The sequence below is a fragment of the Staurois parvus genome, unplaced genomic scaffold (genome assembly GCF_062004578.1).
Source record: "Staurois parvus isolate SC_StPar_1 unplaced genomic scaffold, SC_StPar_1.0 ptg000420l, whole genome shotgun sequence".
NCBI lineage: Eukaryota > Metazoa > Chordata > Amphibia > Anura > Ranidae > Staurois > Staurois parvus.
The window spans coordinates 1,716,423-1,825,094 of NW_028318216.1; the positions used below are offsets into that span (position 1 = coordinate 1,716,423).

At 41.5% G+C, this 108,672-nt stretch overlaps 1 protein-coding gene across 3 annotated transcripts; it reads right to left on the reverse strand.

Annotated features, from left to right (window-relative positions):
* Window positions 1-25,715: 25,715 nt before the first annotated feature.
* On the reverse strand, window positions 25,716-75,478 carry CUNH2orf42 (chromosome unknown C2orf42 homolog). 3 transcript variants are annotated; one of them, XM_089687180.1, is made up of 9 exons: window positions 75,327-75,478; window positions 61,361-62,184; window positions 53,374-53,499; window positions 51,783-51,875; window positions 46,183-46,287; window positions 39,490-39,597; window positions 37,543-37,643; window positions 29,600-29,759; window positions 25,716-26,827 (listed from the first exon to the last, which is right to left on the reverse strand). In XM_089687180.1, the coding sequence occupies exons 2-9, from the start codon at window positions 62,169-62,171 to the stop codon at window positions 26,616-26,618; spliced, it is 1,716 nt and encodes a 571-aa protein (XP_089543306.1). In that variant the 5' UTR covers window positions 62,172-62,184; window positions 75,327-75,478; the 3' UTR covers window positions 25,716-26,615. The 3 variants fall into 3 exon arrangements, with proteins under 3 accessions (XP_089543306.1, XP_089543307.1, XP_089543308.1); XM_089687181.1 differs by lacking the exon at window positions 75,327-75,478 and adding an exon at window positions 75,224-75,321; XM_089687182.1 differs by lacking the exon at window positions 75,327-75,478 and adding an exon at window positions 75,097-75,120.
* Window positions 75,479-108,672: the final 33,194 nt, after the last annotated feature.

Below are 108,672 nucleotides of genomic sequence, written 5' to 3' on the forward strand. Positions count from 1 at the left end.
TTCACTGGAACTAATGGGCCAAGCCCAAGCCTTGAAAAACAACCCCACACAATCCCCCCTCCACCAAACTTTACACTTGGCACAAGACAGAGAAGTGTCATTCATCACTCCAGAGAACACATCTCCACTGCTCTAGAGTCCAGTGGTGGCGTGTTTTACACCACTGCATCCAACACTTTGCATTGCACTTAGTGATGTAAGGCTTGGATGCAGCTTCTCCGCCATGGAAATCCATTCCATGAAGCTCTCAATGCACTCTTGTTGTGCTAATCTGAAGGCCACACAAAGTTTGGAGGTCTTCAGCTATTGACTCTGCAGACAGTTGCCGACTTCTGTGCACTTCAGCATGCACTAACCCTGCTCTGTCATTTTATGTGGCCTACCACTTTGTGGCTGAGTTGCTGTTGTTCCCAGTTGCTTCTAATTTATTATAACACCACTAACAGTAGACCGAAACTTCACGGATGGACTTATTGCACAGGTGGCAACCTATCACGGTACCACGCTTAAATTCACTGAGCTTCAGAGAGCAACCCATTCATTTGCAAATGTTTGTGAAAGCAGTCTGCATGCCTAGGTACTTGATTTTATACACCTGCAGCCATGGAGGTGATTGGAACACCCAAATCCATTGATTTGGAGGGGCATCCCAATACTTTTGGCAACATAATGTACATTCTTCTCTGATAGACATAATACTTTGGCTAAAAAAAAAAACAACAATTAGATATAGCTAAGCAGTTTTATTAACCTGTTCATGGTTGTCAGCTCTTAAAGAAACAAGCAAGATATTTAGTCCAAGAAAGGCATCCATTTTTCCTCAGAAAGGGGCTGCTTATCGTACATTGACTTGAACAACAGATACTGGAACCAAAACAATTTAGTTATCAAAATACTGCAATAGCAAAAAACAGAAAGCATCTTCAATGCAGCTGTTGTTTTTACAGTCACAACAAGCTCCCAACGATCATATGTCCACAGTATAGTTCTGTATAAAATTTCTTGTCTTTTCATTAAACAATATCTACAAATTGTTAAGCTTTATTTCTCTCTCTTTTGGAAATATAATGTGTGTATATATATATATATATATATATATATACACACACACACACACACACACACACATATATATATATACACACACACACAGCATCTCACAGAAGTGAGTACACCTCTCACATTTTTGTAAATATTTTATTATATCTTTCCATGTGACAACACTGAAGAAATGTCACTTTGCTACAATGAAAAGTAGTGAGTGTACAGCTTGTATAACAGTGTACATTTGCTGTCCCCTCAAAATAACTCAACACACAGCCATGAATGTCTAAACCACTGGCAACAAAAGTGAGTACACCCCTAAGTGACAATGTCCAAATTGGGTCCAAAGTGTCAATATTTTGTGTGGCCACCATTATTTTCCAGCACTGCCTTAACCCTCTTGGGCATGCAGTTCACCAGAGCTTCACAGGTTGCCACTGGAGTCCTCTTCCACTCCTCCATGATGACATCACGGAACTGGTGGATGTTAGAGACCTTGCGCTCCTCCACCTTCCGTTTGAGGATGCCTCACAGATGCTCAATAGGGTTTAGGTCTGGAGACATGCTTGGCCAGTCCATCACCTTTACCCTCAGCTTCTTTAGCAAGGCAGTGGTCATCTTGGATGTGTGTTTGGGGTCCTTATGTTGTAATACTGTCCTGCGTCCCAGTCTCCGAAGGGAGGGGATCATGCTCTGCTTCTATATGTCACAGTACATGCTGGCATTCATGGTTCCCTCAATGAACTGTAGTTCCCCAGTGCCGGCAGCACTCATGCAGCCCCAGACCATGACACTCCCACCACCATGCTTGACTGTAGGCAAGACACACTTGTCTTTGTACTCCTCACCTGGTTGCTGCCACACATGCTGAACACCATCTTAACCAAATAAGTTTATCTTGGTCTCATCAGACCACAGGACATGATTCCAGTAATCCATGTCCTTAGTCTGCTTGTCTTCAGCAAACTGTTTGAACTTTCAGTGATCAGTGGGAGAGTGAGAGCGATAACACAAAATTTAGCACACCTGCTCCCCATTCATACCCGAGACCTTGTAACACTAACGAGTCACATGACACCAGGGAAGGAAAGTGGCTAATTGTGCCCAATTTGGACAATTTTTCACTTAGGGGTGTACTCACTTTTGTTGCCAGCGGTTTAGACATTAATGGCTGTGTGTTGAGTTATTTTGAGGGGACAGCAAATTTACACTGTTATACAAGCTGAACACTCACTACTTTACATTGTAGCAAAGTGTCATTTCTTCAGTGTTGTCACATGAAAGGATAGAATAAGATATTTACAAAAATGTGAGGGGTGTACTCACTTCTGTAAGATACGGTATACACACACACACATATACGCATCCACATACAATTCAGATTTTTGTTCTGTATCCTGTATAAAAAATTTTTGTGAATGTATGTGTGCCTTTTTGGGAGGAGAGTCTGCACACCACCCCTATATTTGGATAATTATTATTATACAGGATTTATATAGCGCCAACAATTTGCGCAGCACTTTACAAAATCCCTATACATTGCAAATCTTTAAATACAGAAATAAAAACTACCCCTAGAACTAAGGTCAATCAACAAAACAAGTCTGCATTGACCATCGCTATGAAAGTTTTGTTAAGAAAGCCCCTATACAAGATTTTAGCTAAATTTACTGCAGATTCCTAGTCTATTTAGGATTGTGCACACTACACGACCCTTGGCAGGTGCATCACATGAAATGTTTCATAATCAATGACAAGCTGGAGATTTTGCATGAATACACAATGGGGTTTATTTACTAAAGCTGCAGAGTGCAAAACTAGGTGCACATCTGCATAGAAACCAATCAGCTTCCAGGTTTTATTGCCAAAGCTTAATTGAACAAGCTGTGGGAAGAAGCTAATTTGTTTCTATGCAGAAATGGGCCCGATTCTGCACCATCTCTCCATCTTTAGTAAATAAACCCCAATGAGGCCCAGTGCTATGCACAAATATTCAGGACTGGCATTCATATCAGAGTACTCATCATTTACAGCAACCATTTCTAATCACCCCAGCCATTTACAGCTGGCATACCGTAATAAAAAGAAATGTGAAGTATGGAGGCTACTATGCTCATGGAAATGGGAAATTGTATTGAATACTTACCATTATATACCGCATACAAATTATGGTAAGTATTTGATACAATTTTCCATTTTCCTGACACCAACATGGCAGCATACATATGATAAATACACGAGCTAAACAGGGAGGGCTAAACTGTACATTCAAACTTTATTACAATTAACATGGAAGTCTAGACCACCATTCTGTTGTAGCCCATTGACATACATGGCCCTGGAACTCTCCTGTAGCACCTGAGGCAGATGCACTGCGACAATCACTTTGCATGCACTGCCCTGAATGTAGAGATGGACCTGACTGAAAGAGCCTCAACCACTTCTGGAGGCTCTTGCCTTGCCGCACTGTATGTTTTCAGGATGACCTTCACGCTTCAACATGACAAGGTTTGCTGTAGCTTCCTACTCTGAATTTGCCTGATGGAAACACGAACAGCCTCCCTGGGGATTTAAACTAGGAAGCAGCTTGAAGGTAGGCATCTTAGACACCTAGTACATCCAGTTTGTGTAGGTTAGGTACTGTCTGTGCCAGAAAGGATGGAATCACCACTTTGTAAGATGAAAACAGGAGCCACCTGGGAACAAAAGTGCTTAAAGGGCACAGGCCCCAACTTGTCCAGAAGAAAAAAGATGTAGGACTCTGTAGCCTTAAGTGCTTGCATATCCAAAACTCTGCCCCCTGAAGCTATCGCCTGAAGTTATTGAGGGACACTGCTTCGCAAGTGACGTCCTACTGAGGACTGCTTTCTGTTGGTGCAAAGTCCTGGCAAGGAAATCCAGCACCAGAAAAAAATCCCACTGGGTAATGTTATGCCTCCTCAGGGCAAAGTCTCAAGACCAACCTTCTGAAACCCTCCCCTGGCAGCTCACACACCCATATTCCCTGTTAAAGGCTGAAATTTGAGCCCTTACAGAACTAGGCTGAGCTCCAATCCAGATCCTGTGTGGAAATTATAGCAACTAGGCGAACGTTAGGTTGAGTGTGATGATCGCGGCGTCAGACCCCCAGCCCTTCTCACCAACTTGTGTCCGAAGGACTTGCTAATCTAACACCACGCAGCAGCACTTCTCCTCTGGACCCCCTGGGACCAGTGATCTGCAGATGCCTGGCACCCCTCTCCTTCCCAGGCAAAAGCCAGGCTGGGAGTACTGGAGGTAAGGACCCCCCCCAAATGACTGAGCCGGGCTCCCTCCTCCCCCAGCTTGAGAGGAAAAACCGCATCCCTGTCCTCCCCATCTCCCAGTTACAGTGCAGTCTCCTAGCTACCCTGGAAGGGTTTCCAACTTGTTTCTCACCAACAGAGGAAACACCATTACTGAGATCCTAGTGGGGGGCCGCATTTTAATCTGGGTGGAGGTGGTTCCTCAAGTTCAAATCCTATACCCACGGTTGATCCAGAGGAAGATAAAAAAACACAGCAAAGCATGACCCAATTTGCACCTGCAGGGGAAAAAAATCCTTCCCGATTCCCCGAAAGGCAATCAGATATTCCCTGGATCCCTGTAAATCTCTATGAGGGAGGACTTAGAATCAATGCCCTTTGCGATCGTATAATAGTGATGTACTGAAAGAGGACAACCACCTTGTGTGGAAAACGTTACTCTGGTCCAGATGAAGGAAAATTCTAGAGGGCGATGTTTAAACCACCAAAAGCAACCAAGTTTTACCACAGATCCCAAAAATGGGCTTTACCATCTGTGCACCCAATTAGCCACCCTGGCCCCCACCACACTAGCTTTTGGGGAGGGGGTCCTCTGTCAACAAGAATCCTGTAGGGGATGAAAGGAATGAAAAGGACTATGGCTGTGCTTTCTTCAGAAAGGTGCCTTTACATACTCTTCCATCCACTCTTGAAGTTTCCCATTCTGGCAAAAGGGTCTTGAGTCCTGCAATGCAAAGTGGGCCAAATTAACTGGGAGAAATCACCTGAGCCGCAACCTCCTATGAGGAGAAAGGCCAGACTAACCATGGACAGCTCTTGGAATAGTGCTTAACATAGAGATATACATGTAACTCTTAGTCAAATAAAAAAATGAAAAGTATACGACATTCCAAGGATGTGTGCCATCCTATGAGACTTAAGCACTGTTATATGGCAACCAGGAGCTGACTGTGAGCACCATCCATCTGCATAGCAACTGAGGACATCCAGGATTGAGCAGAGATGAATCTCTTGAAAGAGTCCCATCCAATTTCTGTGTCAGGGCTCCCAGGTGTGACCAGAGGTGTGTGGCTGACGCAGGGAAACGCAGACCTCAGATATGTTATAAACAATATAATTTATTAACACTAACAATACAAACATAAACGCAGTGCAATACTAAAACATAATACAGTGCAACCAAATCAAACCAAACCAACCACCCACAGATAACAGTACATACAAGCAAGCGTCGTCAGGCAGGCCGGGTCAATATCAATAGGGCAGGTAGGTACAGGGGGAGCAAGCGGAGATTGGTCGGGGTCACAGGCCAGGTTCAGCAGGTAGCAAGCAGCGTAGTACAGAGGGTCAGGCAGAGGGATGGTCAGGGTCACAAGCCAGGGATCAGAACAGGTAGCAAGCAGCGTGGTACAGAGGGTCAGGCAGAGGGATGGTCAGGGTCACAAGCCAGGGATCAGAACAGGTAGCAAGCAGCGTGGTACAGAAACAGGATACAGGGCCCAGGACAAACACAACACCAAGGCAGAGTCTGTGGGTCTGGCCATCCCTTAAATACCCCAGCATAATCAGTTCCAGGTGTTAGCTGGCTGCAAAGTTGAGTCTCCGATTGCTGGGAGCATCCGCTGGCCAGCCCTGGTACTGCAGATCAAAAGGCAGGTGAGTCCCACCATTGCTGGCCAGTCCATTCCTGACATTCTGGTCAGAGGAAAAAACTTGTCATCATATTAGGCACTTACAACCACCCTGCCTGCGGACAGAAATGTTGACCAAGGACAGGGCCTTATAGCCCTCCTTGCTGTCACTGAATGCAATGCCATGGCTGTTGTGCCGCTTCCTCAGCAGGCAGTGGTTGCACAGGTAGCTTCCCATGAATGACTGGGAGGGAGAATATCAGAATGAGTGCTTGTGCTGAGAAAGCCAGAGAGAGGCATGAATCCTGGGGATACAGGGATATGCAGAGCAGGCCTGACCCACCATTATAGTTTTAGGCCTGTGTCAGGCTAGTGTTTTGTATCAGTGATTATTGCCAGCCATTACCAGTATTTTGAAGCTGCCAGTGTACAGTCAGGTCCATAAATATTGGGACATGGACACAATTCTAACATTTCTGGCTCTATACACCACCACAATGGATTTGAAATGAAACAAACAAGATGTGCTTTAACTGCAAACTGTCGGCTTTAATTTGAGGGTATTTACATCCAGATCAGGCGAACGGTGTAGGAATTACAACAGTTTGCATATGTGCCTCCCACTTGTTAAGGGACCAAAAGTAATGGGACAGAATAAGAATCATAAATCAAACTTTCACTTTTTAATACTTGATTGCAAATCCTTTGCAGTCAATTACAGCCTGAAGTCTGGAACGCATAGACATCACCAGACGCTGGGTTTCATCCCTGGTGATGCTCTGCCAGGCCTCTACTGTAACTGTCTTCAGTTCCTGCTTGTTCTTGGGGCATTTTCCCTTCAGTTTTGTCTTCAGCAAGTGAAATGCATGCTCAATCAATCAGATTCAGGTCAGGTGACTGACTTGGCCATTGCATAACATTCCACTTCTGTCCCTAAAAAAACCCTTTGGTTGCTTTTGCAGTATGCTTTGGGTCATTGTCCATCTGCACTGTGAAGCGGCGTCCAATGAGTTCTGAAGCATTTGGCTGAATATGAGCAGATAATATTGCCCGAAACACTTCAGAATTCATCCCGCTGCTTTTGTCAGCAGTCACATCATCAATAAATACAAGAGAACCAGTTCCATTGGCAGCCATACATGCCCACGCCATGACACTACCACCAGCATGCTTCACTGATGAGGTGGTATGCTTAGGATCATGAGCAGTTCCTTTCCTTCTCCATACTCTTCTCTTCCCATCACTCTGGTACACGTTGATCTTGGTCTCATCTTTCCATAGGATGTTTTTTTGTTTTTTTTTTTTTATAATTTAAATATTTATTTGTTTTCAAATATAGCAATATAAATATCTCCACCACAAGAAGTAATAAAATACTACATAACAAATTTCTTCTAAAAACACTTATTGCATATCATTTTCTCCCCTTAACCCCCTTCCCCTCAACCCCCCACCCTCCCACCCCTCTTCAGTAAACCCCTGACATCTGTCCGATTCCCATCTTTATTCTTATTCACGGAGTAGCTTCTTTCTTCTTTGCTCTAAATTCCTCCCATTTCTTCCATTTTGTATAATAAACCTCCATCTTATCTTCCTGTATATAGTATAGTTTCTCCATTCTAACAATCTGGTCCACTCTGGCTATCCAGTCATCTACCTTCGGTGCCTCCACTTTACGCCAAAACCTAGGTATCAATCCTTTGGCTGCATTTAAGTAGCACTCTATACCCATATTTTTAAATGTATTCATTGATAATTCTGTAATATGAAAAAGGCATATCTCAGGGTCCAGACCAATCTCAATTTCAGTGATATTCCTAATTTGATTTATAACCTTTCTCCAGTAAACTTGTATTTTTGGGCATCCCCACCACACGTGATATGTTGTGCCCCCCTCACCACATTCTCGCCAACACCCAGGTTGTTTCTCACCACTCATTTTGTGCTCTACCATCGGAGTGATATACCACCTACTTAAGCATTTATAGTTTAACTCCACCTCCCGCATGCTAACATTTCCATGTACCATTCTATATATTTTTCTTTGTGTATGTTCCTCCCACTCCACCCCCAAATCCCTTTCCCATTTTTCTATATATCTTAATTTTACCTTACTATCTAAATCAGTGAGAATTTTGTATGTTTTAGCAGTGCTGTGTTTCCCATCACCTCGAACTTCAAAAAATTTCTCAAATAAATTCCAATCTCTTCTAATTCTAAGGGGCTTCGTCAATTTCCCCACAAATTGTTTTAATTGATTATACCTCCATACATCTATTTTAGTGAAAATCCCTCCCTCTTCTCTTTTCAAATCCTCTAGTGTTCTTAAGTTTACCCCCTCCATTACGTCTCTCAACTGAGCATCCTCTTTCTTAATCCATTTACCCGTAATTTCCTCTTTACCTGGGGGGAAAAACTCTGAATTTCTCAATGGCATTAACAGCGAGTTAAAATCCCAATTCCTCTGTTTGTGCAATCTATCCCATTCTTTCAAAACGATCCTGGTGTATGAACTTGTGCTCTCAGCTAATTCTCTAAACTGTGTTGACACCCAAACAATCCCACTCAAATCTTTCCCACTAAGTGTATTTTCTATTGTAACCCAATTTTTACTCTTTGTATTATGTTTCCAGTCAAAAATTCTTGATAGGATCACTGCTCTATAATATCTTTTGAGATCCGGCATTCCCACTCCACCCTTTTCTTTATTTCTACTTAGCACTTCATATGATACTCTAGGTTTTTTATTTTTCCATATATATCTTGTTACCATTTGCTTAATTGCTCTAAAGTATGTCCCTGGGAGTTTAATGGGAATCATTTGGAGTTTATACAAAACCTTAGGGAGAATTACCATTTTTATTAAGTTAATACGACCTAACCACGAAGGATTTCCTCCTCCGATTCTCTTCAATTCCTCCCTAATCTCATTTAACAATGGTATATAATTTGCTTTATAAAGATTTTTCTGTGAAGAAGTAAGTTTCACTCCCAAATATTTTATTTCTCTATCTTTCCATATAAAGGGGAACTCTCTCTGTATCATTTCTTTTTCGCTCTTTGGAAGGTTTATATTTAATATCTCTGTTTTACTCGGATTAATTTTTAGGTTTGCCAATTCCCCATATTCCTTCAATGTTTTCATTAGGTTAGGAAGCGTTATCCTGGGGTTACTAATATAGAACAGTAGGTCATCCGCAAATGCGGCAACCTTGTGCTCTATTTTTCCTACGTTAATTCCCTTTATATCTATATTTTTCCTGATTGTTAATAGCAAGGGTTCCAATGACAAAACAAACAACAATGGGGATAATGGGCAACCCTGTCTAGTTCCGTTTGTCATTAAAAAAGACTCTGATCTCTCTCCATTTACCATTATCATCGCGGACGGTCCTTCATACAGTCTTCCAATCCATCTCCTCATCCTGTTACCCAGTCCCAAAGCCTCTAGCGTATCCATCATGAAGCTCCAATTAACCCTGTCAAACGCCTTCTCCGCGTCTATCGAGAGCAACAGTACTGGATTTTTTCCCGTTCGACTTTTCTGTATAAGCATAAGGGATCTCAACCCATTATCTCGACCCTCCCTTCCTCTGACAAAGCCCACCTGATCCCCATGTATCCAATCTGGCATCAGATCCCTCAACCTATTCGCTAAAACCTTTGCATACAACTTCGTATCTGTGTTCAGCAATGATATCGGTCTATAACTTGAGCACTGGGAAATATCTTTACCTTCCTTATGTATCAAAACCACCTGGGCCTGTAGGGATTCCTGTCTCATCTCCATCTCTCCTCCCAATGCATCCATATATCTCTTTAATTTAGGTAGTAGTAAGTCACTATATTTTTTATAATACCTCACGGTATACCCATCTGGGCCCGGACTTTTCCCCGACTTAAAGCTTTTTAATGCTGTTTTTAGTTCTTCCTGTGAGATTTCAGATTCTAGGGAGTTTAATAATTCTTCGCTTACTTTTGGTAATCCTGCTTTTCTTAGATATTCTCTTCTTTTCTCCTCATTTACCTTTTTGATCTTATTTGTAGGGTCATTGGGGGCAATATTATATAGTTTACTATAGTAATCTTTAAAAACTTTTGCAATTTCTTTAGTTGAGTGGACTAATTCTCCCTTGAGATTTTTTATTTTATCTATATAATTTCTATTTTTTTTCTTCCTCAAAGTTCTCATCAAATATTTTCCCGGTCTATCTCCCCATCTATATCTTTCTCTCGTGATTTTATGAAAAATTCTCGTTTTTTCTTCCTCCAATACTTTCTCTAATTCTTCCCTCTTTTTTTTCATTTTTTCTTCTATCTCTTTCATTATATTACTTTTATGTAGGAGTTCCAACTCAGCTATTTCTTTTAAAAGCTCACTAATCCTTTCTCTCCTTTCCCTTTTTTTCTTTGCCCCAATCGCAATTAGGATTCCTCTGATGTATACTTTGTGCGCCTCCCACACTGTAGCCCTTGACACATCTCCAGTTTCATTTTCCTCAAAAAAATCTCCCTATCTCTTCCCTAATATTTCATTCAGTATCTTGATCCATAAGAAGTGCCTCGTTCAGCCTCCATGTCAGTCCTCCCGACGACCTCCCTCCCCATCTTAATCTTAATGCAACGGGGGCATGATCCGAGAGGGTCATTACTTCTATCTTAACACTAGACAAATCTTCGATGAGACGATGATCTATCAATATATAATCTAATCTGGAGTATGTTTTATGAGTGTTAGAATAAAAGGTATAGTCTCTGTTTCTGTTATTTACTATTCTCCAGCTATCCACCAATTGACTCTCTCTCATCACCTTCTTCAATATTCTCATCGACTTGTTTCCCTCTCTCGGCACTGTAGAAGTTGTGTCTATTTGCGGGTCTATACATAGGTTGAAGTCTCCGGCCACTATTAAATATCCCTTAGAGAAATCCATCAATTTCTTCAGAACCCCTTTCAAAAACATCTCTGGTTTCCTATTAGGGCAGTATATATTTGCTAGCGTACTCTCGATATCTTGCAGTTTGCCTTTCAAAAACAGAAACCTCCCATCCGGATCGGTATTCCTATCCTCTAAGTCAAACCTAACATTTTTTGCAAATCCTATAGCCACCCCCTTCGCTCTCTTAATTGGGGAATCCGCATAATACCAAACCGGATGGTATCTAGATTTCAACTTAAGATTTTTTTTTAACTCGAGGTGTGTTTCTTGAAAGAATACCACTGAGGCCGCTCTATGCTGTAATTCTCTAAATAACCTAAATCTTTTACTTGGACAGTTCAACCCATTTACATTATGAGTTATGAACTGTATTTCCTCCATATTTTGTTTATTTGTCATCTTTCTATTTTACCATCTCTTTTCTTCTTCCATTTCCCTCTATCTCTCCTTTTACACCAGATGTCAGTTTTAAAAAACCCCTCTCCCCCCTCCCCTTCCAATTCCCTCCCTCCCTTCCGTTTTAGGCCTATGGCTTGCCTTCCCCCCTCCTCCTCCCTCCCTCCCACCCATTTTAGGCTTGTAGTTTGCCTATAAATCTGTTGAGGATCTAAACCCTTCATAGATTTTGTACCTTGGGGTTGAGCTCCTCCCATGAACGGCCTCTCCCACCTCCCACTCCCTCAGATGCACCTTGTCTAATTCAAAAACTCAAGATGATTCCACTATGATGTACTTCATTTGAGCGAACAGGAAGTAGGAAGAGAGAGAGAGAAAGAAAAAGGAGAGAAAAAAAAAAAAAATTCCTCCTCTATCTTCTTCTCCCAATTAACTGCCAGTCTTCCTTTACTCTGGCCCCACTATCTCCTACGTCCTCCTCCCAACCAGAAATTTCTATAATTTGCAAATCAAGTCTATCACAAAAGTCTCTTAAATCCTCAGGAAATCTCAAGTAGGCTGTAACTCCATTTTTCCATCCGATTAGACACTCAGGAATACCCCATCTATAGTGCACATTTTGTTTTTTCATTTGCTCTAACAGGGGTTTTAAAGATCTTCTTCTCCTAAGTGTCTCTGTTGTCAAATCTGCAAATATCTGTATATTTATTGCTCCATATTTAATAATTGATCTTCCCTTAATCTTTCTCCATATCTCTTCTTTATCACACATCTTTTGGAATTGGACAATTATGTCTCTGGATTTGTTTTCTCCATTTCCATGTTGAATATTTCCAATTCTAAAAACCTCTTCCAGATTCACCTGTTCCATTTCTGGTCTATCTCTTATGGAGTTTAGGATTTTACAGATAAAGTCTCTCACTTCCTCTCCCTTCACGGACTCCGGGATACCTTTTACCCTAAAGTTCTTCCTTCTCTCCCTGTTTTCCTGTACTTCCATCCTATACAAAAGTCTTTTTTGCTCTTTCTTAATATCTTTTGTCCTTTTTTCTAAACCAGAGATAGATTGGGCATGATTTTTAATTCTTTCCTCTGTCTCCTCCATCCGCAATAGCAGCTGCCCTAAATCACTCTGTATGATTGTTAGTTCTTGTTTTATTGTTTTTTCTAGACTTTTGAACATATCTGCCATCTCTTTCTTATTTGGTACTTGTAGTTCACTTTCCAGATTTTTCCTCTCCACATTCTCTAAATATTTGACTATTATGCTTTATTCCCAGGGAGAGTCTCGGGCTAGCTTCCAAGCTTGTTTCCAGCTCACTTTTATCACCGATATCTTGAGATCTTTCTGGGGTCACATTACCTTGAGACGTATATTTTTTTATCGTGCCCACTTGGGACCCCTTTAGCCCACTACTTTTAGCGTTTTTATTCTTCATCTCATCTTTGGGTTTTTATTCAGTTAAATACAGGAACCACCTTGATTTAACAGCTTCAGACCAGGTATCTAGATTTCAACACGTGCTTAATTTTCCATTTTCCCACTATGCTCTCCTTTTTCTTCCAGGGCTGCTAGTTCCTCTTATACTCAATCTTCCCCAGGGAGTCTACCCCTCTTTAAACATACAGTCACCATATAATCACAATTTGCTAGGTCATGCTGCTCACACTCACCCTCTGGTTGTTTTTCTTCTGGTGAGGCAGCCCCGATCCAGCAGCTGCTGACTTCAGGTTCCCACTGCTCTCTTCAGGGGGACTCCTCTGGGTCTTCTTCCTCAGACCCTACTCCCCTGTGTATAAGCTTAACATACACGGGGAGCAGGTCATCCATCACACAAATGTCCTCTCCTGTATGTTGCAAGGGGGGAGCAGGGGGGGAGAGCGAGCCGGCGTCCTCACACTCACTTCAGATGCCGGCCGGTTTTCTCCCCTTCCCAGCAGTGCTCTGCGGTTTCCCACGTGTCTGCTCCGTGACTCCCCGCTCTCCCAGCAAGCCCCGCCGCCCAGCACTCCTTCCTCTCTCCACTCCCAGGCCGCCGGACCCGCTCTAGAGCCGTCGCTCGTGGGTAAGTCCCCGGGTCAATCCTATACCGGCATCTGGGATGGTGTAGGCGATTCGGAGAGCACCCGCTCCGTGCTCTCCTACGCCGCCATGACAAGGCTCCTCCCCTTCCCTTTCTCATAAGATCTTTCCATAGGATGTTGTTCCAGAACTGTGAAGGCTTTTTTAGATGTCGTTTGGCGAACTCTAATCTGGCCTTCCTGTTTTTGAGGCTCACCAATGGTTTACATCTTGTGGTGAACCCTCTGTATTCACTCTGGTGAAGTCTTCTCTTGATTGTTGACTTTGACACACATACACCTACCTCCTGGAGAGTGTTCTTGATCTGGCCAACTGTTGTGAAGGGTGTTTTCTTCACCAGGGAAAGAATTCTTCGGTCATCTACCACATATGTTTTCAGTAGTGTTCCGGGTCTTTTGGTGTTGCTGAGCTCACCGATGCGTTCCTTCTTTTTAAGAATGTTCCAAACAGTTGTTTTGGCCACGCCTAATGTTTTTGCTATCTCTCTGATGGGTTTGTTTTGTTTTTTCAGCCTAATGATGGCTTGCTTCACAGATAGTGACAGCTCTTTGGATCTCATCTTGAGAGTTGACAGCAACAGATTCCAAATGCAAATAGCACACTTGAAATAAACTCTGGACCTTTTATCTGCTCATTGTAATTGGGATAATGAGGGAATAACACACACCTGGCCATGGAACAGCTGAGAAGCCAATTGTCCCATTACTTTTGGTCCCTTAACAAGTGGAAGGCACATATGCAAACTGTTGTAATTCCTACACCGTTCACCTGATTTGGATGTAAATACCCTCAAATTAAAGCTGACAGTCTGCAGTTAAAGCACATCTTGTTTGTTTCATTTCAAATCCATTGTAGTGGTGTATAGAGCCAGACATGTTAGAATTGTGTTGATGTCCCAATATTTATGGACCTGACTGTACATGCACTAGTTGCTGGTGACTAATTGATAAGGCCTCATCCACATGGGGATTGTTAAAAACAGGCAGATGAAGATAGCATTGCTGTACATATGGCTGCAATGCTCTGTGGTGTTGCAAAACTTTTATACAGCATGTAGCGATTGGTATACAGAACTGCATTTCAAACTTCAGCATTGGGACTTATTTATATGTGCAGCTAAAATAGCTTCTTCTCTGAAAACTGATTCCAAGTAGTCACTTTTCAGAAGGCATTTAACAGTTGAGTATCGTCCATACCTTTGCTGTGGAGTGCAGTGTTGTAATGTGCGTGTTACTGCAATGCATGTTAAGTGCATTAGCATGTGGCAATGCCATTATTTTCAACAGAGAAGTGTTTTCCTCCTGGGTAGGGTATAATTTTATTGTTGCTTACTAATGAAAAACTTCATACCACTACTGCCACTCCTCTTAAAAACAACCTCTTCACCCTTCCATTCATCAGGGTGAATAAAAGGCAATGTCTTGAAAACATGAAGTATGTTCTGACTTGTGAAGGCAGTCATCTACGTCATCCCATTCCGGCCCACTGTTTAACCAGTGAACAAAGGGGAGAGAACAATGTTCTTGGACAACTTGCCAGCCAGCTTGCTAACAACTGAATTACCCTGTCTAACAGTATGTGTTTATAACAGGGGCTTAGTTAGCACACATTTGCAAATACATACATAGGCCACAGGGCCACGTCACGGCACCCTGATAATCTGTGGCCCTAACTCTGCAATTTGAGAGTCCCCATAGTAGAGGCACATACATTTAATGGATAGATCAAGGGCAGGTGGACCTGAGGGAGCCCACCCGTCTTAAAGGCAAAGGAGTGCACAGGACCCCAGCATGTAGCACAATGGCAGCCAGGGTCCTAGTGCACCCACGTACCAAAACTCCAACATGCAAATAAAAATGGCCACTTGCCCCAGTCTATAACTGGCTTATGAAGCAAGGACACAAACAGGCATCACATAGTGAATAAAGGGGAGAGAACAATGTTCTTGGACAACTTGCCAGCCAGCTTGCTAACAACCGAATTAACCTGTCTAACAGTATGCGTTTATAACAGGGGTTTAGTTAGCACACATTTGCAAATACATACGTAAGCCACGTCTGTTTATGTGTCCTTGCTTCATAAGCCAGTTATAGACTTGGGCAGGTTGCCATTTTTATTTGCATGTTGGAGTTTTGGTACGTGGGTGCACTAGGACCCTGGCTGCCATTGTGCTACATGCTGGGGTCCTGTACACTCCTTTGCCTTTAAGAGGGGTGGGCTCCCTCAGGTCCACCTGCCCTTGATCTATCCATTAAATGGCCAATCAGTGATCACATGCAAAGTAGTAAGCAAGATGTCACTTGTGACATCATTGCTTACTACGTGTGAAATCTGTGAATGATCACAGAGGTCACATGGTACAAGGCTATTCACAACAGCCTTGTACCATGAGATAAGCTCTGACCAATCACAGCTCACACAGTATTTCTCAATGGCTGCAAGAATGCAGAGAGAAAGAGAAATGATTGTTTTTACATCCTATATCGGTGTAAAAGCAATCACTGTAGAAAAAAAAAAAATATATATCTTAGTCACCCCCCACAAGTAGTATAGTGTCACCATGGTGACACTGTACTGCTAGGGTGATATGTAAAAAAAAAAAAACATAATATAAAAAAATAAAATAAAAATGTAAAAAAAATGTTTAAAAAATATAATTTTTGGTAATAACTAATTTGGCGTATTTTTTTTTTTTACTAAAAAGATAACGGAATAAATTTTGGCCAAGATTTATGATGAAATATTATTTATTTACAAAATTTTATAAGAAAAACATTTTTTTCCAAATTTTTGGACTTTTTCATTTATATAGCAAAAAAAAAATTAAAAGCCCAGCGGTGAATAACCACCACCAAAATAAAGCTTTATCTGTCTCAAAAAAATGGTAAAAAATTCATATGGGTACAATGTTGCATGACCGCGCAATTGTCATTCAAAGTGTGATAGTGCTGAAAGCTGAAAATTGCCCTGGACAGGAAGGGGGTAAAAGTGTCCGGACAGGAAGTGGTTAACCACCCTAATGAATGACTAGACCCGAGAGACACTGTTTTTCATCTTCTTACTTACCACACTGATGGTCCCTACCTGACCACATGGAGGTCTTGGCTATGGGGCAGAAGGCTCATATTGGAGCAAGAGTGTCAGCACTGCGTAGAAATTAAAATGAAAGAGACTCAGAGAAAGAAAGACAGATCATAGACATGTGTCTGAATCACCTCTCACCCCCATTCACCTGCATGAGTTAGTGAAAACAGAACATGTTCCCAGTGCAAACCCACCTCGTGCACACGTGGGCCTGGACACGCCATAACAAAAATGAACACAATAGGCCCTCTGCACCATGTATACGGACACGCCAGACAATGGCCATGAGACTGGAAACAGCCACAAAAACAGGGCCCGAATCGTGCACGCACGCCGGTCACATGAAGTGCCACAGGTCAAGAAAAAAAACTGCAGACAAAAGAAAAACTTCAAAATCACTCTCACAAAGGAAAAATGATGAAGTCTAATGAAGGTAGAAGCAAGGGAGGAAAAAAAAAAAAAAAAGGCTAGCACAAACCTGTGGGAGAAAAGAAGGCCGCATTAAAGCCGGCCATACAGTTGTGTTCAAAATATTAGCAGTGTGTTGAAAAAAGTGAATAAAGCTCAAAATCCTTCTAATAGCTTTTATTTCCATACACACACAAATGCATTGGGAACACTACACATTCTATTCCAAATCAAAACATGAAGAAAAATATATCAAATTTGTGTTGTTCCTCTAAAAAAATTGAAGAAAAGTGAATATTAGACTGTTCAAAAAAATAGCAGTGTTTGTATTCTTCTTTAAAAACTCAAACATTCACGATATAAACTGAGAAATGTTTGAAGATTTTGCTTTCCTTTGAACCAATTAATATTTAGTTGTATACTTCTGGCACCTGTGAACAGGTATTCCAGCCCAGGATGATTGGACTACATTCCACAGTTCTTCTCCATTTCTTGGTTTTGCCTCAGAAACTGCATTTTTGATGTCACCCCACAAGTTTTCTATTGGATTAAGATCCGGGGATTGGGCTAGCCACTCTATAATGTCAATCTTGTTGGTGTGGAACCAAGATGTTGCACGTTTACTGGTGTGTTTGGGGTCGTTGTATTGTTGGAACACCCATTTTAAGGGCATTTCCTCCTCAGCATAAGGCAGCATGACCTCTTCAAGTATTCTGATGTATTCAAACTGATCCATGGTCCCTGGTATGCGATAAATAGGCCCAACACCGAAGTATGAGAAACATCCCCATATCATGATTTTCCGTTGATCTTTGTTTTCCTCCGCTATCCTTGACTATGAAGGTGCTTCTGAAAATTTGGATAGAACAAGCTCATGCCATACAGGTGCTTTCCACCTTCCGAGGAGGACTTGGTTTTCATTGCTCCTCCAAAAGTTATCTGCACCACCAATCCAGTTTCCAGTCAGAAGAGAACATTTTTGCCAATGTCAATGGAAGCACCCCAATCCAGTAAGACGTAATAGCCCAGCTATTGAAATGGCCAGACTAGAGTTGCAGGGATTCCCATCCAAGGTGGTTAAGACCTTGGTGAAGGCCAAAAGATCATCCATGAATGCTACATAGAGAGGAATGAAGAAAGTTTGTTTTGTTTGCTCAGCAAAATATTTCTCTTCTGTGTCCCAAGCTTTAGGTCTTGGACATTTTTAGAAGTTTGGTCTGGCATAGAACTCCATTAAAGTACAGATCTATACCTTGTCCTCTTTCTCAGGCTGCAAATGGGTAGAACTCATGGCCAGATGCTTCATGCAGGTGGTAATCCATATATGATCCCCAAGGTAATTCTTCCTCCCTTCACGGGACTTGGGATTGGCTCTGAAAGCACTGGTACAGGTACCCTTTGCTTCAACAGCTTAATTTCCATTGATGTTCCTCATGGTAAAACTAGTTCTGACAGCAATTGCTTCACACAGAAGGATGTTGGAGATTGCAGCACTTTCCTGCCAAAATCCGTTTTTCTGTCTTTTTACCAGATATAAGGACACGAAGTCCAAATACAAAGCTCAATTCTAAAGTGGTATCCAGTTTCCAGGAAAGCTGGGGGCCAGTCCCTTGGAGAATTCACGAGAGTCAGACAGCCGAAAGACTTCAGTTCCTTACTACATGGTAAAGTTCCTAAACGTGTACTTGCAAAGGTCAAAAGATGTGAGGACAGAGGACAATCTTTTCATTTTGCCATCAGGTCCTCAGGAGTCATCCTCTGTTGGATTACCAGGGTGATTAGACTGGCATGCAGGAAGTAGGCCTTTCTGCTCTGGTAGAGGTGTAAACTCATTCGACCAGAGGGGTGGCAGCCTTTGGGGCAGTTATGCCAGGATATCCTCACCTAACAGCCGCTGCCCTTCCCTCCTCCTACCACTCCATCCCCCACAGCCGTTTCCTCCTGTGCCTCTACCCCCTCCCTCCTAGATTGTACGCTCGAAAGAGTAGGGCCCTCTAACCCCTCGTGTGCTGTTTGATGTTACTGTTCTGTTTCATGTATTGTCCCCCCTCTATTGTACAGCGCTGAGCAAACCCTTTGGCGCTATATAAACTCGATAAATAAATAAATATCAGTGGAAGATATGTGCGAGAAGGCTAGTTAAAGTATCTAAGTTGCAGCCTTCATTCAACTTTACAAGCTACACAGGTGGTCAGCAAGTACTGCAAAGTTTGGGACAAGAGACAAATACTTTTTGTCTTTAGCAGCTTTTCTTTGTCAGTTTTTCTTTTTCATGTGTTCTCTCCAGACCATTTATTCTGCTAGTTATATCCCATTGTGTGCTGACATGAAGTAGGGGCAGGAAAATTGGTATCAGATACTTAACGTAATATTACTTTCCTGGCCTATCCTCACGGCAGCACAGGACTCCCTCCCTAGTGGCCTCTCACAGGCTAGGTTTTCAAACACTTCAGCTGGGGGGGGGCTGCCTTTAATTTAGCTAGGAAAAAGGTGGTCCTATGGGTTCCAACGGAGGAGTTAGTCGGTTGTGTGCTGACAGGAGCATAAGCCAGGAAAGGAAAATTACAGTAAGCATCTGATAACAATTTTCCGTTATATTGCCAAAGTATCTTAAAATGAGTGTGAATGACACCTGGAGCTTTTACTTACAAGTTGGACACATAACAGGCAAACATTTTCGCTATGTTTAAACTAAAAGTCTACCTGTACTTTTGAGACCTGTTATGTGCAGCAATAGAATTTCTACATTATCAGCAGTGAAGTGACTGTGTGATTGCAAGAAGTAGAGTTACTCCTGAATCAGGCAGCTTGGTAACGAAGTGGTTAGCACTTCTGCTTGGAAGCTCTAGGGTCGCTGGTTCAAGTCCCAGCCACGACACGGACATTTGCATGTTCTCCCTGTGAATGGGGTTCCTCCCACCCTCAACAGACATGCTGGTAGGTTGATTGGCTCCTGTCTAACAATGGTGGGGATGCAACAGCATGTACTATATACAGTATTGTGTGTTAATATCACTTGACCAATATATGGCACTGTACACTAAGTTTACCAGTTGTGCATATCTGTAAAACTTGTTGGTTCTTTTTCTCTTCTCTCTCTTTATAACCAAGATGTCTGCTGTTACAGTTTGCTGAAATGTTTTGTATGTTTGCAACTTAAGCCACAAAAGTAAACCAAGTTCTGCCTCATCACAAGCTACTAGTGTCTTCTCTAACACATAACCAACAGGTTATGGGCCCAGCTCGACACTGGAAAAAGGAAAACTACAAGCAAGTAAGTGCTGCATTTACAATCCTACCAAATCCTGTGTGAGGAAACAAGAGCTGTATCCAATTCACTGAAAGATGGCAAGTGCTTCAGATATGAAGTTTACAATAGCAAAGCTCAACAATACCAACTACCAGCTATGGAAGTTTAGGCTTGAAATGCGGTTATCCAAAGATGACTTGTGGCAGGTACTAGATACACACAGACCCAATGACAACCCGGAAGAATGGGACAGAAAAAACAGGCAAGCAAAAGCAGTCATAAGCCTGTTAGTGGAGGACGATCAACTCATTCATATAAGGAAAGAAAACACAGCTAAATGTATGTGGACTGCATTACAAAAACTGCATGAACGTGCAAACCTAAACAGTAAACTATATCTGCTGCGCAAACTGTATAAGATGAGGCTGGAAAAAGGGCAGGAAATGGGTGAACATGTAAATACTATGCTAGAAATTGTGGACCAGCTAGGTGCAATAGGTGAAGAAATGAAAGACGATCACGTAGTAGCACTACTGCTATGCAGCCTTCCAGAATCATACAGTGCCCTTATAAATGCTCTAGAAACTAGACCGGAAACTGAACTGACGCTAGAATATGTTAAGGGAAAATTAATTGATGAATACAGCAGAAGAAAGGAAAATTTGCATAGTGAAGAGAACAAGAGACCAGAGGCAGCTCTGAAGGTGCATGAAGGCATAAGACAAAGCAAAGAAACCAGGGTATGTTTTCGCTGCAAAAAGGCCGGTCACCTGAAAAAGAACTGTTCAATCTGGAAAGCTGAGCAGCGAAAGCGGGAGCTACCCACAAGAGAAAGAGCTAATGCGGTCATGAAAGAAAATGAAAGTGCATCATGCAGTGGTACTTTTTTTTTTTTTTTTTAAAGTGACTCAGAACAGTACATTGATTCAGGGGCAACAAGTCACATGACAAGCGACGAGACATTCTTCACAGAAATTGATTTTAGTGCAAAAGATAAAGTCTTCCTAGCAAATGGGAAAAGTATTACAGCGGAAGGTAAAGGTCAGGGATTTCTGAACTGCAAAACGCCATCAGGGGGCAAGCAGAGCATCCTTGTAAAGAATGTTCTATATGTTCCAAGCCTAGAAGAAAGCCTCCTATCAGTTAAAACCCTTGCAAGCAATGGACTCACTGTCCAGTTCAGAGGTAATGAATGCACAATTCAAAATGGAAAGCAAAATTCTAGCAAGAGGAAGGTTAAATGAACATCTGTACAAAATAGTCACTGAAAGTGAGAAGGCTAATGCGGCAACTCATAACCCACATGACAAGTGCATCCACCTGTGGCATAGAAGATTGGGGCATCAAAACCCAGAAGCTATAAAAGCACTTTGGAAAGAGAGGTCTATCAGAAGACATGAAAATATTGCCTTGCCACACTCTCAGCAAGTGCACGTGTTGCATCAAAGCAAAGGCTACCCGAACCTCTCTTCCACAGACCAGTCAGAGTAAAACCATTTAACCCATGGAACTGATACACAGTGATGTGTGCGGACCAATGAAAACCATCACACCTGGCGGGAACAGATATTTATTGACTTTCATCGACGATTATTCCAGGTACACAATAACGTATCTAATGAAGCACAAAAGTGAGACATTAGAAAAACTTCAAGAGTTTGTAGCTATGACAAGCAACAAGTTTTAAAGGAAACCTGGAATAATACACACTGACAATGGAGGGGAATATATGAATAAAGAGATGGAATCATACCTAAAGAAACAAGGTATTATGCACCAAACAAATGTACCATACACTCCTGAGCAAAACGGCGTATCGGGAAGAAAAAAAAAAAAAAAAAAAAAAAAAAAAAAAAAAAAAAATCGCACTCTTGTAGAAATGACAAGATGTGTGATGTCGGACGCTGCCTTACCTAACAAATACTGGGGAGAAGCAATAATGACTGCAACATACCTACAAAACAGGCTCCCAACAAAAGCTATTGAGAGTACACCATATGAAATGTGTGTGGACAAAGGATATAGAATCCTTTGTCCACACACCAACAAGGTCACAGTAAGCCGCAGTGTTTATTTTGATGAAAGTGAAGCACCAGATAATACAATTCTTGAAAAATGTGGAGAGGATTTACGCGCTGAATTGGCAAGAGACACTGACCCATGCGAAGCAGGACAAGAGCCAGAACAAGAAGTGGAACTTACAATCAATGAGCCAATAGAACCCACTGAACAACAAGAAATCAGAAGATCCTCTTGAATGACAAAAGGGATACCACCCCGCAGATTATCATACGCTGCTAAAACACATCAAACACAGGAGCCAACATCCTGGGAAGACATAGAAACTTTGCCGAGAAGGGAAGCCGATCAGTGGAGAAAAGCAGCTGAAGAAGAAATAAAATCACTTCAAGAAAATAAAACTTGGTCACTAACAGAACTCCCTCCTGGTCGCAAAACCATCGGAAGCAAATGGACTTTTAAAGTGAAATATGATGCAGAAGGAAACATCTATAGATACAAAGCAAGATTAGTTGCCAAGGGATACTCCCAGAAATTTGGAGAAGATTACGATGAGACATTTGCTCCAGTTGTGAAACATTCCACCATAAGAACACTCCTTAGTATTGCTGCTGGAAAGGGAATGCAAGTAAAGCACCTAGACGTCAAAACTGCCTTTTTGTATGGAGACATCAAGGAGGATCTGTACATGGAACAGCCACCAGGATTTGAGAAAGAAAAGAACCTTGTATGCAAACTGCAAAAGAGCATCTATGGGCTCAAGCAAGCGGCGAGAGCATGGAATGAAAAAGTGAACAAAATACTAAGAAAGGAAGGGTTCTTAAAAAGTAAAAGCAGATCCATGTCTGTATTCAAAGAATCAAGAGAACAAATGGACATACATCCTAATACACGTCGATGACATCTTGACGTGTTTTGAACAAGAAGGGGACAATGACCAAATAGTTCACAAACTGAAACAAAATTTTGAAATTAAAGAGTTGGGGAACATTACTCCCTACCTAGGAGTTCAAATAGAGCGGGAAGAGGATGGAAGCTATCTTCTTAACCAAAGTCAGAAAATTACAGAAATGTTAGAACAGTTTCATATGCAAGATGCAAAGGAAGCGAAAAACACCAATGGAACCAGATTATCCAAAAATCAATGGAACAGAAAACCTGTTACCCAACAATGATTATTACCGCAAGGCAATCGGAAAATTGCTATACATTGCCACCGTGACAAGACCAGACATCGCCGTAGCAGTGGGAATACTTTGCAGGAAAGTCGCAACGCCGTGTCAACGCGACTGGAATCCAGTAAAGAGGGTAATGCAGTACCTAAAGGGAACAAAATCAGATGAAGCTGCGACTTCCAGCATCGTCAAACCCAAAACTGATTAGATATGTGGACGCCCATTGGGCTGGAGACATAACCAACAAAAAATTGGCCCCAGTATGTGCATGTATAAATATGAGTTAGGGATCTTAGATTGTAAGCTCTTGAGGGCAGGGATTGATGGGAATGTGCAATATATATGCAAATTGATAGTGCTACCTGTAATAAATGCTTGTAGGATGAGGTTCAAGCAGTGACCCCTTCAGAGGGGTTCAAAAGGGCTGATGCAATGCAGGAACCTCTTTCTATAAGCAGAGGTCATCACAAGAATATTTAGTTCTCATTTATCAAACTGTCAAAAGGGCAGAACTGTTCTTTTTCCAAGTATCAGCCACCCTCCTTTCTGCCCTCTAAAACTAGATTAGGATTACATAGGGAGGAAGCTCATTCAGAACTTGAGCAATAATATGACCAGAAACAATATGGGTGATGGGAGTCGAACATAAACATGGTCAAAATATATAGCAATGGGGAAAAATATTATAAGAGATATCATGTGTAATAAATATACTAGAAGATACTGTGAAAACTATGAGGAAATACATTATATATTCAAACAATAGTGCAGCGCTCCGTTGCTGAATAATTAGTGTACTAAAAATGATATATAATAAAATTAAAAACCTTTATTTATATAGCCAGTAATCCCACTCACATATCTGACAAATAAAATGCGCCTTATCAAACTTTGTGTGTGAATCAATTCCCCCTGATGAAGCCACGTGACCGGTGGCGTAACGCGTAGGGGAGGGGCTCTGACGTCATCACGCTAAGTCAGCTTGTCACGGCGAGTACGAGATTTGTGCTGAGCACACACAAAGTTTGATCAGGCGCATTTTATTTGTCAAATATGTGAGTGGGATTACTGGCTATATAAATAAAGGTTTTTAAAGGATAAGGCACTATCTTTTGCTTTTCTTTTGGTATCATGTATGTGGAGACCTGGAGGGGATACAAGGAGGAATAGACCCCTGGAGGCGAGAAGGGGAAATCCATCCATCCATCCTTATACCACCATAAGAAACTACACACTGGAGAGGCATCAGGTGGATAATTAGTAAATTGCAGTGTGGAACCATCTGGGAAGGAGTTCAGGAGCAGCAGTATTTGCATCTGTCCCTATAGGACAAACAGCTATTTCAGCCTATAATAAGTAGGCAAATAAGGAGGTAAGCGCATAATAGAGGAACAATTATCCTGAAGCTGTCCTATGGGTTGGAACAAATCCATATATTATTATTGGAGAACTATTCATTTAAATATCATTTTGGACACCTGTTGATGGGATATATTGTTTTTGTTTTATAGGATTGGATAATTATATTGTTTTGGTCATTTATAGACTTGCATATATTTAGGTTAATTATATAGAGTATTTTTGGATTCATAATCACAAGTTTAGGATTTATTAATTTAAAAATATTTTTTTGGTACACCAATTTATTTATATATAATGTTTAGTACACTAATTATTCAGCAAGGGAGCGCTGCACTATTGTTTGAATATATAGAGTTATTAACACTATTTATGAGTTGGTGTAGGGTGCTAGAGAACCTATTTGTAGATAACACTTTTTGAATTTCACCATATTAGCTCACAAGTAATTTTGGCACTGATATGAGGAAATACATGTCTCTCAAAGACAAAATGTAAATAACCTTGTCATTCAACAAATATACACATAGCAACATTGTGATTGGGAAATCTTGTACTTTGTTGAAGGATTTGTATAGGGCTGACCTAAGTTCACCTTTAATCCTTACTTAACCCCAGGATTTTGTTTTCTTTTTTCCTTGTTCCAGTTGCTTATATTACCCTCTGTGACATCACCATGCAGAGTTGTAAATATTTTGCAGGGGCAGCTCCTACTGATGTAGATTCACCCCCAGAACTACATCTCCCAAGATCCCCTTCCCTACAAACCGCTTATAAGCAGGCTCTTGGAAGTCAAGGCAGCAGCAAAGTATTTATGGCAAAGAAATTAAAGCACATGTGGAAAGGGACAAAAGGGTAGGGGACTATGCAGAGTTCTGTAGTCCAGCAAGCAGGGCTAACAACGCTGCTCGTTATTTCAGAGTAGAAAAGGCACTGTGTTCTGTATTCATACAAGAAGGTAGGAGCACACTGAAATTCTGGCAGATGCACTTGAAGCATTTTTGAGGATAAAACATAAGGAAACATGCATGCATGGCAGAGATATACAGAACATTTTTTTTTATTTTTTTATTTTGCCCTGACATACATTTTAAATGGTACCTACATGATGCAGAGCATTGATCATGGTTCTCTTGACACATTTATTTGATTAAAAATGTTCAGAATCTTCATGGGGCTATATTAATTTTTATCCAATTAAGCTAATGGTTATAGCCACTCTATCAACATAATATACTACAGTTACTTACAAGATATGATAAAAGCATATATTTTTTTTTTTTTTAAAAGGATGGTGGGTGGCAGGCTAGAGAGACTAAGAGTATAATTAAGAATTATATACAAAAAAGGATCACACTGTGTAAAGCAACCATTAAGGTCATCTCTTGTAATAAAAGGATATTGACCGATCATCCTCAGTCTCAATGACGTGGTCCCAATCTAATTACTTAATACAGTCCAGTAAGAGTCGCCCACTACTGTCAATGTAGACGTACTAGCGGAGAAATGGAAGGTCAGCCACGTAAAATGAAGAAAAACATTGTTAAATGTAGAGAAACGCGCTCTCATCCAGATCTTTCAAATGTTTTACAACATATGATGAAAGCCACTGTTCAAAGCATCCAAATTGACCACTTTAACATCCATTGCTGTCTTTTTTTTTTTTTTTTTTTTTTTAAATGCGATGCAGGCTGTCTAGGTAGGACAGAGACTTCTTTTACATAGATCGACACAAACAAAATACTGTATAACATAGCAGCAAAAAAAAAAAAAAAAAAAGGTTTTGGGAATTACTTCACAAGAGACATTGCAATCCAAAAGTTTCTCTCCAATATAATATAGCCATCCTCTAGCAGTTAAGTGATTGGATTAGCATGATGGTGTCTGTCTGGGTCCTTTGAATTTAGTCCACTGCTGACTTTGTCAGACATGACATTAAGAATCAATCAAAGGTGATAGTGGTGAGTGGTGTGATCTCTAGTGTGTGTTCCAAAGTGTGGGACTGGGGTGCATGGATATCTGGCAAGGGTCCATTTCGATGGTGGCCATATTCAAATTTGATGCGAAGCTCGCCAATTTTGGAGAGAGGCAGGATATCTGGGATCCACTCAATGGTGAATGGAGTTGGCTCCTTCTGGTCTGGGGAAGTGTTACCTGAAATAAAAAAAGCATTAAAAAGGTGACTTTGGCGAGGTACATTTTTACAGATGCATGCATGTTATGCAACGGCATTTTATATCGGAGTCCAACAGTGAAAATGGTTAATGACAGGACAATAAGAGTACGCCCGGTTATTACTTCCAAATATAGAAACATCTTCAACTTATGATTCTATATAACACTTAACCCTATAATATCCCAGAAAAGTGATCTACCTTCACCCTTGAAGGCCAGCTAGACAATATATATGTGACTTTTCTATGAACAAATAAAATAAATAAAATAAAACACCAGCACAAAACATCAAACCAAAAAAATCAAAATAAAAAATATGTCCAAAATCCCACCGTGTCCAAAAACAATTCAAAATATAAAATCAAAAAATCCAAATTTAACCAAAATTAAAAGCTTAAACTTTTTCTTCTTCTTTCATCACCAAAACCTTCTTAATACCCGCAAATCCTGATGTTCATACACCTCAAAAAAAGGAAAAAAAAAAACTCGACAGTGTCATACCTTAAATGATATAAAACACACGTGCCACTCACTGTGCAGCATGCAAAATATTAAATAAATGTGTATACTCTAAAACGAGTGTCTAAACACATACAAATAAGTGAATGTCAATAAGAGTGAAATGTCAATAAGAGTGAAAACACATTCACATAGAATATGAAATGCAATGTGTGAAAACCACTCCACAAATAACACTGCCAGTGTATAACACCACACATATATACATACATATATATATATATATATATATATATATATATATATATATATATATATATATATATATATATATATATATATATATATAAATAAAACAGTGATAGCCAAAAACCCAGACCACCACTCTCCAACTCTTATATGGATGGGTAATTACCCTATAGCAGAAACAGCAGGGCAATATACCACTCTGGGTTACTTTCTCCTCACATCGATTTTCTCCAAAGACTAGGGCCACTTCCTCCACTTTCCTCCAGAAAACCAGTCACAGTATAAAAGATATTCTTCTTTATTGGTAACTCACATAAAAAAATTCCAGTGGTAACAGCTCCTCCTCACAAGAAGTACACACATGGACAGGTTCAGGGAAACATTAACCGCATGTTCCCACTTCCAAGATGGCCGCGATCGCACTTCCGGTCAACGTCGATGCGTCTGACGTCACGTGTTTTTATGTGAGTTACCAATAAAGAAGAATATCTTTTATACTGTGACTGGTTTTCTGGAGGAAAGTGGAGGAAGTGGCCCTAGTCTTTGGAGAAAATCGATGTGAGGAGAAAGTAACCCAGAGTGGTATATTGCCCTGCTGTTTCTGCTATAGGGTAATTACCCATCCATATAAGAGTTGGAGAGCGGTGGTCTGGGTTTTTGGCCATCACTGTTTATATATATATATATATATATAGTGTGGTGTTATACACTGGCAGTGTTATTTGTGGAGTGGTTTTCACACATTGCATTTCATATTCTATGTGAATGTGTTTTCACTCTTATTGACATTCACTTATTTGTATGTGTTTAGACACTCGTTTAGAGTATACACATTTATTTAATATTTTGCATGCTGCACAGTGAGTGGCACGTGTGTTTTAGATCATTTAAGGTATGACACTATGTCGAGTTTTTTTTTTCCTTTTTTTGAGGTGTATGAACATCAGGATTTGCATGTATTAAGAAGGTTTTGGTGATGAAAGAAGAAGAAAAAGCTTAAGCTTTTAATTTTGGTTAAATTTGGATTTTTTGATTTTATATTTTGAATTGTTTTTGGACACGGTGGGATTTTGGACATATTTTTTATTTTGATTTTTTTGGTTTGATGTTTTGTGCTGGTGTTATTTTATTTTATTTGTTCATAGAAAAGTCACATATATATTATCTTCAACTTATGCCTTGGCCTGGCTCCTCAATCTCTCCACCCCTCAAACACACAGGACATCCTACAGCCATAGAAGAAAAAAAAAAAAGTGCAACTAAGTATACAGCAGGGCTAAGAATCAACACTTACAGGAGGCAGAGCTTGGAAAAAATGTCAGCCTAGGATACAACACAGCTTCACAGGGATGTACACGATGACTGGCACTAGAAGACACCACAATATGCCTGGTCCTCAGCACTACTATTATCTTTGGCCACATCAGGTGCATTTTAACATGCCCGGATCAGCAATAATCCTAAACAAAAATTATTCTTAAAGCAGTATTAAACCCAAAAGAAAACAGCAGCTTATCAATTCTTAAATGTGATGGCTCTATTAGTTTCCTTTGTTAAGCTTGCTTTCTTCTATTTTCATGTGGTGGTCCAGCTAGAAGTCTGTAGCTTTTTTTTTCCAACAGAAAAGCTCTCTTGCAGTTAGAGATGAGAAACCATTTAACACTGGCGGGAGTGCTTAAAATGATCAGCTTTTCTGTAAAAACTTTATCCCAAATGGAAAAAAAAACTGTTTGCTGTAGCTACCTATAAAGTATTGGCTGCCGTTCAGCTTCAATTAGTGTATTTAAATTTACTAGTACTTCTAACACTCCCATCCCCCCACACTGACAATGCTGCTGTCCAAATCTGTGGTCACTCATCCAGAGTGGTTTTTGTATAATACAGGTGTGTTACTGGCCAGAGCACCAGGGGAAAGCAGAGAGAGAAAAAAAAAAAAAATAAAACACACAATAACTGACACATCTAATAAGTAAGCTACAATATATTACTTTTTTGGTTTTAATTCCACTTTAAAATGTGTCAGTTTAATGATAACATACTGACCGACTTTCAGGAAGGTTTTCAGTTCCAGTGGTCGGATGGGCTGCTTCTCTAATCGCCCATAGGTTTCCGCAATATTTTCCACTTCGACTTTAGGGCATTTAAACAGATCGTATGTTCCATCTCTGTTCTGGACAAAACTTCTGGTGATTTCCAGTGGCATCTGTAGAGAATAGAAATCGCAAACATAGGGAAAGATTTCCCAGGTTATGTCATGTTTCTCCTGGATTTCTCACTGGGTTTAGAACAGTACATAGTGACAGGTAGAAAGTAATGAATCCTCCTGGTTTCGTTTTATATATTTTAGATCTACCTCACGTGATAAAAAAAAAAAAAAAAAAAAAAAGAGCAGAAATTGCTTCCTTTATTAGAAATATGTCTCACCATGTTCAGAATCTGAAGCACTGCTGTCTACCATATTAGCGTATAATGATCAGAATTAGATTTAACATTTTTTCACTATTATTATACAGTATTTATATAGCGCCAAAGGGTTTGCTCAACGCTGTACAATAGCAAGGGGGACAGAACATGAGACAAAACAGTAACAATACAATACACGAGGAGTTCAAGGGCCCTGCTCTTTCGAGCTTACAATCTAGGAGGGAGGGGAAGTGGTACAGGAGGAAGTGGCTGTGGGGGATGGAGTGGTAGGAGGAGTGGAGGAGATCGGTTGTTAGGTGAGAGTGGGGTAGGCTTCCCTGAAGAGATGGGTTTTCAGGGTGCGCCTGAAGGTGAAGAGGGTAGGTGACAGTCTGATGGATTGGGGTAGGGAGTTCCAGAGGATAGGGGAAGTCCTGGAGAAGTCCTACAGTCGGGCGTGGGAGGAGGAGGAGACCAGGGAGCTAGAGAGTAGGAGGTCCTGTGAGGAGTGAAGGGCATGGGTAGGGTGGTATTTGGGTATCAGGTCAGTTAGGTAGTTTGGGGCAGCATTGTGAATGGCTTTGTAGGTCAGAGTTAGTAATTTGAAGCGCTGGGCAATAGGGAGCCAGTGAAGGGATTGGCAGATTATTAATCTAGCACTACTGGATTAATCTGAATTTAAAAAAAAATATTGAGTATTTAAATCGAGTAAACTATGCTTTTTAATAAGTATATTAAATATATCAAACTAGTATATTGTCTAGAACTTTGTAGAAATACTTTAAATTACCAAAGGCACATGGATACACAATTAGAGCTGAACTCCAAACAAATAAAAAGACGTTAATGCAGCTCTGTATTATTAACACGTCATTAAAAATGTTGTACTCATCATAAAATCCTCTTATTTGAGTCCATTCAAAGACACAGTATGTCTTTTATCGCCAAGTTATATAGACATGAACAGGACATGAACAGGAAGACTGGACATTGATAAAAATAAATAAAAAACACCACCACCACAACTAACCTGGGGTCTACCTGCTGCCCAAACTGCTGGGATCTTGTAATGCATGATTAAGAAAATGGGATGTCTGACTTACTGTAAAATCTTTACCTTAGACTACATTACAGGACACAGGGGAAGTATTTAGGTACATATAATTATGCTCCCTTATGGACACTGGCAAACGAGAGGTTATAAGGACAGCCCAGTATAACCCCTCCCTCTGCTATGTCTCAGAAACAGAGAGGGAGCCATGTCCCATAATGCATTTCAAGAAAAGGATTGTACAGTAGGTCGGACATCCTTTTTTCTTAATTTTTCATTGTGAGACACAGGACAAACATTACAGTTCAACTGGGCAGTGGGCAACACAGCATACAAAGGGGTAACTGGCCCATGAGAACCAACAAGTTATCAGAGATGATCAACAGATAGCAGAGCTGCCAGAAGACTCATATGACTGAAGTTAGCATCAGCTAGGGAATGAACGTTGGCCTGGTAAAATGAGGTCGGAGTATCACATCCTCCTGAGCCAGTTCAGTGTGATGAGAATCACTGGAACGCCCTCCATCTCGATTGTGCAGAGTAGGAGAGGAGGGTGTTTTAAAGGGAAGATGTAGACCTGAATGAACTGATCCCACAAAGTCACCAGAGCATTCACTGAGGACTAGAGGAACCCTGGATCTGGAGACAAACCTGCTTACTTTGTGGTTGAATCTTGAAGTCAGGAAGTTCTCACCTGCAAAATAGGTCCTGAAACACCTTGGGTGAAAAGACTAGAGTCCAGACACTGACAGCTGAAGAAATTTGCCTGTCAACTTTTCATGCCCGAGAAGTGCATGGCAGACTGAGCTGAATCAAAGTTCTGCCCAAGCCAGAATCAGATCTGCTTCCCTTTGAACCGCAACTCTGCTTTCTCACTTATGGGTGATGTAAGCCACTGACTTGAATTGTCCAACTAAATACTGGTTGAACGTTCGCCCTTGCAGACGATAGGTCCAGCATTGAAGGGTTAACCAAAGCAATCTGGAGTTCCAAAATATTGATTGTGTAATGAGCTTCCCTAGGAAAACAAGTTCTTGTAACAAGAACGTATTCAATATTCTATAGCAGGGGTAATGAATTCAAATTGACAGAGATCTGGTCAAAATAATTTTCTTCCAATGGAGGTCCAAGTCTCATGTTTATGCTATGATGTAGATTCAACATCACAGCCTTCTGTACAGATAACAGTCCTCCCACCTTTTATGGCCTGATCACCCTGGCCCTCATGGTAAAATGAAGGGTTCTAATGTGTGGGCACCTGTTAGTGTGAGGTCCAGGAAGACGCGGTGCAATGCACATTTAAGTACATTGCACTGTGCTTTTTTTTTTATTTTTTTTCAACCTTACTGAAATGTTAAAATTGCATTTCATTAATTTTTATGCACCACAGCTGTTTCATATAGAAACAGACTGTACATAGAGCCTTCATATGAGGTCCAGTGAGTAGCCAAAAAAATGCAATGTGAAAAAGGCACATAGAAAAACAGTTGTTTTCTAATGCCCTTGCAGTGACCTGTGTTTTTCTAGTGCAGGAAAACATAGGGGTCAATTCACTAAGCATTAAATAGCGACTGAATAAATGTGGTAAAATAACGCATGAAATAAATATCTTTTACAAATGTGCAATGCAATTTACTAAGAATTTTGCGGTAAATAACTCATGCGGTAAAATATTGTTCTTGTGGTAATTACCACATATTTTTGTGCGGTAATTTATCGCACAGTAGCTGGTTGTTAACCTCCCTGGCGGGATGATTATTTAAGATTTTTGGTGCTGAAAGCGGTACCATTATTTTGCATGGAAATTTAGCGTTTTATATTGTAGGCCTGTAATTCTTAGGAATAACTCACTTAAATCTGTCTAAACCAGAGTCTAGTAGACATCTCGGGTAAAAAAAAATGCATTTATTAAATAAAAAGAAAAAAATTTTTTAAATAAACTTTATGCTTTGGGCCTTCCCAATCATACACCGTAATGCTTTGATTACTCTTAAAGAAGAGCAGCCCAAGTCAACTATTTACATGTGATTTTTTTTACTGTGCGTTCTTCTTTGTAACATCTTGGGTATGATAAAGTTTGAAACACAAAATCATAAATAATATAATAACTATAAATAACAAATAAGAATACTTTTTATTCAATAAATTTTAGTAAATAATATAATCAAAAACACTGACTTTTTTTTTGGCCAAACAAGGATGCAATATTAGTAGTCATATTGCTTCAGTAAACATCCGGGGTATGGAAAATTTTAAAACATGGTACAGCACAAAGTCCGACGTCACAATCAGGACAATAGAACCGGGTTTCTTTTCTGATTTTCGTTCCAGTGTTGTCACGTTTAGAGCAGCAAACCACACACATCCTTGTGGGTGCAGACTTTTCCGTTGGTGGAATGTGGTCCATAAAGTGACGACCAGTCAGGCGTTTCGGGTTCACAACGCCAGCAACACGACGTCCAGATCTATTTACAGTCGTTGGTGTTTGGTGCTTGAGAAATATAAGTTCGGCAACTTTCCAAACAAACTCCGCATGAACCACAGGCTTGTCACTCTTTTTTTCTAGCAGAATGAATGCGTTCCACAAACACTGTCCAAGAAGATGCCTGAAGATTTTTTTGTAATTTTTTTGTTGTTTACTCATCGCTGGATAAAATGTCATGGCCTGCTCAGATTTGTCCACACCTCCCATGGTGTTGTTGTAATCCATCACGACTTGTGGTTTCATTACGTCTTTTCCACCTTTTTGTGTGTACCATGACAGTAGAGGTACTGTGAATAGTACTCATTAGGCACACATCTTTTTTGTCACGCCATCTCAGGCCATCATTTTGCCTTTCTGCCAGGCAACTATTTCTCCTGCCTTGAGCTTTTTATTGCCAAAGGTTGGCGGCATGTCATGCCGGTTAGCCCCAACGGTCCCATATGCATCCGTCTTGTTGTGTAGAAGGAACTCAGAGTTCTGGAGAAGTGTAAAAATTGTCTGTGGTTACACAATAGCCCTGATTCAGCAATGGCTCAATCAAGCGGTTGCCATTCCATAATTTCTGAATTGTTCGTTGAATTTGGTTCCTTTCCCGGTGTATAGGACCGAATTCCATATGTAACCAGTGCTCGATTCACATAGCATGAATGATTTTATGCCAAGTCGTGCACTCTGACGCCATATACTGAATCCAGCTGAGTCTTCCTTTGTATGCCATTAGACTTTCGTCGATACGAATGTCTATCTGGTACATAGGTCTGCTGGAAATTTTTCAGAATAATTTGATAAACTTCCCAAATCTTCTTGAGTTTTGGAGCTGGATGAGAAGTCTCATCAAATTCTTCATTATTTGCAAAGTGCAAATATTTCATTATCAGAGAGAATTTGTATTCCGACATGACCGTGCCAAAAAAAGGAGTGGCTAGTAATTTGTTGGTTGTCCAATACCACTTCTGCAGGGGTTTCCCCACCACTCCCTGAAGAATTATTAGGCCCAGAAACTTCCAGATGTCCTCTTTGGTCACTGGTTCCAACTTTCTGCTCCTTGAAAACCTCTGATGCATAGCAGCTTGTTGCTCCTGGTACCGATTTGTCTCCGTAACAATTTTTTCAATAACCTCATCGGTCAAAAAGAGTTGGAGGTATGCCAAGGGGTTGTCATACTCAACATCCACTTTGATACCAGGTGCTCCAGTAAACAGGAATCTTGGGGGCGCTACGTGCTCCGTACCGCAGTCAATCGAGCACCAAGTCCGCACATCGCTGGGCACAGTCGCAGGATCATCGCTGAAATTGCTTTTTGTGTCCGATGACGAACTTACCCACGAATCGCTATCACTCAATTCTGCATTGCTGTTGCTGTTTTCCAGCAGGTCATATACCGCTTTTGAGGTGGAGGCGCGCTTTTTTGATGCCATGGTCGTTCTGCAGTTTCCAGACACAAAGTACAGTAAAACTGCAGGTAAGGGCACTGGAGAAAGCACTGGGGGGAAAAAACGAAGGTCAATTTATTTTATTTAGTAATGTAATCCAATAGGATTACAATGTATCAGTGTGTTTGTGCATTATACTTTTTGAATTTGCCGCCGGTTCCACCCCCGTGTCGCGACTCTCGCAGGGAATGGAAGCCAGGGCACACAGAGCATCGGGCAGAAGATCCGGCTGTCGTACACTGCGGGAATACATTGTGGGATCCCGGGGACAAGGTATTTAACCTCTTCCAGGATCCAGCGATGCAATCCCGAGTGTGGCTTGGGGTTACCGCTAATGGTACTGAAATTCCACCCAGAGTCACACTCGGGAATACCGCCAGGGAGGTTAAGTAAGCTGGCCGCCCAGCCTTTAACAACAGATGGGTTTCCTGATGACAGCTGAATGTTAAAAAAAGGAAGAAGAATTCCCAGCAATTATAAAATTAATTTACAAAAAACCACATGTGGTTCCCCCCCATCCATACCATGCCCTTTGTGTTTGAGGGGAACCGCAAAAAAAAAAAAAAAAAGTTGTGGGGGTCCCCCCAAAATCCATACCACACCCTTGTCCGAGCATGCAGCCCAGCAGGTCAGGATGGGGGGGGGAAGACGAGCAAGCACCCTCCTCCTGAACCATACCAGGCCACATGCCCTCAACAGTGCATGCTGATGGGGACAGGGGCCTCTTCCCCACAACCTTGGTTGGCCCACGGTTGTGAGGATCTGCAGGCGGGAGGCTTATCAGAATCTGAAGTCCCCTCTAACAAGGGAGGCCCCATATCCTGCCCCCCATGTGAATGAGGATGGGGTACATGGTACTCATTCACAAGACAAAAAAATAAAAAAAGTGTAGTGTCAAAAAAACAAAAACAAAAAAAAAAACAAACAAAAAAAAACAAAAAAAAAACACACACACAAACAGGCAAACAGTCTTTGAAAAGTCCTTTATTTAAAAAAAAAAAACAAAAAAAAAAACAAAAACAAAAAATAAAAAACATACCACACAAAACCAAAAAAAAAAAAAAAAAAAACCTATCCCCCGGTGTAGAGCTATCATCAATCACAATGCCTGCTGCCAACCCAGAAAAAAAAAAAAAAAAAAAAAGGCTCTGCTCTGGTGTCGAGAGCAGAGCCTTTTTTTTTCTTTTTTCGGGTCGGCGGTGGGCAATGTGATTAACTATGAATGACTGCCTACTGTGGTTTTTTTACACTACACTTTTTGAGAATGGGTAGTGGTACCATGTACTCCATACTCATTTACATGGGAGGGGGGCCGGAATCTGGGGATTCTGATAACCCCCGCACCCACAGACCCCCACGACCACCGGCCAAGGTTGTGTAGAAGAGGCCCTTGTCCCCATCAACATGGGGGCAAGGTCCTTCAGGGGGAATCCCCCCTGCCTCAAAGCACTCCCCCTATGACGAGGGCCTGGTATGGGGGGGGGTGAGCTCGCTAGTCCCCCCCCTCCCCCCCTTTCCGGACCTGCCTGCATGCTCAGGTAAGGGTCTGGTATGGACTTTGAGGGTCCCCCATGCCACTGTTTTTAAATTTTGGTGTGGGGGTTCCCCTCAAAATCCATACCAGGCCAGAATTTCTGTGCAATTCAGACTCTGGCATGGTGTGAACCATGCATTTTTAAAAAGGTACAGGAACCTTTTTCCTGTGTTTCTTGCAGGTACAGAAGCCCAGAAGCTCAGGGAAACACAAGCCGCAGCAAATGCATAGGTGTGAACCTAGCATTACATCACAGAAACCCCCCCCCCCCCACCCTTCACACCAGTACTCCCAGTCCCCCATCCTTCCACCACAGTACCCTTCACATCATATTCCCTCCTCTCACCATCCTTACATCACAGTCTTCCCTTCACATTACCACCACCCCCCCTTCCACCACAGACCCCCCATTCCAGTTCATTTTATATGTGTATTTAGCGGTTTGTTCAGTTCAGCTTTAACGGAAACCATGTTTTGTTTTTTTACATTGTGGCATCCTTGTCTTGGGTCAATGACTCAGATAGTGAAGCTAGCCACAACCAGATGACTAGCATTTTTAAAAGACCAGCAACAGATGCCCACACATTTCTGTATGTGTTACAGTAGACACAATATTTTCCTTTTAAAATAGTTGAATGGGACAGAGGCGGTTTGTGGCAATATTTGGTAAATAAAAGGATTATTCTGTCAGCCTTCTTTCCTTCTAGTAGACCAAGCTACATGTAATTGAGGGGTCACCACAACAGAAGTACGTTTCAAAAGTACATGTGTTTCACTCAATATGTAGTAATTACGATGCCACACGTGACAACATGAGTGTATATCAACCTATAGTTACTGCACTGCAGTTTATATCTATGTAATACATCTATACTCCAATAGTAGTAATAAAAGAAACCACTATAAACCTTGACTTTTCGCATTTTTGTGTGATGCATATCTTTGTGAATATGAATGAGAGAACAGCTCATACAGGTACAAGAGGAATTTCAGAAGGGAAATTACGGGTACCCCCCATCTCAATGCATTAGACATCTTCATCGTTAGCACCAGTATCATATACAGTAGGTGGACACTTACCTCTGGGGTGTCAAAGATCTGCTTCACATGTAAAATGTTGGTTATGTGCCAGGTGTACTTGGAGAAAGTCCCAAGCGGGAGGGCATCTTTCCTCACAAAAGCTGTCAAGTAGAAAATCCTCTAAATGTTGCCTTACAAACACAAACTATATATATGTTACAATGAATAAATAGATACAAATAAAACAAGATTGCAAATTGCACAGACAGCAGGTGGATCAAGCCTGCCTTTAATTTACACAAAGCTATAGGTTTTTCATTACACCCTTCTGCCGCCAGCGTCCTAAAAACCAATGATGCCATCCATTGTAATGCAGGATGTTGGTCATCTATGCGCCATCCTTCTTTGACCCTCCCCTGCCAATCTGTCAGTAATGGGGTCAAAAAGGCTGAGTGATAGGGAGAAAACTGAGGGAGAAGAGAAACACTGGAATACTATTCAGTATCAGTGTGCAAAAGCGTATTTACTTCGGACAAATAAATCCCCTCTAACGGTGGGTGTCTTACATGTGTGGGTGTTCCGGCCTAGTGCATTACCTTAAAAAATGTATTTATTAAATAATAAAAGTAGGTATTGTACTCACAAAATGGCAGTACAGAGTACACCGTGAAAGAATAGCCCTGTCCAATCCACACTACGTGTCTGCCTGGGAACTATGATGACTTGCCCCTTCCTCAGAGCCAACTCAAGTCCTCGAAACGCGTCAGCCTGTTAGAGGTCCAGAGTTCCCATTACAGAGTCACGATGTGCCTTTGACTGTATTGTCATTTTGTGAGTACAATACCTACTTTTATTATTTAATAAATACATTTTTTAAGGTAATGCACTAGGCCAGTGGGCACTCTGTTTTTCTCCACTCGGTTATTTGGACTTCCCTGGTAATTTGAAGGCAGCAAGGCGTGCATATCCCAAGAAATTCGTGATGTGGTCCTATCTATATAGAGTCCATCTCTAAGCGCAGGAGTATCTGGGTTTGCCATGTCTTCAATGTGTGGGTGTTGCTGCATTAGGTAAAACTATTACAATAGTTTTTTTACATTTTAAAATGGGGTGTCTTGAGACTGTCTATAATTTTAAAGGGCGCCTCAAGATTGTTCATAACTTTAAAGGGTGCCTTGAATGGAAAAAAAAAAAAAAAAAAAAAAAAAAAAAAAAAAGAAGGTGAGAAACACTGGTTTAGAGTTAACAGTAAATGATGAAATTATTGCTCTCACTTTGGCAATGCCTAATGTGTGGGGTAATGTCTGTGTTTACACTTGACAAATCGCATATCATTCATAGGGGCGGGGGAATTTTATACATTTTCTGGGGTTGATTTTATTTTTATTAAACTAATATTTTTAGCTTTTTACCTTAACTTGATTCCCATCACAACAGGAGAGCAGCCAGAGATTGAAAACTCTAAACCCTAAAGGACTCAGGGCTGATCTCTTATGGGGTCGATCCCCCAATGTTGGTCCCAGGCACCCAAGGAGGACAGATAAGCCCTAATCACTTCTACTAGAAAGCCAATAGCTGGAAGTATAAATGTAATCAACAGGAGGTTGTAGTACTTGGTACTTACACGGCAGCAAAAGGGTTTAAGGATTTTACCTATACAAAATGTATGGCTTAGCTGTTTTTAATAAGGTCAACAGTTTATTTACAGTGTTACTAAACCCAAGACCTGCATTCACTATATCTGGTCTGCTTTAGTAACACTTTAAGTGCGTTTTTTCCCCAGAAAAAATGGGTTTGATAAACAACTATGTGACATCTCTGGGGGTTTTAAGCAATCTTAAAAAAAATCTTCTGGCCTAAAATGTTAATTTACCTTGTGTAAAAACAGAAAAAAAAAAAAAAGGCTTTAGCAGAAAAATGGTTAAAGAGAACTAGAACTATAGAAGCGAATGCTATATTGTTTCTCAAATCAGAAGCATGCCTGTGAGCAGATATAATAAAATGTACCTGTAGTGCAATTGGGGAGACGCATCCTCGCATTACCCATGGATAGTCTCTGTGAGAGTGCATCAAAGAAAGACTGAGGAATGTGAAATACTAGAGGCTCCGGTTTACCTGCAAAGAGCGTAACACTATTAAATGGAGTTTCTGGATAAAGCATGACTTGCTGTGACACAATGTTATATTTATATGAAGGGGAACAAAAAAAGTGTATTCCACAACATAGTTTTCAAGATATCAACAGAATTGTTTAGCAAAAAGGATTCATGTTCCACTGTGTGTTCATTTTAAGTCCCTCCTCCTAAAGTCCAGGAGAACCAATGGTTTTGCAAATATGCATGTAATATCTGTCAATTTACAGCAGGTATATACAACATATGTTAGCAAATTTCCACATAAAAGTCCTACTCTAATGTATAGCAGAACTCCACCTGAGAACATGTATCTTACAACAAACCGTAAGAGAATTCGATGCATAGTCGAGGTCTTCAGCAACACACACACACGGAAAAATTTGCAGAGGACTGAATTCGAAGACACCCCGAAAATCAAAGTGAAAAAATGATGCAGCAGGCTAGTCCATTTTGCTGAAATTTCATTGCAGCAACTTAAAATGGTACTCAGTAGTTTGTATGGCCCCCACGTGCCTGTATGCATGCCTGACAATGTTGGGGCATGCTCCTAATGAGATAACGGATGGTGTCCAGGGGTATTCCTTCCAGATCTGGACCAGGGCATCACTGGGCTCCTGAACAGTCTGAGGTGCAACCTGATATCCCAGAGCTGTTCTACTGGACTTAGGTCAGACGAACATGGGAGCCAGTCAATGGTATCAATTCCTTCATCATCCAAGAACTGCCTGCATAGTCTCACCACATGAGGATGGGCATTGTTGTGCACCAGGAGGAACCCAGGACCCACTGCACCAGCGTAGGGTCTGACAATGGCTCCAAGGATTTCATCCCGATACTGAAGGGCAGTCAGAGTGCCATTGTCTAGTCTGTAGAGGTCTGTGAGTCCCCCCCCATCAATATGCCTCTCCAGACAATCTTTGACCCACCACCAAAAAAGTCATGAATGATGTTACAGGCAGCATGCTATCCATGGCTTCTCCAGACCCCTTCACGTCTGTCACATGTGCTCAGGGTGAACCTGCTCTCATATGTGAAACGCTCAGGGTGCCAGTGGCGAACCTGCCAAATCTGGTGTTCAGTAGCAAATACCAATCAAGCTCTACGGTGCTGGACAGTGAACACAGGGCCCACTAGAGGACGTCCGGCACTCAGGCCACCCTCATGAAGTCTGTTTCTGATTGTTTGGTCAGAGACATTCACACCAGTGGCCTGCTGGAGGTCATTTTGTAGGGCTCTGGCAGTGTTCATCCTGTTCCTCCTTGGAGCAGATACTGATCCTGCTGATGGGTAAGGACCTGCTACAGTATCCAGCTCTCCTAGAGTAACTGCCTGTCTCCTGGAATCTCCTCTATGCTCTTGAGACTGTGCTGGAAGACACAGCAAGCCTTCTGGCAATGGCAAGTATTGATGTTCCATCCTGGAGGAGTTGGACTGTCTGTGCAACCTCTGTAGAGTCCAGGGCCTCATGCTACCAGTAGTAACACTGACCCTAGCCAAATGCAAAACTAGTGAAAAACAGTCAGAAAAGAGGAGTAGGGGAAAAAAATGTCAGTGACCTCACCTGTAAAACCATTCCTGTTTTGGAGGTCGTCTCATTGTTACCCATCTAGTGCACCTGTTAATTTCATTAACACCAAAGCAGCTGACACTAACAACCCCCTCTGCTACTTAACTGATCAGATCAATATCCCAGGAGTTTAACTGACTTGATACTATACTCTGATTACCTACTTGCCAACCGCAGATAGCCAAATGACTGCTACACTGCGGCTGGCCAGTTCTGGGAGGGCGTCATATGACGTCCTCCCAGAACGCGCTCTCCATGATCGCTGTGTCCTACAGACACAGCTGATCACATGATGTGGTAAAAGGCCAATCACAGAGGCCTTTTACCACGTGATCAGCCGTGTCCAATGACACGCTGATCACCGGGAAATGCAATTGCCGGTTCTCGGCTGCACTTTCCTCACGCTGTCACAGCGCGAGGAAAGTACTGCCGAGAACCGGTAGTTATCAGAGCAGGGATCGGCACCGATCATCAGTGCCCTGATGATCTGTGCCCAGCAGTGCCACCCACCAGCTCCGCCCACCTGTGCCCAGCAGTGCCACCCACCAGCTCCGCCCACATGTGCCCAGCAGTGCCACCCACCTGTGCCCATCAATGCAGTGCTGCCAGTCAGTGCCCAGCGGTTGTGCCAGTCAGAGCCCAGCAGTGGCGCCAGTCAGTGCCACCTATCAGTACACATCAGTGCCGCCTATCAGTGACACCTCATTAGTGCTGCCTACCAGTGCAGCCTGTCAGTGCCCTTCAGTGTTGGCTATCAGTGCTGCCTATCAGTGCTGTCTCATCAACACATCAGTGAATGAGAAAAATTACCTGTTTGAAAAATTTTATAATAGAAACAAAGAAAAATATTTTTTTTGCAGTTTTTTTGTTTATAGCGCAAAAAGTAAAGCGCCCAGCGACGATTAAATACTGCCAAAAGAAAGCTCAATTTGTGAGGAAAAAAAATGATAAAAATTTCATATGGGTACAATCTTGCATGACCATGCAATTGTCAAAGTGCGACAGCGCTGAAACCTGAAAATTGGCCTGGTAAAGAAGGAGGTATAAGTGCCCAATAGGCAGGTGGTTAAAAAGCAATCCTTTAATTTTTTTGAACAGTGTATATAGTGGTGCATCGAAATGAAAATTCTGGTGCCAAAACCAAACATTTAGGATGCACTTGGCCAAAAATATGAAAGATGAGAAAATAGATACCAAATGTCATGCTTTTAAATTGCGCATGCTTGTGCAATGGTGCCAAACTACAGTACTTACAAATCTCCATGGGTATTGCTTTAAAAATTTCTACAGGTTACCAGTTTAAAGTTACAGAGGAGGTCTAGTGCTAGAATTATTGCTCTTGCTCTGACCTTTGTGGCAATACTTCACGTGTGGTTTGAACAACGCTTACATATGTGGGCGCGGCCTACGCATACGTTCACCACTGCGTGAGAGCATGGGGGGACTGGGGTACTTTAAACAATTTTTTTTTAATTACTTTTTTTTTTTTTTTTACACTGTCCCATTAACTTTTTTTTTTTTTTTTTTTTTTAGCAATTTTATTCCTATCACAAGGAATGCAAGCATCCCTTGTGATAGAAATAAGCAGTGACAGGTCCTATTTATGGAGAGATCTGGGGTCAATAAGACCCCACATCTCTCCTATACAATGTAAAGCATTAGATAAAAAAAAAAAAAAAAAAAAAAAAAAGCATTGATCTAGTGCTTTAAAAAAGGCCTTGTTTACATGGGGCCAGAACCGCAACACAATGACGTCGCTCCGGTCCTCCAAGGGCATAGAGATGAGTGGAGGTCAACTTTCCGTCACTAATCTCTATGCCCAGCTCCAGGATCGTTGGATGGGTTCTCAGGTAAGCCTGAGAACCACCAGACAGGGGTGGTGGCGAAGGGGGCGGGACCATTTTTGGCACCTGTATTGGTGCCTATTTGCATATTGGCCAAAGGCCAATAGGGGTATTTTCGGCCTCCAAAAAGTATTGGGACACCTGCCTTTACACGCACATGAACTTTAATGGCATCCCAGTCTTAGTCCATAGGGTTCAATATTGAGTTGGCCCACCCTTTGCAGCTATAACAGCTTCACCTCTTCTGTCCACAAGGTTTAGGAGTGTGTCTATGGGAATGTGTGACCATTCTTCCAGAAGCGCATTTGTGAGGTCAGGCACTGATGTCGGATGAAAAGGCCTGGCTCGCAGTTTCCGCTCCAATTCATCCCAAAGGTGTTCACTCGGGTTGAGGTCAGGACTCTGTGCAGGCCAGTCAAGTTCCTCCATCCCAAACTCGCTCATCCATGTCTTTATGGACCTTGCTTTGTGCACTGGTGCGCAGTCACATTGGAACAGGAAGGGGCCATCCCCAAACTGCATCCCTAAAGTTGGGAGCATGAAATTATCCAAAATGTCTTGGTATGCTGACACCTTAGGAGTTCTCTTCACTGGAACGAAGGGACCAAGCCTAACCCCTGAAAAACAACCCCACACCATAATCCCCCTCCATCAAACTTTACACAATGCAGTCAGGCAAGTACCGTTCTCCTGGCAACCGCCAAACCCAGACACATCCATTGGATTGCCAGACAGAGAAGCGTGATTCGTCACTCTAGGGTCACTGAAGGCCACGCAAAGTTTGGAGGTCTTTAGCTACTGACTTTGCAGACAGTTGGTGACTTCGCCGCACTTCAGCATGTGCTGACCCCGCTCTGTTATTTTACGTTGCCTACCACTTCGTGGCTGAGTTGCTGCTGTTCCCAGTTGCTTCCACTTTCTTATGCCACTAACATTTGACCATGGAATATTGAGTAGCAAGGAAATGTCACGGATGGACTTATTGCAAAGGTGGCAACCTATCACGGTACCACGCTTGAATTCACGGAGCTCCTGAGAGCGACCCATTCTTTCACAAATGTTTGTAGAAGCAGTCTGCATGCCTTGGTGCTTGATTTCACACACACGCTGAATAAAGCTTATGAATGCTAGTCTAACAGAAAAAACAAATGTGAACACCACGAATCAAGTTAAAAAATATCAAATTCAAAAATAATCGGTAGCACTTGGTTAGAGAGGGCCTTCGTCATCCTTTGAATGTACATAGAGCCCTATACCTGCAGAATAACTGAAACACATTGTTTAATATGTGCGGTTTTATCAGCATCACTATTAAAATTATCAGCCTGACATTTAATGTCATTCATGCGTATGAACCAGAGAAGGTCACAAAAGACAACAAATGACATTCACAATGATAAATGAGTTTCAGAGTATTTGTACAGAGATGACTTTAGCCTGTCTCCACACGGACATGGGGGAGGCAGAGGTCAGGCTTACTGCACAGCAATTTTCCATTAAGCACAACAGCTTTGATTCCAATTTCCTAAAACTGTGGGGTTGAAAGAAAAGCAGTACATGATGCACATTTATGCAGTGCTTCACTTTGCTACAATAAGCCAGAAATCAGCTGGAGACAAGAGATTTATTCCTGTAATGTACACTACATCCATTCACAAATCTTTGCCATTCTTAGTCAGGTACATTAGCCACATACCTATACAACCCCAATGGACCAGAGAAATACATATAGTTTTGTTTTTTGTTTTTTTTTGTTTTTTTTAGGACAATCAAGGCTTTTAGTTATACCTTTTTACAATCCGTAGACAGATTTTATTTTTCCCTTATAAAAAAAACGCACTTTCAGCATTAGTGGTTTCTGTAAAGAAAAAGGTATACATTCTACTCTATAATTTTGCCTGTTTAAAATAGGGATGCACAGATTCCCTTTTTTAATTGGCGAGCACAAACACTGATACTTTTGGTCAAGTAGTCGCCAATACAGAGTAGCGATACTTTGCAGTGCGATTTGCTTTACTGCAAAAAATGTAAAGACGCAAATTGCACTGTTCAGGATATTATGCAATTTGAACAGGAATTAAATTCCCCAGTTTTTCCTTCCGCGACAGCATGGGTTTGCTGCAGGAAGGTTTCCCGAACCACTCCTGTGTGAACTCCGGCTATGACAAGCCTGGGTTCTCACAGGAGCAGTGAGGAAGCCACATGCAATTTAGACAGGAATAGCATTCATGTTCAAATTGCATGCTATTTTTTGCAGGGCAATTTGTGTCCATACATTTTTTATCTACACAAATCACAACATGAAATATCAGTTTCAGGTATTAGGAGCATTTTCACAAGTATGGTCACAGTCTACACTTTGAATTTATATTACAATGCTGATGTTCTAGAATTAAACAATAGTTATATTTGATAACCCAATATACTTTCTTGAAAAATCTGCTTTCGTGTTGCAACGTCTGTCTGCTGATCATCCTATTTTACAAGTTCATGAATTTCCTGCATGCTCTGCAGCTTCTCCTCTGCTGTTTTCTATTTCTAAGGACTACATATGCTGTGGTACCTTGCAACCTGCAAGCTGACGGCAGGCTCTGTGAAATGTGTGACATAGCAGTGCCTACTCACCAGACATAGTGAACATGCATTGCAGGTGTCACAGAATTCAAGGAAGTAAAAAGTATGGGGATCTTCACAAAGTAAGTTTACAAACTTCAAGCTCAAATCAGATCAATAGCAGTAGACTATGAATTATTGAAATATGTTCAGCTTTAACTGACATATGCAGAAGGAAGCTCATCCCTTTGATTTGCAGATCAATAATGAAAAAAAGCAGGTCCATCTTTGACAGCAATGGCTATTACAGCTGCTGTATTTACACAACTACCAGCTGTCATTTAAGAACTTCCAGCAGTAAGGTGGTAGTGGGGCAGAAAGACAGGGAGTACTGCACATTGCGTACTTCAATAAAGTCTTTTTAGGCATTTGTAGCATGTCCACAACTGGTTAAACACAAGAGATGTGACAATCACACCCATGTGCATAAATAGAAGAACTTTTTACTGACAGAGTATATTACGATGCTACCTGTTTACATAACTTGCCCAGCAGTATACCTAGTTATTAGCAGCATCCATTAAAGTCTCAGTATACTCACCATCAAACTGATAGTGCATAGTCTGATGGATTCGTTCAGTCACGCTGGACAGCCAATCTGTAAAGGTCAGGGACACTTGGTTCTCATCCATCAGCTGGTTAGAGGCTGAGAAAAATAGACCGCACACATGCATCACAAGATTTTCATTTACTACAAAAGCACAACTAACGGTTAACTACAGCCAGCATGCCCTGTACTAATGTCACTGAAAGAGACACTGTACAACATACAGTAATTCACATCAAGTCCAAAAAGGTTGATGGGACTTTTAAGGTGGTTTATCAACACCAACAAATGTTTACAAGAACATCCTAAAATTTATTGTCAATATTTAAAATCATTAATCTCTTGATCCTTAAAACTTACAATTTTAAGCCTCCGCAAGGCCATTATGAATATATTACCATAACACAGATTCCACCACCTACACAAAATATACATATAAATTATGGCTTCACAGCCTGCCCTCATTACCCTCACACTTCATTGTTTGCATAACAAACCTTCCCAGTTGTCTTATATGCTGTCCATGCATACAAGACAACTGAAAACGTTTGTAATGTAAACGGTTCATGAAAGATAGAAAAACCTGAAGGGTGAGGGTAATTAGGTCAGAGTGTGCAGCCATAATTAAAAAAAAAAAAAAAAAAAAAAATTACACACACTTCCAAATTATGCAAATTATATTTTTCTCATTTACCTAAATAATTGATGTAAATAACAGTCAGCATAATTCTCATGTTATCAACTATTAGGAGTACAATTCAAATTTTATTGAACAAACCTCCTAATGATAACAGTATTTTTTTTAAACAAACATTTAAAAACGTACAATGCACTGTTCCAAATTATTACACACAGTAAGTTTCAAAACACTTGATAGGTTGTAAAGAACTGAAAATTGTCATTTGTTGTGTTTGCAGCATATTTACTGAAATCAAAAGATATTTCAATCAAACTTTGAACATTTTAACTTTTTAAACATTTTAACAGGTCACGTTACATTTTAACATAGGACCCCTTATTTGATAGCAGCTTCACAAGTCCATTGAACTTGTGCGTTTTTGGACAGTTTCTGCTTGAATTTGTCTGCAAGATGTCAGAATAGCCTCCCAGAGCTGCTGTTTGGATGTAAACTGCCTCCCACCCTCATAGATATTTTGCTTGAGGATGCTCCAAAGGTTCTCAATAGGATTGAGGTCAGGGGAGGATGGAGGCCACACCATGACTCTCTCTCCTTTTATCCCCATAGCAGCCATTGATGCAGAGGTATTCTTTGCAGCATGAGATGGTGCATTGTCATGCATGAAGATGATTTTATTACGGAAAGCATAGTTCTTCCTTCTGTACCAGGGAAGAAAGTGGTCAGTCATAATCTCCACATACTTTGCAGGGGTCATCTTTACACCTTCGGGGACCCTAAAGGGGCTGACCAGCTCTGTTCCCATGATTCCGGCCCAAAACATGACTCCACCACCGCCTTGCTGACATCGCAGCCTTGTTGGAACAGGGTGGCTGTCCACCAACCATCCACTACCCCATCCATCTGGACCATCCAGGGTTGCATGGCACTCATCAGTGAACAGGACTGTTTGAAGATTAGTCTTCATGTATTTTTCTGCCCAATGCAGCCGTTTCTGCTTGTGAGCATTGGTTAGTGGTGGCCGAATAGAAGGTTTATGCACAGTTGCAAGACTCTGGAGGACTCTACACCTTGATGTCCGTGGGACTCCAGAGGCATCAGCAGCTTCAAATATGTGTTTGCTGCTACGTAATGGTATTTTAGCAGCTGCTCTCTTGATGCGATGCATGGATCTGGCAGAAATCTTCCTCAATGTGCCTTTATCTGCACGAACCCGTCTGTGCTCTGAATCAGCCACAAATCTCTTAATAGTGCGATGATCACGCTCACGTTTTCGGGAAATATCTAATGTTTTCATACCTCGTCCAAGGCATTTAACTATTTCACTCTTTTCGGCAGCAAAGAGATCCTTTTTCTTTCCCATATTGCTTGAAAATGGTGCTCTGCTTAATAATGCGGAACACCCTCCTTTAGTAGTTTTTCCTAAAATTGGGCCCAGCGGCCAATCTAATTATCACAGGTGTCCGAGATTGTTTTCAGTGATCAAAAGAGCCCTGAGACGCAATACTATCCATGAGTTAAACTGAAAAACAACATATTTAATCTTTGTGACACTTAAATAGAATTTACATAATAATTTGGAACAGGGTATAAATAAAACATACATATAAAAACCCTGATCCGTAAAAATTGCCCTTTAGGAATGTTATGTAGCCAACTTGGGTGGTGGCAGCTGTCTAGCAATCAGACGCAATTGCACAAACATCAGTACATATTATAAACAAGCGTCTATTATAAAAACTACGTTCCTGGAAAAAGGATATAATGAGCCCATGTTGGAGCAGGTTATGGTAGACATAGGAAGCTCTAACAGAGATACTATGCTAAATAATGATGTTATACAAAAACCAAAGAAGATCTGCCCGTTGTTACTAACTACTCTATCCAACACAAAGCCAACACTAAGGTTATCAGTAATAATTGGAAAATTCTAAAATCCGACCCCGTTTGAGTCATATTTTACCGGAGAAACCAGAAATTGCATTTAGAAAAAGCTATGCCACCTAGAAACAAGATAGCTCCAAATATTATTGACCCTCCTGAAAAAATTAAGTGCTTTTCAAACATGAAAAGGATTTTATCCCTGCAGAAAAAAAAAAAAAAAAAAAAAAAAAAAAAAGTATAATCTGCCAATGTAGTAGGTTTACCAGAAAATATGATTGTTTTAGTTCTACGGTAAATGGCAATACCTATATTTTATTACCTGTACCAGCACGCATGTGGTATATTTACTGCAATGTCCATGCAATTTGCAGTATGTAGGACGCACCACAAGATGTTTGAGAGACAGATTGAGGGAACATGTGAATATTAAAAAGGGTTACAAGGAGCATTCCTTGTCACACCATTATAGGATACGCCATAACAGAGATCCATCCTCGCTCAAATTTATGGTCATAAGTATTATTAATGCTCACTGGAGAGGGTCAAACAACAAAAGAGCAGTTTTACAATCTGAATCCAAATGGATTTATGAATTGGGTTCCCTACATCCTAAAGGGCTCAATATTGATTTCGATATAAACTGCTTTATCGATAATAGCTAGATCATCATTTTTATAGGCATATATTAATACACTATATTTTAGGTTTTATGGTATTTTATATGACCTATGAGTTGTATTCTCATTATTTTATATTTCTAACTACTTTATTTACACGAAAAGGCGAGTTTTATTCACATTTTAGTACTCGAGCCTGTTTATCGCCTTGTGCGTGATTTTAAACTTATTTCACTTTTTTGTCATCGCAATTTTTAAACCATTATTTTATCTTATTTTTGGGATGGATAGAGAGATTTCTCATATATATATATATATATATATATATATATATATATATATATATATATATATATATATATATATATATATATTTTCAGATTTGTGTGTTTTTCTATATATTGACAGGGGTTAATTCTTGGCTTCATTCTTTGCTGTATTTTATCATATTAGAATTTATATGGAGTTTATTTTATTTTTTATTTTTATTTTATATTTTATGTATATTATTTTATAGTGACCTGTGTGATTATTGGTTTTTATTATCATTGGATTTTATGATGTTTTCAGTTCAGCAGCATAAGGTTTTATATATATTTATACGTAATTTATTATTTATCATTTATTGATTAATTATTTGCACATATATAATTAAGCTATTCAATTACATGAACAAAAGGGAAGTATTTACTACGGCGCATAATGTGTCTTTTTTACTTACAAAAGATATACATTAAGTATTCTTAACCTATTCCCTTTATTTCAGATTTAATAGTTTTTTTCCTCAGTGGAGTTTATCTTCAAATTATAGCAGACCAAGACAGTATAAGCTGCTGAACTGTCTCATTATTCCACGTCGACTGCCAATAAAATGGCAGCGCTGCACACGCATACCCACCAAAGACACAGGGACAGGTAATTGTTATTCCCGGTCTACGGCAAAATGGCGCGCGGCGTACCGCGTATGTGCGGAGAGTCGGCAAAATGGCGGGCGTGATAACCGTGAGCGCCATTTTAAATATAAATAGAAGTGTATAGACGTCTCCTGTTGTAAGCCCGTACCCTATGACTAAGTGCTTTGCACGAAACGCGTCAGTGAGGCTACAGCATCCAGAAGTCATGCCACTGCTGGTGGCCATCCTGAAACATGGTCAGTGCTTTTACCTTTTATACACCTGTTTTCTGTGGAAATAAAAGTCCTCCCTTTATGTGGTATCACGCTATGTGGTGTCCTTCATTGGGCTCTTCTTGTGAACGCCGTCATTTGCCGAGCCCACTTTAGAGATGACCCAATGCGGTGATACCTACAAAAAGGGACCCCAGAGAATCTTACACAGATGTGACCATACGCTGTGACACCTGCCTAAGGACCCCAAAGGTGTATTGGAACCTGGCCGAACCTGGGAGCAGTGACCTGATTATACCTGATGAGACAGGACAATATCTCAAATGTGTGTTTTTAGCGCACTTCTGGTGAGTGCACATTTTGCTTATTTAGTCACTTCATCTGTCACCCCTGGATCAGATATCCTGACACGTTGATTGTGATCTTGAAAGGATCCTCACATCTTTATTTTGGGACAATTTAATCACCATTTATTATCACCTCGTGGTGATATACCTTACACACTATATTATTTAAGTTATTTATTCAGGTGGTTATAATTTTATTATTGATGATCACTCTGCACTTTATTATGCATAATATCTTGTTTTAGCACTGCACCTTTTATCTGTTATTTGCATTGGAAGGTTGTTTTTGGTTATCTTTGGTGTTCCAGCGGCTATTTCTGGAAGTAGCGCTCGCTAATATTCTTTGTCTATATCTGCCTGACTGTTGTGCTCATCAAATGACTTCAATACATGTGAGTGACCCAGAGCATGCACACCTATTGGAGTTACTTTGTAGTAAACCTATACTAGCGTACTAGAAAGAGATTTAGACTGCTACTTTATATTTCACCTTCCAATGTGCAATCTTTTTATCTAAAACCATAGTGCTTTGGGAAACCAATTTCATTACGCATACAGATTGCCACGCATTGGTAATTCAGTGTAGGACACAGTAACTCCTGCGTGCAAGTGTTGGTGTTAGGTCACCTGTGGTCAACCAATAAAGAACATTGGCTGAAAACCAAGGACTCTGGACCTAAAAAAAAAAAAAAAAAAAAAAAAAAAAAAAAAAGGACTGGGGGAGCCCAGTCAACAACAGCATAGTTCTGCTTCAACTAAAACATTAAGCTGAAAATACTCTTAAATATATCTTACTATACCATAAACCTAGCGTGTACCAACTACCAAAATTATTATTATAAAAGAATAATATTACAAAGAATTCTATCATGCTGATACCACCATGTACATCACCCAAGCACTACAAATTCCAGAAGGCTGAAAAACGGTTGATGAAAATTGTGCACTCTAATAGCAGCAGTGAAAATAAAAGTGTTGTGTACCTGGTCTCTTAGCTGCCGAATTGACTGGCATTTTCTTCGCTGTATTCTTCTTCCCACTGTTAAGGGTAGCCTCTTGCACCAGAGAGTTTGTACCTTAAACACGTGAAGAATAGAACACACATTAGGAACAATGCTATTAGGTCTGAACAGTCAACATACTTTAAAAAGGTCTGCAAAGACGTATGTTCCTATATGGTTACATGTTTGCAGAGCAGTGTTTGCGTCTTCAGAAATCAAAACTAGAATATATATCTGTAAAACCTGTCTCCCCTCTGATAGGACTACTTAAAGTAGATATCCTGGCTGTCATTTAGAGAGGGAAGGAACAAACCTTTTACTTAGCGTCCATTCTTCCAAGGGCGGGGGCCTAAACCCAGAGGCCTGCCGTGTTCCCCAATAAACAACAGCAGGGGTAAAATAAAATATCCTGGGGTCAATTCATTGAGAGTTAAATACTGCATGATTATTTGAGTTCTATTGGGGAAAAAAAAAAAAAAGGAAGTGCATGTTAATTTTTTTCATTTTGTGGTATTGTTCAAATGTTTTTGAACATTTTTTTTTTTTTTTTTACCACAGGCCAGCTGCACTGGGATCTGAAACATTTAGCAATGGTATTCTTACCACTCCACTGCTAAATGTAACAGTTCTGCTCAGGGCTGCTGGTTGTTAAGGAGCAGGCAGCTGTCGGCATCCTAGCAACCAGTGACTCATCCCCGCTGTCAGCAGAATGTAAACAAAAAAGAGCGAAAAGCAAAAAAGTACACAGTGTGCAGCTCCCCCCCTATTAATCCATACCAGGCCCTCCAGTTGATGACGACAAGGGCCTCTTCCCCACAGCCCTGCCCCTGTGATAGTGGGGGTGCTGGGGGGGGGGCGTGATTTATCTGAATCTTTAAAAATAAATAAAAAAATGTCCCTCGATGTACATCCATCGTCAATCATGATGAACGCTGCCCACATGGTGTGTGTACCCCATACTCATTCACATGGGGCTTCCAGATTCCGATAAGGTTTGTTCCAGGTGCCAGTTCCAAACAACCAGCTAGTATGTTAAATACCACATGGCTTGACCACAACGTACAACATGTTTGTATGAATTGAGTTTTAGGTTTATGCAGCATTTACCAAGCGTTTATTTGTTCAGTAAATGCCGCATAAACCTATAGTGAATTGACATTTTTTATATAGCATGAGATATTTGGGTTAAACATGTCACATGACCCAAATATCTCATGCAATATCCTTTGTGTATTGATCCCACTATCTTTTCTTTAGGTCAGACACAAGCTTGAAGTAAGTGTGTCACGATAGATTCATGGCCTGCCACAACTGACCTCCTGTTTAAAAATGCTAGCTGTCTGGTTATCATACTTGCCTACTGGTTGTGGTACTGACCAAATCACTGACCCAAAAGAAGCAGGCCAATCTTCAAACTCAGAAGTCTAAATTTACGTACCTGTTCTAGGTCAGTGATCCAAAGTACTACCAAGTAAGGAGGGTCAGTATGCCAGCCAGGAAACAAGCAGGTTCAGAAGAAGAGTCCAGCAATTCCAGTTTTTAGAACGGTTAAATAAATGCATAGATCTATCACCTGGGGAGTCATCCTTTCTCAGTTTCTTGGGTTTTAGCAATGGCGAGGATTCTTCATGTATTTGCACCACAGTTTCCACAGTCTCCATCTTGCTGTCTGTTTCTAAGACGGTTATCTCTTTCAGGCCTGTGCAATTTCAAAGACATCAATGGTAATATCAACCTTAACAACTGACTGCATTTCATAGATCACAAACAACAATGAAAAGGTCAAAAATGAGCCTCAAGGTTAAAATTGCTTGTTTTGTTGTCTAAGCACTGAATAGGAGTACCCCTTTCATTTTCTTATCTGTACTTATCTATCACTATAAAAGAAGAATCCAACTGCCTGTATTACCCATAAAAACAACTCTTTTCGATACAGTGCCTTGAAAAAGTATTCATACCCTTTGAAATTTTCCACATTTTGTCATGTTACAACCAAAAACAAATGTATTTTATTGGGATTTTATGTGATAGACCAACACAAAGTGGCACATAATTGTGAAGTGGAAGGAAAATAAGAACTGGTTGTCAAAATTTTTTACAAATAAATATCTGAAAAGGGCGGCGTGCATTTGTATTCAGCCCCCCTGAATCAATACTTTGTAGAACTACCTTTCACTGCAATTACAGCTGCAAGTCTTTTTTCTGTCAGATTGGATGGAGAGTCTGTGAACAGCAATTTTGAAGTCTTGCCACAGATTCTCAATTGGATTTAGGTCTGGACTTTGACTGGGCCATTCTAATACATGAATATGCTTTGATCTAAACCATTCCATTGTAGTGCTGGCTGTATGTTTAGGGTGGTTGTCCTGCTGGAAGATGAACCTCTGCCCCAGTCTCAAGTTTTTTTGCAGACTCTAAAAGGTTTTCTTCTAAGATTGCCCTGTATTTGGCTCCATCCATCTCCCCATCAACTCTGACCAGCTTCCCAGTACCTGCTGAAGAAAAACACCCCCACAACATGATGCTGCCACCATGTTTCACAGTGGGGATGGTGTATTCAGGCTGATGTGCAGTATTAGTTTTCTGCCACACATAGCGTTTGCTTTTAGGCCAAAAAGTTAAGTTTTGGTCTCATCTGACCACAGCACCTTCTGCCACATGTTTGCTGTGTCCCCCACATTGCTTCACGCAAACTGGCTTTCTTTCAACAATGGCTTTCTTCTTGCCACTGTTCCATAAAGGCCAGATTTGTGGACTGCACGACTAATAGTTGTCCTGTGGATGGATTGTCTCACCTGATCTTTGCAGCTCCACCAGAGTTACCATGGGCCTCTTGGTTGCTTCTCTGATTTATGTTCTCCTTGCCTGGCCTGTCAGTTTAGGTGGACAGCCATCTCTTGGTAGGTTTGCAGTTGTGCCATATTCTTTCCATTTTCAGATGATGGATTAAACAGTGCAATGTTCAAAGCTTGGAATATTTTTTTTTTTTTTTTTTTATAACCTAATCCTGCTTTAAACTTCTCCACAACTTTATCCCTGACCTGTCTGGTGTGTTCCTTGGCATTCATGATGCGGTTTGTTCACTAATGTTCTCTAACAAACCTCTGAGGGCTTCACAGAACAGCTGTATTTATAATGAGATTAAATGACAAGCAGGTAGATTCTATTTACCAATTAGGTGACTTCTGAAGGCAATTGGTTCTACTAGATTTTAGTTAGGCGTATCAAAGTAAAGGGGGCTGTATACAAATGCACGCCACACTTTTCAGATATTTGTAAAAAAACTTTGAAAACAATTTTTAATTTTTCCTTCCACTTCACAATTATGCACCACTTTGTGTTGGTCTATCACATAAAATACATTTACATTTCTGTTGTAACATGACAAAATGTGGAAAATTTCAAGGGGTATGAATACTTTTTCAAGGCACTGCAATTGCAGTTATGAAGCAATATGATCTGTCAAAGTGATATGACTGGACTCTTAGTTTAACACAGCAAGGAGAACTTTGTGATTCTAAGAGAACTCTGTGACATAATGCAAATCTATGACATAATTTATGTCTAAATGAGACCCCTAGTTGGGCATATGAATAAAACATTTGGAGGATAAAGATTTACTGACAAAATGTTGGTTGTGTTCATTAAAAAAAAAAAAAAAGTGATTGTGAAAGGAGCAAGGTTTTTTACCTTCATGCATTCTATGCCTAGAAAGGTTAAAAAAAAATAAAAAACACCTTCTGTGTGCAGCAGCTCTCCAGGGACTCCCCCTCATTGGCGGAGACAACAGCAAGAGCAGAGCGAGCCTGCTTGGGTGCCCCTATAGCAAGCTGCACTCAGGAGTGAGGGGCCAGGAGTACCAGCAGGGGATCCGAGAAGGAGGAGGATCGGGGCTGCCCTGTGGAAAACCACTGCACAAAGCAGTAACATGTATGTTATTTTAAAAAAGTAATAAAAGAGAATTTCTATTAATCTCACTTTAACAGCGTATGTATTCTGAGTGTCAGTGGAGAAAACAGTTCTGACTTTCAGAAAACAGGCTGATCTTTCCAATGCATGGCATAAAGATCCACAACAATCATCTCTAGAAGGGCCATTCTAACCAGGAGTGAGGCTTAGAATGGACTGCAGAAAATATATTTAATTTACTGTAATTTCGGTGTTGTCCTTTTCAGAATAGAGCCATGTGAAATCTCCACTGTGAACAGTACTGTAACCAACTACTTCTAGTTCTTTACATTAATTGGAGAACTCTGTGATATAGAATTCTAAAAAAGGGACAAATATTTTAAATAATGAACATGAGCATGTAAGTGAATGCTAATATTGCTTAACTTGTTTTGGAATTTTGGCATTACATTATATTACAAAGGACAACTTGGAGGTATGTGCAATTAAGACATTACACTACTACCACAGTTCTTTCCAAACAATATTCTTTAACCACCTCCCACCTGCCATATAGTAATATGACGGATACAAGGTGGTTCTCTTGTTCTGGGAGGACGTCATACGAGTTCCCCCCATTCTCACCGCGCATACGCGGCTCAGGGAGCGTGCAGCGCAGCGATCGGCAGTGCGCTGTGTCCCTCAGACACAGCGGATCACCGAAAGAGCCGAAGATGTTGGCTCGGTCATGTGATCAGCTGTGTCCAATCACAGCTGATCACATGTAAACAGGGAAATGCCGGTTATCAGCATTTCTCTCCTCTCGAGCGGTCACGCTGACAGCTTGAGAGGAGAGCTGGTAATCGGCTTTCCGCAGAGGGGACATGTACACGGATCATCAGGGCACTGATGATCAGTGTGCCCTGATCAGTGTAGCCCCAGCAGCGCCACCTGTCAGTGTCCATCAGTGCCTCGTGCCAGTGCCCAATCAATGCCACATATCAGTGCCTACCAGTGCCCATCAATGCCACATATCAGTGCCCATCTGAACTGCCTTTCAGTGCCACCTATCAATGCCAATCAGTGCCACCTATCAGTGCCGCCTAACAGTGCCAGTCCGTGCCGCCTAACAGTGCCATGTATCAGTGCTGCCTTTCAGTGCCCATCAGTGATGCCTGTCAATGCCCATCAGTGCCACCTACCAGTGCCCATCAGTGCCGCCTCCTTAGCGCATATCAGTGAAAGAAAAATCACTTTACAACAAAAACTAAGAAAAAACTTTTCCAAAATTTTCAGTGGTTTTTGGTTTAAAGAAAAAATAAAAACCCAGAGGTGATTAAATACCACCAAAATAAAGCTCTGTCACAAAAAAATGATACAAATTTCATATGGGTAGTGTTGCAAGACCGTGCAATTTTCATTCAAAGTGTGACAGCACTGAAAGCTGGAAATTGGCCTGGGCAGGAAGGGGGTATAAGTGCCCTGTAGGCTAGCGGTTAAATTAGAATTAAAACAAAAAAAAAATCACTGTACATTTATGCTGTATAGCACATTATGTGCTTGTGCTGCTTTTGGTACATATTACTGTGAGATACAATTATATCTGCACACTAAATTTTAAAATGAACAGCTCATTATTGCAGGTGACTAGAGGCAGCTGGACTGTAGCAGTCTGATGCTGGTAAAGTCAGTATCTGCATAAAGCAGTGCTCTGTGCTATAGCCACATACAAATTGGACGATTAGCTGTTTCCAGTTTGTGTGCAGTCAGAACCACTGCCCTTGGTTGCAAACGGTCTGCGTCCAGGGCTGGGCAGAGCTCCTAATCGAATGTAACCTTGGATGAGTGGTTACATACAAACCTAGGAGGCATTGGCCATCAAGTTGTACAGGGTACAAATTTGGCATGACTGCAGTTGCTCGCACACAAAGGTAGTTTTTTTTTCTTGCAAGAATTGCAGGTTCTCGCTGCTGGCTGCCCATGTGTTCACACCTGACCAGCTGTTAATTATTTTGCTGCATCTTACACTACAGGACAAACATGAGACAATTCTGTTTTCAATCCAGTCCACTTAGGGCCAGCTAAGAACGCAGCACGGAAAACCCACATTACGTGTGCATTTCACGTGTTCAAAATGCACTGCGATCTGCAGGGGGCATCAATATTAAGTTAACTATACACCAAACGCAGGTCACAAATGCAATGTCTTTGCCCACAAGAGATCACATGGTACAGAAGGCCGAGATGTTATCCATCTAGGGGCAAGCTGATTGTACCCAAGTTGATCCAATGATCGCCTTGGGTACAATCAGCCTATCAGATTTTTAGCATGCGATTACTGCCTGCGGCTATAGCTGCTAGCCGTAATCATTGTGTTCTGCCAGCCAGAGAAGGCTCCCCGCGTCCACCCTCCTCAGAAGAACACATAAGCGCTGTGAGAGGCATTCACTCATAAAGATATCCTGTGTTGATGGATGAATCAAGCGATTTTCCATGAGTGGAAGGAAAGAAAATCAAGTCATCTATAGGCTGCTTAATCTACACAAGTAGAATTTTGTAGATGAAATAAATCGCATATGACTAGGGCCATTTTTTTTCATAGAATTAGCCACCAACTGCTACTCTTAGCATTTAAATGCGAATGATTTTAGAAAGCTTATTTAACCCCTATCCACTCAGCCCCGGTGTCCCGTTAATAGGGTCTTTACGCCCGGGGGGGGGGGGGGTTGAAAAGGACTGGAAGATTATGCTACCACTGTGATTGGCTGTTAGTGGACACATGATCAGCTTACAATCATTAGTGGAAATCGAGAGCCGCCTGACACCTAGGAGTATAAAATGATGGTATTCTCAGCACAGAAAGCTTTGCGGACATGGATGCATATGTGAGGCGTGTGGTAGATAAAGCCCATCCTCTTATAAATATGCACTACGTGGATGACAAAAGGTTAACCTACTAAAAATATCCTTTATACAGTTAGGTCCATATATATTTGGACACAGGCACAATTTTCATACTTTTGGCTCTGTATGCCACCAGAATAAATTAAAACGAAATAATCCAAATTAATTTGAAGTGAAGACTTTCAGCTTTAATTCAAGGGGTTGAACATAAAAATAAAAATTTTAGGAACTGCAACCATTTTTATACACAGTCCTTCCATTTTCAGGGGCTCAAATGTAATTGGACAAATGAATATAATCATAAATGTTCATTTTTAATATTTTGTTGAGAATCCTTTACGGACAATGACTGCCTGAAGTCTGGAACCCATGGACATTACCAAAGACTGGTTTCCTCCTTTCTGATGCTTTGCCAGGCTCTAATTGCAGCTGTCTTCAGTTCTTTGTTTCTGCCTTAAGTTTTGCAAAGTGAAATGCATGCTCAATTGGGTTGGCATCAGGTGATTGACTCGGCCATTGCAGAATATTCCACTTTTCCTTCAAAAGCTCCTGGGTTGCTTTTGCAGTGTGTTTTGGATCACTGTCCATCAGTACTATGAAGCACCATCCAATCAACTTTGCTGCATTTGGCTGAATCTGGGCTGACAGCATATCTCTAAACACTACAGAACTCACCCAGCTGCTTCTGTCACATTATCAATAAACACCAATGACCCAGTGCCACCGGAAGCAATGAATGCCCATGCCCTCACACTGCTTCCACCATATTTTACAGATGACGTTGTGTGCTTTAGATCATGAGCTGTTCCAAGCACTTTTTTTCTTGCCGTCATTCTGGTACAGATTAATCTTAGTTTCATCCGTCCAAAGAATGCTTTTCCAGAACTGGTCTGGCTTTTTTTTTTTTTAGATGTTTTTTGGCAAAATTGTCTAATCTGACTTTTCTTTTCTTCAGGCTTATAAATGGTTTGAACCTTGTGGTGAACCCTCTGTATTTGCTCTCGTGAAGTCTTCTCTTGATTGCAGACTTTGACAATAATACACCCACCTCCTGGAGAGTTTCCTTCGCTTGTCTGGATGTTGTGAATGGGTTTTTCTTTACCATAGACAGGATCCCGCGATCATCCACCACTGTTCCGTGGACATCCATGCCTTTTTATGTTGCTGAGCTCACCAGTGCGTTCTTCTTTCCTCAGAATGTACCAAACTGTTGATTTGGCCACTCCTAATGTTGCTGCTCTCTGATAGATTTCTTTAGTTTGTGAAGCCTTACAATGTGGCCTGTTTCACTTGCATGGACAGCTCCTTTGAACACATGATATAGGTTTATAGCAATAGATTCCAAATGCAAATACCACACTTAGAATCAACTCCGGACCTTTTACCTGCTTAACTGATGAAAAATAATGAAGGAGTACCCCACACCTGGCCATGAAACATCTTTTGATTCAACTGTCCAATTACTTTTTGGTCCCTTGAAAAAGGGGGAATGGCTACTGTTAAGAGCTGTATTTCCTAAACCCTTCCTCCAATTTGGATGTACATACCCTCAAATTAAAACTAATAGTGTGCACTTTCAGCCCATATCTAATATAGAACTATAGCTTGAATATGATTTGGTAAATACCTGAAAAAAAACAAAAACAAATTGTGCCCGTGTCCAAATATATATGGACCTAACTGTAGTGGTTAATTCTCTCAGCAGCAAGAGATTGTTAAGTATCACAGCAATTTAACCACTTCCCAACCACCCTATAGCAGATATACATATATATGTGATTTTGCATTTCTGGGTATGGCGCGTGCGTGAGGCATGTGCGCGCTCTACCCATGCCACCATTCGTGGCTAGAATCACCGGTTCCCGGCTGGTGATTGCTGAGGATCTCCAACGGGGAGAACTGTATGTAAACAGCACAGCCATCCAAAGCAGTGCGATTACAGTGAAGCACAGACACACAGCCCAAAGTAAAACAGCACACAATTGACCCTTTGATTGCCACTCATGTTAACCCCTTCTTGGCTAGTGCTATTAGTACAGTGTTAGTGGTTTTTAGCACTGATCACTGTAGTGATGACACTGGGGATGTCAGTGACACCAAGTTAGTTCCCCACAGTGTCAGAATGCCTGTCGCAGTCCCGCTATAAGTCGCTGATCACCGCCATTACTAGTGAAAAAAAAAAAAATTAAAAAAAAAATTTCAGTATCTATACTGCCATTTGTAAACACTAAAAAACTTCAATTTTTTTAGCAAAGATATGTAGCAGAATACATTTTGGCCTAAATTGATGATGAAATTTGATTTTTTCACTTTTTAATAGTGGAAAAACAAAAAAAAAACAAAAAAAAAACAAAAAAAAAAAAAAAGGGACTGCGTTGCATGACCGTGCAGTTGTCAGTTAAAGTAAAGCAGCGCTATAACACAAAAAAATGGCCTGTTCAGGATGGGGGGGGGGGTGTAAAACCTCAGGAGGGCAAATGGTTCATACAACATGCCTAAAATACATGTCAATGCAACATGAATTAATGCATGTCTTCTGTTGTGCCTACAAATAAAATGCCCTAATTCTTGACAGTGCAGTGTTCCTTGCTGGATGGATATTTGCATTGTGTCTAATGCTTAGTAATAGATCATTCAAAAGCAGACCGAATCTGATAGCGTTTCACCGCTTTCTATAAATGACTTAGCTTTTTTTTTTTGGCATTTTCCCTAATTAATCTGTACGCCTGCCTCCCATTTCACACTAGTTACAAGACCACATTCCTTACCTTCAGACATGACATAGAAATGTTCTGTGAACTGTTCAGAGAGGATGTCGTCACTGGCAAAAGCAGCCAGGCAGGTGTAGTAATGCACACATTTGTCCTGGATCTCTGTCTTAGACGCCAGTGCTTTAGACTCACAGGAACACTGGAAAAGGTGCCCCACTCCTTTCTGTAGGCCATCTCTCCGTGTCAGGTATACGTGAAGGTAACCAAGACTGTTTTGCTGGGTGATTTTACAGCGCACTACAAATATGGATTTGGTCACCTTCTGAACCATTGGTCCCAAGCACTCACTAGCAAGTTCCCAAATGTCTTGTTTGATTTCTGCTGGAATCTGCATGGCATTTAAGACTGAACTTTTCAACTGGAGTGCCTCTGCTTCAACTTGGCAATTTAAGGCCATCTTAATGTGCTGGCACTGATTTTCTACCACCCCTCGAGCTGCAGCTTTAAGACATCCAGGGGCGAAACATCGTCCTGAGCTAATATGAGTGATTATTGTGCCTTCAGCTGTCTGAATAGTGGTCTCTGAAATTCCTAATACCACCAGACATCTGTGGTCAGGTCCTTTGTCCCTTTGTTTGACTGAGAAGATCTGCATGTCAGAACCAGTGAGCAGCTTCACGGCATCCTTAGTTGGTTGTTTGACATCTCGGCACCGGAATACAGTGCCACAGCTCTTATTCTTGCAGCTAAGGCCCCGGGTTCCGTTGTAGGTACCGCAGTGTGGGCACTTTCGTACACCTCGCAGTGTGGGTTTTCCTAAGTTGGAGAGGAAGTCTGGAACTTTTGGCTTGGTAGTACTGGGCTCCATGATGGCTTATCACCTAAAATAACAAAAAGAAAAAAAAAAAAATCATATGTATTAGAATTGCCTTACTTTCATATGCGAACAAACACCAATACTGATTGTAAATTGGAATAAAACGGATATTTTTAGTACTGTTTATTCACCTAAACACGTTCAAAATAAACACTTGATTGAAAAATAAATTAAGCCGGCCATAGACAAGTCGAAAAAAAGATTAAGATTTGCATCAATCATCAAATTGTTAATTTTTCGCATCATCAATGTGCCAGCTGCAACACGCAATTTCCGTACTGCAATCGAAAGTGCCTGATCCAACACGCTGGGTTTTCTTTTTTAAGAAAATAAAAACAGTTGATGGCACAATTGTATGAGCTATTTTCGTTTTTTGATCGACAGAACTTTTGTTTTTCGACTCGTCTATGCTTTAGCCTATAAATGCAGTACATGCTCGTTTTATAAGACTGGGTACCCATATAAAACAGGCAGGTTGACCCTGTGTGTATAAGCCAACATTAGTTATTAGGGTTCATGTACGCTATTCTACTCACACAGAACAATGCATGTATGTGTTGGCAATCATTATGAATGGCACCCCAAGGCACATATACAGTAAAAACAAATGCTCCTCTCCTTTAGAGCACCTAAATCTACAGATGTGAATGCACTGTAGTGTGCTGCTCTGAATAAAAATAAATATTGGACTTTTTTGGGGGGGCAAACATGGGAAAACCATGTTTTTTTCAAGCACAGGTATGAGGGAGCCCTTAATGTTATCTTAATGTTTATTGCTGCCTGTGTCCAATCTATGCTAAATTTTGATTCTACAAAGAAACATTTAACACAGTGTATACGGATAACAAAAGGTTTCCCTGAGCATTATAGGTTTTCTAAAGCAAAACCACAGTAGTAGCAGTTTGTTGGCCTCCTTTCCAAGTTCCAGTTGAAGTGAAACAAACAGCTGGAGGAAGAAGTTACTTCTATGATGCATGTGTGTGAACTTTGACTTGAGTTACTGAGCTCTGTAAGCAAATGGTTTCTTTCAGCAAAAGAGATAAAGACAACTTAGAAAACACGTGAAAAGGAACCTACAGTTGTAGCAGCTGTCTGAAAAGTAGAAAATAAAATACTCATAGGCAACATCTCATATTTTTTCATATTTAACTGATTAGGAACAGACAAAAAAAAACAAAAAAAAAAAAAAACCACCATCTCTGAGCAAACACAGCAGACAATAACAAAAGGGAGGGAAGGTGCACAGGAACACATTTTAGCCCCTGCCCACAACCAAGGTGATACTGCAGCCAAAGTCACCAAATCTCTGCAGGGAAGGACTTGCCACTGCAGGACCTGGCTTCAATGCAGTGGTCAGCGCTGCTGGTCATAGTAACCCCTTCATTCTGGTAGCCGCAATCCCCTCATACTGTTCTGCTCTCAGTGCCCTAGTCCTGTCCAGCAGTGTCACCCAAAGCCACCAGAAGTGACACCACTTTACCCAAACCTGAAGCTTGGTCCACATGTACCCACTAGGCCGTAAGCCTTAGGCCTCCACATGGTCCCAGCTGCCCCAGAACACACCACAGGCCCCAATGAAAACCCCATAATGGGAAAAAAAAGAAGACAGTGCTTACCAGCTGGGGCTTTAAGTGTTAACCCTCTAAAACTACATTGGAGCCAAGAGCTTGGAAAGAAAGACGGGAACCCGTTTTAGTCAGAAGGCTTTTTTTGTCAGAAGGCAAGATAAACCAAGCAAATCCACATCAAGAGGGGGACTGCTGACCTAACAGGTCAAAGTATACCACCAAATGTTGTGCTGCTCCTGGATGGTAGTAAACACAATGGAATGGAGAGATGAGGGGGTGTTCTTTTACAGATCTCCTCCCCACCCTGTGACTGGACAGTGGAAGGCATTTACTGTGGAGCTCTTCCATCACTGTGCTCTCTTCTCGTATAAGCAAGCTCCCTGTGCTGCTTCTCTCTCCCCCACTGTAATAATGAAAGAGCTGCTTTCATTGCTGTGCTCATCTTGATGATGACAACAGAGGTAGTACAGTGCTATTTTTTCCTAGCAGCTTGCCATTTTCATCTGTTACCAAATAAGAACAGACTCTTTAAGGCAGTTCTAAACACAATTTTTGTTTCTAAAATGGAAAACATGTTATACTTACCTGCTCTGTGCCATGGTTTTGCACAGAGCAGCCTGAACCTCTTTTGGGGTCCCTCTTCTCCCCCGTCCCCACAGCAAACCGCATGCTACAGAGGCAGATGTGTGGGCTCGATTCCCAACCGGACTGTGTGCGTCTACAGGCACACAACATGGCTTAGCCCCACCCACTCCTCACAATTTGAAAGACAGAAGCAGGAGCCAATAGCACCCGCTACTATCAGCAAAGCCTGTAAGACCGGGAGGAAGGGAGAAAAACTACTGCAGACAGGACAGTGCTGGATCAAGTGCTGGGGGAGCTGCTACTGAAAGTTTTTTTTACCCTAATGCAGAGAATGGATTAAGGTAGAAAAAAAGAAATTTGCCTTTAGAACCGCTTTAAGTTAGAGCAGACAATTTCAACACCACATGTGGCTGACTGATACCTAAAGCAGAAATAATCGCTGACCTCTAGTACAAATAGTGGCGTTTTTTTTTACAACTGTATTGAAGGCTGGCAAAGAGCCAATTCATTACTGCATAATGAATCATTATTATGTTGATGGAAAGTTAATTCACTAAGGCAACTAGGCTGTTCACTTTGCATGGGAATTTTTACTTTGCTTAATCAATGTGATGAACATCTATTCAAATTGCAAAGAGTACTTAATTATGTGCAAGGTAAAAAAAACAAAAAAACAAAAAACCGATTTTAAATTCATTTGCAAGGTGCCTTTGAACTTGCTAGAAAATATCACTACTCTAGGAAGAGGTAATTCCTTAACACAGCCCCCTCCCATCCTGCATGTCATAGCCCTCTCCTCTTCTGGGAGTGTTGAATGTCTGTACTGGCCCAGCTGCTCCCCTCACTTTCCTGAAGAATTGTTTACGTAGCTGCTAGAAGGCCAACTGAAGGGGAATACTATAGAGTGTAATTTAAGTGACAGCTCTAAGGCTAGCAATAAATTTTATTTCGTTCAACCAAAAAGTTGAAAGAAAGAAAGAAAGAAAAAAAAAAAAAAAAGACTTGATAACCATTGTGCCATTGTATTTTGATAGTAGGGAGCCTTCCCCACTGGAGGCACTGATCATTCAGGAAAAACACAACAGGTTGATTGTATAGAAGTCTATCGATAGATTGACTTCCGTATAACCAGACTACCCAGACATGGATCAAAATTCTGTGTGTCCCTACTGAACCAGCCAAAGTTCGATCCATGTCTGCTGGTGCCCTCATATCCATGATGGCGGGGCCCAGCAGAAGTCCTAAGGCTTTTTGTTACACTATGTTGCCAAAAGTATTGGGATGCCTGCCATTACATGCACATGAACTTTAATGGCATCCCAGTCTTAGTCCGTAGGGTTCAATATTGAGTTGGTCCACCCTTTGCAGCTATAACAGCTTCAACTCTTCTGGGAAGGCTGTCCACAAGGTTTAGGAGTGTGTCTATGGGAATGTTTGACCATTCTTCCAGAAGTGCATTTGTGAGGTCAGGCACTGATGTCGAATGAGAAGGCCTGGCTCGCAGTCTCCACTCTAATTCATCCCAAAGGTGTTTTATTGGGTTGAGGTCAGGACTCTGTACAGGCCAGTCAAGTTCCTCCTCCCCTAACTCACGCATTCATGTCTTTATGGACCTTGCTTTGTGCACTCATGGTAGAACAGGAAGGGGCCATCCCAAACTGTTTCCACAAAGTTGGGAGCATGAAATTGTCCAAAATGTCTTGGTATGCGGACGCCTTAGGAGTTCCCTTCACTGAAACAAAGGGGCCAAGCCAACTGAAAAACAACCCCACACCATAAACCTCCTTCCACCAAACTTTATACTTGGCACAATGTAGTCAGGCAAGTACAGCTCTCTTGGCAAACCCAGACAAATCCATCGGATTGCCAGACAGAGAAGCGCGATTCATCACTCCATAGAACATGTCTCCACTACTCTACAGTCCAGTGGCGGCGTGCTTTACATCACTGCATCTGACACTTTACATTGCACTTGGTAATGTAAGGATTTGATGCAGCTGCTCGGCCATAGAAACCATCCCATGAAGCTCTCTATGCAATGTTGTATTAATCTGAAGGCCACATGAAGTTTGGAGGGCTTTAGCTATTGACTCTGCACACAGTTGGCAACTTCTGCACACTGCGCTTTAGCATGGGCTGACCCCGCTCTGTCATTTTACGTGGCCTATCACTTCATGGCGGAGTTGCTGTTGTTCCCAGTAGCTTCCACTTTTGTTATAATACCGCTAACAGTTGACCGTGGAATATTTAGTAGCAAGGAAATGTCACGGATGGACCTATTGCACAGGTGACAACCTATCATGGTACCACGCTTGAATTCACGGAGCTCCTAAGCTGAAATCAAATGCCCATTCTCCTCTGACATCAACAAGGCATTTTCATCCACACAACTGCCCCTCACTGGATATTTTTTCTTTTTCGGACTATTCTCTGTAAACCCTAAAGATGGTTGTGCGTGAAAATCCCAGTAGATCAGCAGTTTTTTTTAAATACTCAGAGTTGCCCGTCTGGCACTAACAACCATGCCACATTCAAAGTCACTTAAATCCCCTATTCTTCCCCATTCTGATGCTCGGTTTGAACGTCAGCAAGTCGTCTTCACGACATCTAGATGCCTAAATGTATTGAGTTACTGAGTTGATTAGGAATTTGTGTTACTAAGCAACTGATTATGTGTACCTAATAAAGTGGCCAGTGAATATATGTTGGCTGCCATTGCTGATCGCTTCTATTAAAAATTCTAGCCCTACTGTCAGGTTGATTCAAAGGCTTAAAAAATTGCTTGCCCCGGAACAAGTACATCAGGATTGCTCATCCTTCTGAAGAGTGAGGGCCACTTAAGAACTGATTCACACATGTGCGGTGCAGATTGAAGCTCAGGTTTCACAGCGAATTGTTACAGTAGTTGTTCACAGGTTCACATCAGGTTCAGGACAGGTTAGCTCAGAATCTTATCTTGTTCACACATATGCAATTTAGAAACGGTTCCCATAGAAGTCAATAGCCTGTAATCCGCACCTGAACTGGACCGCACTGCTCAGAAATTGGACATGATGCTTTTTCAAACTGCACTAAATTTGCACTGAACCCGCACTGCCAGTGCACCGGACATATGTGAACAGGCACCACAAAAAGCAATGTTTTTTCACGTCATGCAGATTGGATGCATTCCAAACCGCATCCAATCCACATATATGTGAACGGGCACTTAATGATTTGGTAACCAGTTGTTTGCCACAATGAAATGGTTTAAAAATTTTGAATTTTTTTATTTTGAACAGCATAATGAACATTTTTCTTCATGCAGCCACTTATTAACCCTTTTTTAAGCGCTAATATGCCCATTGCAAAAGCACACCGTGTGTTGCTCAATACACTGATCTGCTTTTCTTCTTCCAACTTCTGCTGGAATCTATCTCCGGGCTGCTAGAAAGGTCCCAATTGAAGTGTATTTGGCATCACTCTACCAGGGACAGGAGTCAGCACTACAAAGGAAGCATCGGCTTATGCGGCTCCTGCTCCCTCCATGGCCACCTGCTTCCTTTACTACCGGCACCATCTCCATGCACTGTAATGGCAGGTCAGCAAGCCCAATCACCATCAACGGGTTGGTAACCCCTGACACATGCTTCTCTGGTTAGAGATTGAGGGCCACATGTGGCCTGCGGACCAAAGGTTGAGCACCCATAAAGTATATAAAATCAGGAATTGTGACTTTACTTTGTTGCAGGTCGGTGGCTCAAAGTATTGAGGCCAGAGCCATGCTATCAATACAGTCAGGTATGGGGAAAACTGGCATCTCTTTAAAATAATTAGAATTGGTTAATATCTTTTTTTAGTTCCATACATTTCTACACTTGGAAAATCATTATAAAAAGGTTCAAAAATAGATAGCTGGTCTTTTCTTTCTTCCATTTCCCCCCTCAATTTTACAACTATCAATTATCTGTTTGATGGCCCATTCTGTTTTGAGTGGCAATGCACACAAATTGCATGTGTTAACGTGTTGTTCAAACACATAGCAACACACTTGCACTATGTGTGGGGTACTGCCACACCACTCATTGTGAATGGCACCCCAACACATTGTACAGTAGAGCACAGTGCACAGCAGTGCATCACAATGCATATACCATGCAATGTGGTGTGCTGCATTTTGAAAACAGAGGCATGCACGTTTTTTCATTTGCTATGCTGCATCGGCAGCACATTCATAATGACTTGGCTGCCTTAGTGCTATATACCTTAATGCATTAAATGAGTATAATAATGTTCCTTAGCACTCCCAAACATTTATTTTCTGAAAGCAGAGACCCTGGCGAAAAAGAAAATGCTGGTTGTTGCATTTTCTTACATCATACAATATTTGTGCAGCTGCAGCCATGACCCTGGTAGAACCGCTGAATCCCAAAAGGTGTACAGGTATGTCCTATTGGAAGTGGTTAAGTGCGAAAGCGAAACAGCTTGGTTTCTCCTGATTAAAGTGCACTAATACCTCGGTTTACGAACACCTCGGTTAAAGAAATGCTAAAGAATTTCAGTTTACAAATGAAAATCCATTGAAAATAATGCCAGATTATGAATTATGATGCAGTGCTGATTTTTAAATGCAATTGCCGGCTTTTTTTTTTTTTCTTCACTATAGCTCACAGAATTAGCTGTCAATTTCCCCGGAGTGAACGGAAACTTTGTTTCTTTTAAGAAACTAAAAGGAAGCATTGTTTCTCTTAACTCAGGGAAATAAACTAAAAAGAAACGAAGGGCGGGGCGAGTGAGCCAGCACAGGCAAGGACAGTACGTTGGAGACCTACCTGCAGCAGGACCGGCCAGTAGTTGCACAGTGGTTGACGACAGTTGGACAAGCGCTCATTTGACTACCACTATTGTGAGTTGGCAATTTTGTAGAAATAAATTTGCTTATATTGCCGCACTTAGATGGCGCTGCTTTTTTTTTTGGTTCACAGAGTCTCTTCTAGCTTTTTGAATCCGCTGCTACTGAGTCAAGCACTGTTGGATTATCCCTTAACCGCCTTTGGACTTTAAGAACTTTACTTGTGTAGTTAATATACTAGCCATCACATTATACATCTGGTGTTTTACTTCTTAGTGTGCCAAATATTTCTCTTGTTGAATGAGTCAAGTCTTTGATCCCCAAGCAAAACATGACTCTTAGTACTTGGTGGAGAAACCCATGTTGGCAAGGAAAGGAGGCAAGACATTTCTTGTGGTTGGTTACTAGGTTTACACACATCTCAGGAGGGATCTTGATCTATTTTTTTTTACAGATCTTCTCTACATCCTTAAAGCGATTCTAAAGGTTAAATTTTCATTTTTGGGGGGGGGGGGGGGGGGGGGGGGGAATGACAAACCATATCTATACTTACCTGCTGTGTGCAGTGATTTTGCACAGAGCAGCATGGATCCTCCTCTTCTCAAGTCCCCCGCAGGCTTTCCTGGCCCCTCCCTCCTGTCAGATGCCCCCACAGCAAGCAGCATTCTGAGAGCACCCGCTGCTCCGTGTGTCCATTCACACACGGAGCTGTAACTTGGCCCTACCCCCTCTCTCTCCTCATTGGCTGTCAAGGGATTCCGCTTGCTGTCTCAGCCAATGAGGGGGCAGAGACCCGGGACAGCCCAGGCTGTCATTCACATCGTTGGATCGCGATGAGGCTCAGGTTAGTATTGAGGGGGCTGGGGGCACGGCTGCACACAGGTTTTTTAACTTCATGCATAAATACATGAAGGTATAAAACCTTCAGCTTTTGCAACCACTTTAAAGGTTTCTTGGCTGTCGCTTGGCAACTCAGTTTAATCTCCATCCATACATTTTCTATAGGATTGAGGCCTGGAGACTGGCTAGGCCACCCCATGACCTTAATGTGCTTCTTCTTAAGCCACTCCTTTGTTGCCTTGAAGGTATGTTTTTAGTCATTGTCATGATGGTAGACCCATCTCCAGTGTTTCTGGCTGCGGGAAGAAGGTTCTCATCCAAGATTTTACAATACATGGCCCCATAATGCAGCAAACCTGGTCTGTATCTTTAGCAGAGAAACAGCCCCAAAGCATGTTTCCACCTCCGTGATTGAGTGTAGGAATGGTGTTCTTGGGGTCATAGTCAGCATTCTTCTTCCTCCAAACACGGCGAGTCGAGTTAATGCAAAAGAACTCAATTTTGGTCTCATCTGACCACAGCACTTTCTCCCAATCCTTCCATGAATCATTTAGATGTTCTTTGGCAAACTTCAGATGGGCCTGTACATATGCCTTCTTGAGGATGGGGACCTTGTGGGCGCTGTAGGATTTCAATCCATGGCAGCGTATTGTGTTACCAGTGGTTTGTTTGGTGGCTTTGGTCCCAACTGCCTCAAGATCATTTACAAGCTCCTCCTGTGTAGCTCTGGGCTGATCCCCCATTTTTCTCATGATCATCCTTACCCAAAGAGTCAAAATCTTGCATACAGCTCCAGACCAAGGATGATTTATGGTTATTTTGTGTTTCTTCCATTTGCGAATAATCGCTCCAACAGTGGTCTCCTTCTCCCCAAGCTTCTTGCTGATGGTCTTTTAGCCCATTCCAGCCTTGTGCACAATCTTGTCCCTGACGTCCTTTGACAGCTCTTTGGTCTTACCCATGATGGTGAGGTTTGAAGAAAAGAAAGATTCTGGGGACAGGTGTCTTTTATACACATAAGTTAGGAGGAGCACCTTCTTAAATTGACAGGACTAATTTGTGTACCACATGAGCACATAGCCAGTCTGTGGGAGACAGAGCTATTGGTGGTTGGTAGGGGATCAAATACTTATTTTACTCACTGAACTGCAACTCATTTTATAACATTTGTATCGTGTGTTTTTTCTGGATTTTGGTTGATATACTGTTATCTTTTAAAATACACCAATGATAAAAATTATAGATCCTTAACTTCTTTGTAAGTGTGCAAAATTACAAAATCTGCAGGGGATCCAATAAATATTTTTGCCACTGTATATGTGTAGACAAATAATAGGGAGGACTAAGAAAAGATTTGTTTACACTTTTTGGTTAGTAAAATGTACCACCACATATAATGGATGTAGCCATTTATTTTCCTATTTTATATTGTGCTTTACTGCTTGCCGTAGCCCCAGACAGCTCTTGCTCAGCTGCTTCAAAGGCTAGTAATCACCCTCAATGAACACGCTCTTCCCTGTCATTGCTTTACTTTGCAAGCATTCTAGAATTTCAGCACAGAATAGTGTGTGCACACAGCCAACCAGGGTGGATGAAGTCAATGATTTAAAAAAAAAAAAAAAAGATTTTTTTTAAATAAAATGCTTTTTGGAGGAAAATATATTACCATCCAAAAGGTTATTCCATCATGAAATAAAGATTAGTTTTTTAATTATGTAGAATAAGGCTGTATATGTTTAATTGTTTTGGTAAATAAATTCCATTAATCCATTCACAATGTCATGCTCTTCCAGGAGGTTTTTGTAAGATTATTGGGCAGTTTCTCTGCCTACAAGATATCACAGATGCTTGGTTTACTTTTGCAGTTCTCAAAACTGAATTGGACTCAGCGGAGATCACATGCCTCTTCTTCACAGCAAAAATGTTATAACATGAACAGAGTTAAGAAAAAGACCTTAATCCTAACTTCTACAAACCTATGAATACAGAATCAACCCCTTCAGTGCTAAGTTTCAAGAAGTTCAGTGAATAGAATAGAAACAATATTTTTCTGATTGTTTGGAGTGGAATAGATTTGCACAAGAAGAAAGCGAAACCAAGTGTGAGGAGGAAGGGGCTGACAGTCTAAGTTTCTTAAAATATATATATTTTGTTCAGCCAAATTAGTTAACAAACATGGATGTTTGTTTAAGCAAATAACATATGCTGGAATGTTATTGTTTCAGTTGATTAAATCTATTTCAATTGTTATTAAAGGTAATGATTATTTTTCTCCTTCTTAAGTACAACAGAAAAGTTGTCCAAATATGAATGATTAACCTATTAAACTGGGGATAAAACTAATATGAAAGGTTGTTATTCTAAAAATCTTCATCTACTTGCATATTAAAGTTAAACCAGCAAGAATTAGTCTTTATGTAGAAAACTAGGATTTAAATCAAGCCTTACTGACTAGTGATTTAAATCAGTTTGAGTTAACTCAAATCCACCCTGCAGCCAACCAATCAATGTATGGTTGAAATTGCAGTGCGTTTAATACAGAACAGGCAGTGCATGTTTCTTCAACAATAAAAGCCTGCCTGCTCACTGTATGCTACAGTGGAACTTTAGCTGCAGTTTAACCATTTGCCTACTGGGCACTTTGACCTCCCTCCTGCCCATGCCAATTTTCAGCTCTGTCACACTTTATTTGCTAATTGTGAGGTCATGCAACACTGTACCCAAATTAAATTTTTTTTTTTTTTTTTAACCGTTTCAATACCGTGCAATTTTACACCTTCCTGCCCAGGCCAGTTTTCAGGTTTCAGCGCTCTCACACTTTGAATGACAATTGCGCGGTCATACAACACTGTACCCAAACTAAAATTTGATCATTTTCTTCACACAACTAGAGCTTTCTTTTGGTGGTATTTAATCACCGCTGGGGTTTTTATTTTTTGCTAAATTAACAAAAAAAGACCAAAAATTTTGGAAAAAAAAAACCCACATTTTTCTTTGTTTCTGTTATAAAAGTTTACAAATAAATAATTGTTCTTCATAAATTTAGGCCAAGATGTATTCTGCTACATGTCTTTGGTGAAAATAACCCAAATTAGGATGTATTTTTTAGTTTGTATGAAAGTTATAGAGTTCACAAACTATGGTATAGATCTGAATATTGATCAATCCTGAAGTACTGACAGCCAATCTAATATCTTGAGGTCCAAGAATGTCAGAACAGTACAGATATCCCCCAAATGACCCCTTTTTGCAGAGTAGACAGTCCGACGTACTTCATAAGAGGCATGGCGAGTTTTTTGAAGTTGTATTTTTTTGTCAATTTTTCGGAAAATGAAAAAATTAAAAAAATTATTTTCACTATTTTTTTTTTTACATACTGTCACCAGTGCAGTACAGTGTCATCATATAACTGGCATGGCGGTGAACAGCGACACTGACTGGTGACAGTATGAAAAAAAAAATATATATATATTCTTTTTAATTTTTTATTACATTTTTTTTTTATTTTTAAGATTTTTTTTCATATTTTACTATGACCAAAATAGTACAATGTTACCATAGTAACACTGTACTACTTTGGGAAAGTGATCAGTATTTTTTTTTTTTTTTTTTTTTTTACACACAATTTGCTTATAGCAAAGAATTACTTTGCTATAAGCAAGCATTTACCTGAATGTAATCGATTCATTCAGCTTTTTTTTTTTTTTTTTTGTGCTTAGCTGTGATTTGGTCACAGCTACTCACATGACATGTGCATGTGATTAGCTGTGACCATTCACAGCTAGGCACTAGTATACAATGGATGGCATCATGAATGAAGCCATCCATTGTATACAACTGTCATGTGACCTGCTGTGATTGGTCACAGCAGGTCACATGGTACCGGCAACGGGAGCCGGTACTCGGATCTGTCATCGGCCGTGTCCGAGGTGCACGGGCGGTGACAGATCGCACTGCTGCGTCGCTCTGCAACCGCGCAAACGCGGGAGCACGCCAAATGGCGTGCACCCGGAAAGCTGCAGCGCTTTTCAAGCCGCCAAACAGCCATTGGCCGGGCGGCTAACGGTTAAGACAGAGCTCTCTTTTGTTGGTATTTAATCACCATTGGGTTTTTTATTTTTTGCTTAAAAAAAAAAAAAAAAACAAAAACAAAAAAACCACACACACTTTTTCTTAGTTTCTACCCAAAGAATTGCAAATAAGTAAAATTTTCTTTGCTGATGTGCACTGATAGGCTGCATTGATGGCACCGATGAAGCTACACCGCTTATCAGTGTTTATGTCCCCTGTCACAGGACAGTTGGTTATCAGACAGCACACAGGAAAGGAAATGCCCGCATTTGTTTACATGTGATTGGACACAGTTAACCACATGGTAAAGAGCCAACGTCATTGGCTCTTTACCATGATCGGTGATGCGCCGTTTCCAAGGGACACAGCTCACCACTGATCAAAGTGCGCCCATGGGGGCACGCACGAGCAGCATGTCCAGGAGGATGTCATACAGGAGCGTGAACTGGTTAAGTCGGCCCAGGGCTTTCCCAATCTATACCCTCCCCGCGATGGAAGCACACACAGCGTTCCTGGCATCCCTGGAAGAAAACCGCGGTGAGAGTGGGAGGAACAGTCAGAAAATATATTCTTTTTGGAGAGTTTATAGCAATTTCTAGCAAAAGTGCAGTTTTGACCACGTGGGCAAAAAAGTTCCCCGGTAGGCAAGTAGTTAAAGCAGACACATCTAGACTCAGTAGTGTGATGGAGGGAGATATAAAAGTTTCTACGTTTCCTGCGTTTAGAACAGCTGAAGCCTGCCAGTGTGGATGAGGCCCATTCCTTTACAACAGAACATGGTCCTCGACAACCCACCAACAATCCCAGGACTAGAATTGTTCAGCTCAGCAGACAATCATGTACTCTGGTCACGCCTCACCAAACCCTACTGGACATAGTCAATAAGACGATATGCAACCAATCACAGTACATCTTTTAAGGACCTGCTAATAGTAAGGAGAATTATGATTGGTTGCCCCTGCACTTTGTTACTCGCACTGTTCGCTAATTAAGCCTCTACGGGAGCGGAACACATCTTAACCTGCTCACTCGCCATCCCTCTCCCCATCACCGTGCCTCCTGCAGTCTCCTCTCCCTCCCCGCACCCACTCTCGGCTCTCTCCAGCACGGCTAAGCACCCAGTGACATCACTTCCGGTACTTACTCACCGCACCGGGGACGTGGCCATCACCCGTTATAATGCCACCGCTTATCAAGCCGGCTCCTCACCCTCCCCTGCACTCGCTTCAGAGCCCCTCCTTCTTCCCTTACCTATAACAGGATTACCGCTCGGGGCCCCCAACGCCACAGCCGGGCCCTTGCCTCACACCCTCCTCCGGAGCGCCTTACAAACGCTGTGAGCTCTGTAACAAAGGGAGCGATTGAGCGGGCCGGGTCACATGGCACGTGACGTCACCCGGGGCCGCCGGGAAATGTAGTTTTAGCCGACCCGGGTTGCCTGCTGTGCTGTGTGTACTGCAGAGGTAGAATGAGATGTCCCGGCATGCCTCGGGGCGGCACTGCGCAGCTGTATGGGGTGCTGTCTATAGAGACTACGGGCTCCTCATCACTGGCTGTACATTGCATGGCTCTTCCCGTCTTTATAGGCATAGGCAGGGGCGGACTGACATCCCATGGGGCCCTGGGCACTAGGGGATCATGGGGCCCATGTGTCCTCACCCACACTCCAACCACACCCAAAAAAGCCTATGAAAGGTGCCAGGGGCATCTCATGGAGCCCCTTACTGCCCTTGGGCAGTGCCCGAATTTCCGAATGGTCAGTCCACCTCTGGTCATAAGTTCAAAAAATGTCAGACATTTGATCACAACAGTGTTTCATCCACTCAAGACCTAAAAACAGACCACTTAAAAAAAAAAAAAAAAAACATTAACCACTGGATGACCACTATATGTATATAAAACATAGAGTTATGGCTGATTAGCCACTGGAACGCTTTCAGCAGCAGTGGGAGGGCATGTCCCCCACAACACCACCACTTGCTGGAGTTTCTCGGGCTTACCGTTAAAACCAACGCGCCCAAGAAATGATCTGCTGGTGCGGCCTGCTGTTCCTAGAGGTGATGAGACACTCCATGGTCTCATAGCCTCTATTGTGTTGGAGGACCAGAGTGACGTCATGACGTCACATCCGATCCAGGGTGGATGTAAAAATAGTTTCTTTTTTTTTAACACCTTCCCGCCTGACCTATAGCAGATTGATGACTGCAGGGGACGCTCCTCCTTCTGAGTGGACGTCTTATGAGGTCCTGTCAAAAGGTGCCGCTCACGCGGCCGCACGATCTGTCACTGGCTGTGTCCTGTCACTATACTGGCCCGCTGCTAGTGTCATCTGACCAATCACAGCAGATCACATGTCAATTGTATGCAATGGATGGCTTCCTTTCATGCCATCCATTGTTTACAATTGTGTTAGCTGTGATTGGTCACAGTGGTCACACGGTACAGACAGGGCCAATCACAGCCTCGGAAATTACTAAGCAACTTATTCACTCCCTGGTTATCTCTCGCCTTGACTATTGTAACTCCCTCCTCATTGGCCTACCTTATCGCAGTCCATCATGAATGCTGCTGCCAGACTCATCCACCTTAATAACCGTTCTGTATCTGCCATCCCTCTCTAACAATCCCTCCACTGGCTTCCCATTGCCCAACGGATAAAATTCAAAACAATAACATATAAAGCCATTTATAACTCCACCCCAAATTACATCACCGATCTTGTCTCCAAATATCACCCAAACCGTACTCTCCACACCTCCCACGACCTCCTGCTCTTTAGCTCCCTTGTCTCCTCCTCCCATGTTTGTCTCCAGGACTTCTCCAGAGCTTCCCCCATCCTCTGGAACTCTCTACCTCAATTTATCAGACTATCGCCTACTCTGCTCAGTTTTAGGCGATCTCTGAAAACCTCTCTTCAGGGAAGCCTATCCTGCCCTCAGCTAATACTGGAATCTTCTACTCTTCCAACCAGTCCATCCCCCACAGTTACTACCTTTTGTACCACTAGCCCCTCCCTCCTAGATTGTAAGCTCCAAAGAGCAGGGCCCTCCTAACCCTCTTGTATTGAACTGTATTGTCTCCCGTTATATTGTAAAGCGCTGAGCAAACTGTTGGCGCTATATAAATCCTGTATAATAATAATAATCTGTACCATGTGATGAGCTTTGCCCAATCACAGCTAATCACAACAAAAGACTGAATGAATCAGTTTCATTCAGTAAAAATGGTTGCTAATATCAATTAAATACATTGGTATTAGCAATCGTAATGTGTAAAAATAAATAAATAATGCTGATCACTTGCCCAGAGTAGTACAATGATACTATGGTACCATTGTTTTGCTCTGGTCTCAGTGTGTTGAAAAAAAAAAGTTAAGAAAAAAAAAAAAAAAAAAAGTAATAAAAAAGAAAAAATATTAGAAAAAAAAAGTTTATTTATTTTTTACATACTGTCACAAGTCAGTGTCTCTGATCGCCACATCGGTTATATGGCAACGCTGTACTTGGCTGGTGACAATATTAAAAAAAAAAAAAAAAAAAAAAAAAAAAAAAAAAAAGTATTTTTAATTTCTTCATTTTTCATAAAATTGTGACAAAAAATTACAGCTTAAAAAAACTCACCATACTTCTTACTAAAAATACCTTGGGCTGTCTATTTTCCAAAATGGGTCATTTGGGGGGGGTATTTGTACTATCCTGGTGTTTTCAGGCCTCAAGAAACGATATTGGCAGTCAATACATTGAAACGGTTAATTGGTAACACGTCCTGTCCTCCGGATCCTGGGAATAACAGGTATCGTTCAAGCAATTATCCAGCCTTTACCATGATGCATTTGTTATTTAACCACTTGCCCTCCAGAGGATTTACCCCTCTTCCTGACCAGGCTAATTTTTGTGATATAGCGCTGCATTAATTCAACTGACAATTGCGTGGTCATGCAACGCTGCACCCAAATTAAATTTATGTCCTTTTCCCCATAAATGGAGCTTTATTCAGGTGGTATTAGATCACATCTGCGTTTTTTATTTTTTGCGCTATATACAAAAAAGACCACCAATTTTGAAAAAAACAAACAAACAAACAAAAAACACAATATTTTTAACTTTTTACTATAAAACATATCCAAAAAAAAAAAAAAAAAAAAAAAAAGGTCATAAATTTAGGTGAAAATGTATTCTGCATCATGTCTTTACTAAAAAAAAATCCCAATACGTGAAAATTAATTGGTTTACATGAAAGTTATAGCTCTACAAATGGCGATATAAATACTGGATTGTTTTAATATATATACTAGTAATGGTGGCGATCAGCGACTTATAGCGGGACTACGGAGGGGAATTTAGACACTGGGGGGGGGAAAGTAACTGCCACTGACATCCCCAGTGACACTAATACAGTGTTCAATGCTAAAAAAAAAAGCACTGGCACTGTACCAATGACACTGGGCAGGAAGGGGTTAACATCTGGGGTGATCAAAGGGTTAACTGTGTGCTGTTACTATGTGTGCTGTATGTGTTTTACTGGGTAAGCATGCTGCTTTGTATTGCTCTAATCACCCGGTGATTGACAGCTGTAGCTGCCCATGAAAGAGGGTGGATCAAAGTAATCAATCACTAACACAAGACAAAATATTGATAAGTAAATGAGGGAATACTACATCAGCGGCTGTACCATACAAGGCATTCCCGTTTACACAGAAATGAGGGGTAATCTACATTTTAAAGCTTCAGATGATTACAAGGCCCTTGTCTCCTGATCACTTTGTTTCACTTGTCCGGACAATGGAGGTGTACCGCTCTGGAAGGAGTACAGTATATTGTCATGGTGTAACTCTTGATCTCACACTTGGCACCACCCGATGAGAGACCACTGCATTATTCATCCGCTGTCTTTATGCTGGGGGGGGGGGAGAGAAGGTGAACCCCCCCTTTTATTTTTGGGGGTCGTCCTCAGCTGACAGCCAGCTATGCAAGGTAGATTATGGACTATGATGGTTCAATTGTGCAAAGCTCTGATTATGGTCTGATGAAGTCTCAGTATTTTAATGTTTTTTGTTTTTTATCATTTCCTTCCATTTATGACTGTTGTAATATCTGGAATGTAATATCTGGAATGTAATATCTGGAATGTAATATCTGGAATGTTGAAAACTTACATTACTCAAACATTATTACGAAAAAAAAAAAAGAAATGAGAGGTCATTCCCGAGAAAATGAAACTAGTTTCTCAGTTTACACAAGGAATGAGAAATCTGAAACTTCACTGTTACATTTACACATGAAATGGAGACAATATAATAAAATGATTACAATGTATGTACATCTGTGACTGAAGCGTAGTCAGGATAGAATGCACACGGAGGACGATAACCACACAAAGCTTTATTGAACTATGGAAGGCACTTAATCAGGGTAGGAAGGTAGCGTCCGGGTACCCAAAAAAGGGGGGAGGACTCCAAACAGTTATAATCCAGCCCACAATAGGGCGATTCAGGTAGCGATGGCCCGAGCACTTGGGGGGCAGTCCAGGTAGCTACAATAATCCGGACACGCAATAGGCAGTCCGAGCAGTGGTGTATCTTGGGTTTGTGCTGCCCTAGGCAAGGCTAAAATCGGGCCCCCTCCCCTCTAAATTTTTCCCACCCTTTCATCTGCAAACTCCACCACTTACTCTTTGGGCTCCATCTCTTCCTATTAGAGCTCCACCCACAGTGGGAGGAATCGTGCCCCATCATTGGTGTCAGTGGGAGGAATCGTGCCCCATCATTGGTGTCAGTGGGAGGAATCGTGCCCCATCATTTGTGTCAGTGGGAGGAATCGTGCCCCATCATTGGTGTCAGTGGGAGGAATCGTGCCCCATCATTGGTGTCAGTGGGAGGAATCGTGCCCCATCATTGGTGTCACTGGGAGGAAAAGTGCCCCCTCATTGGTGTCACTGACACCAACGAGGGGGCACTATTCCTCCCGCACTGACACTAATGATGGGGCACGATTACTCCCACTGACACCAATTATACTTACATCACTGTGCTGACCCCTGCTCCAGCCCGGGCTCCCTCCTTCAGGCACAGACACTTACCCATCAGCTGTCTTCCTTCTCCAGCTGCTCCCTCACTCAATCTTAAATCTTCGCACTGCCGCTCAGGTCCTCCTCTCCAAGCTCCGCCTCCTCGCCTGTGATTGGCTGCCTGTGTGCCTTTTCTGAGCTACAGATCTGGTGGACAATCACCAGCAAGGAGGCGGATCTTGCAGAGGGAGGGACAGGCTGCCATAGACTGCCCAGTGATCCCAGGGGTGTGGCCAGATTCGAGGGGCGGCTTGTCATCCCGCCCACATCGCGATCAAGATCCAGGAAGATGAGGACACCGGACGGACACCCTCTGCATCCCTCCTCCAGCAGCGCCTTGTGGACCGGATCGAGTCGCGGACACAGGCAAGACACAGCAGCCCCTGTCCCTTTCTCACGGAAGTGTCCCTTTCATGGGAAGGGGGGGCGGCGGTGCTGCCCCCCTGAAAAGTACCGCTCTAGGCAAATGCCTCGTTTGCCTCGCGGCAAATATGGCCCTGAGTCTGAGCAAGTATTAATCTGGGCACACAATAGGGGCAGTTCAGGGACACTCAGCAGCAGACAGCTTCCAGAGACACTCAGCAGCAGACAGCTTCCAGAGACACTCAGCAGCAGACAGCTTCCAGAGACACTCAGCAGCAGACAGCTTCCAGAGACACTCAGCAGCAGACAGCTTCCAGAGACACTCAGCAGCAGACAGCTTCCAGAGACACTCAGCAGCAGACAGCTTCCAGAGACACTCAGCAGCAGACAGCTTCCAGAGACACTCAGCAGCAGACAGCTTCCAGAGACACTCAGCAGCAGACAGCTTCCAGAGACACTCAGCAGCAGACAGCTTCCAGAGACACTCAGCAGCAGACAGCTTCCAGAGACACTCAGCAGCAGACAGCTTCCAGAGACACTCAGCAGCAGACAGCTTCCAGAGACACTCAGCAGCAGACAGCTTCCAGAGACACTCAGCAGCAGACAGCTTCCAGAGACACTCAGCAGCAGACAGCTTCCAGAGACACTCAGCAGCAGACAGCTTCCAGAGACACTCAGCAGCAGACAGCTTCCAGAGACACTCAGCAGCAGCAGGTAGCGATACTCCTTGGCACCCAGTGGGTAACAGGCAGGGGCAGCTCCCCAGGGATACAGCGATCAGCAGACAGGGGGCAGCTTCCCAGGGACACAGCGATCAGCAGACAGGGACCCTCACGGTGCTCAGCTTTTTAGGGACACAGTGATCAGCAGACAGGGACCCTCACGGTGCTCACCCTTCTAGGGACACAGCAGTCAGCAGGCAGTGGCAGCTCTCCATGGACACAACGATCAGCGGACACTCAGAGGGGTCTGGCCTCAGCTCAGACCCCACACAGCTGTTCTCTTCTCAAGCAGGGGACCAACAACAATCAGCTTTCCAGCAGGCCTACAGGGAGTCAGCGGGAATCCTGGCTATGGGGTCTGGCCTCAGCTCAGACCCCACACAGTGCTTCTCCCGAGCACAGGAGACCAACAGTGGGCTGGGTCCTGCTCCGGTCTTCTTAAACTAGAGCAGGACGCTTCCCGGTTGCCTCGGCAACGGCCGGCCCAGTGTCACGTTGCCTCGGCAACGAGGCACGCCGCCCGACTCTGGCCGCGCTTTTGGGAGCATGGCCTTTATCTCCGGTGGGCGCAGAGCGCGGGAAGCCTTGTGCCCGCGCTGCGCCCGCCGGGGGGGGGGGGGGGGGGACGCGTGGAGACACCCCTCCGGCGGGCGCCGGGGTTTCCTGGTGGGGGGGGGTCGCGACTCTCCGGCGCCATTGGCAGGTGAGGTGCGACCCACACCACAGGGGCCGCTTCCTCCCATCCTGCACAGCCTTTGAAGTAGGCTGTGACAGGATGCAAGGAATCTGCATCAGAGGGACAGCACACACGATGCGAGGAATCTGCAAGGGGGGAGGGAGGGGTGAAGAGATACGGCAGTGGGACAGCAGGCAAAGCGGGGTGGGGGAGCACTGTGACAACATCTTTTTCCTTCAATCCCTCCCTTTTCTCACAAAGTGACAACATATTTGCTGATTATAGTTTTTGTCTCCAATATGTATCAGAGTCTGCCAAAAGCTGATTGTAATACCGTACATAGTGATAAAACTATGCATGTGTTTTTTCAATTTCTACTAGGCATAATTAGGACAAAATTTGTTTGATCTAAATATGGACCCCCCAAAAAAAAAATCACCAACCCCCCCCAGACCTTTGAATTAGTTCCAACCATCCTGTGCTATTTGTCCAACTTCATTCTGTAAATCTGCAACTTCCTTTCTGTGTTTTATTACATCATAGTCTGGTATTTCCAGAGAAGTGTGTGTCCAGGTACAACATTCATAATCTTCGGTAACCTCACACAAACCCATTAATGCAGCACCCATACTTTCTATTTGCTGCATCATGTAGCATTCATTGTTTTATTTCTTTAAGCTCTCTACTAAGCAGTCCTACTTCTTGGTCTATATAATTTATGACACAGTCCATGATTATGCTGTAGTTATTTAACCTATACAGTAGTTCAGAAGTTCAGCAGTCACTTTCCCCCTCCAGCTGAAAGAGAGAATGTTTCTTTTAGTTTATTTCCCCAAGTTAAAAGATACAATGTATCCTTTCAGTTTCTTAAAAGATACAAAGTATCCTTTAGCTCTGGGAAACTGACAGCTAATGTTGTGAGCTATACTGAAGAAAAAAAAAAAAAAAAAGATGGCAATTGAATTTAAAAATCAACACTGACATACACTTAGTATTGTGAAAAAAATTAGTAAAACATTTGTAAACCGAGGCATTATTTTCAGTGGAATTTCATTCGTAAACCGAAAATTACGTTAACAGAGGCATTCATAAACCGAGGTATTACTGTATATGCTATGTTCTTTTTTTTGCAGCCTGTGGGCTGAATGAAAAAAAAAAAAAAAAAAAGAGAAGAAATATCTGCCAGAAAAAGTGTGTGGTATGCCCACCATTAGAATATACCACCCTGCATCCACCCACTTCTGATGGTGGGCACACATTAGGTCACACTTTGCCAAATGCGCCAGTTCCAAGATTGTACAAATGTCTAAATAGTGGCACGCTTGAATAAAAATTGTCCACGTATAAGTGGTACCCCATATGGAGAAGGGTGACACAAAGTCCCAAAATATCTTGCCACTGCTCCCCATGTAGTCTGGGCATCTGGGGGGCTCCATCTTTTCCCTCGTAAATCCGAACAATACTTGTGCTCACCACCGCACCAGCTCGTACTACACTTATGGGACTCGCCACGTCATACTGCAGTGCTGGTATTATTATACAGGATTTATATAGCGCCAACAGTTTGCACAGCACTTTACAATATAATGGGAGACAATACAGCAACAATACAGTTCAATACAAGAGGGTTAGGAGGGCCTGATCCTGGGAGCTTACAATCCAAGAGGTTTGTGAAAGACCAGGATGTACTAGACCGCTAGTGTTGCCAGTTCACCAAAAGGTAGAGCGGCACTAGTACTAGCACTTTACTGCATATGAGAGTCATAAAAACTTACCGACAAGTGCTAACAGAGATCAGGCCTGATTCTGCCAACACTGCGGTTTTGTGTGCAATGTATCAAGTGACAGTGACCTACTGACACTGCACTTGCTGGGGGAGAAGGGGGGTAAGCGTAGGGATTAAAACGCAGGTGTTGGCAGGTGCAGGGGCTGATCCTGCTAAGGCTGCATTTTTGGGGACGCTATACTAATGTGAACGCTGGTAAAGTGCTGACCTGATCAAAGATATTGATCCGTTCAGACACTATACTAGCAATGGAGGTTTATTGTATATGAGCGTCTTCCTGGCAATCCAGGGGTTAAATGTGATGATTGGTGTACTGACGGGTAATCCGATGCCATCTGGGAGGGAAAAAAAAACCGGTAATTACATTTAAAAACTGGCACCTGACAGCTGAGTGAATTACCTGCAATTAAACATTTTTTTACATTGCAATATTAACACATGGTTGTCACTACTAAAATACTGCATGAGTTAATAAAATAACTCATGCGGTATTTTGGTAGAGTTTACTGATTTTCTGACCTTCTGAACGGATTAATTGGTTTTCAATGCATTCCTATGGGAAACAGTGTTTTGGTTTATGAATTTTTCGCTATATGAAATGTCCTGCAGAATGAATTAAATTTGTAAACTGAGGTACTGGTACATCGCTGGACTTTGAATGGTTATACCAGGATGATGCCTACAGCTGCAGTCATCTTGGTATCGTTTTTTTTTTCAGCCGGGGATCCGCTTTCATGTAAAAGCAAGCTTAGCAGCTAATTAGCTGCAGGATTGCTTTTACAAGCAGCATAAAACGATGCCCCCTCCCCCACAGCCTTCCACGGCCTGCTCGGGCAGTCCCGTGCCATCGAGGCAACCTGACAATGCAGCCGGTGTTTCTGCTAGCTGACCACAAAGCTGATTGGAGACCAGAATGGTGCCAATCATCTCTATAGCCTAAGAAATTGAAAGCTACAAGCATTACATCACTTCAGTTTCACAGGATACAAACAGCGGCATTTGTAAATTGGGAAAGCATCTGATCACACCGATCTTGGTTGATCAAAAAAAAAAAAAAAAAAATGGGACAGTGTAAAAATAAAAAAAAAATCAAAATAACTTAAAAAATGCCTTGCCCCCCTGTGCACGTGTGCATCTGCATTCCTGAGCATTGACCCTGTGCCAGTATGGAAACAGCGGTTGCACCATGCATGTGAAGTATCAACATGAACGTCAGATCAAGGGCAGTAATTGTAACACTAGACCTCCTCTGTAAATCTAAAATTGTAGCTTGTAAAGGCTTTTAAAACTTTGCCTATGGATATTAAAATTGTATGCAGTTTGTCGCCATTGTACAGGGCATGCGCAGTTTTAAAGCATGTCAAGTTTGTTATCCATTTACTCAGCATACCATCATCTTTTATATTTTACCAAATAATTGGCCAATATTTAGTGTTTTTGTGCATTAAAAGTAAAAAAAAAGTGTATTTTTTAAAAAACAATTGCGTTTGAAAAATAGCTGCACGAGTACTATGTGACATAAAAAATTGCAGCACCCACTATTTTATTCACTAGGGTGTTTGCTTTAAAAATATATATAATATTTGGGGTTTAAATTAATTTCCTAGCAAAAAAATACAGATTTTTTTCATGTGAACAAAAAGTGTCAGAAAAGGCTTGATCTTCAGGTGGTTAGAGTGAGTGATGTGTGGCATAAACTTCTAATGCTGGGTATAAAATGCCCCCACCCACCAAAACGACCCCTTTTTGGAAAGTAGACACCCAAAACTATTTGCTGAGAGGCATGTTGAATCAATAGAAGAATTTATTTTTTTACCACAAATTTTTGGAAAATGACAAACAAAAATGTTTTTCTTTTTTGTCACTTAAATGATTTATTGCTCACCCAGGCCATGGGTATATGTGGAATTACTCCCCAAAATACATTCTGCTACTTCTCCTGAGTATGGGGGTACCACATATGAGAGACGGTTTGGCAGTCTAGCCAAGTACAGGACCCCAAAATCCAATAAGCACCTTCAGGCTTTTAAAGGGCATTATTTCCTCATTACACTTCCCGACTACCTATCACAGTTTCGGAGATCCTGAAATGCCAGGATAGCACCAAACCCCCCCAAATGACCACTTTTTGGAAAGTAGACACCCCAAGGAATTTGATCAGAAGCATGGTGAGTATTTTGCAGATCTCATTTGTTGCCACAAGTTTTTGAAAATTGAAGAAAAAACACAAAAACATATTTCTTTTTTTATATTTCAAAACCTTGTGAGAAAAAATGAGATCTGCAAAATACTCATCATGCCTCTTTTTAAATTCCTTGGGGTGTCTACTTTCGAAAAAGGGGTAATTTGGGGGGGGGGGGTTTGGTGCTATCCTGGCATTTTAGAGCCTCCGAAACTGTGATAGGTAGTGAGGAAGTGAAATGAAGTTACACACCTTCAGGCTTTCAAAGTGGTCATTGGATTTCAGGCTCCTGTATGTGGCTAGGCTCCCAAAAAAGTCTCACACATGTGGTATCCCCATACTCGGTAGAAGTAGCAGAATGTATTTTGGGGTGTAATTCCACATATACCCATGACTTGTGTGAGAAATATATAATTTAAAATGTCAACTTTGTGTAAAAAAAAAAAAAAAAGTTTGTCATTTTCCAGAAACTTCTGGAAGAAAAATAAATATCTTCCATGGACTCAATATGCCTCTCAGCAGATAGCTTAGGGCAGTGGTGGGCAACCTTTTTTTTCAACTGAGCCAAATCTCGCCAAAACCACGATTGAAATTTATTTTGAGAGCCACATTTTTAAAACTGAAAATACATCCCCCATATAGTAATTCATCCCCCATATAGTAATTCATCCCCCCATATTAATTCACCCCCCCATATTAATTCATCCCCCCATATTAATTCATCCCCCCATATTAATTCACCCCCCCATATTAAGTCCCCAAGTCCCCCCTGTGTCAATTCACTTACCTTTTCTCCGCGCGTTCTTCTCGCCGTGTTCCCGCGCCGTTCTGGTCTTCAGGGCGGACTGTGAGAGGAGAGGAGTTCGTCACGCTGCCCCGCCTACATCCTGGCTGCCCCGCCTACATCCTGACAGCTGCAGAGTCCTGACTTTTGGGGCGGCCGCCAGAGAGGAGGGAGGGGGGCGGCCGCCCGAGAGGAGGGAGGGGAGCGGGCGCCCGCATTTAAGTTTGTAAAGAGCCGCATGTGGCTCGCAAGCCGCGGCTTGCCGACCACTGGCTTAGGGTGTCTACTTTTTGAAAAGGGGTCATTTGGGGGTGTTTGGCACCTCAAGAAATGTGATGAGCTGTCAGAAAGGAAAAGCTGTGTAAATTCCATTATCTATACCATAGTTTGTAGACGCTATAACTTTCACACAAAGCAATCAATATACACATTTTGGGATTTTTTTTAACCAAAAACATGTAGCAGAATAGATTTTGGCTTAAAGTTAACGAAATTTTAGTTTTTTTGGATATTTGTTATGACAGAAATGAGAAAATATCGTTTTTTTCAAAAACATTTTTTTCTCAAAACTTTTTTTGTTTATAGCGCCAAAAATAAAAAGCGCACAGGTGATAAAATACCACCAAAATAAAGCTCTATTTGTGTGAAAAAAAGTACATATATTTCATTTATTTACCGTATTGCATGACCATGCAGTCGTCACTTAAACTAGTGCAGTGCTGTATAGCAAATAAATGGCATAAATTGCAGTATCTATACCATAGTTTGTAGACGCTATAACTTTCATACAAAGCAATCAATATACACTTATTGGGATTTTTTTTACCAAAAACATGTAGCAGAATGCATTTTGGCCTAAATTTATAACTAACTTTGAGTTTACTATAAATTTTTTATTGCCGAAAGTAAAAAATATCGTTTTTCTTCAAAATGTTTGGCATTTTTTTTTGTTTATAGCGTGAAAAATAAGAAGCGCACAGGTGATCAAATACCAAAGAAAGCTCTATTTGAAAAAAGGACGTAAGTTTCGTTTGGGTGCAGCATTGCACGACCACGCAATTACACTGTTCAACAGGTAAAAAGTTTTGGGCATAAAATTAGCTAATCTTACATAATTTTGGGGTGCTGAAAACGAAAATGACCCTAAAAAATGTTGATTGGCTCTAGTTTCCATGATATATTCACCCATGTAATGACGTAAGCCATTCAAAATTATGATGCAACTTCAGCTGCATATTGCGCAATTGATACTGGTGACCAATAGAAAATTGCATGTATACTGAGATGATGCAGTATTAGCCTTTAATTGCATCACTTCACTGCATAAAAGCTGCAGTATCTGTAGCTGATTGTAGTTCGACAGCGTCTTTACATTTCGTTTTATGCTTATATAGGCTACTCAGTAATGCCTCGAACTTGTGTGAATAAAGCAGATAATTTCTGCTATATCTGCGGTGAAATAACTTTTATCTCAGAAAAAAAAGAGGATAACAGGAATGATTAAGAAAGCCTACAACTTGTATTTTGGCTGCAAGATAGGAGACCAGGACAAGAGCTGGGCACCACATATATGCTGCAATTCTTGTGGGACGGCACTGGAGCAATGGTTGAATGGAAAAAAGGCATCTATGCCTTTCGCTGTGCCAATGATTTGGAGAGAGCCAACAGATCATGTTAGTAATTGTTACTTTTGTATGGTGCCTCCAATTGTAAAAGGGCTAAATAAGAAGAAAAAGTTATCTGTGCACTATCCAAATATTCCATCGGCAATACGTCCAGTTCCTCATGGAGAGGGGCTACCAATTCCTAAAGCACCAGAATCCTTCGTGGTTGAGTCAAGTGAGGAAGAACCTGAAGCGTGTAGTCACGTGCAGTTGTAAGAGATAGCCCTTTCCTCGAATACAAGAGAAAAGCCAAGAGAAGCAAAACCGACACAAACTGAAGACAAAACTAGTGAGAATCCTAAGTATTAAAATGATTCAACTTAGCTTATGGCTATAATTTTTCTTGGTAATCCTATGCAATATATTATGCCATTTAGGCTTTGTTATGTAGTCAATATCACTTGCTTTATATTTGTGGAAAGACATCTATCTATATAATTATTGTGCATTATGTAGTCATTACGCCTATAGTAGAAAACTTTCCGTTTACAGAAAAACTAGAGCCAATTGACAAATTTCATTGTTATATTTGAACTCAGAATGTGAAATTCATTAAGAAATGGATCCTTTTGTTTCCAAAACTGGCAAAAAATAAAAATTTGTTGAACAGTGTTATCAGTTGAATTGTCCAGTGCCGAGTAGCAAAAAGAGGCCTGGTCATTAAGGGGGGTAAATCCTCAGGAGGGCAACTGGTTAAAGTCGTATTTATTCTTTCAACCTGGGCAGAGCTTTGTGGGTGGTAAGGTATATAAAATTTCCACCTAATAGCCATTAATTTTGCTACCTGTTGAGTCACCTTGGATCTGGTCTCTTGTCTGAGTCAATACTTACCGGGCATCCCCACTGCTGAACTATCTTCTTATAGAGGATTTTGGATGTGTTTGCATCCTCTTTATTGGCCACAAACGCTTCCGGCCATTGGCTAAACCTATACATTACTACCAGGAGATACTTACCTCTCCTAGGGTTGGGCATGTGTGAAATCAATTTGTAGTTTTTGAAACAGACCACTAGGTGGCACTAAGTGATCATGTTTTGCCTGACCTGGATTGCTAGAGTTGTTCTGGAGACATATAATGCAGTGTCCAATTTGCTCCCGTGTGCTTTTAGAAAGATTTTGTATACAGAAACGTTTTTTTATTTCTCCTTTTACCACCTGCCACCCTCTATGCCCTATACCATGAAATTGTGCAATGATGAGGGGAGCGCTGTACTGAGGGATACCTAGGATTGTCCCTCCCTTTGACATTAGACCATTTATGCCCAATGTCAATCCATAGGCTACTGGCCTCATGTATCTCCCATGATCCTGAGTGACCACAGCCCCCAATGGTTTTAAAATTGTCACGAGCATACACATGAAAATCAACACTGTAATTTTCTAAGCCCAGAGCAGGAGAGAAAACTAGTAAGGACTTCAAGGTTTGGCAGGCATTGGTGAATTCTTGGTCCCACTTTATGGGGTCTGGAGCCTCAGTTTTAGCATGCTGCCTGAGTATATTTTCATAATGGCAGCAGTCAGGTATCCATTGGTGACAATAATTAACCATACCAATGAAGGAGAGCATTTCCTTTTTAGTTTTCAGGTGGGGCAGACCTGCCATGGCTTGGATCCTTGACCATTCTGGTGCCTTGTGACAGAGTTAAGCCCAAGTAATCCACTGTAGTTTGGCAATATTGTACATTGTGCCTTGCCACCTTGTGTCCCTCTGTACCCAGATAATATAACAGAGATATACTGTCCTGGGTGGGGTGCCCAACCCTTCAAGGATTCTCAGAGGGCCCTGGAATATACAGATGGTGAATCTGTGTAGCCTTGGGGCAATCTAGGCCAGGTAAAATTAATCACAGTATAATACTGCATATTGTATGGAATGAAGATAATCTATGAGGGTACATCTGGCACTATGGGTGCTAACAGAATAATGGGGTTGTTTATGGCCCTCAGATCTTGCACTAGGCGAAAAGTACCATCAGCTTTCTTCACTGGATTTACTGGGGTGTTGTATGGGGAAATCACAGGTTTTAAAATTCCCTCTTCAAGGTGCTTCTCTACTATTGGCATAATATGATCAATCTTTTCTTGTGACAGGGGATACGGCTTATGGTATACCTGGCCAGTTCTAGTTGCAAGTCTGGCTTTGTGAGGCATACAGGGAATATACCCTACATCTAGCTAACTGTTGGCCCAGACTTTAGGCTTCACTTCATCTAGATCTTCCATGCTCACAAAACAGTGAGGTGACTCAATGTGCTCTCCTCCCTCCTCATTTACTTTGATTGTGGCCCTGAACTACCCCAACAAATCTCTGGCTAAAAGATTCACAGGGCATCCTGCTATGATTTTGAATGAACGATTTACAATGTGCCCTTTTCCATATGGGTTTGCTACATTTAATGGGTGAGTTTGCCATGTTTTGATCTGGATGCCCATTATCCCCACAGAGGATTCACACTCACCCTTGAACCCTTCGTAGTAGCCCTACGGCTCCCGTGTCAACAAAGAAATACATTAGTATTCCTCCAACTGTAACGACAACTTCAGGTAACTGTTTAAAATCTCTAGTAAGTTGGGACAAATAAGACAGGGGCTATCCACAGCCATGCCCTCTTCGTCCATTGTCATAATTGTTCCCATCTTACAGAGAAGATCCCTCCTTAAAACATTTACAGGGTGTCTGGGAATTATACAAAACTCATGCCACAAAAAGTTGTCAACCTCTCCTCTTACAGGAAGTGGTGGGGTTTTCTTTATTTCTTTCATTGCTCCACCAATCCCTGTTGAAGGTTCACACATAATGAGTGGCCTCGCATAATGATCCTCCATTAAAGAAGATTTGGTCACCACGTTATTGATGACGAAACACACCTTATCTCCTACTGCCATAATTATTAGTGGATTCTGTTCAGATGTATGTGGGTTCCACAGGACATGTGAGGGAGCTTTTACCTTCAGGGCACCCCTATTGGGGATTTGATTCCCTCCAATTAAGGGGGTATTTTATTGGTGGGTTTCTGCATCTGGGTTCCTCATTACTTTCTTGTCTTTGTTCACTCATTCTGTTACTCGTGTCCCTGTCCCTATTTGGGCACTCACCTTTCCAATGTACTTCCTGTCCACATGCAAACGTCCACGTCCACACCTGTCATTTCTTCACCTGTCTCTACCTCTTCCACCTCTAAAACATCTAGTGGAGTCTTTTTCTGGCACCCTGTTCTCAAAGTTCTTTGCTGTCATTTCAGTCCAGTCTGAGATCAATTGTTTAATCAAGAGACATACCTGTGGTCTAAATCCCGTCATTTCTTTTGTACTTAAACTCATGCCCTCTTACTCCTTCCACACTTTCCTAAATCATTTAACAAAAACATTCACTGTCTTCTTCGGATTCTGTTTACATGCTACAGCAGTCACTACCTTCCCTTCCAAAATCTGTTAATTTCAGTTGTTAATTCCTCCTACATATTATCTTGTCCAGCCATGGTCCCCCATGCATAATTAGTAGCAGTCCTGCCAGGTGCCTCCAAAGTGTCAATAGTAGGGACCTTTGTCCAGTCAAAACCATATCCTAATATGCCATAATCAGTCTCATGTCTTGTTGTGAACATTGTTGCTCCCTTCAAATAGGCTACACATGCTTCCAGGTTCCATCTGGGGACTGGACTATTCTCTAGAATGTTATTCATTTCTGCCATATCCATGGGCCTAATTACCACCTCATTTCCCATTATAATATATAGATAAGCTACATTTTCTCCACTGTCACTCCTTCCTCTTTTGCCTTATTACTGCTCAAAGCCCTTTCTTTGGGAACTACAGTCCATTTAGATGTCATTTTGTCATTGGTTTTCCTGGGGGACTGGTCACTTCCCACTGGGTACTACCACTATGTCCCTCAGTACTGTCATCATACGTCCTGTCATTTTACCGCAGTTGGTCCTTTTGGTCTCCCTTTTCTCCTCCCTCTGCCCCCCATTCAGTACTGTCTGGACTCAGTATATTTTCTTCCAATAATGGACTTACGGGAGGTTCTGCTGGTCTGTCCGTCCACAGAGGTCTGAGGAAAACATCACTCTCTATTTTGGGCAAAGCCGGATATACTTGTGTACTGTATAACTTGGTGAGGCAGATGGTGGGGCTAAAGAGTGGAAATTTGGGTTACTGGGTTTTGGGGTACAGTATATCCAGGCACATGTTGCAGCCAGTTAAGACCTGCCACCTTCATATACTTCATATCCCATTCAGGGTCCCCTGAAAACCACAGCAAACGCTTCCTTATCTCCCAAACATAGTCCCCTTAGCGTGTCCATATGCAAATTATTGTTAGATCCATCTCTGGGAAAGGAACCACTACTTTTCATGCCCATGGACCACTGGGTCATATTTTCCACAAAAGGGTCCACATAATAATCATCCCATGGTGATACCCTTATCACATATTACTTACAAGTTAATCTGGACATTTTTCTTTCTCTTAGCAATATCACTTAATACTTTACGTGGAGGCTTAGGTTAGTCTGGGCAAAGGTCCCTTACCTTGGACAATACCCATCTTAAAGCAAATACAGCAGTTAAGCAAAGCTACTAAATATTACGGTGACTTAATTTACTCTCTAACCAGAGTAGCTTTACTGCACTCACATAGATCGCCAACAAAACTTCTCAACAGAAAGAAAGTCTTATTGCTTAAAAATACAGGCACTATAATAACCCTAATCTGTTACTTTCAAGTACCCTTTGCGTTCACCAGATCCCGGTAACAGGGCATTGACCCTCGCAGGGTGGTGGGGTGGCTGGTACCTTCCATCAACACAAAAATTCTACTTAATTTATTTATTTATTTCAGGTACTTATATAGCGCTGTCAATTTATGCAGCGCTTTACATATATATTATACATTCACATCAGTCCCTAACCCTCAAGGGGTGTACAATCCAAGGTCCCTAACTTACATTCATACATACACATTAGGGCCAATTTAAACAGGATCCAATTAACCTACCAGCATGTCTTTGGAGTGTGGGAGGAAACCGGAGTACCCGGAGGAAACCCACGCAGGCACAGGGAGAACATGCAAACTCCAGGCAGGTGGTGCCATGGCTGGGATTCGAACCAACAACCCTAGTACTGCCAGGCGGAAGTGCTAACCATTTAGCCACTGTGCTGCCCATAATTTCAATTCTTAACATAACAATTTCTTAACATACATCAAATAAGCACTTATACTTCTACAGTAGGCAAGGGAAACCAAGACTTCTGTGAATTCACAGTAAAAGAATTTGCCTAGGCTAACACTTCGCCTGCAAGGTTCCAAACCTCAAACGGTTCTTACAGGATAAATATTACAAACTAGGAAATACTAATGCTCACTGCTCAGCTTACCTGGTTGACCATCCCACCCCACTTCTAACACCAGACTCAAAGGTTTATTTGGTAACACGTCCTGTGCTCGTTGCCCCGCTACCTCAGGATCCTGGGAATAATGCAAGTGACATGCAGGTTTTTAATGGTTGAACTGGATGGACTTTTGTCTTTTTTCAGCCAGACTAACTATGTAACAGGTATCGTTCAAGAAATCATTCAGCTTTTACTATGGCGCGTTTGTTCTTTAATACAAAAACATAGAAAAAGGGGTGGATCATAAAAGTAAGCAATCACTAACACAAGACAAAATATTGATAAGTAAATGACGGAATACTAAATCAGCAGCTGTATCATACAAGGCATTCCTATTTACACAGAAATGAAAGGTCATTCCCGAGAAAACAAAACTAGCTTCTCAACTTACACAGGGAATGAGAAATCCGAATCTTCACTGTTACATTTACACATGAAATGGAGACTGCATAACAAAATGAATACAATGTACAGTATGTAACTATTATTCCTGCATACATACCATGGTTTGTGGACTCTAGAACGTTCCCACAAAATAAATATAATACACTGATTTGGGGTATTTTCACCAAAGAAATGTAACAAAATTTATGAAAAAGGTTATTAGCAACATTTTATAAACAGAAATGAAGAAAAACTTTTTTTTTTTAGCAAAAAATTCAGTGGTGATTAAATGCCAGCAAAAGAAAGCTCTATTTGTGTGAAAAAAATGATAAAAATTATTTATGGGTACAGTATTGCATTGCCGCGCAATTGTCATTCAAAGTGCGACAACAATGAAAGCTGAAAATTGGCCTGGGCAGGAAGGGGGTAAAAAGTGCCCAGTACTGAAGTGGTTAAAGCAAAAAATTAAAAAATTTGGGGTTTTTATTTTTTCCTTTTAGAGGGAAAGAAGAGATTTGGGGTCTTTTTGATCCCAGATCACTCATTAAAGAGGACCTGTAATACTTATTTCTATTGCAAGGGATGTTTACATTCCTTGTAATAGGAATAAAAGTGAATAAAAAAAATAAATAAAAAAGGGACAGTGTAAAAATAAATAAGGAAAAAAAAACCTTTTAAAGTGCCCCCTTACCTCTGTACGCATGCACATACAAAAGTTGCACACACATATGCACATGTGAGGTATCACTGCAAACATTAGAGCAAGAGAAATAGTTCCAGCACTAGACCTCCTCTGTAACTCTAAACATGTAACCTGTAAACTTTTTTAAAGCGTCGCCTATGGAGATTTTTAAGTACTGTAGTTTGTCACCATTCCACGAGCGTGCACAATTTTAATGTGGGACATGTTTGGTATCTATTTACTCGCTATAACATCCTTTTTCATATTTTTGGGTATATAAATCGCCACCATAAGTCACTGATCGACGCCATAAGACGCTGATCGCCGCCATTATTAGTATAAAAAAAAACCCTAAAAATCCCAGTAGCAAAGACATGTCGCAGAATGCATTTTGGCAGAAATTTATGACTAAATTTGATTTTTAAATTTTTTTTACTGGACATGTTTTATAGCAAAAAGTCCAAAATATTGTTTTTTTTCCTCAAAATTGTCAGCCTTCTTTTTTATAACGCAAAAAATAAAAACCGCACAGGCGATCAAATACCACCAAAAGAAAGCTCAATTTGTGGGGGGGAAAAAAAAAAAATGTAAATTTCATTTATGTACCGTATTGCATGACCGTGCAATTGTCCGTTAAACTAGCGCAGCGCTGTATAGCAAAAAAAATGGCGGAAATTGCAGTATCTATACCATAGTTTGTAGACGCTATAACTTTCACACAAAGCAATCAATATACACTTATTGGGATTTGTTTTTACCAAAAACATGTAGCAGAATACATTTGGCCTAAATTTATAACCAACTTTGAGTTTACTATATATTTTTTATAGCTGAAAGTAAAAAATATTGTTTTTCTTCAAAATTTTTGGCCTTTTTTTGTTTATAGCGTGAAAAATAAAAAGCACACAGGTGATCAAATACCACCGAAAGAAAGCTCTATTTGCGTGAAAAAAAGGACGTAAATTTCGTTTGGGTGCAGCATTGCATGACCGTGCAATTATCAGTTGAATTAGTGCAGCGCCGAGTAGCAAAAAGAGGCCTGGTCATTAAGGGGGGTAAATCCTCTGGAGGTCAAGTGGTTAACTGAACAGGCTGAAGATAGAAGCTGCACCAGATTTTGAGTGCACCAGTTTTAAAAAAAATCAATCTCTTTTTGGAGAGAGGCAAGTAAACACTATAGAAATACAGTATGTGCTTTGTTCAGATTTCATGTCTGAAGTTTGTAACCACTTTAAAAAAAAAGTATGCATTTTTAAACATTATAATGTTCTTATGTCCTTCCTGAGGTTGTCTGCACCTTTAAAGTGCCATATTCTCTTTATCTATATGAATATTCTAGATCAGGGTTTCTTAACCAAGGTTCCATGGAACCCTAAGGCTGGCCATACATTATACAATTATCTGCAGATTTTCTGCCCAATTTCCTTTAGATTTACCTTCAACTATGTAGTGCAAGGGCCTGCCTAATTGGATACAACTGAAAGTGTTGTTTAGGTTTGTCCTCCTATTATATGGTTTTTGGTAAATCTAAACCAAAAATCTGCAGATAATTGTATAATGTATGGCCAGCCTAAGGTTCCTTCAGAGGTTGCTAGGGGTTCCTTGAGCAATTTCTGACTCTTAGATAATTCCCACTAACTCCATTGATTGTTTTAGCAATCTATAAGGGGGGTAATTCTTCCTAATGACCACGAGTGTAAGGTACATTCTTCCCACTGACCGTCACACTAATGTATCATGAGTAGTAGATATAGTCACTCTTGACAGGGGTTCCCTTGGATCACAAAGTTATTTCAAGGGTTCCTCTGTGTCAAAAAGGTTGGGAAAGGGTGTTTTAGATTGTTAGGGATGTGGTGTTCATGATGACCACTCATACCAATTTTTTTCTAGATTGTAGGAATAGACACTAAGGCGTATCCAAGGCTATACACTCTTCATCAGTGCTATCTTCCTACAGAATTGGATGTGTTTAAAGCATAACTCCACTTTTGTTGAAAAACAAATATTCCCCTCTGAGTGATCTAAATACATTACAAGCATTTTAACACACTTTTTTTGCAGATTCCTACCTTTTGTTATTCTGAAGAAAGAGGTTTGTCTGTGTCCATGTGGAAATGAAGGGGAATGGGAGTGGTTCTTAGTTATCAATCAGCTGCAGCACCTGCAGGGCTCTAATGAGGAACATTGCTGGGTCTGCATACCTTTAGGATAGGTTCACACCCATGCAGTTTGCATTTGACCCGTTTCTGCATTGCATTTTGTGCTGCGTTTTTGCACTTGCGTTTTTGCATTTTTTTTCTTGTTGCTAGGCAGATTTAAATTGAAAAACACGGCAAAAACACACTACATGCTTTTCTGCAGTGTTTCCATTGAAGTCTATAGAACCAAAAAAACAACTTTTTGCATTAAAAAAAGCCCCTGACCCTTTCCAACAAATGCACTGGGTGAAAACATGGAGATGTGAACCCATAGGAAATCATGTTAAATGGACTGTAGTGAGTTTCTGAAAAGCGCAAAACGCTGTGGAAAACACTTAGGTGTGAACCTAAGGTTGGATAGGATTTCCCTTCAGTAGCTCACCAAAAAATTTTTGTAGGGCATGCCTGAAATCTGACTTGTATCTTAGTGCAGACTTCTGGGAAAATCAGTGAACCAATCACAAAAGCAGGAAATGGTGTTGCTGTACATTCTGTGTACAGAACACCTCCAGGTAGTCATATTGCATTGCATTTTACAGAAAATGACAGAGCTGCTGATTGAAAAGGAAAGGTCTTTTTTAATAACATTCAATTCCAATATGACTTGTGTCGCAATTGTATATGCTATATTTTTTTTATTTGCTTTTTTTTTCCCACGAAAGCGAAGTTACCCTGTAGCCTCCCTGGCGGTATTCCCGAGTGTAGCTCGGGGTAAAGTTTCAGTACCACAAACGGTAACCCCGAGCTACACTCGGGCTTACCATGCGGCACTGCTCCGGGATCACTCGATCACTTACCTTGTCCTGCGCTCCTGCGATGTCCCTCCTGCAGTGTCTCCTGTAATGTCCTGCCGGCATCTGTCTTCTGGGTTCCGTCCCCTGCCAAGGTCGGGACGTACGGGGACGGAATGGCGGGAAATTTGAAATGACAAAAAGTGACATTCACTAAATACACTAAAATCACATAGTAAAACATTACTGTATCAAACCATTTCACATACATTTTCTCCCTAGTGCTTTGTCCTGTGCTCTGCCTGCATTTTTACTGTTCTTTCTGCCTGGAAACTGAGAAATGTCCATGGCATCCAAAAAGTGTCCCTTTAGGTCAAAATCAGTTTTAGACCAGCTAGAGAACAGCGATAGTAAATTAGAACCACTTGCAGAATTGAGTGATAAGGATTCGTGGGGAAATTCGTCATCAGACACTGAAAACGATTCTGCAACTTTGATCAGTGATGTGCGAACTTGGCGCTATATTTCAGTGTTTTTGGTTTGATTATATTATTGAATTAAATTTATTGTTATTATATTATTATTTTTTATGATTATTTATTATATTATAATTTATGATTTCGTGTTTCAAATTTTATCCTATGTTTACTAGACTCTTGTTCGGACATATTTCAGTGAGTTATTCCTAAAAATTACAGGTCTTCAATAAAAAAAATACATAATTCCATGCAAAAAAGTGTACCGCTTTGAGCACAGAAATATGGACATAATCAGACCACTAGGGAGGTTAAATACTGATATAGATTGGTAAAAGACCAGGGTTCAAAGTTCAAAGTTCAGCAAAGGTATTATGTCAAAACCATAACATAAATATTAAAAATAGTATAATAGATAAGAGATATAAAACACTAATAGAAAATTACAAAAGGACATATCCCAAGGTTAGAAGGTTATGGACACAGGTATACAACATGGTCAATATGGTTCTCCATATCAACCTGCACAAAAATCCCTGGGAAGCACTTCTGCATAAACCAATAGAAAACGTAACCTGATGCGAACATACACTAATCTCTCACATTTTCATGGCTATAAAACAAACAATTGCAAGGGTGTGGAAATCACCGACGCTGATCATTTTCCATCCTCATAGTTGATCACCCACTTCTTGGAACTGTAACTAAAACACCACAAAATTTTGCCTGACATGTGAGCATCTGGGTATTCCCCTCCATCCCATTGTACCCCCCAGTATACCCTACCCTTCTTTTTCATCCCGATTAATCCCTTTTTCCTTTCTGAATACTCTTGTCCCCCCCCCCTTTTTCTCTTTTCTGCAAATCCCACCCCTCGGATTCATATATGGGGCTTTTTTCTTTTTTTTAGTCAATAATTACATTATAACCAAACCAAGGTGTACCACTTTGCTTCAAACTGGCCATCCATTTATAGGTCTTTCTGTGACATGTCTTTGATTGTATTTTAGATATACCATTTCCAGTTTGTTGGTACATATTGAGTACTATTGCACCATGGATCATCCAACCATCTGTTGATTTATGTACTGTTAGCACTATCTTTAAGAGTCAACCTAATTTGTGGATGTTTATATAATTTTTCCTGTAAGAAGGGTTGGGCCTTTACATAGGCACTCTTGAATGCAGGTTCATCATAATAACCCCTTCCTGCCAACTGGACACATATATGATTCTGATTGTTAGTACCTGGATCTGGGTCACCTGATTACTGTAATAGCCTCTGGTTGGCTATCACAGTGATCAGTCACTGTGCAGCCTGCCCTTGTGTTTGTGGCCCTTTGCTTGCCTTCATCCAGCCTTTGGGGCACTGTTCCTACCACTGATATGAAACACTATTCTGTCCACTGAGACCAATGATGGGGCACTATTCCTTTCACTGATACCAATGATGTGGCACTATTCCTTTCACTGATACCAATGATGGGGCACTATTCCTTCCACTGATACCAATGATGGGGCACTATTCCTTCCACTGATACCAATGATGGGGCATTATTCCTCCCACTGATACCAATGATGGGGCACTATTCCTCCCACTGATACAAATGATGGGACACTATTCCTTCCACTGACATCAATGATGGGGCACTATTCCTCCCACTGATAACAATGATGAGGCTCTATTCCTCCCACTGATACAGATGATGAGGCACTGAAAATTTTTATTAAAATTAAAAAAAAAATAATTACATTGTAAAAAAACATACAAACATTTCTAATCTGACTAAAAAGCCATGCCTAATATGTGGTATATTTAGCCACACCTACTGTTTGCCACGGCAGACTCAGCATGCCGCAGGTTATCATCTTCTGGGTGGGGAAACCAGTGCATTAGTTTGCACAGAGGCACATGATGCTGTTGAGGTGGTACTGCCCAAGACGGCAGTAAGGGGGCCCGCTGCAGAACATGTGAAAGGAGGCCCAAGGAAGCTTCCAGAAACCAGTGGGCGGAAGGGGTGGAGACCTAAATCTGCATGTTTATGGGAGTCTGACCAATCACAGGCTAAGAGGCCCTGGTAGTGTGGTAAGACTAGCCCATAAATATGAGAGAACCATGTTAGGGAGAGAGTCGGGTGGAAGATGGAGTGCCGAAGAGACTGTTGGTGGCCTAGGAGAGATCCCCTAGGTCTAGGGGACCTTTACCTCCAGGCTGGGCTCAGCCTGGCTTGTGGAGATCTCATAAACAGCACAGCTTGAGAAGGAATCTCACCTAAGTAGTAGCAGGGAGCAAAGAGGACAGAGTGAGTACATCAGCACACCCAGGGATTCACAAGAAGAGAGACTGCCATGTGTAGCAAGCTTTCAAAGGATGGTGATGTGCCTAACACGTCATCCTTGTCCTGGGAGATCTTCAGAGCAGCCAGGAAGGCTGGTAGTGTCTACAGACTGTGGGCTGGAAGCAGTTCTACAAGGTGCATATAGTTTGCAACAATCTGTGCTAACTTTTAAAGGGGACCTGAGAGTTCCCAGTCCGTAAAAGCCTTTCTGCTACTAATTTGTAAAGACTGACCTTATCCAGGAAGGAGAACCGTCCAGATTTGTATCTGTACATAGGAAGAAAGTTTCTCTGTACATAGGAAGAAAGTTGTCCCTGTGCATTGTTTCAGTCAAGTTGGGCATCCCATAATCCCTATTACCCCATCCAATTTCCCTTATTGAGAAAAAAAAAAACAAGCTCAGAGACTGTTTCATTGTGTCTGGACAAAAGTGGGGAAAAATGCTTGTTGCCTGGCTGTGCAGCTACAGGGGAACCAGTTACTAGTGACCATCATGTAAAGATGGTAATATTCTCAATTTTACACATAAACTCTCTGATATGCACACAGACACTGATTTTGGAACTGGGGAGGGCTGCTCAAAGCTGTTGGGAGAAGTGGCCTTTACTGTACCCAGCCATGACCTGGCTGCTATACAGGAGGCGGCCACCAACACAGAGCCTCCCTGGATGGGAGAGAATAACACACTCTGAGTGATATTTTATTTATATAAGGCGCATAAAATCTGCGCTTCCGGTGAGTGCGCATTACCTTATCACTATTGCACGGATACCGGGTCTAGAGCACCTAAGCACAAGAGTCACTTTATTATACTTATTGGTTACACATCGGAACTTTTTTATTTATTGAATCCCAGATGGGATATTTATATTGATTTTATATTTGAGATATTTGATTATCATATATATTGATTTTTAAGCGTTGCACTTTCTTGTTTTTTATAGATATAACAATTCTACCTAAAATATTAGCCAGAAGACTAAATAAAGTAATTTCTAGTGTCATACATTCTGATCAAGCAGGCTTCCTGCCTCACAAATCTACCGCTATCAACCTGCACAGACTCTTCCTGAACATGCAAACTCCCCCTGACGGCAACATGGGACCAAGGCTCTTATTATCTTTAGATGCCAATAAGGCATTTGAAATGTTGAGTGGCGGTACTTTTGGGAGGTTTTGAAATTCTTTGGCTTTGGAGATACCTTTATTTCATGGGTGCAGTTGCTCTATTGCGCTCCTAAGGCTGTAATTCAAAGGGGTAATCTGGTGTCCAATTTGTTCTCCCTGGGATGGGGCACTTGTCAGGGATGCCCCTTATCACCCTTACTGTTTGCTCTGGCAATAGAGCCACTGGTTTCTCGTATTCGGGCCTCTATGTCCATTCGTGGTTTTCAATATGGAGAAATATGCGAGAAGCTACTATTATATGCTGATGACATGCTGCTCATGTTAGAGGACTCTAACTCCAGCTTGCAAACCGTGATGGTTGTTATTGGTGAATTTGGCCAGTGTTCGGGACTAACCATTAACTGGTCCAAGTTGGCTTTACTGGCCCTTGATGATCAACTGAACCTACTCTTCCACCAGGGATGCCTGCTACCTATAGTTTCTAGTTTTAAATACTTAGGCATTGCGATCTCTAGAACAGTCACTGATTTTCTAGGGCTCAATCTTAATCCGCTGCTTAAACGTTTTGAGATAATAATACAGATATGGCGGAAACTGTAGATTTCTTTAATAGGTTGGGCCAATTTGGTTAAAATTATTCTTATGCCCGTTACTCTGTCTGTTACACAATTCCACAGTGATAATTCCTTATAAAACTTTTCGTACTGTTAATTCCCTTTTCTGCTCCCTTTTTGGAAGCAAGGCCCTCCTAAGATTAAGCTAGAACAACTCCAGCGCCCTAAATTAGCAGGAGGTATTGCGTTTCCACACACATGGCTTTATTATATGTCTGCTGAACCGCAACATATGGTGAGCGGTATGAACCCCCCTGCTGGTAATGCTCGGTTCCACCATGACACTACACTAACTGTGGCTCTTCGTTTTGTTAACTCATCATCTTTACCTGAAGGGCTGGAATCGCAATCCTTTGCTACACCATGTAGGACTTTCCCCACCTATAGGCTGATGCATAAGATTTGGCAGACTTGCAATCTAAATTTAATCTCCCTGTGCAGATGCATTTCTATTATCTACAGTTAAGACATGCGGTAATGGCCCAGCGCTTTTCTCATGACTTCTGCTTCTCCCCTACCCCCATTTTTTGATTGATGCAACAGGTTCCCTCTACTAAGGGCTTTATCTCAAATTGCTACCAACATCTCCCCTCCACTAAGGGATTTATCTCGAATTGCTACCAACATCTCCTGGGGCCCTATTTGAATAATTACCCTTGCAAGGCTCGAGAGCTGTAGGTGCCAAATGTGGGGGAGCTGACTCAAGAACAATGGGAGGAGGCTATGGAGGCGGTTTTCTGCAGTTCTTTGAATGTGTCGCAGCACCTCTGACAGTTGTACATACTGATTAGAGTACATTACACCCCCTTTAAACTGCATAGGATGGGTTTACTGACTGACTCCCTTTGTCCTAGGTGTTGAAAGGTACTATGGGGACCCAGGACTGACAACTCATGGGGCCCCCGGGCAATAGAGGATCATGGGGCCCCTGTGTCCTTGCCCAAACTCAAAAAAGCCTATGAAAAAGGTACCAGGGGCATCTCATGGTGCCCCCTACTGACCCTGGGCCCTCGGGCAGTGCCCGAGTTTCCAAATGGTCAGTCCGCCCTTGTGGGGACCTGATTCATATGCTGTGGCACTGCCCCAAGCTTCACAGATACTGGCTCTGAGTGCTGAGTATTATTAACCAGGCCTATCAACTTCAGTTATCATTGGATCCTTTGTCTTGTATTTTGGATCCATTGATCCTTGATGCGTTTGTTAAGGACGCAGTATCAAGAGCCCTGTTCCAGGCCCAAAGGGCAATTTTGTTGCACTGGAAGAGACATTTGCCCCCATCTACACAGGACTGGCTTAACAACATGCATACCACCCTGCGTTATGAGAAACTTATATACTAACATAGAGGATGCCTGGCTAAATTTGTCAAAATATGGGATGGCTGGCTTTCCATTCCTGGCCTGGCTCCAGTGGAGTTGGTGCTGCCTCGTTAGGATATGGTTAGACTTGTTAGTGGAGGGGTTGTCTTTCTAGGATAGTTCAACTTTGATATGGAATATGAATGATCATAATACTGATCTAGTCATGATGTTTTTATTGCTTTTTGCCTTGTCTACTCACTAAAGAAAGGTGGGAGTGTTGTTGTACAGTCTACTGCTTACTACTTTATTATACTAGTATGATTTTGCAGAATCTGTACTCTAATGCTGATTGCCATCTGTACTGTATGCTGTTTTGTGACACAGACATTTTGGAAATTGTACCTAAGTTTTGTTCAATAAACTCTTTTTTGATTTAAAAAAAAAACAAGATTATACAATCTCCTTGTTGGGTGTTGTGAAACATCTCCATTCTCATCTGAAAGCAATGCTGCCTAGATGCATGCGTTCAAACCTAAAACACAGTAAAGGGATGTTTAAATTGATGAGCCTGGAATGCAAATAAATCTAAAAAAAATGTGCATTGTTAAAGGAAATGCAAAGCAAAATAACAACTCAGGCTCAAAACTACAGTTATATGGAAATCTGCTATCCTCAGTTTGATGCGCTTGTCAAATAAACCTCAAAATAAAAAAACAGCATCAGTCTGTATGTGCCCTAAAGCGTTAGATTTACAAACTACTGCAGGGGCCTACCTATACAATTCATCAGGTACAGCAGGTCCTTGTATTCTAAAAGAGAAGTATGGCCAAAGATTATTTGGCCATACGTCTCTTGCAGGTCACAGGAGTGCACTTGTGCTCTCCTGTTACCTAGAATCAGCTGACACCAGGCTGACATCAGAGTCGCTCCAAGCTTTGGAAGGATCCCGACAATAATGTCAGGATCCACCAAGATGCCTGAGCAGCAGTTGGCTCAGCGTCTCAGCACAGTGCCAGTCATTCCCACACCCTCCCCAGCCCAGTGCTTCAGTTGGATTCAGAGTTGGATGGGCAGAGCAGACAGCGTTGACTGACAGGGCTCACTGAGAACTGAGCAATCAGCTGTCATGTGATCGCTCAGTTCTTAGTTTTAGAACTGGCAATGGCCTGTGCGTTCTTGTGCAATTCAAAACGCATGCAAAACGCATTCCATTTGCGATCTGCAGTGGGCATCAATAGAATGCTAATGACACCCCAAATGCAGGTTGCAAATGCAGAGCATTTGCCCCCAACGGTTCCCATGGTACAAAAGTAATATGTTTTAAAAAGTAGTGCTTGCAGTTTAAAGCTTACAGCACAGAACCCCATATGAATTGCACAGTAATGCAAAGCACGTTCCTGTGTGATTCATTTGCAGGCATGGTGTGAATCTGCCCTTAAAGTTGTTGCTAAATCTAGAGATTGTAAAATCTGATTGTGATGTGTATGACCAGCACTGAACCTGTGGGTCAAACCACACACTGCATCTATTAGGTGACTTTTCTGCTGACATAAAACCCTGCAGAAATGAAGTCAAATAGAAGCTGGAAGCAGTAAAGGTGCTGGGTATTAACAGGGTGATTTTCTGCAGAAGGTATGAGCCTAACACTCCATTCACACTTGTGCAACTTCAAAATCGTGCAATTTTCACTGCAACTTTACAGTGTGACTTGATGCAACTTTGATGCGACTTTGGATGAGTGCGACTTTGGCTTTGACCAAGGATGATTGTTTGTTCTGTACAATGTTGGGGGTTTACATTGAAGTCTATGGCCCTCAAGTCGCATGAAAGTCGGACCAAAGTAGTGCAGGAACTAATTTTGAGTTGCTGCGACTTGAAGTCACACAGGTATGAATGGTACTAATTGGAAAACATGGGGTTCGACTTGTCATGCGACTTTGGACCCCAAAGTCGCATGACAAGTTGCACAAGTGTGAATGGGCTCTAACTAAAGGTGACCATATATGGATAAAAATTCTGCTGATTCAGCAGGGACTAAAGGAACTTCGATTTGTGTGTGACCCTCTCTGTTGGATAGAAGTCAATTGTTTGATCAGCTTCTATGTAACAAACAAGTTGGAAACCTTTTGTTGATCGGCAGCTGCAGCCACTGATCAGTGTATTTTGACAGTGCTGAGTCCCATTGTTAGTATACAATGTTCCTGCGAGAGGAATTTCTCAATCCACCTTGTTTGTAGGAAAATTACTTTTCTTCTTTTGTATGTGTGTGTGTGAGCCAACTTTAATAAGCTGCATTTCATATTACTTTACACTGAATGAGATCAGATTCTTGCAACAGATGACACTGAAGAGAAATAGGAGTGCTTTAAGGGCATATTAAACAATGACATTTATCAGTGCATTCCACTAATATAATGCAGGCCATAGACGGGCCATTAATCGGCCGATAAATGAAAAATCGGTCAGTGCCGTTGCCGATGCTGCCACCAATGCTCACAAAAAAATGGGACAAGAAACCAGTTTGACAGAGACAGGGGATCACACCATACAATGTGACAGCAATACAAATACTTTGTTTTTATTTGGATACAAATGGATACATTTGTTGCAACCGCAAGACTTTTTCATATCAAATATAATAGCAGACTTCTTTGTTGCAACCGCAAGACTTTTTCATATCAAATATAATAGCAGACTTCTTTGTTGCAACCGCAAGACTTTTTCATATCAAATATAATAGCAGACTTCTTTGTTGCAACCGCAAGACTTTTTCATATAAAGTATAATAGCGGACGTCTTCTTCTTATTATTATTATTATTCTCAGGACATCTGAAGGACATCAGCTGAAACAACAGTTTTTTTCTACTCCTATAAACCTATCTTTGCTTGGAAAATAGAACATTTTAATGAACCTTTTTAGAACCTCATTACCTTTTCTAGGAATACAATTAAATGTTGGACTTTCAGAAACAATATATATTTATATATATATATATATGTGTGTGTGTGTATTTACAGTAAAAAGAATGCTGGCAACCTTGCAGGTCACGGCTCATGCGCAGATTTTTTATCGGTAAAACGATCGGCTGATTTGCCCATCATTGCCGGGAAAATCGGCCGATCGTCCAAATGGGCCGCAAATTTTCCAACATGACCGATAAAAAAACTGTGCAAAAAATCAGAAAAACGGCTGACCAATTAACCCATTAACAGTGCGAAAATTGGCCGCTTTTTTTTCGGCTGAAAAATCGGCCGATTTTCGACCCGTCTATGGCTGGCATAAGTCCTCATGCACACTGGACATTTTACAGCTGCTGTTTTTGGCTTTTGATGTTTTTTCCTACAGCCAGTAAACTCCCCAGTATGTTATCCTATGTGTCCATGCACACATAGACTGTAATCAACGTTTTTTGGCAGGGACGTTTTTTGGCTGGAAAAAAACCCCAGAACCTAGTTCTGGGGTTTCTAGAACTGAGTTTCTATTAGAGTTTTTTAGATGTAAAAATGCTCTAACGCTGAAAAACGTAGTAAATTGCGGCAAACCAGCATTTCTGGATTTGTTTTGACTAAAAAAAAAAATTTGGGGTAAAAAACCTCTAAAAAACAAATGCAAAAAAACGGCAAAAACGCTGCTAAATGCTAATTCAAAAAAGCTAAAAACCACTGAAAAACTCACGTTTATAAAGTGATTTTACACAGCTAACGTTACCAGCGTTATTAAAATGCCCCGTGTGCATGAGTAGTAAAAGGACACAAGTTAAATCTGGGTGGCACACTAATGTAAAAAGGCATAGTCATGAACAAAACAGTCCTTTAAAAAAAAATAAGGCTGAAAGGGTCATCACTGGCATTCCACAAAAGGGTGCAATAGGATATGCAAGAGAGTGACTAGTGCAACTAAAATAGATTACAAAGAAACAAACAAAAACAACCCCCCCCCCCACTCCCACAAAAAAAAAATGGGCAGATTCGATGGCCCACTCGGTCTTTTCTGCTGTCACGGTTTCTACATTGGGAGAGATTTGCTAAAACTGGTGCACACAGAATCTGGTGCAGCTGTGCATAGTAACCAGCTTCCAGGGTTAACACCCCAGTCACATTGGGTGCGACTTGGCATGAGATTTGCATGCCATGCGACTTGCAAATCGCATGCCAAGTCGCACCCTATTGTCCGTTATTAGAGCAGTCATATCTGTGCGGTTCCAACTTAGTCGGAGCCGCACCGATTTCTAAAGTAGTGCATGCGCTACTTCTGTTGGGATTTGCATAGACATCTGTATCAGATGTCTTGCAAATCGCAACTGAAATCGGTAGGTCACCCAATTTTGAAATCATGCGACTTCACTGTTGAAGTGACCGGGGGCTTATTGTCAAAGCTTAATTGAACAAGCTGAAGTTAGAAGCTGATTGGGAAGGAAAAAAATTACCTGCACACGTTCTTTCTCTTTAACTACTTAGTTAAGCAGCAGTCTGCATTACCCTTGCATTACCAGGCCATTTTTCAGTGTTGTGATAGTTTGGCAATTACTTGGTCGTACAACACTATAACAAATGCATTTTGTACCATTTTTAAAATACATAGAGCTTTCTCCTGGTGGTATTTATTTAAAAAAAGAAGTATTTAATCACCGCCGAGTGTTTTATTTTTTGTCGGCACTGCTGGGTAGCACTGATGGGGGGGCAGTGCTGGGCACAGGTGGGTGGCACTGATGGGCAGTGCCGATCCATCCTCTGACAATTGCCTGTTATGCAGCCGATAACCGGCAACTGCATTTACCGGTGATCTGCTGTGTCATTGGACACAGCTGATTATGTGGAAAAAGGCCGCTGTGATTGGCCTTTTACAACATCACATGATCAGCTGTGTCCGTAGGACACAGCAATCATAGAGATCGCCGGGGGAGCACGGGAGGGCACGTTCTGGGAGGACATCATATGACGCCCTCCTAGAACTGAACAACCGTGCTGTAACCATCATTCGGCTATAGCGTGGTTGGCAAGTGGTTAAGTATTTTGATGTATTCAAACTGATCCATGATCCCTGGTATGTGATAAATAGGCCCAATACCATAATATGAGAAACAACCCCATATCATGATGTTTGT

Bases quoted from the DNA above. Each gene is read 5' to 3' on its own strand.
- CUNH2orf42 (XM_089687180.1), bottom strand. From the start codon at position 62,171: ATGGAGCCCAGTACTACCAAGCCAAAAGTTCCAGACTTCCTCTCCAAC. The intron at 51,876-53,373 runs GTGATAGATCTA...CACGTGTTTAAG, and splicing joins GAGAAAGGATGACTCCCCAG to GTACAAACTCTCTGGTGCAA. The intron at 37,644-39,489 runs GTACATTTTATT...TCTACTTGACAG, and splicing joins TCTCCCCAATTGCACTACAG to CTTTTGTGAGGAAAGATGCC.